At 40.4% G+C, this 107,650-nt stretch overlaps 1 protein-coding gene and 1 long non-coding RNA gene across 6 annotated transcripts; both read right to left on the minus strand.

Moving 5' to 3' along the window:
- Positions 1–8,821: 8,821 nt before the first annotated feature.
- FBXL5 (F-box and leucine rich repeat protein 5) lies at positions 8,822–67,569 on the minus strand. 4 transcript variants are annotated; one of them, XM_061420863.1, is made up of 12 exons: positions 50,460–51,627; positions 46,965–50,421; positions 45,855–46,070; positions 43,021–43,116; positions 41,508–41,694; positions 38,768–38,950; positions 35,955–36,080; positions 32,668–32,816; positions 31,810–31,892; positions 30,178–30,903; positions 18,584–18,732; positions 8,822–9,615 (listed from the first exon to the last, which is right to left on the minus strand). In XM_061420863.1, the coding sequence occupies exons 3-12, from the start codon at positions 45,987–45,989 to the stop codon at positions 9,539–9,541; spliced, it is 1,911 nt and encodes a 636-aa protein (XP_061276847.1). In that variant the 5' UTR covers positions 45,990–46,070; positions 46,965–50,421; positions 50,460–51,627; the 3' UTR covers positions 8,822–9,538. The 4 variants fall into 4 exon arrangements, with proteins under 4 accessions (XP_061276847.1, XP_061276846.1, XP_061276845.1 ...); XM_061420862.1 differs by lacking the exons at positions 46,965–50,421; positions 50,460–51,627 and adding an exon at positions 67,408–67,569; XM_061420861.1 differs by lacking the exons at positions 46,965–50,421; positions 50,460–51,627 and adding an exon at positions 64,733–64,876.
- Positions 67,570–80,283: 12,714 nt separating this feature from the next.
- On the minus strand, positions 80,284–93,141 carry LOC133249880 (uncharacterized). 2 transcript variants are annotated; one of them, XR_009737154.1, is made up of 4 exons: positions 92,527–93,141; positions 91,673–91,714; positions 81,831–81,921; positions 80,284–81,310 (listed from the first exon to the last, which is right to left on the minus strand). It is a non-coding gene; the product is annotated as an uncharacterized LOC133249880 (long non-coding RNA). The 2 variants fall into 2 exon arrangements; XR_009737153.1 differs by lacking the exon at positions 92,527–93,141 and having other exon boundaries at positions 91,673–92,509.
- Positions 93,142–107,650: the final 14,509 nt, after the last annotated feature.

Consider the following 107,650-nt stretch of genomic DNA (forward strand, 5'->3'; position numbering starts at 1 on the left):
ATCCTAAAATTTCTACGCAACCTCAAAAGACCCAGGATTGCCAAAGTAATCCTGAGGACAAAATCAAAGCAGGAGTAGCAGTCCTCCCAGACTTCAGACAACACTGTAAAAGCACAGTAATCAAAACAGCATGGTACTGGCACAAAAACACACATATAGATCAACAGAACAGAACAGAGCCCAGAAATAAACCCACACACCTTTGGACAACTGATCCTCAGCAAAGAAGGCAAGGATATACAATGGAGAAAGACAGTCACTTCAGCAAGTGGTGCTGGGAAAGCTGGTTAGCATCACGGAAGTCAATGAATTTTGCACACATACTCACACTGTGAACAAAAATAAACTCAAAATGGTTTAAAGACTCAATCTAAGACATGACACCATAAAACTCCTAGAAGAAAACAAGGTTTTCTGATTTAAATCATAGCAATTTTTTCTTAGATCAGTCACCCAACACAAAAGAAATAAAAAATAAACAAATGGGACCTAATCAAACTTACAAGATTTTGCACAACAAAGGAAACCATTAAAAAAACCAAAAAGACAACCTATGGACTGCAAGAAAACATCTGCAAACGGCATAAACAACAAGGGCTTAATTTCTAAAATCTACAAAACAGCTCATACAGCTCAGTATCAAAAAACCAATCTAATCAAAAAGTGGGCAGAAGACCTAAATAAGATTTCTTCAAAGAAGACATACAGATGACAAACAGGCACATGATGAGATGCTCAATATCTCTAGTTGTAAGAGAAATGTGAATCGAAAATACAGTGAGGGACCACCTCACACAGGTCAGAATCGCCATCATCCAAAAGCCTGTAAGTTAATGCTGGAGAGGGTGTGGAGAATATGGAACCCTCCTACACTGTGAGATACAAATTGGTGAAGCTACTATAGAGGTTCTCTAAAAAAAAAAATAAAAGTAAAGTTATCATATGATCCAGCAATCCCCAAAAGAGATGAAAACTCTAATTTGAAAAGATACATGCCCACTTATGTTCACAGAAGCACTATTCACAATAGCCCTGACATGGCAACAACCTAAATGTCCATCAACATATGAATGGATAAAAAAGATGTGGTACACACAGACAGTGGAATATTACTCAGTCATTAAAAAAGGATGAAATGTTGCCCTTTGTGGCAACATGGATGAACCTTGAGATTATCATATTAAGTAAGTCAAACAAAGACAAATATACCACTTATATGTAGAATCTAAAAAATAAAACAAATGAACTTATTTACAAAGCAGAAACAGACTCACAGACACAGAAACCAAACTTATGGTTACGAAATGGGAAGGGAGAGAGGGATAAATTAGGAATACAAGATTAGCAGATACACCCTACTACATATAAAACAGATGAAGAACAAAGACCCACTGTACAGCACAAAGAACTATATTATCTTGTAAAAACCTAAAATACACTATTCATCTGAAATTAACAATACTATAAATCAACTTTACTTCAATTTCAGAAAAAGAGGTATCCAGGGAGGGTAATTAGGTTATAGAGCACTCAGGATAGACCCCTCAAGTTTGAATTTAGTGCTCTAACAACAGACAGGAGAATTTACTTCACTTCTACACCATGCATGGATACAATGAGATGTCTATCAACAAACCAGAAAGAGACCCCATGAGACACCAGATCTGCCAAAATCTTGACTCTGGACTTCACAGCCTCTAGAAATGTCAGGAATACATGTTATTTAAGCCACCCAGATTATGGCATTCTCTTTTAACAGCCCAAATCAACTAATCAAAAGTCAGGTAATATTAAAAAAAAAACTAAATATATGTACTGACATGGAAAGTGGTACACAAAATAGAAACATGTAAAACAGGATTTCTCAACAGCAGCACTACTGACTTTGCTTTCTTCTATGAAATCTTTCTTCTATGCTTTCTTCTCTGCAATCACCCTGTTTTTTCCATCTTTTAAAGGTTAAAACCTTGAAGCTTTCAACAGCTAAGCCAAATATCTCTCTTGCAAATGTCACATTGCACTTGAAAATATGTGGGTTATTTTCAAATATCTTTTGATACTGATTTCTAAAGTGAGAAGACTCCTTATGATTTCAATATCTTTAGACCACGAAATTTTTGCTCCTTGTTTTCATCCCTAGATATGTTCCAGGGTCTCCTGCTTTATAGTCTATGGGAACTTGAATAGAATTTGTATCCTGCTGTTGTGTGAAAACTGTTTAAATCTTAATTATATTGTATTGGTTCATAGTGCTTTTCAGGTCTACCATATCCTTCTACTTTTGTATCTAATCATTCTGTTCATTTTAGGGAGTTTGATACTGAAAATCCAACTAAAAATCTTAATTTATCTACTTTAAAAATAATTGTTACAGCAGACCTATATGCAATTTTGTCCAATATTTTCCAGCTCAGTTCAGTTCGGTCACTCAGTCACGTCTGACTCTTTGCGACCTCATGAACTGCAGCACGCCAGCCCTCCCTGTCCATCACCAATTCCCCGAGTCCACCCAAACTCATGTCCATTGAGTCGGTGATGCCATCCAACCATCTCATCCTCTGTCGTCCCCTTCTCCTCCTGTCCTCAATCTTTCCCAGCATCAGGGTCTTTTCCAGTAAGTCAGCTCTTCACATCAGGTGGCCAAAGTACTGGAGTTTCAGCTTCAACATCAGTCCTTCCAATGAATCCCCAGGACTGATCTCCTTTAGGATGGACTGGGTGGACCTCCTTGCAATCCAAGGGACTCTCAAGGGTCTTCTCCAACACCCCAGTTCAAAAGCATCAATTCTTGCGCGCTCAGCTTTCTTTAGAGTCCAACTCTCACATCCATACATGACTACTGGAAAAACCATAGCCTTAACTAGATGGACCTTTGTTGGCAAAATAATGTTATCATACTTCCATAATTTAAAAATGAAAAAAAAAAAAAGACAAGGATGCCCACTCTTGCCACTTTTATTCAACATACTATTGGAACTCCTGGTCACAGCATTAAGACCAAAAAAAAAAAAAAAAGCATCCAAATTGGAAAGGAAAGGTTGAAAGTGTCACTGCCTGTAGATGACATGATACTATATATAGAAAGCCCTTATGGCATCACTAAAATACTATTCAAACTAATTAATACCACACAGTTGCAGGATTCAAAATTAGTATTTGTTGCTCCTTAGTATCCACAGGAGATTGGTTCCAAGACCCTCTTTTGGACACCAAAATTTTCAGATGTTCAAGTTCTTTACAGTTGGTCACATGCATTTGCAGGTTCTACACCCACGGATCCAATCAAACACAGATTGTGAAATATTCTACAACCGTGTTTGGTTGTATCCGCAGGTGCAGAAACCACAGAGGGAGGGCCAACTGGACAGAAATCTGTTGCATTTCTATATGGTAATAACAAACTATCAGAGAAATTAATAAAACAATCCCATTTACAACTGCATCAAGAAGAATACAAAACCTACACATAAACCTAGCCAAAGAGGTAAAGTACAAGCTATGAGACACTGATGAAAGAAACTAAAGACAATACAAATGAAAAGATACGCTGCACTTGTGAACTGGAGGAATTAATATTGTTAAACTGGCCATACTACTCAAGGCAATCTACAGATTCAACACTAGCTCTATCAAAATACCAAAAGAACTGTCACAAAACTAGAACAAATAATTCTAAAATTGAATGTAAACACAAAAGACCTTGAACAACCAAAACAATTTTGAGAAAGAACAAAAAAGTTGGACGAATCATGCTTCCTAATAAAAAACAGACACACAGATCAATGGAACAGAGTAGAGTCTAGAAGTAAACTCACACTAAAATGGTTAATTAATCTATGACAAAGGTGGCAAGAATACAAATGGAGAAAGGACGGCCTCTTTAATAAACAGTATTTCAAAAACTGGACAGCTATATTATAAAAATAATAAAATTGGACTAGTTTCTCACAACAAATACAAAATAAACTCAAAATGGATTAAAGACTTAAACCTGAGACCCAAAACCATAAAACTCTCACCAGAAAAGATAGGCAGTATGCTCTTTGATATTGGTCTTACCAATAGCTGCGATATGTCTCCTTAGGCAATGACAATAAAAGCAAAAACAAGCAAATGGGGCTGCATCAAACTAATGAGCTTTTATATAGAGGAGGAAAAAAAACTCTCAACAAAACAAAAAGGCTGCCTACTGAATGGGAGAAGACATTTGCAAAATGATATACTTGACAAAGTGTTAATATCCAAAACATACAAAGAACTCATACAACTCCACATCAAAAAAACAAACCAGATTAAAAAATGGTCAGTAGATGACTTCCCTGGCAGTCCAGTGGTTAAGGTTTTGCTTTCCAATGCACAGAGTGCCGGTTTGATCCCTAGTCAGGGAGGTAAGATCTCACATACCTTGTGGCCAAAAAAAACCAAAACATAAAACCTAAGCAATATTATATTGCTTAAAACTGTATTGTATAAAATTCAATAAAAACTTTAAAAATGGTCATCAAAAAAAAAAAAAAAATTTAAATAAAAATGGTCAATGGACCTGAATAAATATTTTTTCAAAGACATACAGCCAGCCAACAGATCCATGAAAATATGCTCAACATCGTGACTAGGAAAATGCTCAGATCGAAACCACAATCAGGTACCACTTCAAACCAGCCAGAACAGCTACTAACAAAAAGACAATATATAACAAGTGCTGTGAAAACGAGGAGGGAAGAGAACCCTCATGCACTGTTGGTGGCACTGTACATTAATGCAGCCCCTATGGAAAACAGTATGGAAGCTCAAAAAAAAAAAAAAAAAGTAGCCATTTCACTTCTGAGTATTTACCCAAAGAAAACAAAAACACTAATTTGAAAAGTTAAAATGCACTCAGTGTTCACTGCTACATTATTTATAATAGCCATGGTATCAAAACAACCTGAATCAATGGAAAGATCTATGGATAAAGAAGATTTAATGTGTACATGCACATGTGCGTGTGGGTGTGTGTATGGAATACTCCTTAGCCATAAAAAAATCTTGCTACTTGAAACAACATAGATGGATCTAGAGGATATTAAGTAAAATATGTCATAACAGAGGGAAAAAAATATGACATGATTTCACTTATATGTGCAATCTAAAAAACAAAACAAAAGCAGTCTCCCATAAATATAGAAAACAAACCAGTGGCTATGGGAAGGGAGTGGGGGGTATTAGGGAAAGGGGAATAAGAGGTAAAAACCCTGTTATATAATAAATAGGTGTCAAGTTATCATGCAGTACACTGAAACAACACTGTACATCAACTATATTTTAATAAAAAATAAACTTAGAAAAAATTTTAAACCATTCAGTTCAGTTCAGTCACTTAGTCGTGTCCAACTCTTTGCAACCCCATAAACTGCAGCACACCAGGCCTCCCTGTGTATCACTAACTCCCAGAGTTCACCCAAACTCATGTCCATCGAGTCGGTAATGCCATCCAGCCATCTCATCCTCTGTCGTCTCCTTCTCCTCCTGCCCCCAATCCCTCCCAGCATCAGGGTCTTTTCCAATGAGTCAACTCTTCACATTAGGTGGCCAAAGTACTGCAGTTTCAGCTATAGCATCAATCCTTCCAAAGAACACCCAGGACTGATCTCCTTTAGGATGGACTGGTTGGATCTCCTTGCAGTCCAAGGAACTCTCAAGAGTCTTCTCCAGTAGCACAGTTCAAAAGCAGCAATTTGTTGGCGCTCAGCTTTCTTCACAGTCCAACTCTCACATCCATACATGACCACAGGAAAAACCATAGCCTTGACTAGATGGACCTTTGTTGACAAAGTAATGTCTCTGCTTTTGAATATGCTGTCTAGGTTGGTCATAACTTTCCTTCCAAGGAGTAAGCGTCTTTTAATTTCATGGCTGCAGTCACCATATGCAGTGATTTTGGAGCCCCCAAAATAAAGTCTGACACTGTTTCCCCATCTATTTCCCATTAAGTGATGGGACCAGATGCCATGATCTTCGTTTTCTGAATGGTGACCTTTTAGCCAACTTTTTCACTCTCCTCTTTCATTAAGAGGCTTTTTAGTTCCTCTTCACTTTCTGCCATAAGGGTGGTGTCATCTGCATATCTGAGGTTATTGATATTTCTCCCTGCAATCTTGATTCCAGCTTGTGCTCCTTCCAGCCCAGCGTTTCTCATGATGTACTCTGCATATAAGCTGAATAAGCAGGGTGACCATATACAGCCTTGATATACTCCTTTTCCTATTTGGAACCAGCCTGTTGTTCCATGTGCAGTTCTAACTGTTGCTTCCTGATCTGCATACAGGTTTCTCAAGAGGCAGATCAGGTGGTCTGGTATTCCCATCTCTCAGAATTTTCCACAGTTTATTGTGATCCACACAGTCAAAGGCTTTGGCAGTCAATAAAGCAGAAATAGATGTTTTTCTGGAACTCTCTTGCTTTTTCCATGACCCAACAGATGTTGGCAATGTGATCTCTGGTTCCTCTGCCTTTTCTAAAACTAGCTTGAACATCTGGAAGTTCACGGTTCACGTATTGCTGAAGCCTGGCTTGGAGAATTTTAAGCATTACTTTACTAGCGTGTGAGATGAGTGCAATTGTGTGGTAGTTTGAGCATTCTTTGGCATTGCCTTTCTTTGGGATTGGAATGAAAACTGACCTTTTCCAGTCCTGTGGCCACTGCTGAGTTCTCCAAATTTGCTGGCATATTGAGTGCAGCACTTCCACAGCATCATCTTTCAGGACTTGAAATAGCTCAACTGGAATTCCATCACTTCCACTAGCTTTGTTCGTAGTGATGCTTTCTAAGGCCCACTTCACATTCCAGGATGTCTGGCTCTAGGTCAGTGATCACAACATCATGATCATCTGGGTCGTGAAGAGCTTTTTTGTACAGTTCTTCTGTGTATTCTTGCCACCTCTTCTTAATATCTTCTGCTTCTGTTAGGTCCATATCATTTCTGTCCTTTATTGAGGCCATCTTTGCATGAAATGTTCCCTTGGTATCTCTAATTTTCTTGAAAAGATCTCTATAGTCTTTCCCATTCTGTTGTTTTCCTCTATTTCTTTGCATTGATCACTGAAGAAGGCTCTCTTATCTCTCCTTGCTATTCTTTGGAACTCTTGAATTCAGATACTTATATCTTTCCTTTTCTCCTTTGCTTTTCGCTTCTCTTCTTTTCACAGCTATTTGTAAGGCCTCCCCAGACAGCCATTTTGCCTTTTTGCATTTCTTTTCCATGGGGATGGTCTTGATCCCTGTCTCCTGTACAATGTCATGAACCTCCATCCATAGTTCATCAGGCACTCTATCTATCAGATCTAGTCCCTTAAATCAAACAGCAGTGCTATTTAAAATTTAAATGCAGGTTATGCTACGTTCCCATGGAACAGGTCAGGAGGTGATAGAAAAACAGTGAGTTTCCATATGACAATATGTTCATATACTGAAGTCAGTTTGGCTCAAGACTGCCAAGTCCTGTTTAATAGTTTTCTAAACATCAAGTAGCACAGAACAAAGAGAAAGAGGAGCCCCTCAATTACCTGAAACTCCTAGAAAATCAGTTGCTCAAATTAATTACTTTATAAAGAATAACATTTAAGCCAAGTCTCCAAATACCATTTAATCATGAATTTTTCCTTAAGTATTATCAAAACTTTTACTCCCTGCATATGACAGTCTTATGATTACATGGGTATAACCTTAAGTCCTCCTGTGGTGACTCACAACCATAGTTACAAATGACTAACTTCATGCAGTTTGATGGAAGTCCCCCAGAAGACTTATTTCAGTTTGTTTTCTTGAAATTGTCCCTAATGTCAACTTATTCAATTTATTCAAACAAATTTTATTAAATGCTTAAGGAAATAAAAATACAGTAACCACAGAACACTCAACCTACAAAATAAAACTTGTGACCCTGTAACCATTCCCTAAAACTCAAATGTCCTCTCAAGTTCTCTAAGGGAACCCGACTTTTAAAGGAGGCAGCGAGGTGCAGTGTTGCCACAAGAGGCATGAGGACTTTATAAGCTAAGAGACACACACTCAAAGGATAAGATGGTCTGATCATTCAGCTGCCCCACCCTACATACAAGAAACTACAGGGGTTCCATCCTAACAATTCACTAATGTTAACAGCAATGGAATCAAAATCACAGAATCCTTAGAGGAAAGTGAAACTTCAGAGTTATTAGACGTCCTTTCTTACAGGTGATCTTCTCTCGGAGTATTTAGTTCAAACTTTAGATAAACTGAAAAGCAGAGTGACTCCTCCTGATTTATAGTCTTATCAACTGATTCTTCCTTCATTTTAGCCAACTCTGTGTAAAGTAGTTTCCAATTAGCCTGAACTGGAATCTGCCCACCTCTAGTTGGTATCTTTCCTACTCCTTCTCTTCCTCAATGAAACAAACAAAAAAATACTTGGGACCACAAGAAACATGACTGCAAGATTACCTCCTCTTCTACAGCCTTATAGATATTTATAAAAATAATATGGTATGCTGCTGATATACTACTACACACAGCATGACATGAACTTTAGTCAATATGTGCCTTTCTGAGTAACGGGTCTCCATCCCAACTGTCATTTCACGCAGCAAAGATGAGCCTACAAATCTGAATTTCGAATACTGCACAATTAATTTCAAAGAGACAATTCAGCTCAACAAAATCAGGTATCCATCTAAAACTACAGACAGTTCTAGGGTCACTGATTTCATGGGAGTTCAAAACACCCATGTTGTCCTATTTCACAGTAAAGTAACTCTGGACTGAGATTTATAACACAATCAAAACACAAAAGAGATTACTTGGTAAAGTCCTCAAAGAAGATTTTATTTATGTATTTCTTCAAATGACTGTGGGACTTTTAAAAACCCCTCCCAAACATGACACGTTTTCAGACAGTGGTGGGGACTGGGGTCTCTGAAGAAAGTACAAAGACACTGGTGCTGTGCCGGCTCAAGGAGCCGACACCAGGAAGCCGATTTATTTCACAATCTTAAGAAGATCTTACATGTGGGTATGTTTGAATTGGCCCTCTGGGAACTGTTCAAATTAAAGGAAACATTATGGAAAAGAGACCGGTTTCCAAAACGTGCAGTCTCTGAAAATAAAACTTAAGAAATGTATGTCTGAAAAGATCTGCAAAGCTTGGTACAGTGTTTATCTATATAAAGATAACCAATTACCCACTGACTTCAAAACTCAAAATAATGTAAAAAATACTTTAAATGGCATGGCATTAGTGACAATTTTTTTTTCAAATTATTCAATTTTAAAGAAATTTGATAAAACTGTTCTCACCCTATGAAAAGATCTAATCCCTTTCTAAAACAAAAGTACGATTTGCAAAGAGAAACAACACTGTACAATTCACTGGTAAATTAAGATTTCTGAGGCTGTAAGAAATGGGGCCAAAACAAGTCACTCAAAAAAGGGATGGTTAACACAAGAAATGTGCTATAAGTAAAGTGCATGAAAGGAAGCCTGCTCAGCTAAATGAAGTAGACAGGGGTCAGAAGTCAAGGGTCATTCGCCAGAGCGGCAGCAGGCTCGAAAACCACACTGCAGGTTCTGGCATCCGCTGGCGGTGTCAGCATGTGGACCTGCGTGAAAACAGAGAAGTGTGAAAGGAGGAAATTCTCATCACATAAAAGTAAGCTTGCTAGTGAAAGAACTGTAAAACACTTATTATTTTTACTGGTAATACATTATACCATAGAAATGAAAGCCCCATGAGTGTATAAAAAATTATTCAGCACAAAAGTCACCAAAAGCAGTTTAACTTTAACTAACACAGGTAAATGAAAAAGAGGAAGGAAAAGAAATAATTTTGTTGGCAATAATCCTACAAAATAAAAAATCCAGGGTGAGATAACTCACAGAATCAAGACTGCCAGGCTAAGTGAACAATGGATCTCTTACACCATGAACATCCTTCCCAGAAATAGTATTAAGGCAAAAACCACCTCATCTGTAATAGATAAGCTAAAGAATCCACTATTCAAAAATTATAATAAATACTATATTTACAATATCTGTTAAAAATAAACTATGTAGATCTAGCCTTAACATGTTTGCCATATTGTTATTTAACATCTGTTCCCCCAAATAAATCCTGTGCTATGGTTTAATTATTTTCCAGAATTAAGTATGCAATGAATAAATAATTAAAAACACATCTAAAACATAATAAAAACTGTGATTCAATTACAAAGAAAGCATTAAACATCTGTGGGATAACTGACATTTTATTCCAATCACATTATGCAATTCAAGACACTAGACTAAAAGATGCATTAGGGAACGCAGCTGAGAATTAGAAAGTGTCAAAGAGACAGCATGGCACATATTCAAATGTTAAGTACTCTGAATGAATCATAGTTTTCAAAAAGGCAAGCAAATGTGGAAAAAGACATTTTAACTATATTGAAGCCTTTTTTACTGGTAATACATTTATACCACATGTATGTCTGCACCATGAACAAAGTTAGTTCTTTACTCATCAATTAGAACCAAAAGATTTGCATTTGTAATACTAAGGACGATAAAAATACATGAAATATAATTTTATTGTAGAAAATAACATTTTATAAAAAGGATTAAAACTGAAAAATCATAGTACTCTGGGATGACACCAAGACGTTAACTCAGAAAAATATGCTAAGTTAGTTTCATTTTGTTTTTTGAAGTGTCAAACCATTGTTACCAACGTAAGAAAATAACAACTTGCAAATCAACACCCAGAACACACCTACTTCCCAGAATTTAACTATTCTTTGTATTCTTGAAATGGCAATATACAAAATACTAAAGATTAATTTCTTAGGATATACAAAGAAGTACAGCATTCATATAGCTAACTATGAAAATAATAATGTATCTTTAGGAAAAGAAAGAAACGGGCTTTACAACCATAGTGGAACTGCAATAGCTTATGATTTCATTTGTCTCCAAATACTTATGTTTAACTTTTAAAGTAATATTATGTCTGGGATATAGGGGACAAATAAGGGAACACATAATGGTATATCAAAGAGGACTGGCCTCGGGTGTGTAACTGCTGAAGCCAATGATACATAGGCTTCACTGTATTATTATGTTTATATGTTTAAAATTTTCCATAATTTTAAGTCTAAAATCATTTCAAATATAAAACTGAATTACCACAAAGCCTATTTTTTGCTTAATCAAAATGAAAATGTGTTCTTTTAAAATAAAAACTTGAATGTGTCAAAACTTAAAATTCACAAAGCAGCACTTTTGTTAAGATTATTTTCTCTTAAAATAAGACACAACACTAGCAATCTTAATCACAGAGTCAAAATGAAATCTCTTAGTATTGTGTTATCATATATTAGAAACACCCTAGGAAGGAATCCTATGGCTTGAAAATCTTCTCGCACTGACGACCTTTGTCCAGGTATTCCCTTTGAACACATTTTCAGCTTTAACTGATACTCCCCAACTTCCTTTCTGAGTCCGCTTTCCTCCCTGCTTACTCTGGTCACTGCTCGGCCCGCCAGTCACTGAGAGGCACCTTTCTCCGAGACCCAAGGCCCTGCCTCACTGCCACTGCCCTGCCCTGCCCTGACACAGCCCCTGGGGATGGAATGTTTACACTGGCGGCTTTTACGAAAACATAACTATAATTTTCTCAGTGTATAATTCTAACTTTTCTGAAAGGGAGAAATAAGAGGAAAGAGACATGGAGACTTCAGTACAGTATTCCAAAATGAAACTAAATCAGATTGATTATACCTTTGCAGCCAAACATGGAGAAGCTTTATACAGTCAGCAAAAACAAGACCAGGAGCTGACTGTGGCTAAGACCATGAACTCCTTACTGGCAAATTCAGACTGAAATTGAAGAAAGTAGGGAAAACCACTAGACCATTCAGGTATGACCTAAATCAAATCCCTTATGATTATACAGTGGAAGTGAGAAATAGATTTAAGGGCCTAGATCTGATAGAGTGCCTGATGAACTATGGAATGAGGTTTGTGACATTGAACAGGAGACAGGGATCAAGACCATCCCCATGGAAAAGACATGCAAAAAAGCAAAATGGCTGTCTGGGGAGGCCTTACAAATAGCTGTGAAAAGAAGAGAAGCGAAAAGCAAAGGAGAAAAGGAAAGATATAAACATCTGAATGCAGAGTTCCAAAGAATAGCAAGAAGAGATAAGAAAGCCTTCTTCAGCGATCAATGCAAAGAAATAGAGGAAAACAACAAAATGGGAAAGACTAGAGAGCTCTTCAAGAAAATCAGAGATACCAAAGGAACATTTCATGCAAAGATGGGCTCGATAAAGGACAGAAATGGTATGGACCTAACAGAAGCAGAAGATATTAAGAAGAGATGGCAAGAATACACAGAAGAACTGTACAAAAAAGCTCTTCACGACCAGATAATCAGGTTGGTGTGATCACTGACCTAGAGCCAGATATCCTGGAATGTGAAGTCAAGTGGGCCTTAGAAAGCATCACTACGAACAAAGCTAGTGGAAGTGATGGAATTCCAGTTGAGCTATTCCAAATCCTGAAAGATGATGCTGTGGAAGTGCTGCACTCAATATGCCAGCAAATTTGGAGAACTCAGCAGTGGCCACAGGACTGGAAAAGGTCAGTTTTCATTCCAATCCCAAAGAAAGGCAATGCCAAAGAATGCTCAAACTACCACACAATTGCACTCATCTCACACGCTAGTAAAGTAATGCTTAAAATTCTCCAAGCCAGGCTTCAGCAATATGTGAACCGTGAACTTCCTGATGTTCAAGCTGGTTTTAGAAGAGGCAGAGGAACCAGAGATCAAATTGCCAACATCCGCTGGATCATGGAAAAAGCAAGAGAGTTCCAGAAAAACATCTATTTCTGCTTTACTGACTATGCCAAAGCCTTTGACTGTGTGGATCACAATAAACTGTGGAAAATTCTGAAAGAGATGGGAATACCAGACCACCTGATCTGCCTCTTGAGAAACCTGTATGCAGATCAGGAAGCAACAGTTAGAACTGGACATGGAACAACAGACTGGTTCCAAATAGGAAAAGGAGTACGTCAAGGCTGTATATTGTCACCCTGCTTATTTAACTTCTATGCAGAGTACATCACGAGAAACGCTGGACTGAAAAAAACACAAGCTGGAATCAAGATTGCCGGGAGAAATATCAATAACCTCAGATATGCAGATGACACCACCCTTATGGCAGAAAGTGAAGAGGAACTAAGAAAACGAAGATCATGGCATCCGGTCCCACCACTTCATGGGAAATAGATGGGGAAACAGTGGAAACAGTGTCAGACTTTATTTTTCTGGGCTCCAAAATCACTGCAGATGGTGACTGCAGCCATGAAACTAAAAGACGCTTACTCCTTGGAAGGAAGGTTATGACCAACCTAGATAGCATATTCAAAAGCAGAGACATTACTTCGCCAACAAAGGTCCATCTAGTCAAGGCTATGGTGTTTCCTGTGGTCATGTATGGATGTGAGAGTTGGACTGTGAAGAAGGCTGAGCGCCAAAGAATTGATGCTTTTGAACTGTGGTGTTGGAGAAGACTCTTGAGAGTCCCTTGGACTGCAAGGAGATCCAACCAGTCCATTCTAAAGGAGATCAGCCCTGGGATTTCTTTGGAAGGAATGATGCTGAAGCTGAAACTCCAGTACTTTGGCCACCTCATGCGAAGAGTTGACTCACTGGAAAAGACTGATGCTGGGAGGGATTGGGGGCAAGAGGAGAAAAGGACGACAGAGGATGAGATGGCTGGATGGCATCACTGACTCGATGGACATGAGTCTGAGTGAACTCCAGGAGTTGGTGATGGACAGGGAGGCCTGGCATGCTGCGATTCGTGGGGTCGCAAAGAGTTGGACACGACCGAGTGACTGATCTGATCTGATAATACTTCAAAATGTCTATATTCGTATTTTCTTTAAAAGGACAGAAAGGTAAGGAAGAAATTTTATACTGAAATCAAAAGTGGCCTAGGAAAAAGTCCTAAGCGATGGCTGAAAGCAATGAAGTAAAGTATCTACTGCTTCGCAAAAAGGGAGAAAGTGAAAGGGCTTCCCTGGTGGCTCAGATGGTAAAGCATCTTCCCGCAATATGGGAGACCCAGGGTTCGATCCCTGGGTTGGGAAGATCCCCTGGAGAAGGAAATGTCAACCCACTCCAGTATTCTTGCCTGGAAAATCCCATGGACAGAGGAACTTGGTGGGCTACAGTCCATGAGGTCGCGAAGAGTCAGACACGACTGAGCAACTCCACTTTCACTTTCATGGGAGCCAAGTGGATCAATCACGCCACTTAAAAGAGTCGTACTTTTCCAAAGGTATATTCCATTTAACCGTGATCTGCTTTACTGCACTTTGCCGATACTGCATTTTTACAAACTAAAAGTCTGTGGCCACCCTGCACTGAGCTAGTCCACTGGCACTATTTCCAACAGCATTTGCTCCCTTCTTGTCTCCGTGTCACATTTTGGTAATTCTCACAATATTTCAAGCTTTTTCATTATTATTATATTTGTTACAGTCTGTGATCTATGGTCAGTGATCTTTGATGTACTACCATGACTATTCTGAAGGCTCAGATGATGGCTAGCATTTTTTAGCACTGAAGTATTTTAAATTACGTACATTGCTTTTTTAGACATAAAGCTATCGCACTTAATAGACTGCAGGATAGTGCTGACGTAACTTTTACATACACTGGGAAACCAAAATATTCATGTGGCTCACTTTATTGCAACGTTCCTTTATTATGGTGCTCTGGAACCAAACTTGTAATATCTTCGAGGAATGCCTATACCACACAGTTTTTTCATCATTCTCCCCCAAATACAGAGGCCCAGGATCCTCAGTGTTCACTCTGGACAGCTGAGTCACTCTTTGTTCTCAAAGTCTCAGGGATGGCAGTAGCGCTAATAGAGGAAGGAAAATGCAGGAATGAAAGTATGTGCCCTACGTTAGGTAGAAACAACCCTATCCTGACACCTGTCAGTCTCTCCTTATTCGTCACAAAGTTATTGCTCCTACTGATATAAAATGGGCTCCCTTTCTCAAACACACACTAGGATATCTGTCTGAGTTTCAACCAAAGTCTAAGGGCATAACTGTACTTAGCCAGTAACTATAACACCACCTCAAAACTACAATCCCATTGAAAGGTCAATGACATTCCAGGTGACTGATCCTAATAATCCATAAAAGTGGATTCATCCATGAATGGATTTTATTTTGTTGAAAGCCTACAGCAGAGCAAAGGTAAAGACAACCACTGTTTTTAAGTTAGTTTCATACTGTTGGAAACAGGGGTGAACAGCAATTTCCAAAGCACAGAAGTCATAAGCAATGCTAACAGTTAAGATGCTCCAGTGTCACAGGAGGACTGTTCAGAAAAGGGAATAAATGGACAATAGAATAAACAGGCCACAGAAAAAGCGAGGTAGAATTAGAAAGAGATATGACTAAGATATGCTGGGTTGCCAAGGATCTCTAGATGCACTTACGTAGACATGGAGTTCAAAAGGTAAACACTGGACTTATCACCAGTAAATAGCAATCTTGATATGAGATTAAAAAAACAACCCGATGGTTATAATATATGAGGGTTAAGTTACAGTAGAGGATAATAAATAGAAAACTGACATCTGCATAATCATCAAATAAAATCTTTAAATGCATGGTAAAAATAAATTTCGTAAGAAAACGTTCTTTAAAAATATTAGAAAAGAAGAGCTATAATGTTAGCTATCATTATCTTCCCAAAGTTTTATTACTGAATTATTTTTCTCAGATTTTAAGCACATTAGTTATGCTGTGTATCTGCACTTACCTTCACTTACCTTTAAAATTCCTTTTAACTTAAATTAGAAATATAAGAGAGCAAGTCATCTGAGACTGTGTCACCTACCATGAGCTAATCTCTCTTAATTCACAAACATACACTGAAATGCAAATCAGTACGAAAAGTCTATGTGCTACCACTGCTCAAACGTTCTTCAGAGCGCTAAAATCATGCAATTCCATCTACTGCTTCTTAAATGACAAAGAATTTTTTAAATGTCACAGCTAAGAAGTCTTCTTTATACTTAAATCTTAACTTTTTTGTCAAAAAACAAGTTTAAATGTCACGAAGAATCATTCAGAAGAACAAAAATGTCATTTTATGTCAGTGCTTAGTACAGTGTCTTGCTCACAGGAGACAATGCTTGATAATTAATGTATCTTCTCCAAAATCTCTGCTAGTGCTTAGGAAACAGAAAATTTTGCTTCATCACTTGTTTAATGAACATTATTTATCAGTATTTACTTCTTTTAGTAGTAACCTAGTAGTTAACTATGTAAATAAACTCTTTTGACAAAATGAATTTTCACTGTGTTATTCTCAAATATTAAAATAAAATGTATCACCTGAATATGCCCCCTATTAGCCTAAGAACATGTATAAAAATACTGGCTACTTTCCAAACTAATAAAACTAATAATAAAAAGACAGCCATTACACAATCACTAAATATTTACTATACAAGCCGAACTGTAATAAAAGATACTGGATCAATCCCATATCATCTTGCAAAACTGGAAACAAGGCAACTTTATTTAACACTTTCTAGGTTGTCAAAATGTCCTTTAAGGAAAAGACTGTTACTGGAGTACTGCTTTAAGAGCAACCGGCTGGAACTCTGAAACATATTATAAGTTCATATGACAAGTCACCCTGTAAATTTTAAAGGATTTCCATTTCCCGCAAATCATTCTTTAAGAAGCTGTAAAAGGAGACTTGGTATTCGATTATACAAGCACTGTCTATTTTGTTTCAAACCCTTTAAAGACAGATATGGTCATTAAAATTGGCTTATTGAAAATTAGCACTCATTTCATAAAAAAAAAAAATCTTAAAAGGAATTCAACAAACATTCAACAAATATAGCAGCTCCTCTGGAACACTTTAAGATTTATATATTCAAAATAGGTCAAAATTAAAGAATTTCTAACATACTAACAAGTTTTAAAAAAGATACATGCAAAAGCAGCAGACAGGTCATAAAAATGAAGTGAAACCAAATCCCCCCACCAACCCAATAATATCTATATACCCTAAAATAAGTATAACAAATTAGGTTTGAAGATTTATTCCCATAAGTATAACCTATACTGAAATCAATGTAGACAAATCAAATGTAACCTACCAATAAGCTATTTTTCCTACAAAAAATAATTGCTTATTGATTACTTCTCATAATATATAAGCCTTAGTAACTACAATGGTGAAACTACAATGACATAACTATACAAAAAAATAAACAAAAAAGTAAAACTCTTCCCAAACTCCGGAAGAAGCACATGCGCCACCACAGCACTCACACTTTCTTTCGTACACGTAGCAGGTTGCAACCAATATGACACTCACTTTCACAAACATTTCTTATCATACACCACAGGCAATGGAGAGCAAAGAAATGCTCCAACTTAGAGCTGCGATTTCCAGAACACAGGAGGTCATCTCCTGCATCAGCAGTGTGATTCCAGAAACAAAAGAGGTGCTATCTTCTGTCTCTTCATATGTATTTTAATAAAAACCTGATCTCCGAGAAACAGCAAATGTGCTAACTTCTCTGCCTACTGGGCTGCCGTTCAAGAAGATACCATTCCTCTAGTCTTCCTGGCCTCAGTCCAGTTTCCTGCCTGAGAGAAACTCAGTTGATCTTCCCATGATCTTAAGATGAAATTGGACTCTCAAAAATAACAATGTATGATGTAAAAAGACACAGGAGAATCTGAACCATGTAAACTTTTCCCAGTTAGAAATACAGGAGGTTGATTTGCTTATGCTTCAGGACTTCTGAACTGCAGTGTCCACCAGCGATTACCAGATGACCAACAGGGCAGTGAACGCACTTTGAAAAAGCACATTAAACAGTCCCTCTGCAGGGTAGGAATAGGCTTTAAAAAACAAAACAAAACAAAACATCAAGAAATATTTACCTGATGATGTTAGAAGAAAGTGCAGGACTCAATCTCCAAAATACTATAGGGATTTTAGTCACATTTAAAGCACCTCAGTCTCTTCCCATTACCACACTCACCATCCTCCTCCATCTTCCAAGAGGTTTATCTGGAACCAGACTCAGGGTCCCTGAGGAGCTCACATCACCCAAGTCCCCCTTTTTCTACTGTATTATGACGCTTTCTTGCCCTACAAGAAAACTGACTATCCTCCCTAAGAACTGGGTGTTATCTAGAACGTCAGTACCTCTCTACCGTTAATGAGTGCTCTTTCACTAGAAGAAATTCCCCAAATTTTATAAGAACTTTAGTAATTCTACAAAAACTTGCCCCTCTGGACTGATTAAACTATTACATATTTCTAAAATCTGGTAGAATGCATAGCTGAAATCTCTCTCCATAAGAAGAGCTCAAGTTTAGAAAAGGACTAAATCTGAAATTGCAAAAATGTGTGGTAATTAGAAATCTAGAAAACAATAGAAATCCTAAGAATTATCAGAACTGTTAAAAAGTGTTAAATCAACCCCTCCAAAATTATCTCAATGTTAAAAAAGGCATTACCGTTAATGTTGTCACAGTAGTAAAAGTATTCATCATTTAAAGAAGGACATGCTGAAACCAAGTCCTGCAGGCCTGCACCAGTTACAGTAAGACAACCAGAGAGATTAAGGTGCTCCAAGTAAGGCAGCCCTCCTCCCAGAGTCAAAACCCTGCAAGAGAAGCAATCCAACAATGAGAACAGATTAACAATTAAAAGACGACTCTATGAAAACTTACACATCTGCATGGTCCAATGGAATATGAACAGACCCTTCAGTCTGAAAATGAGGAAAACTAAAGAATTTCTATAAAACATGACAACTAACTTCATCCTTAGGTAGGACACTGTACATTTAATGGGAACATTTACAAAGACATTCATTCAGTAAACAAGTCTTCTGAAATTTTCTTTGTAAGAACATGATAGTAAGTCAATTCTTACAGGAAGGAAATACTGAATATTAGAATTGTAATCTTCATTCTCCTACCAAATTGTCTAAGTAAAAATTATCGAGAAAATTACTAAACAGTTTTGTAGTTCCTCGAAGAGTTAGCGTCAGCCTATAACCCAAAATTACTCTCCTAGGTGCACACCCAAGGGAAGTGAAAACACATGCTCACAGAAAAACTTGCAAACAAATGTTCACAGCAGCATTACTCATAATACCCACGAAGTGGAAAGAATCCAAATGTTCACCAATGAATGAGTGGATAAACAAAATTTAGTATAAACAGGATGCAGCTACGCAGCTACAAAGTACTGATACATGCTACAGCACAGATGAACCTTGAAAACTCAGTGCTAAATGAAAAAAGTCAGACACAAAAGACCATATATTAGCTAATTTCATTTATACGAAATGTCCAAAATAGGCAGGACAGACAGACAAAGTGGATTACTGGTTGCCAGGGGCTGGGGACAAAGAGGAATGAGGAACGACTCCTAATGAGTACATGGCTTCTTTTTGGTTTAATGAAAATGTTTCTAATTGGATAGTGGCAGTGGTTGCCAACCTTGTAAATATATTAAAACCGCTGACTTGTACCCTTAAAAAAAAAACAGATTTAATGTGAATTCCATTTCACTAAAAATGAAAACATTAGGTTTCATGGCATACTTTAAAAGAAGTTTTTAAAATACTATTTATACAAAAATGGTAAAATGAGAAATTGACTAAAATGACAACGGCAGAGCTGAAAAATAGCAAGAGCAAAATTGAGAACATCAAATTTCAGTATGCAACAGCAGAAACTGGGAAAACTAGCAACAGTCCATCTGGACAGGGATATCAAAAAGCCTATAATACAATAAATTCAGTAAAAAAAAAAAAAAAAGGATAATTAGCATCATTACACAGGCACATGGAAATTAGGAAGTAAAGGTAAGGAAATGCATGTAAACTATTGAAATCAGAATAAACTAGGGAAATATTTATATACTCAGAAACACGGACGGACAAACGTCGGGAAATACATTTTAATGTTTTGTCACTGCATGTTTAAAAGAAAAAACTGGTCAACCAAAAAGGATTTATCAAGACCCCAATATACATGACAGATTTAAATGCACACTTCCCCTGATATTTTAACTGAAAAAGACTGATTCTTTTTCTTAAATCACAGATTCCCTGATCCATCCCAGAGTTTAGTAACAGCAGCAGTTCAGAACCTCTGTGTCTTCACTGGGCCAAGTAATTACAGACAGACATCTTTAAAGGAAGACAATATAAGGTTTACAGTTTATTGAATCTTTTTTTTCCTGTAAAGTTGAATAACTCATAATAAAAAATAAAACAACTTCTAAAAAGGGACCTAAAAGATCTCAGAAGGTACCTCAATGCACAGACTACCTCATGTTCTAAAACTTAAAAACTTTCAGGACATTGAGGACAGACTGCATGGAATATAAAACTCCGTATCAGAAACACACTTGAGTGAGCTACATATGCATTCACTCGCCTCACCGCATCTAGTGGGATATCAAACAAGACAAAAGTAAACAAGCAATTATATGATGAATCCTCTTCCGGGAATACAGTTAAGGATGGTGGTGGCCTGGGGGAGAGGGGATCTCAAAAGGTTTCCCATAAGAAGCAACATTTTAACTGGAATGGAGATAGAAACAAGCAGAAGTCAGCCAATACATGCATGTTAGAGAGACAGCCAATGGATGAAGACAAGAGAAATACAGTACAGGCAGACCTCAGAGATGCCTGCGGGTCAGGTTCCAGACCACTGCAACAAGGCAGCTATCATAATAAAGCAAGTCACACAAATTTTTTGTTTTTCTAGTGCATGTAAAAAAGTTGTGTTCACATCATACTGTAGAGTCTATTAAGTTTACAACAGCAATGTCTAAATAACTATATGCATCACTTCAGTTCAGTTCAGTCACTCAGTCGTGTCCACCTTAATAAGAAACATTTTACTGCTATTAGGGTGGTGCAAAAGTAATTGCAGATTCCAGTGGCCACAGGACTGGAAAAGGTCAATCTTCATCCCAATCCCCAAGAAGGGTAGTACTAAAGAATGTGCTAACCATCAGACAATTGCATTCATCTCCCAGGTTAGTAAGGTCATGCTTAAAATCTTGCATGCTAAGCTTCAGCATGATGCAAACCAAGAACTTCCAGATGTCCAAGCTGGGTTTCAAGAAGGAAGAGGAACCAGAGATCAAACTGCTAACATCCGCTGGGTCACAGAGAAAGCAAGGGAATTCCAGAAAAACATCTACCTCTGTTTCATCGAGTACACCACAGCCTTTGACTGTGTGGACCATAATCAACTGTGGAAAGCTCTTCAAGAGATGGGAATACCAGACCATCTTACCTGTCTCCTGAGAAACCTGTATGAGGGTCAAGAAGCAATTGGTAGAACCCTGTATGGAACAACTGACTGGTTCAAGATTGAGAAAGGAGTATGACAGGGCTGTCTGCTATCACCTTGTTCTTTAACCTATATGCTGAGCACATCATGAAAAATGCGGGGCTGGATGAGTTACTAACTGGAGTCCAGATAGGCAGGAGAAACACAACAACCTCAGATATGCAGATGATACCATTCTAACGGCAGAAAGCAAAGAGGAACTAAAGAGCCTCTTGATGAGGGTGAAGGAGGAGAGTTAAAGAGCCAGCTTAAATATTAAAAAAACTAAGATCATGACATCTGGCCCCATTATTTCATGGACATTAGAAGGGGAAAAGATGGAAGCAGTGACAGATTTCCTCTTCTTGGGCTCTAAAATCACTGCAGATGGTGACTGCAGCCATGAAATCAGAAGACGATTGCTTCTTAGAAGGAAAGTTATGACAAATTTAGACAGTGTGTTGAAAACCATAGACTACTCTGTCAACAAAGGTCTGTAGAGTCAAGGCTATGGTCTTCCCAGTGGTCACATACAGCTGTGAGAGCTGGACCATAAAGAAGGCAGAATGCCAAAGAACTGATGCCTTCCAATGTGGTGGTGGAGAAGACTCCTGAAAGTCCCTCAGACGTTGCTGAAGAGGGTCAACTGTTTCAAGGTCACTCAGCATTTGAAGATCAAATCATTCATATCTTAAGAGAAATCAACCCTGAATACTTGTTGGAAGGACTGATGCTAAAAATGAAGCTCCAGTGTTCTGGTCATCTGATGTGAACAGCCAACTCACTGGAAAAGTCCCTGATGCTGGGAAAGACTGAGGGCAGAAGAAGAGGGCATCAGAGGATGAGATGGCTGGATGGCATCACTGATGCAATGGACATCAACTTGGGCAAACATCGGGAGATGGTGAGAGACAGGGAGACCTGGCATGCTGGCAATCCACGGGGTCGCAAAAGTCGGACATGACTGGGTAACTGAACAACAAAAGGCTGGTGCAAAAGTAACTGCAGATTTTGCATTGCTGAAATTTGCCATTTGATATTAGAATACTTTCTTAAATAAAGATGGTTAAGCTATACATCATTCCAATGCACATTTCTTGTTTTGTTTTTTTGCTAACGACTTATTGTGTGCATGTTAAGTCGCTTCAGTCCAATCCGATTCTTTGCAATCCTATGCACCATAGCCCGCCAGGCTCCTCTGTCCGTGGGATTCTGCAGGCAAGAATACTGGACCGAATTACCATTTCTTTCTCCAGTGGATCTTCCCAACCCAGGGATTGAACCCACATCTCTTGAATCTCCAGCATTGGCAGGTGGGTTCTTTACCGTATTGTATTTTAGACTATGGAAATGATGTTAGACAAGAAGTAAATTCGAGTGATTTTCTTATTCAAGTTCAAAATAGGTCATAAAGCAGTGGAGACAACTCGCAACATCAGCAACACATCTGGCCCAGGAAATGCTAACATGCAATAGTGGTGGTTCCAGAAGTTCCGCAAAGGAGACAAGAGCCCTGACGGGGAGGAGCGCAGTGGCCGGCACCGGAAGCTGACAGCCAACTGATGGAAATCACCAAAGCTGATCCTCTTAAAACTACACAAGGTCACTCGGCATTTGAAGCAAATTGGAAAGGTGAAAAAGCTTGATAAATGGGTCCCTCATGAGCTGACCACAAATTTAAAGAACTGTCCTTCTGAGGTGTCTTCTTCTCTTATTCTATACAATAACAAACCATTTCTTCGTTGGACTGTGATGTGCAACAAAAAGTGGATTTTATATGACACCCAGTGATAACCAACTCAGTGGACTGAGAAACCCCGAAGCACTTCCCAAAGCCAAACTTGCACAGAAAAAAGATCATGGTCACTGTCTGGTGGTCTGCTGCCTGTCTGATCCACTACAGCTTCCTGAATCCCAGCAAAACCATTACATCTTTGAAGTGTGCTCAGCAAATCGATGAGACGCAACGAAAACTGCAATGCCTGCAGCTGGCACTGGTCAACAGAAAGGGCCCAGTTCTCTTCCATGACAATGACCGACTGCACATTGCACATCCAATGCTTCAAAAGTTGAATAGGGCTAGGAAGGTTTGCCTTGATCCACAGGCTGCAGAATGGATGCTGTGTTAGCAGGCATGAAAACAACCTTAATCTCACTGTAAACTTCCATCAGAGCTTTTGGGTGACCAGGTACATTATCTCTGAGCAATATTTTGAAACAAACCTTTTTTTTACTGAACAGTAGATCTCAACAGTGGACTTAAATAATTCATGTTGTAAACAGATGTGCCGTCATCCAGGCTTTGTCATTCCATTTACAGAGCACAAGCAGAGTAGATTTAACATCATTCTTAAGAGCCCTAGGATTTTCAGAATGGTAAATAAGCATTGGCTTCAACTTGAAATCATCAGCTGCATTAATTCCTAACAAGAGAGTCAGCCTGTCCTTTGAAGCCAGGCACTGATTTCTCCCCTACAGCTAGGCAAGTTCTAGACGGCATCTTCTTTCAATATAAGGCGTTTCACTGATACTGCAAATCTGTTGTTTAGTTCAACTACTTTCATTAGTTACCTTAGCTAGATCTTCTGAATAATTGACTGCAATTTCTATCATCTTGCACTTTAATACATTATGGCTTCTTTCCTTAAACCTCATGATCCAACCTCTGCTGGCTTCCAACTTTCCATCTGCAGTTTCCTCACCTCTCTCAGCCGTCACAGAATTGAAGAGAGTTAGGGTTTTACTCTGAGTTAGGCTCTGGCTTTGAAAAATACGGTGGCTAGTTTGATCTTCTATCCAGACCTCTGTAATTTTCTCCTTACCAGCAACTCGGTTGTTTCACTTTATTATCAATCATTTGTTCAATGAAGTAGCACTTTTAATTCCTTCGAGAAATTTTTCTTTGCTTTTACAACTTGGCTAACTGGTGCAAAGGACCTAGTTTTCAGCCTGCCTTGGCTTCGGGCATGCCTTCTTAACTAGGCTTAATCATTTCTAGCTTTTGATTTAAAGTGAGATGCGTGACTCTTCATTCTGCATGAAGAGGTCACGTATAGGGCTATTTACTGGCCTAATTTCAATACTTCTGCGTCTCAGGATGGAGAGAGACAGAGAAACAGCCAGTTGGTGAAACAGTGAGAACACACAGACAGCATTTATCAATTAAGTTTGCAGTCTTGTATGGTTTGTGGCACTCCAAAACAATAGTACCATGAGAGATCACTGGTCACAGACCATCGTAACAAATATAATAATAATGAAAGTTTGAAAAATTAAAGTGTAACACAGAGATGTGAAGTGAGCAAATACTGTTAGAAAAATGGCATTGACAGACCTGCTCAATGCAGGGTTGTCACACACCTCCAATCTGTACGTAATGCAATTATCTACAAAGTATGATGAAATAAAATACAATAAAACAAGATATGCCTATATGTTGGAGGAAAAGGAAATAGATGAGTATAGTTAAAGAAAGGATGGTTCTCTTGTGTGTGTGTGTCACATTGATATTCACCTATTTGATGTCTTTTATTTGTAAAAGGTGAAGATGGGAGGAAGTAAAAAGATATTTACAGAAGGTAACAAGAGGTAAACTACAGGGGCAAGCAAGGGCCAAGGATGTGAACTCTCATCAAAGGGCAGTTAGACTCACTGCAAGACTGAGATAAAGGAGTAATAACAAGTAACAAGAAATGCATTCTACAAAGACGACTCCAGTCTACTTTTTATCACCAACGTCCAAGTATGCCAGGCACAGGCCTACACAGTAAAATGCAAAACACAATCTCTGCCCTCAACCAAAGACGGAAACATTTAAACAAAGTATTAATAATACATGTGATAAGAAAAAAAAGTTTTAGAAATACATCAAGTTATGGAAATAATACAGATCAGGGAGTGATTCAAAGCAGTAATCTTTAAAAGGACAGAACAAAATGCAGAATTCAATGATTCTGTACAATTCACATTATCTGGTGTCCAATCAAAAACTATTAAACACAGAAAGAATAAAAAAACAAACAGTAAACAGACCAATAAATGATAAAGATGATGAAATTAACACATAATGACTTTAAAATGGATTTTATGTTAAATATGCTCAAGGATTTAAAAGAAAATACATAATGAAACAAAAAGATCTATGTACTTTTACTATTTGGGTATGTTTTAATACATTTACATACATTGTGTATTTGTGTGTGTGTGTGTAGGTATATGGGTGCGAACATGAGTACACCAAATGAAACTTCAAGTCATGAAAAATACAGGACCTGAAACAAAAAGTACACTGAAGGAGATCAGCAGTGACTAGACACTGCAAAACCAATTTGTGGACTTGGAAGAACGACCAGATTAACCAAAACGAAGCGCCAACAGAAAAACAGAAACAGTGAGGGAAAAAAGCCCTGGTATTATGGGTTGAATTGTGTCTTAGCCCTCAGTATCATAAATGTGACTCCAGTTGGAAATATCATCTTTGCAGAATTAATCAAGTTAAGATCAGGTCATTAGGGTGGGCCTTAATCCAGCATGACTGATGCCCCCCACACACACATACACACACAGATAATGCCATGTGAAGATGTATAAATACACAGACACAAAAATGGGACGGCCATGAGAAGACGACCAAGGCACAGACCGGGCCTACTGTGTCACAGCCCAAGCAACACCTCGTTCCATAAGAGGTGGGAACCTTAGGAAAAGACGCTCCCTTAAAAGTTCCCAGAGGGAGCATGGATTGGCCAACACCTTGATTACAGAACTCTAGTCTCCAGAACTGCGAGAGAATAAATTCCTATCATTTTAACCACCCTGTTTGTGGTACTGTGTTATGACAGTCAGGGAACTATTACAATCAAGTGACCTATAGGACAGCATCAAGAAGTCTGACACACATGAATTCCCAGCAGGAAGCAAGGGCTATACAGAACAGCGAAGAGAGGACAGTACTAGAGGAAATCATGGCTGAATCTTGTTTTTCAATTTTATGAAAGCTAGAAACAACAGATCCAAGAATCTCAATAAGATATCCCAAGCAAGGTGATGAAGCTATCCATATCTATAGACACCAAGGCATACATACCATGTGCTAACCGCTTTCAAAGTAGAAATGAAGTTTTTAAGGCAGCTAAAGAAAAAAACATGCATTACATACAGAAGAATTAAGATAAAAGTTGAATACAATTTTCATAAATTATTCAAACTGAAAGACAATGGAACATCTTAAAAGTACTAAAACAAAACTACCAACCTAGAATTCTATACACAGTGAAAATCTTTATAAAATGAAAGTGAAATAGTTTTCCAGACAAGAGTTGAGAGAATTTTTACTGTCAAAAGACTTACAGTGCGAAAAACTACAGAGGACTTGGCAGGCAAAAGAAAAATATTACCAAATGGAAACATGAAACTTTATAATAGAAGAATGCCAAAAAAGGTGAAACAAAATGTGTCTGTTAATGTTTTTTTCTAAAAGACAACTGTTCAAAGAAAAAATATTAACAACGTTATTCTGGAGTTTAAAACTTATATAGAAATAAAATATATAACAAAAACAGCACAAAGAATGGGGAGGGGAACAAGAGCTTACTCTTTTAAGATTCTTACATTCTTTGTGAAGTCGTATAATACCATTTGAAAGCAGAAAGTGATTAGTTAAAAATGCCCACACAAAAGCATAAAACGTAATTATAAATCTATGTTAAAGGGTACACAAAGTATAAAGAGCTTCCCTGATAGCTCAGTTGGCAAAGAATCCGCCTGCAATGCAGGAAACCCTGGTACGATTCCTGGGTCGGGAAGATCCACTGGAGAAGGGATAGGCTACCCACTCCAGTATTCTTGGGCTTCCCTTGTAGCTCAGCTAGTAAAAGAATCTGCCTGCAATGCAAGAGACCTAGGTTTGACCCCTGGGTTGGGAAGATCCCCTGGAGAAGGAAAAGTCTACCCACTCCAGTATTCCAGCCTGGACAATTCCATGGACTGTATATAGTCCATGGGGTCACAGAGTCGGACATGACTGAGCAACTTTCACTTTGTATTTTGTACTATGTATAAACGGAGCAACAATGGAGAAACAGACATAGAGAACAGACTTATGGACATGGGGAGAGGGGAGGAGAGGGTGAGATGCATGGAAAGAGGAACACGGAAACGTGCATTACCATGTGTAAAACAGACAGGCAACAGGAATTTGCTGTTTGGCTCAGGAAACCCAAACAGGGGCTCTGTATCAACCTAGAGGGGTGGGATGGGGAGGGAGATGGGAGGGAGGTTCAAAAGGGAGGGGATATATGTATACCTACGGCTGGTTCATGTTGAGGTTTTAAAAAAAACAAAGATGTAAACTGTACCTGTAACAATATAAAGGGAGATGAGACAGATGTCAAGAGCAGGGTGTCTGTAGATGACTGAAACTAAGCTGATTATCAAACTACATTGTTTTAAGTTTCAAGGTGTTAATTTTATCCCTTAACCCCAAACAAAAAAAAATTTTTTTAAATAAAGAAAATAGGGGGAAAGGGAATCACATGGTATACAACAAAACATAAAAAGAGGACATCACTGAGAAAATGATAAGGGAAAATGAAAGTCATAAGGGAAAGAAATAGCTAAATAGCATAAAGTCCCCCTCATCAGTAATTACTTGAAATATGAATCCATCAGATTCTCCTACCAAAAGGTAGCAATTAGCAGACAACAGATTTTTTTTTAATTTTAAAAACATGGATCCATCTATACACTCTCTATGACAGACCTCACTTTTGATGCAAAAACACAAAGAGGTTAAAAATGAAAGCATGAGAAAACATTTCCATGCAGAAAGCAACCAAAGGAGAGGACTTCCTGGCAGTCCTGAGGTTAAGACGCCACAGCTCCACTGCAGGGAACACTGGCTGAGTCTCTGGTTGGGGAACTAGGGCCAACCTGCCACAAAACGTGGCCAAAACAAAGTAACCAAAGGACAGCCAGGGTGGCTGTAACACTGTGAAATGAAAGAGATTTTAAATTTTAAAAAGGTAACCTTTAGAAAGCAAAGGATATGATATCCTGTCAAAAGGCTCACCACTCCACTCAGAAGATTAAAAAAATTATGAACAAACACACATTTAACACAGCTCCAAAATATACAAAACTGAAAGAACTAAGGGGAAAAATAAACAGTCCTCCAAAATCAGTTGGCGATTTCAATACTCCATTTTCAATACTGGATAGAACAATGGAAGAAGACCAAAAGGGAAAGAGAGAACTTGAACTACACTCTAAACTGATTAGCCCTAACAAACACATAGAGAACATTCCAGTCAACAGCAGAACACACATTCTTCTCAAGTGCACAAGGAATACTTAAGACCATGTTTGGCCACAAAAAAAATTTTTAAAGGTTTACTAAATTTTAAAAGATTGACTGTTCTGTCTGATAGTCTACCTTTCTTGTCTTACTTCTACCATTAGATTGAAAACTCTATGAAAGCAAGGACTTTGTCTCATTTACTCTGGATCCCTATCAGCTGGAAGAGGGCAAGTCACCCAGTAGATAATCATTACCAAGATAATCTAATTAAAAGAGCTGCACTTTGTAAAATCTGAGCTGCACTCAAACTGCAGTTCCTAAGGTAGTTCCTGCATTCCCCATTCCCCCAATGAATTCTTCCCTGAATTTAAACTCTGTCATAGCCTTATTGCCCACTATTTCCCAATACACATCCTTTACTACAACCAAACCAGAAAACTAAGTCTCCTTTGAATATTCCCCACAGTCCAACTTAATCTGCTAAAGACCATACTTAAAAGACAAGTGGGATTCTTAGGCTTTATGCTGGATGAATTTTCGCTGTTTAACATGCCTGACACCCATTATTAAAGAGCCTGAGTAAAATTCAAGTCTATGACAGGGTAAAAGAGAAAACATGAAATCAATTTCTGAAGGCTCATGTCACAGATAATGAACACAACTACTGCACAATATTAATGCGAGAACACCGTCACAGCAAAATAACCTGGCAACAGCTACACAGCGCTTTTGCTGCTGTTTAGTCGATAAGACATGTCTGACTCTTTGGACCCCAGGGACTGTAGCCCACCAGGCTCCTATGTCCATGGGATTTTCCAGGCACGAATCCTGGAGTGGGTTGCCATGCCTTTCTCCAGGAGATCTTCCCAACCTAAGGATCGAACCCATCTCCTGCTTGGCAGGCACTTTACTCTGGGCTCAAATGCCTGCTATCGCTTGGAATGGTCTCTTCTCCCTCTGTCATCCATCGATATCCCTCGTCTTTCTTCAAAGTTCAATTCAGGGTCATCTTTTCATTCCATTTTCTGATCATTTGCTGCAACTGGATGAGAGGCCTCTCTCTCTCTCTGAGCCTCAGAGAATCTTTAACCCAACATCCCTTAGAGACTGTACACACACAATACACAGAAGATGTGTATTCCTTCTCTGTTACAAGTCTTAGAAGGTAAAAACTATCCTATTCAACTTTACATAAACTAAAGCACCTTAGCAAATGTGTTGGAGGTATTTGCTAAGTATTTGTTAAACTTTTTAAGTTCTTCCTCGCCACAAACAAACTGAACTCACTGAAATGTCATGTTGAAGTTATATCACTCCAACAGTGCGATATAGCAGAAGTGGTTAACTCTTTCAGGTAAACAAACCAGCTGAAAAGAATGACTTAGATTCAGAATTTTACACTCCACTGAGGAGAACATGTCCGTTTCCTAATATTCTGCTACTGATTACTCACCTGAGACCATGGTCTGTGATCTGATAACATCCAGACAGACTGAGAAACAGAAGCACACGCCCAGTCTCTTGATCAGATTTTTCACTCCCAGAGTAAATTAAGTCTTTTTCCCTAAGCAGTCTAGTCCTTGGTGCTTTTCTGCACAGCGCGGAAGACTCTGGGAGTGCTGACATAGTTCTTAAAGCTGTTCCTGTACAACAATATGAATGACCACAATACGCAAAGGCCGGAGAAGCACAATGCTGTTGCCAGCAGACACTAGTCCTTAGTCCAACAATGTCCTTACTGTAACAAGCAGAGGAGGGACAACTGAAGTTGGATGCTGTTTCCATTACACAAAGACTTTCAACATTTCTATGTCTCCATTCTACAGCATCTTCAATATCAGCCAAATCTTCAGCATCTAACATCCACACATAAGGTGAAGTGAAATCGTCAGAAGAAATAGGCTTAGTCCAGGGGTGTTCATTATCTACTTCTTCTCCAATATCCTTGTTAGTTACATCATGCAAACAAGCAGATTGCTTGAAAGACTGCATGGTAATGTCTTTATTTTTCCACGTAGTCGAAGTAACTTTGCTTGTAGAAGTTTTTAAAAGGCCACTCTCATGAGTTGTCAAAATTCCAAGAGCTCTAGAAATCTTCTCTAGAGCCACATCTGTGATTTTTTCACATCCAGATAGATCAAGATGCCGAAGACTCTGGCAGCAACCAAGCCAAGACCAACTGTTAATTAAGAGATAACAAGACTATTAGTGAATATCGTTAAATTCTTCAAAAGCATTTATTTATATGTAAATAAATGGAAACTACAGGAAAGAGTTTAAATCTAATATAATCAATAAAACATTTACTGAATATCTACTGTCAAGCATTTTTTTAGATGCTGGGACTATGCAAAGATAACAGGAGTAACTGGGAACTAAGAGTACTGTTAACCCAACAGAAGGGGAGGGAAGGAGAAGGGTATGGAAAGGAAAGACTGTCTTTCATCCTGAAAAATAACCAGTCGAGGAGAAAAGCTGCACACACATGAGAGAAGGAAAATAATAATTAAGAGGAGCATTCTCTTAATTGTTTCAGAAGAACAAGCTCCAGGAACTGGTAGAGAATCAGCCTTAGCCAGGGAAGCATACACGGCCCTCTGTGAAACAGGAAGACAGGTACTGATAAAAGCCTAGGTGGGCAAGTGCAGGGTGAGGCAGAGGAGGAGGAAAGTAGTGGCATCCAAGGAAATAAAGTCTGAATGCAGCTTGAAAAAAAGTCAGAACTTCAGAATAAGTACAAAGAGTAAGAGCGAGCTTGGCCAAATGGTACTGCGAGACCAACCGAAAACAAAAACGTCCTTAAAATACAGCCCCAATCTATACCATTGCACAGCACAGCGCAAGAGCCTAGACACAGGTGGAGATTATAAAGATGACAGGATGACACAAATGTAAGTCTGGGGACCTAAAGACAAGAATAAAGAATTGGAGGGCGCCATCAAGTTATTGCTATAACAGGACCAAAATCCAACAGCAAAAAATAATGGCATGATTAAACTGTGATGATGCAAATGACAAACTATAGAACAATTCTATCAATTCATAGTTGGAAATCATCAAATTTAAATACTCAAAAATAACTAACCTGTCAAACGCAGAATCTGAAATGTCAGTTTGGGTGAGATCCAAATGCTCCAAATTAGGACAAAGCTCTAAAATCTGCCTAACCTAAAAGGGAGAAAATAATCACTGTGAAGATCTGCAGATGCTTAGTTAGGGTTGGAGACATAACTTTCAGTAAACAATATATCCAGGAGTTCTCAAACTTTTCTACATGTAAAAATCACTTCAATTTTGCATTACAAATATATATTGTGATGAAACCCTTATTAATTTACATTTTTAAGGAATACCCAAGGAGATTCTGATGTAGGATGTCACAAGATCATCTTTTATAAAACCGTGATTTAATCTCATCTGCCCATCTTACCATGCCTTACATAATATAGAGTCATGTATGACTTCCCCTGATAGTCCAGTGGTCAAGAATCCATGCCTTGTAACTAGCCTCCAATTAAAATTTAAAAAATAAAATAAAAAAAAAAAAAAAAAAAGAATCCATGCCTCCAAAGCAAGAGGCGTGGGTTCAATCTCTGGTCAGGGAACTAAGATGCCACATGCCTCATGGTGCAGCAGAAAAACATTTAAAAACAAAAAAACCTGAGCTTCGTCACTTAACATCTGTGAAACTAAGTAAACTGTTTAACCTCTCTTAGTCTCTGTTTCCTTTTCTATAATGTGTAGCGATGATATCTACGTACAAAGATTACTATGAGAACTGAAATGAAAAAAGGACAAAATCAGCAGTGTGTGCCTACCTATGGGAAGGCACACTCGTGGGTAAAGTTATTTTTCTTCTTAATTAAGCTTAGCAATAAGCAAACCAAATGGAGATCATTGCTACTTTTTCTTAATACCCAAGCTAGCGCAAATTTATACCTACCATTTTGCTGGAAACTGCAGAGCTGTAGGCTAACACTAAAGTTTTCACAGAAGTGCCAACATACGGTAGAACATTATGAATTAAGCCGTGGAGTAAACGTTTTTCCATTTGTGCAATGCTGATAGCAATCGACTCCTCTCCAGACTCTTCTGAAAAATGAATTCAAAAGTCTAAGAACATGATAAACCAGTTATAATCAGGCTACTCAAGGAATCACTATGTCACTAAATATGAAATACTTTCTGCTCTCCTTAAACTCCCTTACATATGCAAAGCAAATTTAATGGACAAGTTCTCATCAGCCAGCACTTAACATTTAACAGTCTTGATATCAACTGAAAAGAGACAAAGAGGGAAAAGAAGTTTAAATGGGAAGGAAGGGATAAAGTTTTCACATGATTCAAGGTTGAAGGTAATTTTCTAATTTTCTTCTCAAGCTAATTAACAGAGGGAAGATTAAAAATAACTCCAATTTCAGGTACCGAAAAAATTTTGGAAAAAATACTTTGACTACTTAAAGAACAGTGCAAGTTCTTCAAAAGAATATAGGAATTGAAGAGGAAAATGAACCACAGTAAAAATAATAAAAAGTATTTTCATTATCTCACATAAATAAAAGGGACATGGACCTAGAAGAGATTTGAAACAAGTTAGGTTGGCCATAATGAGTCAAGGAAGGAAAAATACCTTAGAATTTTTAAAAAATTAAAAATGAGCAAAGCTTTTGCTTTTTGCTTAATAACGTCTATAAAGCTTAGATGTTTAAAAAAGGATGCAATACTGTAACAAGTACCAAAACCAAAAAATAAAAAACCCAATTTGATACAAGGAAAAAACACACTACACTAAGAACAATGAATTAATAATCTTATCCTATTACTTTCTTGCTTACCTGAAGATCTAACTTGAATGTCTCTAAACATAAAACAGTTCAACAGGAGAAGCTAAGGAAGTCTCATTTAACACAAAACTGAGTGTAGCAGACAAAAGGAATTTAAGTACAAAGAGTAATTCTGAATTTTGACTAATGTTTCCATGTTACAGATATTATTCTAAATTCTTCCTTTACCCAAACATAAATGTAAAATATAGGGATAAAAATAACTTTTAGTGAACCCTATTTATTCTACTATAATTTTATTTCCAAATAAAAATGACTTTTAGTGAACCCTATTTATTCTACTATAATTTTATTTCCAAATGATTCTTTTGTTTCTGTGGCTGTCTCTAAATATGTACTGTTTACTGTGAAATCCTAAGAAAAAGAAAACAAAACATCCTATGAAGAGTAATAACTTCTCTGCAAGACTAGTAAAAACAGCTAAGCTGAAAAAGCACTAACATAGATGGCAGTTTAGTCTTGGATATACTACACAGCTAAAAAGATATATTACCTTAGAAAGGCTCCATCATTATAACCTTAACCCTTCCCTTTCAAAGTCAAAGAAAACAACAGTCTCTTTGTCTATCTCTAAGAGCTGAGTAAACACATTAAGTTTGATAAGATCTTTAAAACTCAACACAGATATTATGAATTGATTTTTTTAGAATGGGTAAATCAAGTTTTCCTAATAGTTCAGTTGGTAAAGAATCTGCCTGTAATGCAAGAGACCCCGGTTCAACTCCTGAGTCGGGAAGATTCCTTGGAGAAGGGAATGAATACCCACTCCAGTATTCTTGGGCTTCCCTTGTGGCTCACCTGATAAAGAACCCGCCTACAATGCGGGAGACCTGGGCAAGATCCCTGGATTAGGAAGATCCCCTGGAGAAGGGAACGGATACCCACTCCAGTATTCTGGCCTGGAGAATTCCAAAGACTGTATAGTCCATGCGGTCACAAAGAGTCAGACACAACTGAATGAGTTTCACTTCCTTAAGGTGACATAAGACTAAAGACCGTAACTCCTTGAGGCTTTGCTCAAATTTCTCAAGAGACCTTACTACCCACTCTATGGGAAATGGTAACTTCTTCCTCTCTTCCTGACACACTTTTCCATTATTTTTCTCCACAGCACTTGATACTACCTAATAAAGTACGTATTTTGCCTGTGTTTACTCAGTCACCTCCTCTAAATTTTAAGCTAAACAAAGCCAAGGATTCTTTTCCATTTTGTTCACTATTAACCTCATGCCAAAAAAGTGCCTGCCACAGGGTAAGCATATCACCAAATACCACTGGAACAGACCTCTTCCTTATATGACACCTTCAAAACATTTAAAACTATGCCACATTGTTTATTTCATAAAAATAAACCTGATACTGAAAGAGTCATCTCTGTATTTATAGTCCTTACTTTCCACAAGTTTATTTTGCCAGCCCAGCTAACTATAAGTGGGCAGCTTACAAATAAATTCCTACAAGTTCAATTTTATGATGTATAAGAATATCTTATTCATCAATTCTTTTTACTACTTCATCATCTTTTAATAATCATTATCTAGGATAATATCAAGACAGAATTGTGTCCTTCTCCTCCATATTCCCAAAAAGCATCTTTCTGCACCTCTCCTACAGCATTTTCCAATATGCACCATGATGAAGAATCTTGTATTCTCAATTGTCCCGTCTGTGAGTTCTTTGAGGGCAACACGAAGTCTTAGTCACCTCTGAATTCTCCCACAGTGCTAAATGAATGCCTACACTAGTCTATAAAATCCTCTACCATTTACAAGGAGTTCCCATATATATTACTTCTTAATTCTACAGCCACCACATGAGGCAAGTGGCATGACTGTTTACAAATGAATAAACAGCTTCATGCTGCTTCCTCTGGGCCACGGACAACTCAAAAATACTACTGAACTGATCAAATGAAGTGGCCCTAAAAACACATGGTAAACTGCAGAGCACTAAAATAAATGTATATTACTTCAATAAGGAAAAAAGCCATCATCTTCCGATTTTTTAGGTGTTTGCATAAATACAAAAGCATATGGGAATCAAGCCTATACACAATTAAAAATTTAACAGAATTCTAAGTACACTTACTATTCTGTCAAAGTTTTAAAAGCAGTAGGCTTAAAACACCAGTTACTTTAGAAAACACAAACTACATAAATCCTAGCACCTACGTACTTGTTAAAGTCAGTCAAGTCAAGTCAAGTCACTCAGTCGTGTCCAACTCTTTGCAACCCCATGGACTACAGCCCACCAGGCTTCTCCGTCCACGGGATTTTCCAGGCAAGAATACTGAAGTGGGTAGACATTTCCTTCGCCACGTCCTTGTTAAATGTAACATTAATTATTAAAACACTATGTAACAGTTTTAATTCTAAGCATAGCTCACCAGACTCATCTATATCGGCATCTTCATCCCACTCCTGAAAAGCACGGCTCTCATCTCGTCTGCTCTTCACCCACTCCTCATCAGGTTCAGTATCAAGTTCAGCTGCAGGACCACTATACCAGTCACCTACGCAACAAGTAAACAAAAGGAGCATTAGATTGTGTGCTTAGTCTTTCAACTGTGTCCGACTCTTTGCAACCCCATGGACTGTAGCCCACCAGGTTCCTTAGTCCATGGGGATTCTCCAGGCAAGAATACTGGAGTGGGTTACCATGCCCTCCTCCAGGGGATCTTCCCAACCCAGGGATCAAACCCAGGTCTCCGGCATTGCAGGTGGATTCTTTACTGTCTGAGACAGCAGGGAAGCCCAAGATTAGATTGGCTATCATTAAAAAAAAAAAAAAAAAAAAAAAATTTTTTTTTTCTTCTTCTCCTAAAGTAACTTATTTATAACAAAAATCTCGGCACAAAAAAAATACATGAGTTCTAGGCAATGAGCTAACTATTGTTAGAAATACTCAACTGCGATTTTAAACAGTACACTTAAATAAGCACAAAATTTGATTTCAGACACACCAAAAGAACTACGACAAATAATTATCAATAGTCTTAACATGCAATTTCGGAAATGACTGAAAACAACCAAACCTCTTTCCCCTGCTGTGGCTTCAACACTGGCTCCAGCAATACCTCCATTACAACAGCTAATAAACAAAACGAAGCAAGACTTTCTATTCAGCAATGAATTAGTCAGCAATTCAGAAGTAGGTGGGAACAGAAGTCAAAGGAAAAAATAAGGTAAACTATACATTTAAAGATCCAGCAGAATGCACTGAAATTAAATTACTTGATTGTGAAGAGACTATGCACAATTAAATTTCTGAACTCCTAACATTAGTAAATCTATCAATAACTTAGTGCTCCTCAATCTTCAGTTCAGTCACTCAGTCGTGTCCAACTCTTTGTGACCCCATAGACTGCAGCACACCAGGCTTTCCCTGTCCATCACCAACTCCTGGAGTATACCCAAACTCATGTCCATTGAGTCGGTGATGCCATCGAACCATCTCATCCTCTGTGGTCCCCTTCTCCCGCCCTCAATCTTTCCCAGCATCAGGGTCTTCTCCAGTAAGTCCATTCTTTGCATCAGGTGGCCAAAGTATTGGAGTTTCCAGTTTTAGCATCAGTCCTTCCAATGAATATTCAGGACTGATTTCCTTTAGGATTGACTGGATTCTAAGGTTAAGGATCTTCAACCTCAGCACCAATGATATCCTGAAGCGGACGACAGAGGATGAGCCATGGGGTCACAAAGAGTCAAACACGACTGAGCGACTGAAGTGAACTGAACTGATATTCTGGGCTGGCTAATTCTTCCTTGCAGAGGGCCCTCCTATGCACTGGGCGAGTGTTGAGCAGTAACTCTGGCCTCCACTCAATGGATGTCAGTGTAATACTCCAAGTTGAGACAAATAAGAATGCCTCCATTTCAAAACAGGGGACATTTCAAAACATCCCTTGGAAGGGGTAAAATCAATTGTGATCGAGAACAACAGGAAACAAATACTGTAAATAAATTAAAATCATTTTTATTGGAACTTTTAAAGTATATTAAAAACAGAAAGAAAAAACCAAAATACAGCATATACAAGATCTAGTTAATGTCACAGAAATCTAGCCTATCATTGTTATATTTGATATTTATATCAAACAGTACCTAATTATGTATTAATAGTAATTTTTCATAATCAAAGATACAGTTAAAAAAGAATATTTGATATATCCATACTTGCTTTATTTGACTTTTCACTTAATATATTATTATCCTCAATAGGAAAAATTATTTCACGTTAATAATTCTAATCACTTGGTTTATATAAGTCTACCTAATACTCCAAACAACTTAATGAAAAAACATTAAATACCCAGCAAAAGCCTATTTTAAAAGTGCTACATATTAATATAAAAAAATAAAACTTTTAAAATTAGGTTTATAGCTTATGTAAAATAATATATATTTCCATGTCAAAGTGACAAATTACAGAAAATTAAAAAAAAAAAACAATGTAAATGTGAAGTAAATACTCACCTAGAAAACTTGTTTTAATTCAGTGACAGAAGAATAAATGCCGTATTAGTTGCATTTATACCATGACTGCATCACATGCTCATGAAAATAAAATTTTCTTTCTTTACTTAGCCCAATGAAATTAACTAATTCAAAATGGTTAAGTTATAGAATGAGGCATTACTAATCACAAAAAAATATGCTATAGACAAAAACAAATTATCTTGAGCCACTATCAAAATGGAAACAATATTGCCTCATTTTTAAATTTTATCAGATTATTCTGTATTTTTAAAATACTCATCTAATTATTTAAAGCTGCTCTGACAACCTATTAATTTTAGTTTTAACTTTCTGTTATGGAAAACTCCAATCATAGTCAAAAGTAGGAGTAAGTAGCATTAAACAAGCTGGATAACCAACACCTATGTACCTATCACCTATCTTCAACAATTATCAACATTTTGCCAATTATTTTTCATTCCATCCCCAATTATTTTTTCATAATTATTTTAAAGGAAATTCACATATCACACAATTGACCCATGAATACTTAAGCATTACTAGCTTTTACAAACTGTATACAAAGACAGACCTATAATCTAACTATAAAACCTAGCTTTTAGTCAACCTTTCAAGAGTTTCCCTCTCTGGCCTTGCTTATTAATGTCTATATGTGTTCACCTAAAAAAAAAAAAAAAAGACTAAAATATTTTTAAAACAAATTAAGTACCTCTTTACCTACCTCTGGCCCAATGAACAGGGTAAAGATGCTTCCAGAGTGATCCAGTCTTTGCCAGCTGAGACCATTTAGTGCTCACTTGACTGCAGCGACATAATTCTTGAGGATTAAGATAACTGAAAATTGACACCATTACCTCAGGAGGAAGATGAGTTATACCTGTGGATTGTTCTGACACCTCTGCTTCTGAAATAAAGAAGGAAAAGTTTAACATTAAACGCTACAAGAGCAAATGCAGTAAGAAATTACAATCACATTTCTATAAGTAAAATCCAGTGCCTGAAGTCCACTCCTTCCTCCTTGCAAGATGTGAAAAGGAAATAACATGGATTAGAGGTAACATGGAGATGTTAAACTGTTAAGGATCTGCAGGGTTAAACGATCATGGCCCAAATCATACTGCATCAGTGGGAGCTACAGTAATGAACACAGAACTGACTTCCTTTCACAAAGGCGTCACCAAAAAAAAAAAAAAACAATGCTCACTTTATAGTATAAGAAGCATCATTTCAAAGAGCAATCCAACAGGTTACACAGCTTTAAGTCAGCAAATATAGAGTCAGCCAGATTATGAGATCTCCAAGGCATTTATAATGACATACCAATCTCACCGTGTTTTCCATTCATGCATGACAAGTATTTCCCTTGTGTTTCCTCTTTGATTTTCACGTTTCATGTAAGAGCTCGTGAAATCTGACCTCTTTAACCTTTCGGTGCCCTAATCTACTTATCCTACTTAAGAGCCAGTTGAGACAATACAACGTAATTATTTCTAATGCTGGTATACATTTACCAAGGATCTTTTGTCAGCAACTGTTACAGAAAACAGTCGCTGGACATCCAATTGCCTATAATGTATTATTTCAGTAGCAATATTCCAAAGGAAAACTGAAAATGAGATATACAATAAACAATGTAAAATAAAAAAGTTTCATCATTAAAGTAGTGAGAAGAATTTGAATATCTTATACATTTATCTTTCACAAAGCAACTTAAATAAAGAAATGCTATCATGAAATTACTTTAACCTAACCCTTTTCAAATGGCAAATATTTTAAACACAACACAGCTATAATTTACTTTGAAGGAATGGGAAAACTCAATGTAACAAGTGTGGTGTTTTTAAATCTTATGTTATAATTACAACCAAACCAGACACAACAGGTCTTGGCTTGGTGTGTAAGGCAGAAGCTGTACTTCAGAGTGAAGCACATAAGCTTTATGGGTTTAATTACAGCCTAACCTACAAAAACAATTTTGTTTCAACACGTTCAACATGCATCTCACCTACTTTGTTAAACAAAAATAAGAGAAAAGGACCAATTTCAAAGACTTTGAAGCAATTTAAGGAATATCATTGCTATGCTCATCTAGCAAAAGCAAAGGAATCTTTACTAGCCTAAGGATATCAATAATTTTATTTAATGATGTTTTAAAACACAAAGTTATTGAAGAAAAGAAAGAATAAAAATGAGGAAACAGTCTGTTAAGAAAAAAAGCAGGCATATTTTATTTCCATTTGTCATTTATTTTCTCAAACTGAATATACACAGGAAAACTACACCTCTCATATTCACTCCCCTGTGTATTTCTGCATATAAGCTATGAGAAAGGGTAAAGATGAAACTATAAGCATTAAATGATTTTGAAAACTGATTTAACAAAACCAGAGACAGATATAAACAGCCACTGTGGTCAGTGGAGCTCAGAAAATTGGATGATACTGCAAAAGTGCTCTACATATGGTAGTTTCCAATAATTCTGATTGGAAATAATAATAATACCTAGTATTATTGAAATATTATTAAAATATTATTATATATAAGAAGTAGTATTGACAGTTATTACTGCTAATCAATATTATTATATATAAACTACTTTAAGAAATACTATATTGCATGTGGCCCAAATAAATGAGCTGTATAAATTATCACTGGTGTTTAGTTGCTAAGTTTAGTTTGACTCTTCTGCAACTCCATGGACTGCAGCTCACCAGGCTCCTCTGTCCATGGGATTTCCGAGGCAAAAATACAGGAATGGGTTGCCGTTTCCTTCTCCAAGGGATCTTCCCCACCCAGTGATCGAACTCATGTCTCCTGTATTGGCAGGCAGATTCTTTACCAGTGAGCCACCAAGTTCAGTTCAGTTCAGTCACTCAGTCGTGTCCGACTCTTTGCGACCCCATGAATCGCAGCATGCCAGGCCTCCCTGTCCAACACAAACTTCCAGAGTTCAATCAAACTCATGTCCATCAAGTCAGTGATGCCATCCAGCCATCTCATCCTCTGTCGTCCCCTTCTCCTCCTGCCCTCAACCCCTCCCAGCATCAGAGTCTTTTCCAATGAGTCAACTCTTCACATGAGGTGGCCAAAGTACTGGAGTTTCAGCTTTAGCATCATTCCTTCCAAAGAACACCCAGGACGGATCTCCTTCAGAATGGACTGATTAGATCTCCTTGCAGTCCAAGGGACTCTCAAGAGTCTTCTCCAACACCACAGTTCAAAAGCGTCAATTCTTCGGCACTCAGCTTTCTTCACAGTCCAACTCTCACATCCATAGGAAGCCCATAAATTATCACAGACAACAATAAATTCTAAGAAACTATTGTCCTCAATTAAATTTACTATACTTGAAAACAAATGGCTTCAATTATTTTTCAAGCAAAATATTAACTTCATAACAACAAGAAGTAAATGGCCCTGGGATGAATAAATCACTAGCTATCTAAACATATAACTCTCACCTTTATCTGACTTTTCATCCACAGAATATTTAAAAAACTTCTGCCGCTCCTCAGCTTGATTCCAGAGGCTAAGACCTCTAAGGAGTTCTGCAGTATCCTTCTGAGAGCAGTGCTGTGCAATCACTTTCTTTTTAATATCCTTAAGCTCTTCATAGGTAAAATATTCCATTAACATGGGCTGAAAAACCTAAAGGAAACACAATACTCATAAGGAAATATGCTTAATTAGTTTTGTTTTAATCTCTAACTTTTAAAGTATTAATAGTTCAAGTGTACTATTATGACCACATATTTGGAAGGCATAAAAGCTGCTGTTAACACTAAGCTAATTTACCCAAAACTTGCAAAGAATACCACCATCAAGATCCTTCTATGGTTGTTTCAGTCGATTTGAAAGTGTTCGACCGAGAAGGTCTTCCTGCATACACTGCATCATACACTCTTAATTATCCTCTTCTGGTGAGACATTTAAGTCAGTTAACTGTCTTCTGCCACTACAGTAACTGACCTCTACCCAAGCAGGGCCTCTGAATCACATGAGAATGGTACCCAATGCACTGGAACCAGAAAAATCAGAGCTCAATGACTCCTTCAACTATTCAATATCATCTAGGAGATTTCATCTTCAAAATAGATGCTTGGTCCCAACCTCCAACTGATAGAATCAGAATCTTCAGAGGTGGAGCCAAGGGCACTTTTTTCCTTTGCTCCACAGATAATGTCAGTGGTGCGTCACACGTTAAGAAACACTGCTTTAATAACTCAGTGGTTTTAGAACTGGTTGCATATTTGCATTTTACAGTGATTTGGGGAGCCTTTAAAATATACCCATGTTAATACCTACTTTCCATATGATTTAACTGATCTAGGAAGGGCTTAAAAGTAGATTTGTTTTTAATAGCCGTCTGATTATCAAGTGAAGCCTTATTACAGTGAGAACCACTATAATACCTGATTTACAGCTGAACAAAAATCCAGTACCTCACAAAATATTCCCTCTATTCCTTTCCTGATACTCACCCCAATTTAGAGAAAACAGAAAATGAGGAAGTGTTTTGCTCATCCATTTAGTGACATCCTAACAGGCATGCACTGGGCATAAGGCTGCTAAGTTCAATACCACCATTTAATTACTAAAATCCACTACTAAAAAAAAAGAACACTAAAAATGTTTAAACTTAGGATGAACACAGAAAACATTAAAATATATATATATTAAAAAATCTGCTAACAGTTCAGAAAAGACATTAGAGGCATAAACAGTTAACATTCAACATGGTACATCCACACAGTAAAACAACAAATGTGTTTTGAGTACATGAATCCATCCTTCATTCAATGGAAAGCAATAAGCTCTCTAAGGAGACAAAATAAATGCTTTTTTCCCTTGGGTTTTTTCTTTGTTTTCTAAAATGTTCTAGAGGTTCATCTTCCTATGTATTATTTTGAAGAATCAACATAACACTTTTTAATTTTATAGATCAAAATCACAAGGAGGAAAAATTATACTTACCTCCTCTTCCTCTTTCATGTGAGGAAGAAAGTCTTTTGTAAAAGCCTCCAGTCTCTCTTTCAGTTGTTTTGCATAATTTAACTGCTCATACTCATTCTAGAAATAAAAAATTGTATTCTATAAAAATTTTGCATCTTAATTTATATTATATCTGATCCTATAAAGTCCGTTTGAAATGTTACTTGAAACTTCAGGAAAAAAATTAGACTAACAAATACCAAAGTGGGCTCTGTACTTTTCTAAGTACAAAAGATGGCCTCGAAACATCTCTTTCAAGAATCCTGACATCCTTTACTAATGTGATCTCCTACTTCTTTTTAAGAAGTCTAGAATAGCAAGCACATGCTCAAAACTTTTACTGATTTCTAATGCATGTATTTAATACCATTTTAATATGTTCATTTTCCTAATACACCTCTAAGCAGTCCACAAGAGTCTACTGGACTATATTCACTACAAAATCCCTTTAAGGTCGCCTAGTGTATCCTCCACTAAACAATTCAGAATAGCTGTTACATGACCCTGCAGAACACCACATACACTTCTAAAGGCAAGGCTCTTGCTACTGCTTGAAGTAAAGCACTGTAATCCTGGACAACAGCTACACTGTTCCTCCCCATTCAAACTAAGATCATATCTCTCTGTAACTTATCCATCACTACATGTGGAGAATTTACAAAACAGTGAAACTGATAAAATGTGGGAACATTTTATTCCCTGCTGAGTCCTCTCTCTCTAGTCTCCTCCTTTCTGAACTAATTTATAGTCAACTGCTTCCTAACAGTCTATCCAACGTCCTATTCTCTCAGGATTTTACACATTTTCCCTAAGCATACTCAAATTTGCTTTTCCAAACCAAATTACTCTTCCAAGCTTGAAGCCCAACCACTGCTTCCTCCTGCTAATCAACGTGCACCTGGACTGCACAAACAGGTCACACTCAACTTGTCCATAAGGGATCCCTTCATTCCCCAAGTCTCATCTGTACTCCCTAGAAAGTCAAGCTCGAGTCTCAGTTTCATTTTCTTTCTTTCTCCTTCCCCCGTTACATGCAAGCGCTGGTGGTGTTTAGTCGCCAAGTCAGGAACGTCTCTTGGGACCCCATAGACATCGTCCACCAGGCTCCTCTGTCCACGGGATTTCCCAGGCAAGCATACTGGAGTGGGCTGCCATTTCCTCCTCCAGGCGATCTTCCTGACCCAGGGATCGAACCTGCTTCTCCTGTACAGGCAGGCAGATTCCTTACCACTGAGCCACTAGGGAAGCTGTTCGCAAGCACTACCTTTATCAGTCTCATGTCCTACGTTGTTCTGAAGTCTGTTCCCTCTATCTTTGCTAGCCACTACTTTTGTTCTGATCTTAATCATTTCATTGCATAGGTAACGCATGAACAAAATATGAACGAGTATAATGAAGCATGTAATAAATACCACCTTCCTTCCCAGTACCTCTCCCTAGGCAATCTCCCACCTCCCTACAAGCGCCCACCATATACTCTTGACTATTACAATCATCTTTTTATAACAACCATCCTGCTTGAGCCTTTTCTTTCCCTTCAATCCATCCTCTTCCCTGCTGCACAACACTCTTTCTAGAATATAAACTTATCAATGAAATGTCCATGGTGGTCTGACAGAGCTACAACTGAAGTCCATGTTTCACCAAGCCAAAAGGGGGACAGAGGAAGATCAAATTTCAAATACCCTATAATAAATAAATAAAATTAATAGAGAAATTTCTCTACACAATTATCCTAAATGATACCCAATAATATCTTTAATCTTCTGTTAAACAATTAAAAATTATTCTTTGTAATCAGCCCTATGGCCCTGTTCATTCTAAGTAACAATCTTAGTTTTGGTGGTGGTTTAGTCACTAAGTCCTGTCCGACTCTTGCGACCCCATGGACTGTAGCTTGTCAGATTCCTCTGTCCATGGGATTTCCCAGGCAAGAATACTGGAGTGGGTTGCCATTTCCTTCTCCAGGGGATCTTTGGGACCCAGGAATCGAACCCAGATCTCCTACATTACAGGTGAATTCTTTAGCAACTGAGCTACAAGAGAAGCCCATCTTACCTTTAGTCACCAATAACTGCATCTATTGGGGCTAACCTGGTGGCTCAGTGGTAAGAATCTGCCCATAAAGCAGGAGACCCAGGTATGATCTCTGGGTTGGAAAGAGCCCCTGGAGGAGGGTATGGTAACCCACTCCAGTACTCTTGCCCAGAGAATTCCATGGACTGAGGAGCCTGGTGGGCTACTGGCCATAGGGTAGCAAAACAGCGACTAACCAACCACAAAGAGGTACGACAAAGATGCTCACAAACCTGAGTCTTCTCGGGCTCCGCTGAGTCTTCTCGATTAGGCTCTGACCCTGAGGTCTGTCCTTGGCCCAGTTATTCCAGTTTCAGCAAAAATCATCCAGAATCAGTTTATTCACCCTACCCTGACCACTCTCAGCATTTGATAACCCTGTTATCTATGCATCCTCAATCTCTTGCCACCTTGGTCTGTCTTCAGCAAAAGGCAACAAGGGTCAGTCTAGCCGGAATCTCCCAGCCTTGATGCTTCCTCTTACTAATTTTCCTGAACCTTAGCCTGCTCTCTGGCTTTCCCCACTAGCCCTTGTCATACTCGGGAGTTTAGCCCAATCTCTCTCCCTGACTGCAAAACTCCACTGCAGTAATCCCCTGAAAAAAGTCTTCCTTACTGTCTTTAACAAGTGTCATTTTTTTAAAACACGGTATCATTTGCTATGAAACACTAACAAGTTTTGGCAATGACATATCAGAAGATGGCACGAGCTGTGATAAATATCCGTTTGTACAACTCACCTTAACATTCTTCAGACCCTTTTCAAAGAGGCTAAGCATCTCAGAGAGTTTATTGTCAGAATGAACATTATAAATGGTCTGGCTGCGTTGTTGAAGCAATCCAATAATGTATTCGTTTTCAATCTGCTCATGCATTTTGAACTCCTTAAAAGTAGCATACAGAGACTGCAGAAGAGCACGGAAATCATTGTTGTTGGAAAAGTTGGTTTTAGAAAGCTGGAAAAAAATTAAAAAGAAGACATAATAAGTACATGCAAATATGCATCAAAAGGAAATATTCAAATGCATTCCTACTTAGTTTTGTACAGAGCAAAATACCTCCCTTACACTTTGTTAAAGCAGAAAAGGAAACTCCTAAATTGTAAGTTTTTATGGTATAATAAAAAGTGCCCCAGGTCAGGAAGATGTTGATTTCTGAAGGAAAGGATGTATACACCAACAAATCACAGTTTCTTTAAATATCAGATTAAACCAGACTCCCTCAAAACCTAAAATTCCATTACTCTATATCCATATACTAAATTCCATATACTAAACACAGATACTTCATAGAGTTATATGTAAACATTAAAGGAGCTGTGTTAGGATAAAGTGACACACTTTTTTCTTTGTTCAAATGCCCTGTATGCTATTATACTACTTTTATAATATAAAAAATTCAGAAACTTTCTATTATAAATTGTTTTAATTTTAATATCAAGATGAGTATGATTTGTTCAGAAAATAAAGTACTAAGCTATCAGAACATTATTAATTTTAGGAGAACTCTTTTTTTTTTTTTTTTTAAAGAAAACCACGGTAAACAATTAGCATTTTATATAAAGAACCATGTACTTTTCTAGAGCAGAGGCACTTCAGCAGTACAATGTGAAAACCTTGTACATCAGGGCATAAGAAAGTACATGCTCTTGAAGGAAAGGCTAAAAATCAATGAAAATATAAATAAATATATACACAGTCACTTTCTCTAATTCTGTTCAACAAGAGAAAATGACAATCCTGATATAATTTTATTTTTCTGCATTTAATGTCAAGTTAAATTCTCATGTTGAAAGCATACATATTATCAAGAAACTTGATTCAAGCTGAAGTTCAAAGTAATATTCAAACCTTCTGTTATCTCCACTGTCATATTCAATCCATCTTCTATGATGTCAATTCCAGTTTCAAAACCCATTTTAAAAGTGAAAATCTGATTAGGTTAAAAACAACACAGAGTAAATGAAGAAGAAGCTACAAACACCATACTTCCCAGATTTATTCTGCCAAGTCTGATCTAGTATCCCAAAAATGGAGAACAGTCTATGGTGTCTTAATTGCCTGTTTTGGGCAAGAAGACCAGGCTCATGATGCAGCATCAGAAAGATGACAGACTCCTAAAGTAAGACTATTCCACTATATAATTTAACCAAGGATCTTCTGTGACAGGCAGAGGAACGAGGAATAAGGGTCATTTACAAAAAAACAGACGTTAGAGTCAGATTCTCTAGGGGTGGTTCCCTCCTACTTGTCCACCAGGCTCAGTAACTCTGGGTGAGCTATTTTTCGCCAACGTCTTAGTTTCTTCTCGGTGTTAAATGGGAATGATAAAACTACCTGTACTTCACATAGCTGCTGTGAGATTAAACTGGTGCTTAGTAAACATTAGCTATCATTACTTTGAAAATTAAGCATTCATTTTTATAAAACTTCATGTAAAAATGAATTTTTTTATTTTTCATATTAAAAAACCTTATTCAAATATTTAATGAGCAGCTATTATAAGCCAGTCACTGTTTCTGGTAGTTGGGATAGCTCAGTGAACAAAACAGACGTCTCTGCCTTTATCAAGTTTACATTCTAGTGATGGGAAGTAAAATAACAAACCAACCACAATAAATAAATTACTTATAACAGGTGCTGGCAGCTTTTTCTGTAAAGGGCCAGATATTTTAAGTTTTGTGGGGCATACCGTCTGTAGCAACTATTTAATTAGTTGTTGTAGCACATAAGTAGTCACATGAATCCATGGCCATATTCCAATAAAATTTTATTAATATTTATGGGAACTAAAATTTTAATTTCATATAATTTTTGCATGTCATAAAATATTATTCTTATTTTTCCCAAAGACTTAAAAATGTAAAAACCATTCTTAGCTCCTTAGCCACACAAAAATAACTGACTGGATAGAGATGGTTAACCCAAGGTTGTAAATTTTATCCTAAGAAATGTTACACAAAATTACAACAAAATTCACTAGTGGCTAATCTCAGCAAATACTATCATGTGTCACTATTAAAAATTAGTCAGTAGAGATATTGATAAGAGGTATAACAAATGAAAACATTAGTGATAACTATAAAATTTTTTAAAAAACAAAAAGGATAGCAGAAAACTAAATAATGCCCTCACGTGAGTTATGGAAAATAACATCTTAATAGACTCGCAGGAAGTTTTACATATGTTCTCACTGGACTATTAGAAAATCTTTCATATTTAGTAACAAGCTCAGGTAAAGATCAGGTCATGCTACAGACTGAGAACCCAAATCAGAGGAAAGGACTCTCCGCAGTACAGAGTCAGTCCCGCAGAGCGGTTACAGATGCTGACTGCAGCTAGCCTGCTTAGGTGTGAACCCATCTCTGCCAGCTTGGTCCCTCACTCCCCTTCTTCCCCAGTAAAACAGGTCTAATGACATTAACTACCTAATAAGGCTCTTGTGACAATTTAATAAGCTAATATATTTAAAGAACAAGGAATATAACATACATAATCCTACTTAGGTTTTTCTCTTATTCCTATGAAAAAGTGAAAGTGAAAGTGTTAGTCACTCAGTTGTGTCCGACTCTTGTGACTCCATGGACTGTAGCCTGCCAGGATCCTCTGCCCATGAGTTCTCCAGGCAAAGAATACTGTAGTGGGTTGTCATTTCTTTCCCCAGGGGATCTTCCCAACCCAGAAACTGAACCCTGGTCTCCTGCATTGCAGAGAGATTCTTTACCAACTGAGCTATTTAGCCCAAATAAAGTTATCATTAGAAGTCCTTATTCTACCCGACAGTTTTTCTCCACTTGAAAAGAGCAACTGTCTTTAACCAGGTATCTAAAGTCAGTGCAGTGAAAAGAATAACCTGAGCATATACAAATTAACTTTTTAAAAAATTATGCATATGAATCGTTTAAAATTGCTTGCCTCTGCAAAGTTATTCAATCATAGAGACTTGATTGAAAAAAAAAATAAACCTAGACACTAATAACATCTGGGACATATTGAGGCCTACATGTGGTAGGTACTATACTAAATAATTTCACGTATTACTTAATTCTTAACAACAATCCTAGTAAATTGATGTTACATTTACCATTTTATAGGTGAAAAACCTGAAGCTCAGAGAAAATAACTTATCCCAAACCATACAACTCGCAGACACAAAAACAGAGATCAAGTCTCTGGGCCTGTGAAACCTACTTACTTCCCACAAGACATCATGTTAGTCTCCATCATGAAGCTATCTTTTCAGATCCAACAGAGTACACTGTCAGTGCTTGCTCTAAAGGACTCCTTCTCACTGAGGAACTCATGGACAAGGTCTAGAGAATGTTTAGCTGTCTCTACTGCATCTCAGTGGGTATGGCAGGAAAGGACTAAACATCCTAGTGCACAGGACAGCCTCCACACCAAAGCATCACCCGGCCCAAAATGTGAGCAGCGCTGCACTTGAGAACCACGGCTCCAAAGAGAGTTTTTTCAGCCATGCTTAACCACGACCTTTAGTGTGAAATACACTCCAGTCCAGACACATACACATCACAGACACTTCCACCAAATTCCAGGAAACAACACTTCCCTCCCTAACCTGTGATGTTCTCTTTATCATTTACTTTACTATTTCATGTTTTTAATGCTATTTCTGATCCACAAAACTGACTCTATGACCCACTAATGGGTCACAGAACTCACTCTGAAAAACACGGTACGATTATAAAAGTTCCAAAGTGACCTGTAAGCTTATATCCCTTGATGTATGGTAAACTTAACACAGGACCAGGATGCATATAATCAACAAATAACAACACTCAGTGCATTGTACCTCCTATATTTTCAAAGAATTTTTAACTGACTTTCTGTCTCAGACACTCTACAATGTAAAATCATACTTACAGCCTGGCTTTAAACTGAGTTGAAGTTGTGTGTCACTTAAAAAAGACTATGTATTAAGTTCAAAAACAGATATGAAAAACAGCATAACAAAAACTCAAATAATATTACCCCAGGTAAGTTTTTACTTTTTCGTTCCTCAGCCAGATAATCCTTTCATTTAATCAAGACAGATTTACACTGAATGAAGAAACCTTAGTAATTATCTGCTCAAACTGACAGAAAAACCTATGATCCACCAATGAAATGTTCTGCATAAAATCATGTAATTAGTAATAAGGAGCAGAACCAGTACGGTGACACAAAAACATGGGCTTCAGAAAGGAAAAAAAAGAGTCCTAAAGACGAAAATTCAGCCTCCCCTAATTACTAGTTGGGCTTCTCTGGTGGCTCAGACAGCAAAGCGTCTGCCTGCAATGCGGGAGACCTGGGTTCGGTAAAGCGTCTGCCTGCAATGCGGGAGACCCAGGTTCGAAGTTGAGTGAGTTAGTTCGGTAAGTTATTAATACTTAACCACTAAGTCTGCTTCCTCATCTTTAAATAAGGACAATACTTGTCTCACAGGGCTCTTGTGAGGATTAAAAATATGGAAGCACGTAATAAGAATGCGTTGAATTCCCTTTTCTTTCCCCTCCTTAGCTCTCAATTCAATATTCTCTCCAATAAATCAATCTTCCCAATGTCAGTCAGTAACAGTTTCAACAGGTATGCAGAGAGACAGAAAAACAAGGAAAACTAAATATATTCTTCATAAAGCTATACTCATTCAATTTTTTAAAAAAATAATCTGTTCAAATTATTCTGAGCTTGTTTTCTCCCTAAGGCTTTGGTCATAAAATGTCCTATCTTTATAAAATGATAAAATAGATTGCATAAGATTCTTCTCTGAAAAACTTGGGCACTCCATGAAGCCTCCACCAACTGAACTTTTTATAGCTGGTCAACGTTTAAGTCTGGAAATCTCTGTACCATGCACATCCTTACAACCATCACATACTTTGCTCTCAGAAATCAACTCAGAGAGACTGTAAGCCCACTTCTGACCCTTTAATGTAAAGCTGACCAAGTATCACCCCCTTTGCTCCCACCATACGTCATCTGGATTTCCACACAGCACAAACCTTAGACGATCATCTGAAGAACAGAAACGGTCTCAAACGGCCAATACAAGCTACTACAGGGCCAGCTGACAGTAAAAACTCCACGCTCATTGGCAGAATTAATGCTGTTAAGTTTTGAGGATTAGGGAAAAACTGAGGCATTAGAATAAACTGGAAAAAGGATATGATCCAATATAAATGTTGCGTAAAATCATCCCAATTTGGAAGGTGAGTGAATTAGCACCATTTCATAATAGATTGTCACCAAAAATTTTTTCAGAAACTATTTTGGCTTCATACAAAGAAAATTAAACTAGGAATCAGGATCCTGACTTGGCTTCCATTTGGATCCATCACTGACTACTTATGCAAACTTGGTCTAACTAATCTAAGCCTACACATCGCCTACACACACCTAACTAAAAAGACTGCTATCTGGATAACAAGAGTAAAAAACTTTTCCATAAAACCTATAAATGTAAAAGAAAACCCATGAGCAAAGTATTAAATTAGGTATTATAGAGCAATATTTAATATAGCTCACAACTTTAGAATAAATTATTCTAAATAAACTGGCCTAAGCACATAAATAATGGTTGTTACTAATAAACAAATGACTGCTTCTAAAATACACCATACTTGAAAAGTCAATATTCAAAATAAAACTGACTTCTTTATAATTACTGAGCATTCAGAGACAACATAAAGAATACCATGAATTAACATATCTTGTATCCTTTAAGTACAAAAACTAATTCTCATTTTGTGAGGTTTTACTATATGCTGTTTGGGTTGGATACCCCTGGTCTATCCAAACAAAACATGGTAAAGGCAAAAGTTGAGGTGATAAATGAATAAAAACATACAGTCCTTTGAGACAATTCAGCCATCATAAAATACTTTTTTCTCTTCTAGCCCCCAAGGGCATACTAGGAGAAATTTCAATTAACTATTAGCATCAAAAAGAAATCCAGATGTAGAATTCCTATGCATTTTCCCCCCTAAATCACCTTGGTCTCTGATCCATAGTTCATAAAAATTGGAATTAGTCTTCCTGATGAATATATACAACAATCTAATTCAAAATTAGTGATAATTTTAATTTCTGCTATATCAAATTGACAATGCTTTCAAGAAGGCGCACTGCAACTACCAAGAATCTTACTTGACTAAAATATTGCTTTTAAAAAGGGCACTGTATTTTCAAAATTTGTTCTAACCTTCTCAATCACCAGGTAATGATACACAACATTAGTGACTGACTGCTTCAAATTTTTAAATAGGGCTGGTTAGTCTAGTGTGTAACTAAATAAAGTTGTGATCCTTAACTATTTGGGGAGGGTCACTATCATTTGGATATCTGATGAAAGCCATTAAGTCCTTAGAAAAATGCACCAAAATGTTCAAAATTCCAGGTGGTCTTGGACTGCCTCTCCCCAACCCATAATAGAAGACTTCACATTCTATTACTTCCTCATTAACTTTACCTTTGCAATTTTGAGAAAGTTAAAAAACCTCCCCAATTTTTTTCTTTCCTGCAACTGAAGGATACTGTCAGAATAACTAAGTTCAAAGGTCAGAGCAGGTAAAAACACTACAGTAGGCTAACTCAAAAATCCAAAGTATACAGACTTAACTGACCACTTACCCACCTATAATGTTTCTCCTGGATAAGTGGCTCTTACCCTTGGCTGCACGCTGGACTCACGGAGAACTTTAAATTAAATACCTGATGCCGGGTCCCACCCTCCAAAATGCTGATTGTAGCGGTTAGGGCATCGGGACTTTTAACAGCTTTCGAGGTGATTCTAATGAGCAAAGAAGGTTGAGAACCACTATCCTAGACTACCCTAGTATTTAAACCGATATCTGAATAGTGTATTTTTAATTTTCAAAATGGAGGGAGGAAAAAGATGGTTGTGGATGCTTTTTTAAGTGTGGCCTGGCACTGAATACTAAGGGCATCCTCCAACCAACTCACTGGGCTGTAAGAACACCTCTTTTCTCTCAACAGTGCTGTCATTTCTGAAAGTTCATCAAAGTTGACTTCTATGCTGAAACATTACAGGTCTTTAAGTGCTTTTTTGTTTGATTCACTGCTACACAAAGCAGGATTGCCAGAAGGTGGACTCTCCCCAACACAAATGTTTGACAAAAATGACTCCTAACACTGTTTTAAAATCATAGGCAAAAAGCCCTGGGATAGCTCCACAAATGTGCTTTTTCCGCTTTAGGCTGCACCTATTGAGAGCACAAAACGGCTCTCGCAGTTCCACCAACTTGTTCCCAGGCCCTTTTATTCGAGCCCACGTAAAGAATTCCAGCAGAGAATAGCTGTCTCATAACAAAACCGACCTCCAGTAAACGCTCCGGGCAATCAAAGTTGCAAGGGGGAAAAGAAAAAAGAAAAAAAATGACCGCAAATAAAAGAGTGAATGTTCTCTGCTTCGTAAGCCTAGAAACCTTTCTCCCACATCAAGCCCCTGCAAAGCTGAGGGCGCTTAAAAATAATAATAATAGTAATGGGCAGACGGAGTTGGGAAGAAGATGCCTGCGGGGCCAGGATGCAAGTCAGGGGTTCAGAAGAAGGATGGATGGGTGAAGAGGCACGGGGAGACTCCCCCAAAGCCGGCCGGGGCAGGGCGGAGGGGAACAAGGCTGAAAGGGGAGGGGGTGCAGCTGCGAGGACGGCCTGCGCCGGGCGGAGGAAGCCCGCAGGTGGCCGGCCCGGGTCCCCAGGGGTCGGCGGGAGGCCAGGGGGCGAAGGGGCCCCGCTCCCCCGGGGGACCCGGCGGGAGGCCCGCGCGGCCGCGGGGAGCGCGCCCCCGAGGGCAGCGGGTGGCCAGGCCCTCGGCCGGGAGGGGGCCGCGCCGCGAGCTCGCGGGGACACGTCCGAGGCGGCCGGCCTGGCAGGACGCGGGCTCCCGGGGACAGCGCCGCGCTGACAGCTGCGCAGGCGGCGGTTCGCGCGGCGCACGGCCCCTGGACGCTGAGGGCGCCGCGCAGGCCCGGCCCGCCCGGAGACCGGCCCGCGCCTCCCCTCCGCCCGCGCGCCGCCCGGAGCCCGGGGCCCCGCACAGCAGTACCTTGTCGCAGTAGAGCCCCACCAGCTGCTTCATCCGCCAGTGCGGGGCGGTGAAGACGTCCACTTCTTCGGGGAAGGGCGCCATCGCCACCGCCTCAGCCGCCGCCGCCTCAGCAGCCGCGGCCGCCGCCTCTCCATAGACACCCTCGCCGCGGGGCAGAGGCGGCGCGCCCCCCTGCGCATGCGCCCGCCCCGTCGGCGCGCGCGCCCGGGCTGCCCTGCCGGAGGAGGCGCGGGGGCGCGCGCGGGCCGCCGCCGCCATGCGGTCCCTGCCGAGCCACGTGACCCGACGCGCGGTGGAGGCTCGCGCTTCCACCTCCCAGTTCCACTCTCGTTCCTCGTCTGCCCGAGAAAGAAACCGAGTCTTTTCCCCTGTTTGTTTCTCTGTTAACGTTTCGCAACAGAAAAGACACGCTCTGAGGAGAGAGGGTGTCGTCTCAGAGGCGTTGTCGGCGCTCCTCTTGGCCGCTGCGCCCACCAGGCCTTGAGGCCGAGGCGCCGAGTACAAAGGGCCGCGGTCGGTCGGCCCGGCCGCCCAGTTCGCCTGAGCGCCTGCGCTGGGCGCGCCCCGGCCCCCACGAACCCCCCTTCGCCTCCAGGCCTTTCCAGGTGCCTGCTCGGCCCCCCGGCCGGAGCGCTGACCTCCCTGCCCGCCGGGCAGGGGTCCCCAGCGATGAGGGGAACCGGGCCTGGGGAGCTCCAGAACTCAGGAAACCGCGAGAGCAGGCCGAGGACGGACAATGGCGGCCCTTGGGCTTGAGGGCGGGCGGGGAAGCCCGGGGCTGGGGGCTGGGCGCTGGGCGGGAAGGCCGAGTGGAATCGTGAAGGAAGACTCCTGGGAGGGAAAGTGTCTCCTGGGAATCAAAGGCGGGAAGACGCTTGAAGCTCAGAAATACCCGGTCAGGGATGTCAGTAAGGGCCCTGGGTGCTGGAGAGTCTCGAGGGTAAATAATCCCAGAAAGTCGGTTGCGGGGAAAGAACCGCAGGACACATTCCTCCATTTTAAGCTGAGACTCAGAGAGAAAGACTACTTCAACCAGGTCACTGGCAAGAAAAAGGTCAGTCTCTTCCGGACGGTCGACTGATCCTGGCCTCAGTCCTCCAGGAGACCTAGGAAGACCCTGTTATGGGCTTTGCTCGTCCAGATCAGACCTGGACTGTGTGAAATGAAAATATTGCCTGCCATGTCAATAAATAAGAAATGTTTTACGGCCATCAGCGATTTCTGGCATCCCAATGTGAATGAGGTGCCCAAAATGGAACACAGTGTCTGTGATCCAACAGATGCTGCCACCCACCCCCTGGGGGCGGAGTGGGGGCGGGGGGAGGGGGGGGGCGTGTTGCTCGTGGGGCGGAGGGTGGCGGATGCAAGAAGCAGCTATCTGCCATTCCTTAAGGTGATCGAGGAAACAGGATTGGCTGAGTTCAGTGAGCCCAGAGGCTGGCATTTTCCCATACATAGCACGCTGTGTATTTGATTTTTCTTACATCACAATAATCTTTGATGTTCAGACTGCCTGGCTCCTTTTGTTGCACGCTTGTATATAGCCTGGACTTCCCCCGCCCCTGCCTCCTTGGAGCGGTTTTCTCTGAGCTACTGAGATGCTGTCTCCCCAGCTTGGGTCCTAACTGGTCCCATCAAATAAAATAACTCTCTACTTTCAGGTTTTGACTATTTTTTAGTCGACAGCTGGTTGGTTGGAGGTTTCATGAACACACAGAGAAATGGAAGAGAAAACAGGAAAGGTTGAAAACCTGGGGTTATGGAATGTCTGTGTGTGTGTGTGTGTGTGTGTGTTCAGTCACCTCCAATGCTTTGTGACTCCCATGCACTGTAGCCCATCACGCTTCTTTGTCCATGGGATTTCCGAGGCGAGATTATTTGAGTGGGTTGGCATTTCCTCCTCCAAGGGATTTTTCTGACCCAGGGATTGAACCCATGTCTCCTGCATCTCCTGAATTGGCAGGTGGATTCTTTACCATTGAGCCCTCTGGGAAGCCCTGTTAGGTAATTTGCTTAATGACTGTAAACTCCAGGAGAGCAAGAAGCAGGTGTATTCTGTTCAACCCTTACATCCGTACTATGAGAGTTCCAAGACAACATAGGGGTTTGATGAATGTTCAATAAATGATGGAGTAGAAGAGTATAAGAACTTTGCATAAGAATGCTTTCGTTTATTTCTAATCTATGTGCCACTTATTGAAAGGCAGTATGAGCAGTTTTTAAGAGCACAGATTGGCGCTGAAGTTGGATTCCTGGTTTGAAGGATACTGCGTGTGTGACCTTGAGCAAGCTTGCCTAATTTCTCTGTGCCTCAGGTTCTTTATATATGCAATGGGGTTAATACAGCCATGGACTCAATGCTTGTGCCCCCCTCAAATTCAAATGTTGAAACCCTACTCCTCATGTGATGTTATGAGGTGGGCATTTTGGAGATAATAGGATTAGATGAAGTCATGAAAGTAAAACCCTAATAATGAATCCCTAAGGAGCTCACTACCCTTCTCTGCTCATTTGCATGTGAAGACGTGAGAAATCAACAATCAGGCCCTCGGCATGCTGACAGCTGATCTTGGACTTCCAACCTCCAGAACTAGGGAAATAAATTTCAACTGCTTATAAGCTACCCTGCCTATGCATGGGCTTCCCTAGTAGCTCAGCTGGTAAAAGAATCTGCCTGCAAAGCAGGAGACCTGGGTTCGATTCCTGGGTTGGGAAGATCCCTTGGAGAAGGGGTAGGCTACCCACTCTAGTATTCTTGCCTGGAGAATTCCATGGACAGAGTACCAGGCAGGGTACAGTCTGCGGGGTCTCAAAAACTCAGACACGACTGAGCGACTTTCACTGTCTGTGGTATTTTAACAGTCTGAGCAACTGAGACAAATACCTACCTCATAGGATTGTTATGAGAATTAAGAGAGTTCATATAGTTGAATTGTTTATAAGAGTACCTAGCACATGGTAGGGTTTCCCCAGTGGCTCAATGGTAAAGAATCCACCTGCAATGTGGAAGCCACAGGAGACGTGAATTTCATGCTTGAATCGGGAAGATCCCCTGGAGGAGAGCATGGCAACCCACTCCAATATTCTTGCTGGGAAAATCCCACGGACAGAGGAGCCTGGCAGGCTACAGTCCATAGGGTCACAAAGAGTCAGACACAACTGAAGTGACTGAACTGTGTGAGGTATACTGCAGGAAACTTAAGTCTTGGTATTAATTGCCTAGCATCCCATAAATTAGTGAGGAATCTGGCCATATGATCTAGGCCCAATGATACCGTGCCAGGCATTCTGTTAGTTGTGTAGGATACAGAGATGATGACTTGTACATAGTCTGTCTTAGAAATGGGAACAGTTCTTGTATAATAGAATATAGAGAAGGTCCTTGATCAGATCAGATCAGATCAGTCGCTCAGTCCTGTCGGACTCTTTGCGACCCCATGAATCGCAGCACGCCAGGCCTCCCTATCCATCACCAACTCCGAGAGTTCACTCAGACTCACGTCCATCAAGTCAGTGATACCATCCAGCCATCTCATCCTCTGTCGTCCCCTTCTCCTCTTGCCCCCAATCCCTCCCAGCATCAGAGTCTTTTCCAATGAGTCAACTCTTCCCATGAGGTGGCCAAAGTACTGGAGTTTCAGCTTTAGCATCATTCCTTCCAAAGAAATCCCAGGGCTGATCTCCTTCAGAATGGACAGGTTGGATCTCCTTGCAGTCCAAGGGACTCTCAAGAGTCTTCTCCAACACCACAGTTCAAAAGCATCAATTCTTTGGTGCTCAGCCTTCTTCACAGTCCAACTCACATCCATACATGACCACAGGAAAAACCATAGCCTTGACTAGACGAACCTTTGTTGGCAAAGTAATATCTCTGCTTTTGAATATGCTATCTAGATTGGTCATAACTTTCCTTCCAAGGAGTAAGTGTCTTTTAATTTCATGGCTGCAATCACCATCTGCAGTGATTTTGGAGCCCAGAAAAATAAAGTCTGACACTGTTTCTACTGTTTCCCCATCTATTACCCATGAAGTGATGGGACCGGATGCCATGATCTTAGTTTTTTTAGTTCCTCTTCACTTTCTGCCATAAGGGTGGTGTCATCTGCATATCTGAGGTTATTGATATTTCTCCCTGCAATCTTGATTCCAGCTTGTGTTTTTTTTCAGTCCAGCGTTTCTCATGATGTACTCTGCGTAGAAGTTAAATAAGCAGGGTGACAATATACAGCCTTGACTTATTCCTTTTCCTATTTGGAACCAGTCTGTTGTTCCATGTCCAGTTCTAACTGTTGCTTCCTGACCTGCATACAAATTTCTCAAGAGGCAGATCAGGTGGTCTGGTATTCCCATCTCTTTCAGAATTTTCCACAGTTTATTGTGATCCACACAGTCAAAGGCTTTGGCATAGTCAAGAAAGCAGAAATAGATGTTTTTCTGGAACTCTCTTGCTTTTTCCATGATCCAGCGGATGTTGGCAATTTGATCTCTGGTTCCTCTGCCTTTTCTAAAACCAGCTTGTACATCAGGAAGTTCACGGTTCACATATTGCTGAAGCCTGGCTTGGAGAATTTTGAGCATTACTTTACTATCGTGTGAGATGAGTACAATTGTGCGGTAGTTTGAGCATTCTTTGGCATTGCCTTTCTTTGGGATTGGAATGAAAACTGACCTTTTCCAGTCCTGTGGCCACTGCTGAGTTTTCCAAATTTGCTGGCATACTGAGTGCAGCACTTTTGCAGCATCATCTTTCAGGATTTGGAACAGCTCAACTGGAATTCTATCACCTCCACTAGTTTTGTTCATAGTGATGCTTTCTAAGGCCCACTTGACTTCACATTCCAGGATGTCTGGCTCTAGGTCAGTGATGACACCAATCTGATTATCTGGGTCGTGAAGAGCTTTTTTGTACAGTTCTTCTGTGTATTCTTGCCATCTCTTCTTAATATCTTCCGCTTCTGTTAGGTCCATACCATTTCTGTCCTTTATCGAGCCCATCTTTGCATGAAATATTCCTTTGGTATCTCTGATTTTCTTGAAGATCTCTCTAGTCTTTCCCATTCTGTTGTTTTCCTCCATTTCTTTGCATTGATCGCTGAAGAAGGCTTTCTTATCTCTTCTTGCTATTCTTTGGAACTCTGCATTCAGATGCTTATATCTTTCCTTTTCTCCTTTGCTTTTCGCTTTTCTTCTTTTCACAGCTATTTGTAAGGCCTCCTCAGACAGCCATTTTGCTTTTTTGCATTTCTTTTCCATGGGGATGATCTTGATCCCTGTCTCCTGTACAATGTCACGAACCTCATTCCATAGTTCATCAGGCACTCTATCTATCAGATCTAGATCTTCTCCCCCTGTCTTCATTCTTTTTAAACTCTACTATTTCACTACGGCTTTGGGTCTATATTTTCTGATATCCCCCAGAAGACATTTTCTTATTTTCCTTCTGTTACTTTACCCTATTCTGATCTGTCACTCGCGTTGTCTCGAAATGTGGACCCAGACCTCAGGTCAACCAGTTACACAGAGCAATGAGCTCCATGAGACTAGGCACATGGTTTGATCCTCAGCACTTAGGACAATGCCTGTCATAATACACTGAGTACTCAATCTTTGTTGAATAAAGAAAGAAGGAATGAGGGAAGTTCATAGCATTCTGTAATTTCACCATTTCTTGTGTTAGTCGCTCAGCTGTGTCCAGCTCTTTGCAACCCCATGGACTGTAGCCCGCCAGGCTCCTCTGTCCAGGGGATGCTCCAGGAAAGAATATTGGAGTGGATTGCCATTTGCTTCTCCAGGGGCTCTTCCCAACCCAGGGATCGAACCCTGGTCTCGTGCATTGCAGGCAGACTCTCACCACATTTTGTTTCACAATACCAGTTTGTGTCTGTCGTTCACCAGTATACCCCTAGAACCAGGCACATTGAATCAGTGCTTAACAAACAAACGAACAAAAAGGCATTCCACACAGTTTCACTGTAACCTAGAGCTTGAAGCAGTGTAGTTAGCCGAACAGTAGTAACACCCAGGTTGGACTGGTCATTTCAGGGAATTTAAGATAATAAAATGAAAGAAAGTAATTAAAAAAAAAAGTAATAAGTCCTGTGGGTCATTCTTCCCTTCAGAAAAAGCTATTAACTTTTGCACCATGTGCTGAGTAAGGTAATAATTAATCACCAGATATATCCAGAATACATGATTGATTTACATTAAACTTTAGCCCTAAAAAGAAGACATTGATCAGCCTAGTATCATTTTTATGGGTTCCTGCAACTACAGCAGATCAGGAACTGCTATTAAGGTCAAGGTTATTGGCTTAATCATGCCTTTATGATTTCTTCTGACAAATGAAAGTGAAGGAATTCTAACAACCATCTCCTCATAACATCAGGTGAGCAGTAGGGTTTCAACATCTGAATTTGATGAGGGCACAAGCACTGATTTAATGGCTGTATTAACTCCATTTTACATATGAGGAAACAGAGGCACAGAGAAGTCACAGGTAACAAGGAACTAGATAAGGCAAGAAAACAGAGCAGCAACAATGCACAGTGAGTAGTGCCTGGTGGACTGGTAACGCCTTTCCTTTACTCATTCTCTCTGAAAACAGCATGCTATGGGGGAAAAAATGCCGAATCATTCCCTGGTGACCTAAGTGTCTGATGACATGAGGCCTCTTTACTGGTATTGTTGCAGTGAAAAGGGAAAAACAGGAATGAGTTGGTTTCTTTTTTTTTTTTCTTTCCTAAGAACAAAGGTAGTGAGCAGGCCTGATCACTCCTAGTTTTTATTCTGTTACTTTGACCATCTGATTCGAAGAGCCAACTCATTGGAAAAGACCGTGATGCTAGAAAAAGATTGAAGGCCAAAGGAGAAGAGGGTGGTAGATGATGAGTTGGTTAGATGGCAGTTGGTGATGGACAGGGAAGCCTGGCGTGCTGTAAAGAATCGGACATGACTTAGTGACTGAACAACGATCTGTAATCTGTAACTAAATTTGCTTTTCTGCCCCCTAAATCCGCAGGAGCTACATTTCACACCTGTTACCATTTGATTCTATGCTAATTACATCCTGTTTCTGGGGCTCACCTTTACAAACCACCCCTCTTAGCTTTTCTCTTTTTGCATCAGAGAAAGAAGGCCACAGTGCTCCCAGACTGCCAGACTCAATTACTGGGTTACCTGACACCAGCCTGTGACTGTTAATTGAAACAAAGCACGAGGAAGAAGAATACAAGATCCTGACCCCCTTGTTCCTCCCCCCTCATCTTATATAAGCCTCTTGACTCCTTGTGGAAGGGCCAGGGGCAGTTCTTCAGGCAGAAGCCAACATCCCCCCCACCCCGCCCTCACCACTCCACCAGCTGAAGATTAGAAATAGAAAGCCACCTTCCTATTTCCTCCAAACTCTGTCTCCATTTTTTTTTAAAATTCATATTTGGTGGGCAGAGAAAGCCAAGTTTGGCAGCAACACTATTTTCCAGCCCTGGTTTTGAGGACCCTGGAGAGGGTTATGAGTCAGGGAAAGTCCATTCTAAGGCATTTATATTTAACTGTGTTTAACTGAGTTTATGACACAGCAGTTTTCCAGGCAAGCAGTGCATTAGTTGTGAAAGTAAGCGATGAAAGGTCGTTGCTACCCCCAATGGAGAAGGAAACGGCAACCCACTCCAGAGTTCTTGCCTGGAGAATCCCAGGGACAGAAGAGCCTGGTGGGCTGCTGTCTATGGGGTCGCACAGAGCCAGACACGACTGAAGCGACTTAGCAGCAGCAGCAGCAACCCCCAACAGTTGGAATCCCAAACCTAACTCAGTACCAGAGCTGATCCTTACTGTCACACACACACACACACACACATACACACACACACACACACACACAGGGCAGGCTAGGTTGATTGATTTAGGAGTAAAGCTCTTAGCAGGGATGATGGCATTTTTAAAAGAAAAGATAGCCAATGCGTTGAAATGTGAGGCCCAATGCTATGTTTTGTTTTTCATTTTTTTTCTTTCATTTTCCTTTCAAATGCTGTATTTGCACACAAAGCTCAGAATATGAAATATACATAGGCCTGCATTTTGCCGCAAGCTTTTACTTTCTCTCTTTTAACTTAAATAGCAAGTGCTATTATTATTTTCCCATTGGTTTTTACTAAATAGAGATGAGTGGTTGGGTGTATTCTTTTGCTGGGGTGGTCAAAAGTAAATATGACAGACTTAACAACAGAAACTTTGCTTCTCACAGGTCTGGAAGTCCAGCATCTAGGTGCCCGCAGGTTTAGTGCCTTCTGGGGCCTCTCTCCTGGGCTTGGAAATCGCCACTTTCCCCCGGTGTCCTCACACGGCTTTTGCTCTGTGCCTGTGCCCGTCTGGCGTCTACGTCCTAATCTCCTTCTCAAATAAGGACACCAGTATGATTGCACTAGGGTCCACCCCAACCACCTCATTTTCACTTAATCACCTCTTTAAAGGCCCTATCTCAGAATACAGTCGCCGAGATCCTGAGGGTTAGGACTTCAATAAATGAATTTGAAGGGAGCACAATTTAGCCTTTAACTCTACAGAAAGAAAAGCTTGTCATAAAGTATAATAAAGGCTTTTGCACAATGAGAAAAATAATGGGAAACAACTGGATGTCTCTCAATAGAATACTGGATAGGTGATAAATTATAGTACATTCATTCAGTAGACAAATAAATATGCACCTGCTAGAAAGTATAAGATAGATCTATATTTGCTGCTATGAAATGAAACCAAGGTGTTCCAAGTTAAGAGGGAAAAAACAACAGAGAGAACATTTTGTTAAATATGTTCTCCTTTTTTTTTTTTTTAATATAGTATGTGTTTCTAGAATAAGACAGCAAAAATTTGTAAGCAGGGCTCCTAGGATGAGAAACAGTTAAATGTTTTTAAATACATCCATACCCTTTGGTACAGTTTTAATATTTTTCTGTGTTCACCTGTTTTCCTTATAGGTATAAAAATCTATCAATAGTAATGCATTTTAAGAACATTTTAAGTCATTAAATATACTAACATGTTTGGTTGTATATAATCAGTAGCTACAGTTCTAGTTTCAGGTAGAGCTATTTTATGTTGTTGTTGCTAAGTTGTGTCCAGCTCTTTGCACCCCCAAGGGCTGTGTCAGGCCAGACTCCTCTGTCCTCTGTCTCCCAGAGTTTGCTCAGATTCTTGTCCATCGAGTCGGTGATGCTATCTAACCGTCTCATCCTTTACCTCCCTCTTCTCCTGCCCTCAGTCTTTCCCAGCATCAAGGTCTTTTCCAATGAATCAATTCTTCATGTCAGGTTGCCAAAGTATTAGAGTTTCAACCTCAGCATCAGTCCTTCTAGTGAATATTCAGGGTTGATTTCCTTTAGGGTTGACTGGTTTGATCTCTTTACTGTCCAAGGGACTCTCAAGAGCCTTCTTCAGCACCACTGTTTGAAGGCATTAATTCTTTGGCACTCAGCCTTCTGTACGGTCCAACTCTCACATTCGTACACGACTATTGGAAAAATCATACATCTGACTATATGGACCTTTGTCGGCAAAGTGATGTTTCTGTTTTTAATACGTGGTCTGGGTTTGTCATAGCTTTCCTTCTAAGGAGCAAGTGACTTTCAATTTCATGGCTGCAGTCTCCATCAGCAGTGATTTTGGAGCCCAAGAAAATAAAACCCATCAGTGCTTCCACTTTTTCACCTTCTATTTATGATTACCCCAAAACTATATTCTAATCTGCCCTGCCTCTGACTACTCTGATTACACTGCCCTTGGGTCCACATCTGTTTTTCTAGTAGGAATGGAAGCCTCCTTGAGGGAAGGGACAGGGTTTTTAATGACCTTGTAGAAGTAGGTATGATAAAAGGTTAACTGAAAACAACATGATCAAAATTTCACATGATCCACACCAAGCTTATAAAAATGCATAAAAAGGATTGCAAATAAATGGCACAGAGTCTTATTAAGTCTCCTCTGAGAGACACAGTTACAGATGATTCCCTCCCTCCTTTAGATGTTTCTGTTCTTTCCAGTGTTTTGAATGAGTATGTTTACTTTTGATGTCAGAATACAGAAATGACTATATTACAAACAATCTTACAGCAACTATATTTTAAAATACCTTAGAAAGGGGATTGGAGAAGGAAATGGCAACCCACTCCAGTATTCTTGCCTGAAAAATCCCACAGACGGAGAAACCTGGTAGGCTACAGTCCATGGGGTCGCAAAGGGTCGGACACAACTGAGCAACTTCACTACACTTGGAAAGCGGGTAAAAGGAAACGCTGTGTATCAGAACATTGGCACTGGCTTTTGGTGGTGGGGCTATGACTGGTTGGAGGCGAGGAGAGCTACTTTTGTTCCTCAAAATTTTAGCAACGAATTTGTTTTCAAATTTTGTATTTGAAAAACAAAATTAAGGTTTTGGGTTGTTTTTTTTTAAGATTTCAGTTTAATTAATATCGATCATCTTTAGATGACCATTGCAGAGCTATATCCAGTTTCTCAGAAGCCCTGCGCTACCACCCAGACATATAGATGCCTCCTGTACCTGTGCCGGAGACCTGTGCGTGCATCTCCTGCCGCACAGTCCCATCTTCTGGCGTGGGCCTCTCCCAGTCTGTCACTAGGAAGCCGTTCCAGTGAGTTCTAGCTGAGTTCTCTTCCTTAGACCACGAAGCCATTGTGGCACTTCCTACAGGACATAGACACAGGACCCTCTTCACCAAGGTTAGGCTGCCCTGGCCTTCCCTGGTGGTCCACTGGTTAAGAATCTACCTGCCAATACAGGGGACAAGGCTGTGATCCCTGGTAGGGGAAGATCCCACATACCATGGCCCCACTAAGCCCTGGAGCCCCAGCTACTGAACCCTGAGTGCCCTAGAGCCCATGCTCTGCAAGAAGAGAAGCCGCCACAATGAGAAGCCCCTGCACCGCAACTGGAGGGTAGCCCCCACTCGCTGCGACTAGAGAAAGCCCCTGCTCCTCAACCAAGACCCAGCACAGCCACAGATAAATAAAAAAGTAAATAATAAAGTGCAGCTAGCCGCTAGGAAGTCGGGGTTATCTACCACATTGGGCGTTTTCCTGTCTGGAGGCCCTCTGTGCTCACAGTGAGTCTGCATCCGTTTCTAGAACTTCACGTTTGCATTTCTGGAGCACATGCTTGACTCAAAGAAGAAGGCAACAGATCCGAATGCTGGTGCTACTTTCTCCAGCCTTTTTTTCAAGGTGTGGAGCTCTCTCCCCAAGAGGAGGTTTACTCATGCCTCACAAGTGAGAAAAAGAAATGCTGGGACATACACAAAGGCACAGGAGAACAGAAGAGCTGCGGAGAAGAAGAGGCATAAAATATAAGACAGAAATTAAAAGATGAGGAAACGCGGAGTGGGGGAAGGATTAAAGAAAGATAAAAGATATAGGTGGAAATAAACAGAAGAAAACAATAAACAGGATATACTGACAGGAATTTGCTGTATGGCTCAGGAAACTCAAACGGGGGCTCTGTATCAGTCTAGAGGGTGGGATGGGAAGGGAGACAGGAGGGAGGTTCAAAAGGGAGGGGATATGTGTATACCTATGGCTGATTCGTGTTGAGGTTTGACAGAAAACAACAAAATTCTGTGAAGCAATTATTCTTCAATTAAAAAAAAAAAAAGACGCACCGTGGCCAGGACTTCCCTGCTGGTCCACTGGCTGAGACTCTGTGCTCCCAATGCGGGGGACACAGGTTCGATCCCTAGTCGGGGAACTAGATCCCCCACGCCATAACACTGAGACCTGCACTGCAACTAAATCCCGAGTGGCGAAACTAAGAACTGTAGAGACAAATAAATAAATAAAAAATTTTAAATACATTGAGGTCTTAACATGTACCAGGTACTTAAGTGCTTCACATGAGAATTGTCATGTGTAATCCCCACAACGACTACACGTGGAAGGTTCTACCATTTTTTCCACTTGATGGGAAAAGGAAAATACTGTTTAGAGTTATTATTTGTCCAGGGTCGTGGAGGTAGTGAGTGGGAAATCCGGAATTTAATCTATGTCTTTCGCACCCTAGAACCTGTGCTAAACCTTACACTGAAAAACAGTTCTCTGTCATCACTTTACGTCAACACACTAAACGCCTAACCTGTGCTGTTACCCTTTAACAGGAGCCAAAGGTGACAAGGAAGGATATAGGCCACACCACAAACGACGTAAGTGTCTAAACGTAGCATAGTTCAGTTCCTTAGATTATCTTTGGAAAAGACATAGTTTAGATAATGCTAAGACTACAGTTTGCTCCAGTAGTGATACTGGGCAGGGCCCCACGGGGCTTCTAGGCATGAGGCCTTTCATGTCTTCTGTTTCTTTGTTGATCGGAAATAGCCTTCATTTATCCTCCATGACCTTCCCTGAGTTCCAAAGAGCAGATTCAAACAGTTGATAACTGGGGAAGGGAGAGGATGTGAGACTCAGGAGAAACTAACAATCAGGAGCAGCCTCGGGGCAAGGTCCTATTTCCCCACCAAGGGATAAAATGTTGTTTTTGTTTAGGTGCTAAGTCACATCCGACTCTTTTGGGACCCCATGGCCTGTAGTCTGACAAGCTCCTCTGTCCATGGGATTTCCCAGGCAAGATTATTGGAGTGGGTTGTCATTTCCTTCTCCGGGGAATCTTCCCAACCCAGGGATCAGACGTATGTCTCCAGCACTAGCAGTATTCTTTACCACTGAGCCACTAGGGAAGCCTCATGCACAACAATACCTTTGAGCTATTTTGCAAATACTGTAACCCCTTCCAGGTGGAAGAAGTTAACAATTGTCGATGGAATGCTGCCAAAAGCATGTAGACCCCAGTTGGAACTGAAGGTTGATGGTATTGACTCCTGCTAACCTCACTACCAGCTCATTAGAAAGATGTGCACAAGCTGATCACGCCCACTTTGAACAATTACTATAAAACTTCTCACTATGTTCCCCAAGTTGGGACACACAGTTTTGAGGGCATTAGCCTACTGTGTCCCCTTTTACCTGGCAAAGCAATAAAGCTACTTTTCTACTTCACCCAAAACTCTGTCTCCAAGATTCAATTCAGCACCAGTGCACAGAAAAGTCAAGCTTTCAGCATCAGTAGAAATATGGAGATAAGATGAGCATAGTGGTCCCTAATGTTTCTTTGCAAAATTTCCAGAGAAATAAGAGCCTTCCATTTCCTAGACATACCTGTGTGTCACTTACCTATTCTTAACATGCCAAGTCAACACCAACGCCAATCAAAGACTCTATTAGGAGCTGACTTGCAGGATGGTGCAGTGTATATGGCCCAAGGGAAAGGCGGTGACTAGTATCATGGACAACTTGCTTTAGCTGTTTTCAACATGTAGTGAGGGAAAGTATAACCAGTTTCTGGAATGGAAAGGAATGATAAACTTCCTGTAAATTGTCAGGCTTGCATTCATTGTAATGATGACATCTGGCAGATGATTGCTTAATTTCTTGCCTACGCAGGCGGAGGTGAGTGTTTAGAGAAGTACCAGTTCGGTTTCCTTCCTCATAAACCCAAAATACAGTACAAAAAATATTCCCAGCTGTATAAGACAACTCTCGGAAATTTTTTAAACGCTAAGAGGTATATGAAAGTCCTGTAAGTGTTAGCCACTCAGTCGTGTCCGACTCTTTGTGACCCCATGAATGGTAGCCTACCAGGCTCCTCTGTCCATGGAATTCTCCAGGCAAGAAAACTGGAATGGGTAACCATTCCCTTCTCCTGCGAACTTCCCAACCCAGGGATTGAACCTGGGTCTCCTGCACTGCAGATTCTTTACCATCTGATCCACCAGGGAAGCCCATATGGATGGCAAGAGTTATATCAGCAGAAGGAAACAGGGCTGTCATATACACCTCCTTTCCAGTAGTCATGGACAGATGTGAGAGTTGGACCATAAAGAAGGCTGAACACCGAAGAATTGATGTTTTCAAACTGTGGGGCTGGAGAAGACTCTTGAGAGTCCCTTGGGCAGCAAGGAGATCAAACCAGTCAATCCTAAAGGAAATCAACCCTGAATAGCCACTGGAAGGATTGATGCTGAAGCTCTAGTATGCTGGCCACTCGATGTGAAGAGCCGACTCATTGGAAGACTCTGATGCTGGGAAAGATTGAAGGCAGGAGGAGGGGTGACAGAGATAGAGGATGAGATGGTTGGATGGCATCATCAACTCAATGGACATGAATTTGAGCAAACTCTGGAGTTAAAGGACAGGGAAGCCTGGCATGCTGCAGCCCATGGGGTCGCAAAGAGTTGAGTGTAACTGAGTCACGTAACAAAAGATACACACCTGATTCTCATTAATTGATTGGGTTTGGGGGAACAACTTGGTTAATTCATTAAACATTGTCCTGAGATCTAATTCCATCTCTTGTGCCACACTGCTGCTGCTAAGTCACTTCAGTCGTGTCCGACTCTGTGCGACCCCATAGACAGCAGCCCACCAGGCTCCCCCGTCCCTGGGATTCTCCAGGCAACACTACTGAACTCTGGAGCCTGTGTGCCACAACATAATAGAGAGTCCTATACGTTGAAACAAAAGATCTCACAGGATGCAACAAAGATTCCATGTGCTGCCACTAAGCGCAGATGCAGCCAAATAGATAAATACTTTAAAAAATAGTTAACTGACCGTTCAGTTCAGTGCAGTTGCTCAGTCGTGTCCGACTCTTTGCCACCCCATGAATTGCAGCACGCCAGGCCTCCCTGTCCATCACAAACTCCCGGAGTTCACTCAGACTCACGTCCATGGAGTCAGTGATACCATCCAGCCATCTCATCCTCTGTCGTCCCCTTCTCCTCCTGCCCCCAATCCCTCCCAGCATCAGAGTCTTTTCCAATGAGTCAATTCTTCGCATGAGGTGGCAAAAGTACTGGAGTTTCAGCTTTAGCATCATTCCCTCCAAAAAAATCCCAGGGCTGATCTCCTTCAGAACGGACTGGTTGGATCTCCTTGCAGTCCAAGGGACTCTCAAGAGTCTTCTCCAACACCACAGTTCAAAAGCATCTATTCTTCGGCACTCAGCCTTCTTCACAGTCCAACTCTCACATCCATACATGACCACAGGAAAAACCATAGTCTTGGCTAGATGGACCTTTGCTGGCAAAGTAATGTCTCTGTTTTTGAATATGCTATCTAGGTTGGTCATAACTTTCCTTCCAAGAAGTAAGCGTCTTTTAATTTCATGACTGCAGTCACCATCTGCAGTGATTTTGGAGCCCCCCAAAATAAAGTCTGACACTGTTTCCACTGTTTCCCCATCTATTTCCCATGAAGTGATGGGACCGGATGCCATGATCTTCGTTTTCTGAATGTTGAGGCTCAAGCCAACTTTTTCACTCTCCACTTTCACTTTCATTAAGAGGCTTTTGAGTTCCTCTTCACTTTCTGCCATAAGGGTGGTGTCATCTGCATATCTGAGGTTATTGATATTTCTCCCAGCAATCTTGATTACAGCTTGTGTTTCTTCCAGTCCAGCGTTTCTCGTGACATACTCTGCATATACATTAAATAAGCAGGGTGACAATATACAGCCTTGACTTACTCCTTTTCCTATTCGGAACCAGTCTGTTGTTCCATGTCCAGTTCTAACTGTTGCTTCCTGACCTGTATACAGATTTCTCAAGAGGTAGGTCAGGTGGTCTGGTATTCCCATCTCTTTCAGAATTTTCCACAGTTTATTGTGATCCACACAGTCAAAGGCTTTGGCATAGTCAATACAGCAGAAATGGATGTTTTTCTGAAACTCTCTTGCTTTTTCCATGATCCAGCGGATGTTGGCAATTTGATCTCTGGTTCCTCTGCCTTTTCTAAAACCAGCTTGAATATCAGGAAGTTCACGGTTCACATATTGCTGAAGCCTGGCTTGGAGAATTTTGAGCATTACTTTACTAGCATGTGAAATGAGTGCATTTGTGCGGTAGTTTGAGCCTTTCAACTAGTTTACCTGTGATTTGTTCCATCCACTTTTCCTAAAACATCTCTGCCATGATGATTCTTCAGATGACTACAGACTTTTCACCTTATGTGCAAGACTGTAATGAAACATTGACATATGCTTGTAACTGAACTGAAAGTATTCTGTAACAGTATAGAGGATGTAAAGGCAAAGTGGGTGGTAATGTGGACCCAGTTTCTTCACCTGTAAAATGCGGTGAGAGTCTATACCTCCCAGGATATCCTGAGAGTTACATGCTGTGTGGAACAGAGAGCCCAGCATAGGAAACATTAAATATTCACTGTTACTTTTACCTATAAAATGAAGGGACAAGATGCTCTCTTTGGTCTCCTGCAGTTCTCAGCCTCTGGGACCCAAAAATAGTACCTTGAAAGATATTTCTTCAGGTTAATTCTACAGATTAATTTAGCAGGAGAAGAGAGGGACTCAGAGTTAGATTTGGCTGTTAAGTGACGTAAAGCACAAAATGTCAGTCAGTGGCTGAAACAAGATAGAGGTATTCCCTTTGTCTCGTGTTATTAGCTATCTATTGCTGTATACCACATTACCCAAAACTTAGTGGTTTACAACCTTTGTGTCACAGTTTCAGGGGATTAGTCTATGGGGTCGCATGGAGTGGGATACGACTGAAGTGACTTGGCAGCAGCAGCAGTGGCTTAGTTGGGTCAATCTAGCTCAGGTTCTCTCATGAGAATACAGTTGAACCGACAATCTAGCCACAAAAAATACAACAGTAAGGCATACTGACCGAGTCTACCAGGAAATAATGAATAAGGAAGAGATAGTTGTGAAATACTTACCAAATATAAATGCCCAAGGTGAGTCAGCTTTAGGATGGGTCGAAATAAAAGGAATGCTATCATTCATGAAGAATCAAAGATTTAAACATGTTTAATCTTGCCTGTCTCTAACTGAACATTCCCGGAAAATGAGATCTCCCCCCCCCCTTTTTACATAGTTTTAATATTTCTATGATCTTCCTCTACAATTGTAGGGGTAAATCATGCATTGATGACAGCCATCAGTCAGGGAAAGACTGACTATATACCAGCCACCACCTTATCTGACAATATTGTGAAGTAGGCTCTGCCAACCCAATTTTACACAGGAGGGAACCAAAGCTCAGAGGTGCAAGTAGGATTTGAAGTCGTATCTCTCATTTTCAGTGCACCATGAGACTCTTTCCCTCCTGTACTTCACTTCCTGTTAAACACAAATCCTACCATGTAGTCTGCTGAGAGCTTAATTAGAAGTGCAGACAGTGGGGAATAATATACGGCAGAACAGGAGATAGAGTGCATACTGCCTCAAGATTCTTAAGCTAAGTGTCAGCTTACTGTTAGCTAAATTAATGAAAGAAGATCTGAAATAATAATTAAGAGTTAATGGTATGGTGCAGACAATGCAAGTAGAGTAGCACTTCAACCAGAGAGCTGTGGTGCCAAGAGTCCCTAACTAGCCCTGTTCCTGATGATGTTCCTCAAAACATGGTCCTTTTGGAACTCAATTAATATCACACCCCATTCTTTTAAAGATTTGATTTCTGAGACTCACCTTTGGAAATTTGAGTTAGTATATTTGGGTCAATGTCTCAGACCATATGATTTAGTTACATATGATTCCTATGTAACTAAAGTTTCAAAAATACTATTCCAGTTATTAGGAGACCCCAGTTCGATTCATGGGTTGGGAAGATCCGCTGGAGAAGGGATAGGTTACTCACTCCAGTGTTCTTGGGCTTCCCTTGTGACTTGGCTGGTAAAGAATCCACCTGCAATGCGGGAGACCTGGGTTCAATCCCTGGATTGGGAAGATCCCCTGGGGAAGGGAATGGCAACCCACTCCAGTATTCTTGCCTGGAGAATCCCATGGACAGAGGAGAGCTTGGTAGGCTACAGTCCCTGGGGTCACAAACAGTCAGACACAACTGAGCAACTTTCACTCACACTCACTATCATATGTCAAGCATTATATGTTCACTATCTTCAATCTCCACAATAACCCATTGAGGCATTATAATCAATATTTTACAGAAGTGGCAACCTAGACTCAGAAGTGTTCAGGAACTTTCCATGGTTACATAATTATGAAGAGATTTGAGCTCAGCTCTTATTCTGTTTACTCATGAATAAACAGTCTATCATTTTTCTAGTAATCTGTCATGCAAATTTAGCTATATTACATTTAGGGTATCATGTCCTTGTGTTTCGCAAATGATACCATGAGTTTCATGAATTCTACTATCACCTTATCAAGTCTGAGAAACAGTGACATACAGTAGCCATTCACTTAATAACAGGTATTGTTATTACTAAACATTTAAAACTATATAAAATATACTGTATATTAATAGAATCTAGTATTAAGAGATATTAAAGGCCACAGGTTTCAAAATGGTTTGAGCCATTATAATGGTTCAGCAGACCCAGATGGGAATCAGACTGTCTGGATTCCAATTCCAGCTGGTCTACTTTCTCACTTACTACCAGCAGAGAAAAACAGAACTTTATTTGCCTTCTGGGAATGAAGTCTGTTAATCTTGTTAAGCTATGAGCCTGTTTACTCTTCTGCTAAATTAACTGTGAAATGGAAATAATACAACTTATCTGACAGCAATGTCTGAGAATTCTGTTCAGTTCAGTTCAGTTGCTCAGTCATGTCCAGCACTTTGTGACCCCCATGGACTGTAGCACGCCAGGCCTCCCTGTCCATCACCAACTCCCTGACTCCACCCAAACTCATGTCCATTGAGTCAGTGATGCCATCCAACCATCTCATCTTCTGTTGTCCCCTTCTCCTCCTGCCTTCAATCTTTTCCAGCATCAGGGTCTTTTGAAATGAGTCATCTCTTCGCTTCAGGTGGCCAAAGTATTGGAGTTTCAGCTTCAACATCAGCCCTTCCAATGAACTCTCAGGATTGATCTCCTTTAGGATGGACTGGTTGGATCTCCTGGCACTCCAAGGGATCCTAAGAGTCTTCTCCAACACCACAGTTCAAAAGCATCAATTCTTCAGCATTCAGCTTTCTTTATAGTCCAACTCTCACATCCATACATGACCACAGGAAAAACCATAGCTTTGACTAGATGGACCTTTGTTGGCAAAGTAATGTCTCTGCTTTTTAATATGCTATCTAGGTTGGTCACAACTTTTCTTCCAAGGAGCAAGCATCTTTTAATTTCATGGCTGCAGTCACCATCTGCAGTGATTTTGGAGCCCCCAAAATTAAGTCTGTCGCTGTTTCCACTGTTTCCCCATCTATTTCCCATGAAGTGATGGGACCAGATGCCATGATCTTAGTTTTCTGAATGTTGAGTTTTAAGCCAACATTTTCACTCTCCTCTTTCACTTTCATCCAGAGGCTCTTTAGTTCTTCTCCACTTTCTGCCATAAGGGTGGTGTCATCTGCATATCTGAGGTTATTGATATTTCTCCCAGCAATCTTGATTCCAGCTTGTGCTTCCTCCAGCCCAGCATCTCTTATGATGTACTCTGCATAGAAATTAAATAAGCAGAGTGACAATATACAGCCTTGATGTACTCCTTTCCTGATTTGAAACCAGAAAATTAAATTAAATGTGAGGATTAAATGGGATTATACAAGTAAGGACTTTATAAGAGTGCCTGACATATAACCAAAGAGTTTAAAAAAGAAGACTTTGTTCATTTCTGTTGTTATCCAACATACACAGTGCGTCAGAAACTCCAGATTCAACCCAGCCGAAAGTAAACTTGAAAGACAGGGGAAGGGGGTAGGGCATAAAATTTAAAAGAATGACATAGCCCGAGGACACAACACAAACTGGTTAGAATCAAATAGGCCCAAGATGGCAGACAATTCCACTTCCACTAGACCTTGAGCCTCAGTAGATGCTCATTGTCAGACCTCAACAAGCTAAGTGATACATTCACCAGTTCCATGACACTTCCAAGGCCGACCATCAAAGATCAAAAGTGGGTGGTGGCCCAATTCCAGAAATATCCACCCCTTCCTCATAAAGGGCTTTCCTGGTGGCTCAGATGGTAAAGAATTTGCCTGCAATGCTGGAGACCCAGGTTTAATCCCCAGGATGGAAAAATCCCCTGAAGAAGAAAAAGGGTACCCTCTCCAGTATTCTTGCTTGGAGAATTCCATGGACAGAGGAACTTGGCCAGCTACAGTCCATTGGGGTCACAAAGAGTTGGACATGACTGAGAATCTAACACTCCCCAGAATAGCTGAAGTACGTCTCATTCATTATCCTATGAAATTACCCACTCCTATAAAAACAGATAACTCCATACCTGGGAGTTACCCACACTCACCTTATGGGATGGCTCACATTCTGTCTGCAGAATGTGTTTCTTTCTGAATCAGTTCAATTCAGTTCAGTCGCTCAGTTGTATCTGACTCTTTGTGATTCCATGAATCGCAGCACGCCAGGCCTCCCTGTCCATCACCAACTCCCGGAGTTCACCCAAACTCATGTGCCTCGAGTCAGTGATGCCATCCAGCCATCTCATCCTCTGTCGTCCCCTTCTCCTCCTGCCCCCAATCCCTCCCAGCATCAGGGTCTTTTCCAGTGAGTCAACTCTTCGCATGAGGTGGCCAAAGTATTGGAGTTTCAGCCTCAGCATCAGTCCTTCCAATGAACACCCAGAACTGGTCTCCTTTAGGATGGACTGGTTGGATCTCCTTGCAGTCCAAGGGACTCTCAAGAGTCTTCTCCAACACCACAGTTCAAAAGCATCAATTCTTCGGCGCTCAGCTTTCTTCACAGTCCAACTCTCTGAATAAATCTACTTATTACCTATCACTTTGTCTCGCTCTGAATTTTTTCTGAGATGAGACATCAAAAACATGAACTTCATTGAGTCCTGAGACCAGGTGTGTGACCTCATTTAAAAGACCTCCTACTTTGGCCAAATTCAAAGCCCAGTCAGGGTTTGGGCTGGATTCAAGTCCCAAACTGAGGTGCATTGTTTCAGACTCACCATTTTCTGGGTCCTGGGAGTGTGCCAAGTCTCTGTATTCTTATCACCCTGGCTTCTGTCACTGTTCATCTAGTGACCCCATCTAGAACAACGACAGCAAACAAACTTGAGTACAAGACCCTATTCTAAGGACTTTCAGTATAAAATGTTATCTTTTCTCAGAACGACTGGAGTGTAGGTACTATTATCATCCCTATGTTACTGATGCAAAGAAATGACTCATTGGAAAAGACACTGATGCTGGGAAAGATTGCGAGCAGGAAGAGAAGGAGGCAACAGAGGATGAGATGGTTGGATAGCATCACTGACTCAATGGATAGGAGTTTGAGCAAACTCAGGGAGATAGTGAAGGACAGGGAAGCCTGGCACGCTGCAATCCATGAGGTCACAAGACTTAGTGACTAAACAAAAACAACAACTTTACAGATAAAAAAAACTGAGATGGAAGAGACGCAAAATTTGCCCAAGGTTATTCCACTAACACAGAATCAAGATTTTAACATAGGCAATCTAGCCCCCACACCTGTTATTTTATTTTTTATTTATTTTTATTTTTTGGCCACACCTCAAGGCTTGCAGGATCTAAGTTCCCCTACTGGGCCCTCTACAGTGAAAACACAGAGTCCTAATTATGCATATTTCAAGGAAATCTCCTAAACCTGTTATTTTAACTTACATGATATGGCCTCTAGAGATTTTTGAGTTATTTTTAAAGATTTAACTCTGCATCACTTGAATATCTAATAAAATACACAGCCTTCTTAAACACCCCCAATCCATCCCCTTCTCAAATCACTCTGACATAGACCTAGTTTAGGCTCTACTACCTTCTGCTTGAATGACCAGTCTCCTTGGTTTTAGCTTCCTCTCATTCAATCCTGCCAAACCAACCAGTCAAAAGGTTTCTAAGGTAAATCTGATAAATAACTCTCCCGTGATTAAAAACTTTGAATGCCACCCCAGTTTTTACTGAATAGGATGCAAATACATGTCATTCAGTGAGGTACCTGGTATAGTTCCTCAGTAACAATATTGAGTGTGTTACATTTTACTTTCGTCCATACGTCCATGTCTTTTTCCCCACTAAAGTGGGCCCTTTTTGAAGGTAAGGACACTGTTTTGTTGATCTTTATTTAACCCATAAATCCCCAGGTCCCAGCAGAACCATAGATACAGATCAAGCCATAATACTGTTAATATGTGAATCCAAATGATTCATTGCCCCACCAGCATGTGAGAGTTGGACCATCAAGAAGGCTGAGTGCAAAAGAATTGATGCTTTCCAATTGTGGTGCTGGAGAAGGCTCTTGAGAGTCCCTTTGACAGAAAGAAGATCAAAGTAGTCAATCCTAAAGGAAATCAATCCTGAATAATGATTGGAAGGACTAATGCTGAAGCTGAAGCCCCAATAGTTTGGCCACCTGATACTAAGGAACCAACTCACTGGAAAGACCCTGTTGCTGGAAAAGATTGAAGGCAAGAGGAAAAGTGGGCAGCAGAGGATGAGATGGTTATTGGCTTCACTGACTCATGGACATGAGTTTGAGAAAACTAAGTGAGGTAGATAGTCAAAGACAGGGAAGCCAGGAGTGCTACAGTCCACGGTGTCGCAAAGAGTCAGTGACCGAACGACTTAGTGACTGAACAACAGCCAGCAAGTGCAGAGTCTGTGGCTTCAGGAGAACCTGTCGACATTACTAAGAAGTGCTTTTGAGCCCCTAGGTGTGTTTCTCACAGTTAAGTTCAGTCGCTCAGTTGTGTCCTACTCTTTGCAACCCCATGGACTGCAGCATGCCAGGCTTCTCTGTTCATCACCAACTCCCAGAGCTTTCTCAAACTCATGGCCATCGAGTTGGTGATGCCATCCAACCATGTCATCTCTATTGTCCCCTTCTCCTCCTGCCATCACCATTTCCCAGGAACAGGGTCTTTTTCAACGAGTTAGTTCTTTGCATCAGGTGGCCAAAGTATTGGAGTTTCAGCTTCAACATCAGTCCTTCCAATGAATATTCAGGACTGATTTCCTTTAGGATGGACTGGTTGGATCTCCTTGCAGTCCAAGGAACTCTCAAGAATCTCCTACACCACAGTTCAAAAGCATCAATTCTTCGGCGCTCAGCTTTCTTTATGGTCCAACTCTCACATCCATTCGTGACTTCTCACAGGCTCTGTAACAAATTCACTCTCTTTACAGTATGCCACTACCTCAGATAACAAGAGAGCCATTGTGTCTCTTCCTTCTTCCCCGAGCCCTGTATTCTCATATCATCATGAGCTTAGGTGCCAAGTTGTAAAGAATGGCTTTCTTCTTTGTGACGTATTGTTAAAGTGGTCCCAAAGGAGGGTTATTTCAGCACTGTGTCTTTAGTGAAATAGCTTTCAACTGTATCCAGTTACAGCCCTGCAGCTCCCTGGACACCAGATTTGCTCTTAGGGGTCTGAGTCAGGGAAAATGTGAGGTTCAGCCACATTGTCATATTCAGAATCCCCACTTCACTCCAACAGTGGCTTTAGTGTTGATGCTGAGAGCTCAGCTGCTCTGTATACAAGTGCCAAATCTAATCTCAGAGACAGAGTCCTGGGTGAAGCAGAAAAGAGTGGCTGTATCGTTTTGCCTGGCAAAGGAGGGCAAAGCAAGCTAATGCCCTCAAAACCATGGGTCCCAAGTTGGGGAACATAGTGAGAAGTTTTATAGCAATCGTACAAAGAGGATATTCAGTTCAGTTCAGTCGCTCAGTCGCATCTGACTCTTTGCGACCCATGGACTGCAGCATGCCAGGCCTCCCTGTCCATCACCAACTCTCAGAGTTTACTCAAACTCATGTCCATTGAGTTGGTGATGCCACCCAACTATCTCATCCTCTGTCGTCCCCTTCTCCTCCTGTCCCCAATCCCTCCCAGCATCAGAGTCTTTTCCAGTGAGTCAACTCTTCGCATGAGGTGGCCAAAGTACTGGAGTTTCAGCTTCAACATCAGTCCTTCCAATGAACACCCAGGACTGATTTCCTTTAGAATGGACAGGTTGGATCTCCTTGCAGTCCAAGGGACTCTCAAGAGTCTTCTCCAACACCACAGTTCAAAAGCATCAATTCTTAGGCACTCAGCTTTCTTTATAGTCCAACTTTCACATCCATACATGACCACTGGAAAAACCATAGCCTTGACTAGATGGACCATTGTTGGCAAAGTAATGTCTCTGCTTTTTAATATACTATCTAGGTTCGACATTGAGAGAGTCAATTTCTAGGTAGGTTTGTTGCAGGAAGGGGGACGCATTCCAGGGCCCAAAACTGGGCTCTTGTCTAACACTCGGAAGTGAATTGTCCGAGGAGACACATCTGCTGACAAAGCAAGAGATTTTATTGGGATAGGGCACCTAGGTGGAGAGCGGTAGGGTAAGAGAACCCAGGAGAACAGCTCTGCCGTGTGGCTCACCGTCTCGGCTTTTATGGTGATGAGATTAGTTTCTGGGCAGTCTTTGGCCAATCACTGTAATTGAGAGTCTTTCCTGGTGGCACACGCATCGCTCAGCCAAGATGGATGCTAGCGAGAGGGATTCTGGGAAGTGGACGGACATATGGTGTCTCCTTTCGACCTTACCTGAACTCTTCAGGTTGGTGGTGGCTTATTAGTTCCATGCACTAGACCATTCAAGTATGACCTAAATCAAATCCCTTATGATTATACAGTGGAGGTGAGAAATAGATTTAAGGGCCTAGATCTGATAGATAGAGTGCCTGATGAACTATGGAATGAGGTTTGTGACATTGTACAGGAGACAGGGATCAAGATCATCCCCATGGAAAAGAAATGCAAAAAAGCAAAATGGCTGTCTGGGGAGGCCTTACAAATAGCTGTGAAAAGAAGAGAAGCGAAAAGCAAAGGAGAAAAGGAAAGATATAAACATCTGAATTCAAAGTTCCAAAGAATAGCAAGAAGAGATAAGAAAGCCTTCTTCAGTGATCAATGCAAAGAAATAGAGGAAAACAACAGAATGGGGAAGACTAGAGATCTCTTCAAGAAGATCAGAGATACCAAAGGAATATTTCATGCAAAGATGGGCTCGATAAAGGACAGAAATGGTATGGACCTAACAGAAGTGAAGATATTAAGAAGAGATGGCAAGAATACACAGAAGAAGTGTACAAAAAAGATCTTCACGACCCAGATAATCACAATGGTGTGATCACTGACCTAGAGCCAGACATCCTGGAATGTGAAGTCCAGTCGGCCTTAGAAAACATCACTATGAACAAAGCTAGTGGAGGTGATAGAATTCCAGTTGAGCTATTCCAAATCCTGAAAGATGATGCTGTGGAAGTGCTGCACTCAATATGCCAGCAAATTTGGAAAACTCAGCAGTGGCCACAGGACTGGAAAAGGTCAGTTTTCATTCCAATCCCAAAGAAAGGCAATGCCAAAGAATGCTCAAACTACTGCACAGTTGCACGCATCTCACACGCTAGTAAAGTAATGCTCAAAATTCTCCAAGCCAGGCTTCAGCAATACGTGAACCGTGAACGTCCTGATGTTCAAGCTGGACTTAGAAAAGGCAGAGGAACCAGAGATCAAATTGCCAACATCTGCTGGATCATGGAAAAAGCAAGAGAGTTCCAGAAAAACATCCATTTTTGCTGTATTGACTATGCCAAAGCCTTTGACTGTGTGGATCACAATAAACTGTGGAAAATTCTGAAAGAGATGGGAATACCAGACCACCTGATTTGCCTCTTGAGAAATTTGTGTGCAGGTCAGGAAGCAATTGTTAGAACTGGATATGGAACAACAGACTGGTTCCAAATAGGAAAAGGAGTATATCAAGGCTGTATATTGTCACCCTGTTTATTTAACTTATATGCAGAGTACACCAGGAGAAACACTGGACTGGAAGAAACACAAGCTGGAATCAAGATTGCCAGGAGAAATATCAATAACCTCAGATATGCAGATGATACCACCCTTATGGCAGAAAGTGAAGAGGAACTCAAAAGCCGATTGATGAAGGTGAAAGTGGAGAGTGAAAACGTGGGCTTAAAGCTCAACATTCAGAAAACGAAGATCATGGCATCCGGTCCCATCACTTCATGGGAAATAGATGGCGAAACAGTGGAAACAGTGTCAGACTTTATTTTGGGGGGCTCCAAAATCACTGCAGATGGTGACTGCAGCCATGAAATTAAAAGACGCTTACTCCTTGGAAGGAAGGTTGTGACCAATCTAGATAGCATATTCAAAAGCAGAGACATTACTTTGCCAGCAAAGGTCCGTCTAGTCAAGGCTATGGTTTTTCCTGTGGTCATGTATGGATGTGAGAGTTGGACTGTGAAGAGGGCTGAGTGCCGAAGAATCGATGCTTTTGAACTGTGGTGTTGAGAGGACTCTTGAGAGTCCCTTGGACTGCAAGGGGATCCAACTTGTCCATTCTGAAGGAGATCAGCCCTAGGATTTCTTTGGAGGGAATGATGCTAAAGCTGAAACTCCAGTACTTCGGCCACCTCATGCTAAAAGTTGACTCATTGGAAAAGACTCTGATGCTGGGAGGGATTGGGGGCAAGAGGAGAAGGGGACAACAGAGAATGAGATGGCTGGATGGCATCACTGACTCGATGGACGTGAGTCTGAGTGAACTCCGGGAGTTGGTGATGGACAGGGAGGCCTGGCGTGCTGCGATTCATGGGGTTGCAAACAGTCGGACACGACTGAGCGACTGATCTAATCTGATTCCTTATCAGGATCTCCTGTCATAAAATAACTCATGCAAATTCTTGCTATGGTGCCTGGGCAGGGTGGGAGGTTTCAATCAGTGTGCTTCCCCTCACAGGTTGATAAGGAGTCCAGGGTGGCTGAGAAGGAGGAGAAAGGGGTCTGGAGCCCTCAAGAAGGAGAAAGGGGTCTGGGCTCTCTAGGAGAAAAGGACAAAGGTTCTTTTCTACATGGCTTTGTCTTAGTCAATATAACAATATATCTTGAAGACTGTAGTCATCAGTATACATGCAGCTATGTTCTCCAGAGGAATCTTCTGAAGAAATCTGGGTCACAAGTGAATTAATTGTTCACAACCACACGCCACACCCTATGGTCTGAAGAAAGAGGAAGTGATCCATTTTCCTTATGGCCAATTGCAGTCAGAATTGCATCAAGTTCCTGTTGACACAATCTTTTCTTTAAAAAAACAAAAAAAGACCATTTAATTATGTTGTTTCTGTATTGCAAATCACTTTGGTTGATTTGACCTTTCAGATTTTAAATATATGGGATTTGTTGTTGCTCTGATGACACTGCAGCCTGTTAGGCAACGTGGTATTAATGGAGAAAATTCACCCAATTGCTAACTAGATTAGGGTTTTAAACATTGGTAGTGTTTTCAGCTTATCAAAGCTGAACATTTTAATGTGAACATTTCAACAATATTAGTACTGTTACAAATTGCAAGTATTAATCATGAAAATCTCATCTCAGCCTTACTGGTTAGAATCATGGTGTCATGCAAAGGGCACTTGACTACATTTCGTAGTTCTTTGTCTCTTTCACTAAACAACTACACGGTCATGGACAAGCTCGATAATTTTTATGACAATCTATGAGAAAACAATGCAAAAGTGCCTAGCATAACACTTGGCATATTGTATAGGTATTCAATATTTGTTAAAGTGAAAGGTTTAACAGATATTAAACAACTTACGGTCTTCATGAATCACACACTAAGTATGTATTTGACCCTCCTATTTGACACGTAGAGCTTTCCATGGTAGCTCAGCTGGTAAAGAATCCACCTGGAATGCAGGAAACCCTGGTTCAACTCCTGAGTTGGGAAGATCCCCTGGAGAAGGGATAATCTACCCACTCCAGTATTCTTGGGCTTCCCTGGTGGCTCAGATGATAAAGAATCCACCTGCAGTGTGGGAGACCTGGGTTTGATCCCTGGGTTGGGAAGATCTCCTGGAGAAGGAAATGGCAACCCACTCCAGTATTCTTGCCTGGAGAATCCACCTGGACAGAGGAGCCTGGTGGGCTACAGTCCATGGGGTTACAAAGAGTCAGACACGACTAAGCGACTAAGCACATTTGATATGTAGATGTGGAAAGACTCATCATTATATTCATATGAGACTAAGCAAAGTCTCATATTGCCTCTAAATACAAGTCAAAAGTCATAATATAGTGCTTTTAAAAACAACAGGTCACAAGCTAATTGTGGACTGAAACCAGCAAGTCTTTTTCATAGAAAATGCCAGAGAAACATACTCAAAGTCTGAGCAAGGAATATACCTATTGCCACAAGTAAATCCCATGGACGGAGGAGCCTGGTAGGCTGCAGTCCATGGGGTCGCACAGAGTCGGACACGACTGAGCGACTTTACTTTCACTTTTTCAGTTTCATGCATTGAAAGAAATGGCAACCCTCTCAAATGTTCTTGCCTGGAGAATCCCAGGGACGGGGGAGCCTGGTGGCCTGCCGTCTATGGGGTCGCACAGAGTCGGACACGACTGAAACGACTTAGCAGCAGCAGCAACTTGTAATATTTTAATCAAATGAATACAAATTGAACTTACATCATATTTTTTAAGCAATAAGAATAAAGAATGATTAAGTGAAAACTGTTCACCTACTGGATCTGGGGTGTAAAAACAATAAGGAAAAATAGTTATTTTAAACAGCATATTTTGACCTCATTCATGACACCTTCTAAAGCAGAAAAAAAGTGTAATACAAAAGATTATAATAAAGTTTTTTTCTCTTTTTGCCTACTCCGTGTGGCTTGTGGGGTCTTACTTCCTTAACCAGGAATTGAACCTGGGCCCTTGGCAATGAAACTATGAAGCCCTAACCACTGAACCAGCAGGGAACTCCCATAATGAAGTTAATTTAATATGTAGGTTTATCAAATTGTCAAAGATATTTTTAAAATAGAAGTGTAACATCTTCAAAATTAAAAATCTCCTTGGACAAAACCTGCTGAATTTATTGATAAGGAAAGGGGACAGATACATCAAGATCCCAGTCTAAGCATTGTTAGTGATTAAACCTTACTATTGTCATTAAAGCACACTGAGAGACAGAAAATAATTCACATGTTTTCTTACAGCATGTTTGGATATGGTGTGTATAAATTAAAAATCTAATAAAAAAATGCAGAGTGCTAACACAGTAGCTCATTTATGTTTTACTATTGTGAAACACTTAGAAGCAATACTTATCACAAGTCCACAGAGATTTCAAAACCCAATTTGATGAAAATAAACTGCATAACATTTTTAGTTTGTTGGATATATACAGCAAGATCAGTTCAAACAAGATATGTTATGTTGTTTAACTATAACATCACACAAAATTAAATTAGATATATTTATTTCAGATAATGTATTGCTGGTAATAAAAGTTAAAAAATATTTTTGATGGAAAATTTCAAATGAAAATAAGAATAGAGACAGTGGTATAATGAACACTGTCAGGCACCAATAATTATCAGCTTCAATAATTATCAACTAACATACAATATAACAAAATTCTGTTATCTGAATATGATTCTGGTAATTTCATTGAGGTGTTAAAAAACACAGGGATATAGTTATTTAAATTAAATATTTAGTACTATTTGGTCGACTATTTTTTCTAGTTGAAAAATAATTGTTATTTTGCAAACATTTCTGAAGACAATATCTAAGTCATAAAATGACATAGATAAATGATATTTTCAGCATTCTCGATGAACTTTCTTTACAACTACAGGGTTTTATTTCAACATACAAATGTATTTAAAGGTTCCAAAAGGCATTACTGTCATGACAGTAATCACACAAGGTATTCAGTTCAGTTCAGTCGCTCAGTCGTGTCCGACTCTTTGCGACCCCATGAATCGCAGCACGCCAGGCCTCCCTGTCCATCACCAACTCCCGGAGTTCACTCAGATTCAAGTCCATCGAGTCAGTGATGCCATCCAGCCATCTCATCCTCTGTCATCCCCTTCTCCTCCTGCCCCCAATCCCTCCCAGCATCAGAGTCTTTTCCAATGAGTCAGCTCTTCCCATTAGGTGGCCAAAGTACTGGAGTTTCAGCTTTAGCATCATTCCCTCCAAAGAAATCCCAGGGCTGATCTCCTTCAGAATGGACAGGTTGGATCTCCTTGCAGTCCAAGGGACTCTCAAGAGTCTTCTCCAAGAGCATCAAGGGATGCTCAAGAGTTCAAAAGCATCAATTCTTCAGCACTCAGCCTTCTTCACAGTCCAACTCTCACATCCATACATGACCACAGGAAAAACCATAGCCTTGACTAGACGAACCTTTGTTGGCAAAGTAATGTCTCTGCTTTTGAATATGCTATCTAGGTTGGTCATAACTTTCCTTCCAAGGAGTAAGCGTCTTTTAATTTCATGGCCGCAGTTACCATCTGCAGTGATTTTGGAGCCCCCCCAAAATAAAGTCTGACACTGTTTCCACTGTTTCCCCATCTATTTCCCATGAAGTGATGGGACCGGATGCCATGATCTTCGTTTTCTGAATGTTGAGCTTTAAGCCCACATTTTCACTCTCCACTTTCACTTTCATCAAGAGGCTTTTGAGTTCCTCTTCACTTTCTGCCATAAGGGTGGTGTCATCTGCATATCTGAGGTTATTGATATTTCTCCCAGAAATCTTGATTCCAGCTTGTGTTTCTTCCAGTCCAGAATTTCTCATGACATACTTTGCATACAGTTAAATAAGCAAGGTGACAATATACAGCCTTGACGGACTCCTTTTCCTATTTGGAACCAGTCTGTTGTTCCATATCCAGTTCTAACTTTTGTTTCCTGACCTGCATACAGATTTCTCAAGAGGCAAATCAGGTAGTCTGGTATTCCCATCTCTTTCAGAATTTTCCACAGTTTATTGTGATCCACACAGTCAAAGGCTTTGGCATAGTCAATACAGCAGAAATGGATGTTTTTCTGGAACTCTCTTGCTTTTTCCATGATCCAGCGGATGTTGGCAATTTGATCTCTGGTTCCTCTGCCTTTTCTAAAACCAGCTTGAATATCAGGAAGTTCATGGTTCACGTATTGCTGAAGCCTGGCTTGGAGAATTTTGAGCATTACATTACTAGCGTGTGAGATGAGTGCAATTGTGCAGTAGTTTGAGCATTCTTTGGCATTGCCTTTCTTTGGGATTGGGATGAAAACTGACCTTTTCCAGTCCTGTGGCCACTGCTGAGTTTTCCAAATTTGCTGGCATATTGAGTGCAGCACTTTCATAGCATCATCTTTCAGGATTTGAAATAGCTCAACTGGAATTCCATCACCTCCACACAAGATATTAGTACTCCCCAATTTTCACAACATATGGAAAACAATAAGATATTTTGAAAGAAAGATATATCTGCTGTGGGGATCAAACTGTTTTATTGTGCGACTTTAGGGGAAGGGTCGAAAGGCTGGGAAGATGAGACCCAATATCCTTCTCCAGCCCATCTGCCCAGCTTGTCAGCTTCTGAAACTGAAAAAAAGATATTAAAAAAAATATTCATGTATTTGACTGTGCTGGGTCTTAGTTGCAGCATGTGGAGTCTTTAGTTGGCATGTGGGAATCTATTTCCCAGTCTAGAGACTGAAACCTCACCTCGGAATTGGGAGTGTGGAGTCTTAGCCACTGGACCACCAGGCAAGTCCATGAAGGAAAGATATTGTACATCTAACGTTTCTGGCACAAACTTTTGTAACAGATTTATGGAGGCATCACTGACATACAGTGAACCACACATATTTAAAATGTACAGTTTGAGGTCTTGGCAGAAGTATAAACACAAGAAACTGTCACCTGAAAAAAGATAATGAAAATCTTCCCCATCCCCAAGTCTCATGGTATCTTGGGAAAGCCTCCTTCCTGCTCTTTCCCCTGCCCCTCCACCCTTGTCCCCACATCCCAGGCAATTAAAGTTCTTTTGGTCTCTATGTCTTTAGTTTGCATTTCCTAGAATGTTATATAAATGGAATCATTTGTCTGACTTCTTTCACTCAGCATAATTATTTTTTAAACCCACCTATGTCATGGTTTGCTTCAATAGGTGATTCCTTTTTATTGCAGTGTAGTATAGCTGTGAAAAGAGAAGAGAAAAGCAAAGGAGAAAAGGAAAGATTTAAGCATCTGAATGCAGAGTTCCAAAGAATAACAAGAAGAGATAAGAAAGCCTTCCTCAGCGATCAATGCAAAGAAATAGAGGAAAACAACAGAATGGGAAAGACTAGAGATATCTTCAAGAATATTAGAGATAGCAAGGGAACATTTCATGCTAAGATGGGCTCGATAAAGGACAGAAATGGTATGGACCTAACAGAAGCAGAAGATATTAAGAAGAGGTGGCAAGAATACACAGAAGAACTGTACATAAAAAGATCTTCACGACCCAAATAATCATGATGGTGTGATCACTCACCTAGAGCCAGACATCCTGGAATGTGAAGTCAAGTGGGCCTTAGAAAGCATCACCACGAACAAAGCTAGTGCAGGTGATGGAATTCCAGTTGAGCTATTTCAAATCCTGAAAGATGATGCTGTGGAAGTGCTGCACTCAATATGCCAGCAAATTTGGAAAACTCAGCAGTGGCCACAGGACTGGAAAAGGTCAGTTTTCATTCCAATCCCAAAGAAAGGCAACACCAAAGAATGCTCAAACTACCACACAATTGCACTCATCTCACACGCTAGTAAAGTAATGCTCAAAATTCTCCAAGCCAGGCTTCAGCAATATGTGAACCGTGAACTTCCTGATATTCAAGCTGGTTTTAGAAAAGGCAGAGGAACCAGAGATCAAATTGCCAATATCTGCTGGATCATGGAAAAAGCAAGAGAGTTCCAGAAAAACATCTATTTCTGCTGTATTGACTATGCCAAAGCCTTTGACTACACGGATCACAATAAACTGTGGAAAATTCTGAAAGAGATGGGAATACCAGACCACCTGACCTGCCTCCTGAGAAACCTGTATGCAGTTCTGGAAGCAACAGTTAGAACTGGATATGGAACAACAGACTGGTTCCAAATAGGAAAAGGAGTCCGTCAAGGCTGTATACTGTCACCTTGCTTATTGAACTTCTATGCAGAGTACATCATGAGAAACGCTGGGCTGGAAGAAGCACAAGCTGGAATCAAGATTTCTGGGAGAAATATCAATAACCTCAGATTCTCAGATGACACCACCATTATGGTAGAAAGTGAAGAGGAACTAGAGAGCCTCTTGATGAAAGTGAAAGAGGAGAGTGAAAAAGTTGGCTTAAAGCTCAACATTCAGAAAACTAAGACCATGGCATCCGGTCCCATCACTTCATGGGAAATAAATGGGGAAACAGTGGAAACAGTGGTTGACTTTATTTTTGGGGGCTCCAAAATCACTGCAGATGGTGATTGCAGCCATGAAATTAAAAGACGCTTACTCCTTGGAAGGAAAGTTATGACCAACCTAGATAGCATATTCAAAAGCAGAAACATTACTTTGTCAACAAAGGTCTGACTAGCCAAGGCTATGGTTTTTTCAGTAGTCATGTATGGATGTGAGAATTGGACCATAAGGCTGAGCACCAAAGAATTGATGCTTTTGAACTGTGGTGTTGGAGAAGACTCTTGAGAGTCCCTTGGACTGCAAGGAGATCCAACCAGTCCATTCTAAAGGAGATCAGTCCTGGGTGTTCATTGGAAGGACTGATGTTGAAGCTGAAACTCCAACTTTGGCCACCTGATGTGAAGAGTTGACTCATTTGAAGAGACCCTGATGCTGGGAAAGGTTGAGGGCAGGATCAGAAGGGGTCGACAGAGGATGAGATGGCTGGATGGCATCACTGACTCAATGGACATGAGTTTGGGTGGACTCTGGGAGTTGGTGATGGGCAGAGAGGCCTGGAGTGCTGCGGTTCATGGGGTTGCGAAGAGTGGGACACGACTGAGTGACTGAACCATACTGAACCAGGTTTGTCATAGCTTTTCTTCCAAGGAGCAGCATCTTGTAATTTCATAGCTGCTGTCACCATCTGCAGTGATTTTGTAGCCCCCAAAAAGAAAATCTGTCACAGCTTTTACATTCTTTACTCCTGGAAATATTTTTTCTTTGGTCTGAAATCTACTTTGTCTAGTAACAATGGATATTTTAAATTTCTTTTAATTAGTTTTACCCTCATATCTTCTGCAGAAGGGCATTGCAACCGAGTCCAGCATTCTTGCCTGGAAAATCCCATGGACAGAGCAACCTGGCAGGTTACAGTCCCAAAAAGGGTTGCAAAGTGTCAGACATGACTGAAGTGACTTAGCACGCATGCACTATCACATCTCTTTTTGCCTCCTTTTGTTTTTAACCTACATGAGTCGTATAAGCAGCATATAATTAGGTCTTGCTCTTTTATCCAATCCAACAATCTCTGCATTATAACAGGGGTAAAGAGCCAGTGGTTCTCAACCGGAGGCAGTTTTGCCCCCAGAAGAATTTGATGATCTCTGGAGATATTTTTTTAAATAACATTTTTAAAATGTAAAAGCTATTATTAGATAGTAGGCAGTAAACTAACACGGCTACAGATCAGTTTGCTAGTCTAGTGTGTTTTCTTTTGCCTGAAAGACTGGACTTGCTTTGACATTTCTTGCATTACGGATCTGCGAGGGATGAATTCTTTCAGCTTTTGCCGGAGAAAGCTATTTTGCTTGTTTTTGGAGTGTTTTCTCTGGGCATAGAATTTTAGATTGACAGGGTTCTTTCTAGTTCATTAAATAAGTTTGTCTACTGACTTCTCAACTGAATTATTTTCTAAAAGAAATATGATGTCACTCTCATGTTGGAAACAGTGCCTTTTTTCCTTGTTTTTTTTTTTTTTTTTAAGATTTTATCTTAATCACTGGTTTTAAGCAATTTGATAATGATGTGCTTGGGGTAGTTGTTTTCCTGCTTCACGTACTTGGGATTCATCAATCGCCTTAGGTCTGTGGATTTATAATTTCTGTCATTAAAAAAAAACTTTTTAGCTACTTCTTTAAATAAATCCTTCAGGTTTCTTCCATATCTCTTAGTCTCCTATTATAGGCATATTAGGCAGTGGTTCACAGCTTACTTGTTGGTCTTCTGTTTCTGTGCTTCATTTTGGATAGTTCTTATTGTAACATCTTCAGACTCATAAATCTTTTCTTCTACAGTGTCAAATCTGCCATTAATCCACCCAGTGTTTTATATCCCACACTCTGTAGTTTTCATTTCTAGAAGTTTGGTCTATCTCACATGTCTCTACTTAACTTTTTAAACATAGGGAATAGTTACAGTATGCTGTGCTTAGTCATTTGTCGTGTCTGACTCTTTGTGACCCCATGGATTGAAGCCCACCAGGCTCTCTGTCCATGGGGATTCTCCAGGCAAGAATGCTGGAGTGGGTTGCCATTTCCTTCTCCAGGGGATCTTGCCAACCCAGGGATCGAAGCAAGGTCTCCTGCATTGCAGGCAGATTGTTTACCACCTGAGCCATCAGGGAAGCCCCCCCAAAATAGAGGCAAAGTGTGTGCTCAGTTGCTCAGTCATGTCTGACTCTTTGTGACCCCATGGACTGTAGCCTGCTAGGCTCCTCTGTCCTGTCCATGGGATTTTCCAGGCACGAATCCTGGAGTGTGTTGCCATTTCCTTCTCCAGGGGATCTTCCCGACCCAGAGGTGGAACATGTCTCTGAGTCTCCTATGTTGGCAGGCGGATTCTTTTCCTCTGCACCACTTGAGAGGTTACAGTATAATGTGTGCAAATTTTAACATCTGTATCAGTTTCAATCGATTTGTCTCCTTACTGTGGGTCCTATTTTTCCACTTATTTGCATCTTTGGTAATTTTTGAGTGGATGCCAAGCAATGAAAGATTTACCTTTCTAGATACTAGATAGTTTTGTGTTCCTATAAGACTTTTGCTCTGGTGTGTTAACTTGGAAACCATTTGGTATTTTTAGGTCTTGTTTTAAATACAAGGCAGAACAGTGCTCAGCCTAGGGCTAATTATTCCCCGTAACTGGGCAAGACCCTTCTATGTACTGCATGCATTGCTCTGTGAGTGAGGTTTTTCCATATGTCTTGTGGGCACAGCCATTATCCCCAGCTCTCTTTGAGCTGGGGTCTATTGCTTGTAATACCTTCAGGAGGTCCTTTTCTTGGCCTCAGGCAAGTTCCTCACCATTGTGCACTGATCAGTACTCACCTGAAAACTCAAGCAAGCAAGCATCTTTCCAGATTTCTAGAGTTCTCTTTCTGTGCTGCTCTCTCCTGTTAGGCTGTGCTGCAAACTGTAGCCACTGTGGTTTCACCAGACGCTCAGCTCTTTCTCATGCAACCTAGGGTCCCACCAAGCTCTTCCTGTGTTCCCCACAGCCATGCTGAGCCTGGAGATTCTCTCAAGGTGGTAAGAGGGAGCAACCATAGAACTCACCTTGTTCATTTCCTCTCACTCAGGGTTCACATCCTTTATTGCCTGTTCTTCACTGCCTGATGTCCAGTGTGTTTAACAACATTTTTTGATATATGTTGGCTTTTTTTTTTTTTACTATTTCTGGCATGGTTCAAACTTTTAACCATTGTATCCCAGAAAAAAAAAAAATTGATGCATTCAAGAAAACTATCTGGTTGGATTCATTTGCCTTCAAAAACTCTGAATCAGAAATTGAGTTGCATATACTTGGTAATTAAAGAATATGAAATATTACAGCTTGCTTTTCACAGATGCAAAAGATTAGGAGACATTAAATTTATGATTCTTTTTGATGAAATAAGACTGTTCACAGACTTCCCTGGTGGTACAGTGGCGAAGAATCCACCTGCCAATGCAGGGGATGCAGGTTCAATCCCTAGTCTGGGAAGATTCAGATGCCTTGGAGCAAGTAAACCCTCTGCCCAGTAACTACTGAGCCTGTGCTCCGGAGCCCTGGAGCCATAACTACTGAGCCCGTGCTCCAGAGCCCTGGAGCCCTAACTACTGAGCCCGTGCTCCGGAGCCCTGGAGCCCTAACTACTGAGGCCTTGTGCTGCAGTCACTGCGGTCCGTGTGCCCTAGAGCCGGTGCCCCACGAGAGAAACCCCTGCTCACTGTAACTGGAGAAAGTCCGTGAGCAGCAACAAAGACCCACCACAACCAAAACATAAATCAATTTAAAAAATGACTGTTCATTGAAAAGCAGAATTACTGTAATACGATTCACTTTCAATATTTAATTCAATCAAAACAAAGGAGACAGAATTAACCAGATATATGGAATTGTTCTTGTGCATCTCAGATTGGAATGAATTTACGAACAGACGGTGTACTAATCACATTAAATAAAATATTCCTGATTTTTATCTGTATTGTGTTTATTTGGGATTATTTTTCTATGCTGCATTTAAATATTAGTGAAATTTATTTAATCATATCATTTCTCCCCTACAAAGTAAAGGCATCATTTCATGAAACTTTTAGTCATAAATCTTCCTTCCTCCCTATCAGCTCATTTCTACTATATTAGAAAATGATCAAAGTAATGGCTTTACATGAAAAATTTGTCATGTACCTACCATCATTGTTTTTGCAAATTCCTGTCAGTTCACTGAAAGTTACTGAAAAAGAAAGCAGTGATCTTGCCACTATCGTCCACTTTGACTCATCATAAAGATAAAGCAACTCAAGATATTTCAGTGAAGTGTAACCAGGCTTGTAGAAGATTTTTTGCATCACTAACTTCACAGCATCTGTTCAGTTATGAAAGCTTTAGAGGAATGTAACTTCCCTCTAGTTTTCACTTCCTTTATTTTGTTACATAACTCATTTTCTTCAAATTGGTATGAACTTGAAGGTATTTATTAGACAAGTAAAAACAAAAATGGAAAACAAAGCATATCCGTACAAAAAGAAATAAAGTGAACACACACACTCACACACAAATTATTTAGGACTAAATAACCAATGACTATTTTAGGCTATGGGGTTCCCAGGTGGTGCAATGGTAAAGACTCTACCTGCCAAGGCAGGAAAGGTAAGAGACAGGAGTTTGATTTCTGGGTTGGGAAGATCCCCTGGTAGGAAATGGCAACCTGTTCCAGTATTTTTGCCTGGAGAATCCCATGGACAGAGGAGCCTGGCAGGCTACAGTCCATGGGGTCGCAAAGAGTTGGATGTGACTGAGTGACTGTGTACGCACACACAAACACACACGCACACATTGTAGGCTATAAAGATTTTCTTGCGCTCTTCCTATCCTGGATTTACCAGGTTTTCAGGCTTAGGTTCCTGTCTAGGGCCCCTCTGACTATTGCTTTCACTCTCAAGTCTTAGCTATCACACTGGCAGTGAAAAAAACAGAACCACTCAAGAGAGTTGAAAGTTTACTACTGTGTACACTTTACACAGTTAGACATGTGCTGTGACTTACCTTCTTAGTCACAAAAACTCTACTTGGAACAGGCAGAAATGCCATCCTGAACCACTTCTGATTTTTTTCTGATGCATGAAAATCTTCAGATGAAGGTCTGCACACCTGAGGCGAATATTTGAAAGGGAGTATCAGGTGGAATAAAGGTCTACTTCTATTAAGTTAGTTGTTTGGCCTTTGGCAAATATTTAACTCTCTAGGCTTTCGTTTCAGTTCAGTTCAGTTCAGTCACTCAGTCGTGTCCGACTCTTTGTGACCCCATGGACTGCAGCACGCCAGGCTTCCCTGTCCATCACCAACTCCTGGAGCTTACTCAAACTCATGTCCATTGAGTCGATGATGCCATCCAACCACCTCATCCTCCATCGTCCCCTTCTCCTCCCTCTTTCAATCTTTCCCAGCATCAGGGTCTTTTGAAATGAGTCATCTCTTCGCATCAGGTGGCCAAAGTATTGGAGCTTCAGCTTCAGCATCAGTCCTTCCAATGACTATTCAGGACTGATCTCCTTTAGGATGGACTGACTGGATCTCCTTGCTGTCCAAGGGACTCTCAAGAGTCTTCTCCAACACCACAGTTCAGAAGCATCAATTCTTTGGCACTAAGCTTTCTTTATAGTCCAATTTGCACATCCATACATGATTACTGGAAAAACCATAGCTTTGACTAGATGAACCTTTGTTGGCAAAGTAATGTCTCTGCTTTTTAATACCCGTCTAGGTTGGCCTTAGTTTCCCCACCTGTAAAAACAGGAATATTAGAAGTGAAAAGACTACAGAGGAACACATTTATAATCCTTAATCATACACATTAGGACACTGTTTTCACCTCCTGATATGAACGCAATAGAATGTTTATGTGCTGTGCTCAGTCGTGTCTGACCCTTTGCAGCCCCATGAACTGTAGCCCGCCAGGCTCCTCTGACCATAGAATTTCCCAGGCAAAAATATTGGAGTGGGGGTGCCATTCCCTTCTCCAGGGGATCTTCCCAATTCAGGGATCAAACTTGCATCTCTTATGACTCTTGCATTGGCAGACAGATTCTTTACACTAGCACCACCTGATAAACACCAATAAAATGTTTATAAAACACCACATAAGTATTTTACCCCAATTCCTGAAAAAAAAAAAAGGACAAACTATTCTAGTCAATCATCTACCCTTAAATAGCAGTTCATGGGAAATATACATGAAATAAACAGGCTGTGTGATACTATGAGGATGAAATCAGCCAAATCCAGAATATGGGAAATTCACCTAGACAAATGACCCAATCTCTACCACAAATAATTGTCAAAGAAATACAGGGGAAGAGAGCCTGTTATATATTAAAACAGACATAAGAAGTAGCATATAAAATATACAGATAGTTTAGATCCTAATTCAAAGAAATGGTGTGAAAAACAATTTTTTTGAGAAAATTAGAAAAATCTGAACACTGGAGAGTAGATGAAATGATAGCTAAGATTTGCTTTAAACTAATTCTAACTGAGTAGGGTGGGATGTGTGAAATGTGTTCATGTGGTCTGGGCTGTGGGAAGAGAGAAGGAAGAGAAACAAAACTGGCCTAATACTAATAGTGGTTAAAGCCAGGTGTTGGTTTGCTAGGTTCATTTTACTATTCTCTCTGAAAGTTTTCATAACAGTAAAAACAAATATGACTTTCAAATCCATTAACTTTGTGTTTGTTTACCTCATATATCACTAGGCCTTGTTGAAGATATGGAATGCTCTGAACTAAGTACAAAATCCTAAGAAAACAAACAGATGAAAAAAAAAAAAAGGAGTCATTAAAAACCCAATTGAGGGACTTCCCTGGTTCAGTGACAGAGACGCCTCAGTTCCAGTGCAGGGGGCCTGGGTTCGATCACTGGTCAGGGAATTAGATTCCACATGCTGCCACCAAGAGTTCACATGTCTCGAATAAAGATCCTGCATGCCACAGCTAAGACCTGGCACAACCAAATAAATAAATACCTTTTTAAAAACCCAATTGAACTAGCTAACAAGTGATAATTCTATATATATTAAGAAAATAAGGCACTGATACCTACAAAATTAATACACCTAATTAGCCTCAAGACAGATCAACCCATGGATCATCTTTTTTCACCTCAACTCCATCTATAATACCCCCAAATCCCTGGTCTCATATTAGAAATGGCTTTTTAAAAGGTTCATTAGGTTGCCTTGAAAAGAATTTTTTTAAGTCTTTGGGACAAAAACCATGTTCTATGCTTAAACACACCTAGCTTGATTCTCCACATTTGACAACTTCAAGATCATACACATATCAGTTGTTAAATAATTTAATTATGGGTGAGTGAGAGAGCGAAAGTCACTCAGTCGTGTCTGACTCCTTGTGGCCCCACGGACTATACCTTACCAGTCTCCCCTGTCCATGGAATTCTCCAGGCAAGAACACTGGAATGTGTAACCGCTCACTTATTCCAGGGGATCTTCCCAACACAGGGATCAAATCCAGGTCTCCTGCATTACAGGCAGATTCTCTACCATCTGAGCCATCAGGAAAGCCAATTTTATTACATATTTATTTATTTACTATATTATATATATAAATAATTTGAAACAAATAATCCACTTACTGTGTGTGTGTTAGTTGCTCAGTTGTGTTCTACTCTGCAACCCCATAGCTTCCCTGGTGGCTCAGACAGTAAAGCGTCTGCCTGCAATGCGGGAGACCGGGGTTCAATCCCTGGGTCTGGAAGATCCCCTGGAGAAGGAAATGGCAACCCACTCCAGTATTCTTGCCTGGGAAATCCCATGGATGGAGCCTGGTAGGCTATAGTCCATGGGGTCGCAAAGAGGTGGACACGACTGATCCACTTCACTTCACTGCAACCCCATGGGCTGTGGCCTACCATGGCCTACCTCTGTCCATGGGATTCTCAGGCAAGAATACTGCAGTGGATTGCCATTTCCTTCTCCAGGGGATCTTTCCAACCTAGGGGTTGAACCTGGGTCTCCCACACTGCAGGCAGATTCTTTACCAATGGAACTACCAGAGAATCCCAAATATATACACACACACACACATAAATATAAACAATAAATCCAATTACTATAAGATATTAAGATTTATTATAAAACCATAATAATTAAGGGGCTTCCCAGGTAGTTCAGTGGTAAAGAATCTGCAAGAAGATCCAACCAGTCCATTCTAAAGGAGATCAGCCCTGGGATTTCTTTGGAAGGAATGATGCTAAAGCTGAAACTCCAGTACTTGGGCCACCTCATGCGAAGAGTTAACTCATTGGAAAAGACTCTGATGCTGAGAGGGATTGGGGGCAAGAGGAGAAGGGGACGACAGAGGATGAGATGGCTGGATGACATCACTGACTCGATTGACGTGAGTCTGAGTGAACTCTGGGAGTTTGTGATGGATAGGGAGGCCTGGCGTGCTGCAATTCATGGGGTCACAAAGAGTCAGACAGGACTGAGCGACTGATCTGATCTGATCTGATCAATGCAGGAGCAGCAGGAGATGCAGGTTAGACCCTTGAGTCAGGAAGATCCCCTGGAAGAGGAAATGGCAACCCACTCCAGTATTCTTGCCTGGAAGATTCCATGGACAGAGGAGCCTGGTGAGATACAGTCCATGGGGTTGCAAGAGTCAGACATGACTGAGCACCAATGCACGTAGTATTAATAATTAAGACAACATAATAATGGTCTCAGTTCAGTTCAGTCGCTCAATCGTGTCCGACTCTTTGCTACCCCATGAATTGCAGCACACCAGGCCTCCCTGTCCATCACAAACTCCCAGAGTTCACTCAGACTCACATCCATCGAGTCAGTGATGTCATCCAGCCATCTCATCCTCTGTTGCCCCCTTCTCCTCCTGCCCCCAATCCCTCCCAGCATCAGAGTCTTTTCCAATGAGTCAACTCTTCCCATGAGGTGGCCAAAGTACTGGAGTTTCAGCTTTAGCATCATTCCTTCCAAAGAAATCCCAGGACTGATCTCCTTTAGAATGGACTGGTTGGATCTCCTTGCAGTCCAAGGGACTCTCAAGAGTCTTCTCCAACACCACAGTTCAAAAGCATCAATTCTTCGGCACTCAGCTTTCTTCACAGTCCAACTCTCACATCCATACATGACCACAGGAAAAACCATAGCCTTGACTAGACGGACCTTTGTTGGCAAAGTAATGTCTCTGTTTTTCAATATGCTATCTAGGTTGGTCATAACTTTCCTACCAAGGAGTAAGCGTCTTTTAATTTCATGGCTGCAGTCATCATCTGCAGTGATTTTGGAGCCCCAAAAATAAAGTCTGACACTATTTCCACTGTTTCCCCATCTATTTCCCATGAAGTGATGGGACCAGATGCCATGATCTTCGTTTTCTGAATAATGGTCTAAAGATAGACAAAAATCATAATTAGAATAGAGGCCAGAAAGAAAACTGCATTGTAGGCAGACTTGATGTATGTCAGAGCTGCCAAAGACTATTCAATAAATAGGGCTAGGACAACTGTTATTAGTGCAGGGAAAAATGAAACTATACATCTACCTCAAATCAAACATTAAAAAGAAAAATCAATTCCAGGTACATTAAGGATTGAAATGAAAAACATTCAGAAAAAAAGAATATATTCTTTTACTCTGGAGGTTAGGAAGAATTTCTTAAATAAGACATAAGACAGGGCATTAAAGAATAAATCTTACTTTCATTAAAATTAACTCCTACCCATCAGTAAGGAAAAAACAAATAGCATAACAGAAAGGTGGTCAAAGATATAACAAAAATTTTATTGATATAGAAATTTAAAAAATACATGAAGATATTCAACTCTCCTTAGTTTTCAGGATAGTGCAATCAACACAACAGTAACATTCCACTCTTATCCCAACAGACTGGAGAAACTCAAGTCTGACAAAACCAGGTTTGGGCAAGGATGTAGAATAAGAATTCTCACACATGCCAGTAGGATTGTAAGTTGGTCCAAGCACTTTAAAATAATATTGGCATTACTAATTAAACTGAACTTATGCATAATCCCATCTAGCAATTCTAGTTGTATTCATCTGCTAGGGTAGCAGTAACAAAAATGCTAGAGACTGGGTGGTTTAAAAACCGATTTATTAAAAAAAAAAAAAAGATTTATTTCCTCATTTTGGAGGCCAGAAGTCCAAAATCACAGTTTGGTTTCTTCCCCCCTCCTCTTCTTGCATTGCAGATGTCTTCTTCCGTGTATTCACTGGCCTTTCTTCTTTGAATGCACATGTCCAGTGTCTCTCTATATGGCCAATCTCATCTTCTTTTTTAAAATTAATTTATTTTAATTGGAGGCTAATTACAATATTGTAGTGGTTTTTGCCATACATTGACATGAATCAGCCATGGGTGTACATGTGTCCCTCATCCTGACGCCCCCTCTCCAATCTCGTCTTCTTAAAAGAACATCAGACTAGACTAGAGCACTCCCCACCAAAGGTCTCATTTTAATTAACTATCTCTTTAAAGACTCTATCTCCAAATGCAGGCAATTCCTGAGATACTTGGAGATGTTGATAATCAGGGCCACAATTAAGAATTTTGGAGAATCCCAATTCAGCTCATAACACCACCTCTAGGAATATCAGCCAGGGAAACTTTTGTATGTGTTTGAGAATGCTGATAGCATTTAGTTCATAACAGTAAACAACATAGCAGATAATTCGAGTGTATTGTCTTTCTAAAGCAAAATACTATATAGTAGTGAAAAGGAAAAGACTATAATTACACACAAGGGCTTCCCAGGTAGCACAATGGTAAAGGATCTGCCTGCCAAATGCAGGAGCTGTGGGTTCGATCCCTGGGTTGGCAAGATCCCCTGGAGGAGGGCATGGCAACCCACTCCAGTATTCTTGCCAGGATAATCCCATGGACAGAGGAGCCTGGTGGGCTACAGTCCATGGGGGCATGAAGAGTCAGACACAACTGAGTGATTGAGTATGCATAGCAACATGCATAAATCTGGATCATTCTTAGAAAGGGTTAAATGGAAAAAAATTCATTACAAAATAATACATGCAAAATAGCTACATTTATAATAAGGTTAAAAAAAGCAAAGATACATTGCATATCTGTGGGATACAGTGGGTAGCCTTATAATAAACTCTAAAGAAAAGCAAAGTAATGAATAACAGACAATTCAGGATAGTGGTTTCCTCTGGGAAGGAAGGAGGGGGAATACATTAAGAAAGAGACATGTGTGTGTTAGTTGTTCAGTCATGCCTGACTCTTTGCAACTCCATGGACTGTAGTCCACCAGGCTCTGCTGTCCATGGAATTCTCCAGGCAATACTGAAGCAGGTAGCCATTCCCTTGTCCAGGGGATCTTCCCGACTCAGGGATCGAACCCATGTTGCCTGCAATGCAGGTGGATTTTTTACCGCTGAGCCACCAGGGAAGCACATCTATTTGTTAATTAGATGTTCACTGATCATTGGAGGCCAACTTTGGAGACCACTTTGTTACCAACAGAAGCAATACTAACTTTGGCAGCTTTCAAGATCTTTTCTCTCTGCATGGAAATAGTGGACCCAAGCGAATTCAACTCACACACTGGGCGTTTCATTCACCCTGATCAAAACACTTAAAATTACAGCCGGTTTCACACTAAGCTTTTGGGATACTTTAGAACACACTTGCTGATGCATGAAATAAACGGAGATGCAGCCTAGATGCTCGAAGAGATAGTCCCAAGCTATGGGGCCCCGAACCTGAGGTGCCCAGTGTAGTTGCAGGGAGGTGAGCTTGGCAGGTCATCTGCCCCTGTAAAGGCTCCACGTGAAAGACTCTGAAGGCTAAGCATACCAACTCTTGTTGCTCTTTGCTTATTTTTTTTGGTAAAGGTGAAAACCCTTCCAGATTTCCTTCAACTATCAACCCTGGTGCTCTGTGACAACCTAGAGGGGCAAGAGGGTGTGGGATACCGGAAGGAGGTTCAAGAGGGAGGGAGCACCGACCACCGATTCATGTTGATGTATGGCAAAAACCAACACTATATTATAAAGCAATTATCCTCCAATTAAAAAAAAAAACAAAAAAACAGGCACTAATACAATACAGGTCTTTCCTAAAAGTGAACTGGCCTAAAGCAAACTTTTAAAAGTGGGGGAGACCTGTATTATCAACCTGAAAAATAGTTGTCTGGTAACAAAATGAATTTTTCTTTGCACTGACTTATTTTGTGCCTAAAAACGTGTTCTGTTAAACCATTCACAGGGCAGAAATAAAATATATATATATTTACTTGCATACATTTTATATCTATTTGATGAAATGCAGATCTATGTTAAAAATCGGTGGACTGCTAACCTAGAGACACAAACCTAAAATGATTATTAAAATAAGTCTTCCTAAATAAGTAAACAAGGTAAATGATAGTTGTTGCTGTTATTCAGCCGCTCAGTCCTGTCCGACTCTGTGCGAGCCCATGGACTGCAGCACGCCAGACCTTCCTATCCATCACCATCTCCCAGAGTTTGCTCAAACTCATGTCCACTGAGTCGGTGATGCCATCTAACCATCTCATCCTCTGTCGTCCCCTTCTCCTCCTGCCTTCAATCTTTCCCAGCGTCAGGGTCTTTTCCGATGACTCGGCAATTTAAAAAATCTCTGTAATTCTCTTACAGAGACTGACAAAATTAGCGTGTTCGCGTGTGGCCGAGCGGGGCGGCCCGGCCAGAGGCGGCGGTTCAGCATCACCAGTCACCAACATCATCAATCATCATCAATCTCGGTTCCGGAGCGGCTGCTGGGCCAGCTGGAAGGTCTGCTTGATTGGTACCAGCCTCTTCTCCGCTCCCATGGCGCCGGACCGGATCGAGGCGAAGCCGTCCGCGCTTGACGACAGCCAGAGAGTGACCACCATCCGCGTCTCAGCAGACGCCCCCAACTCCGGTCAGTCAGCCGCAAACAGCCGACAGCTCGGTTACCGCCAGAGCCTTCAAATACCTCGCGCGAGAAAAGGAAACACCGCGAGACAACCGCGAGAGCAGGGCCGCCTCCTGGCTTCGCGCGTGCGCAGAGGACCGAGCCGGCCTTCTTCCGGTTGCAGGTGGGATGGGTTTCTATGGGTGCGGAGGCGAGGCCGGAAGTGGTGTTGAGTAGGGAATGGGGGGCGAGGTACACTGGCGCTCGGCAGGTTAGGCGGGAGGCTTGCGGCTCTGGGCTGGAGGTAAGAAGGAAGAAAAGCGAGCTCTGGTGGGAGTGGTCCGGATTCGTCTGAAGGGAGACATTGCAGGGTTCGTTGGTGGGAGGCATGTTTCGGTTTTGCCCGGAGGACGGATGGACGTCCACCGGAGATAGGGAGCTGCGATCCTGGATCCGGGGGCGGATGCTCTCTGGTCGGCTGAAGGGGTCAGGCTGGGGTTCGTAGACCTCGTTAGCTCCCTTGAGATCTGGAGGAAACGGGAGTCTCCTGGGAAGAGGATTACATTCTAATCTAGTTAAAGCTCATACCTGCAAAGTCCTCCTCTTAAGGCATAATTAACTAATGAGTGCACGATAACAATACAGGAAACAAAGGAGAATATCAGAGGTAGAAGGTAATTTTAAATTATTGGTTATGAGACAAGCAGGCAGTGCCTTCAGGAAAGAATCACGCCTTAGCCATCCCTTTTAAAAATAGAATATTTTTTGACTGACACAAAGTAGAAATAAAACTAGAACCAATACATATATTTGAAGCCCTTGTCTGCTCCATCCAATTCCATTCTGTTCTTTCTTGACCAAGTTCCTTCCCTTTTAAAGTATCTTTATGTTTTATTTTTTAATTACATGCGTAGTGCTGTTTTGCATAGTTTTCACAGTCAGAAATGTGTATATCCTTTGGCAGCTTTCTTAATGTAAGATTTGACAGTGTTGTGTAACTCTAGCTCATTCATTGTTAACATCTGAACAGGTGTGTTCCTTTGTATGAATATACCCACTATCCATTTTCTTGCTTTGTATTCCCAGCGCCTGGCACATTGTAAATCCTTACATGTTAGTTGAATGGATAAATGCTGTGGCATTTGAGCTTAATCATAAAGAATAAATAGGATTTTAAATGACTTAAAGCAAGAGAAGTAGTCCAGGCACAGGGAATACCAGCCAGAATGAAAACACAAGTGTGAAAATGCGGGAGGTATTTCAAGAACTCATGGCAGTCTTAGAGCTTGAAGTGTAGGATTGTGTGGAGATACCAGTTCAAATTACATTATCCTGAAGAGATTGCACTGGTTCATAGCCAGTAGAGGTTTTTGAATTATGAGGAAACTGATCAGAGCTCTATTTTTAGAAGATAGTACTAGAGCACTATGGAAGTACGTCTAAGAGGTAAAAATTCATGGTAGGTAATTAAAGACCACACCTGTCAGGCATCATCATCATGATCATTGTGTTAAGCACGTAAGGCAATCACGCAGACCTGCTTCAAACCTTAGAACATTCTCCCAGTCCACTCACAGCACTTTTGTAGACAGTTATTTCATACCTTCTGTCAAGCTTGCAACATTTTCCACTTCAGACTCCCATTTAGTTATTCCCTTGTATCCTCTTTCAGTTAAAAAAGGACTTCCACATGCTTTCTTCCTCACATTTTTCAGGTCTGTACACTAATACACCATGTCTACTATTACTGTAGGTGAATTGTCTGAAGAAAGCGGGTAAGCCCTTTAAGAATACTTTTTGAATACAACAACATACATTGTTGCTCTGAAGCACAGCCTAATGGACTCCTAAAGAGGCTTCCCAGGTGGCACTAGTAGTAAAGAACCCTCCTGCAGATGCAAGAGGAAGTGGGTTTGATCACTGGGTAGGGAAGATCCTCTGGAGGAGGGCTTGGCACTTCACTCCAGTATTCATGCCTGGAGAATCCCATGGACAGAGGAGCCTAGCAGGCAGGCTGCAGTCCATGGAGTCGACTGAAGCGTATGTCATTCTATAATCTCTTTGGGGCTTCCCTGGTGGCTCAGACAGTAAAGAATCCGCCTGCAAAGCAGGAGACCCAGGTTCGATGCCTGGGTCGGGAAGATCCCCTGGAGGAGGGAATGACAGCTCACTCCAGAATTCTTGCCTGGAGAATTCCATGGACAGAGGAGCCTGTGGGCTATAGTCCATGAGAGTCGCAAAGAGTTGGACAGGACTGAGCTACTAACACTTTCAGTTTCAAAGAGGATTGGGTCCAAATGAAAATAGTAAAAATAAAAAAGAACAGAATGATTTAAAGACAGTTGTTTTTGTCCTAAAAGAATTACTCAAAAAAAAAAAAAAAGAATTACTCATACCCATAATAATATAAATGAGAGATTAGCTTTTTAAGTCTTTATTTTCAGGTAGATTTATGTGATTGGCTTTATAAGAAAAATCTAAATATAGTTTACATTTATATTTTTATAAGCAGTTTATTTTGAAATATAATATTGTGAATCCAATTTTAAATGTCTCACTAATCTATGTCTTACATATCACCAAATTGTTCAAATATAGTTTGGTAACTTATTTTTCACTGACTAATAAAAATAGAATGTCCATGGTACAGTTTACTATAGGTGTCATTCATTCTCTCATTTAATCTTTCAAATGCGTTTATTGAGAACCTACCATGTGACAAACACTGTTCTAGGAACAGGTAGATAAAAAGATTCATTAGTGGAAAGTCACTAACCTGAAACTATCCCATGCCTCTATTAATACACCTTGGTATATAAGATGCTTTCAGCTACAAGTATTTGGTTACCTTAACTCTTGAAAGTCTCTTCTAAAGAATGGCTAAACTAGATGCACAGCTGATTAAAGAGCATTATTGCTCTTATTTATCAAAGAGATCCAGATTAGTTCCGGTTTAATATGGTGATGCTCTCCACCATACTTTGCCTCCATCTGGGAGGCATCTGCCAGAAACTCATTACTCCTGCTAACTACCTTGGCAGACAGGACGGAAGACGTCCAAAGAAAAGCTTTGCCTCTTGCTCAGAGGAGGGTAAGATATTTTGAACATGTCATCTTTGGGGAAACATCTAAGGAAGATTAAGTCAGAAGCATCTACCAGACCCTGAATTCTCTCTCCCATTGGTTGCTAAGTCGTGTCTGACTCTTTGTGACCCCATGGACTGTAGCACACCAGGCTTCCCTGTCCTTCAGTATCTCTCTGAGTTTGCTCAAACTCATGTCCATTGAGTCAGTGATGCCATCCAACCATCTCATCCTCTCCTGCCCTCTTCTCCTCCTGCCCTCAATCTTTCCCAGCATCAGGGTCTTTTCCAGTGGCTGGCTTGTTAAAAATGAGCATCCTTGTTAAAAATGCATGTTTACAAACAGTGCAGCAGTCAGGTTCCTTAGTGTTTACCCAAAGGAGTGGAAAACTTTTGTACACACAAAAACTGGCAGCCCATGTTTATAACAGCTTTATTTACAATTGCCAAAAATTGGGAGCAACTAAGTTGTCTTTCAGTAGGTGAATGTATAAATAAACTTAGAACCAAGCAAATATTTTTCAGTGCTAAGAAGACATGAGCTATCAAGTCATGAAACTACATGGAGCACCTTTAAATGCATATGACCAAGTGAAAGAAGCCAACCTGAGAAGTCTATATACATGTAATTCCAACAGTATGGCATCCTGGAAAAAGCAAAATTGTGAAGCTGAGCTGGTTAAAAAAAATCAGTGACTACTAGAGATCAGTGGGGGTAGGAAGGAAGGGAAGGATAAATAGAGGCACAGGGTTTTAGGGCAGTGAAAATACTCTCTCTGATGCCATATGGTGGATACATGCCGTTATTCATTTGTATAGGATGTACGACCCCAAGAGTGAGCCTTAGTGTAAGTGATGGACTTTGGGTGATGGCGATGTGTTGGTGTGGCTTTGTCACCTGTAACACGTACCACTCTGGTGGGGGATGTTGATAATGGGGAAGACTGCATATGTGGGGGCAGGGCTATGTGGGAAAAAAATCTCTACCTTTTGCTCAGTTTTGCTGTGAACCTAAAGTTGCCAAGTTTATTACATTAAAAAAAAAAAACGTATTATACATGACATACTATAAGTCCCCTTCAAGTTTACTGTTAAATACAATTTAATGAAGTCTTATAGAATACCCTCACCAAGGCCTTCTCCCTCTGGCAGCATCTTTCTTGTTTCAAGGTCAAAACATTATGCCTCTTTAAATCTGGTGTTGTTATTAAAAGATTAGACCGGAATAAATATAGTGGTGACGGACTGATGAAAATTGATGGCATTCAGATCATCTGTCAGCTTCCCTGATGGCTCAGTAGTAAAGAATCCACCTGCCAATTCAGAAGACCTAGGTTCAAACCCTGGGTTCGGAAGATCCCCTGGAAGAGGAAATGGCAACCCACTCCAGTGTTCTTGCCTGGAAAATGCCATGGACAGAGGAACCTGGCAGGCTACAGTCCTGGGATTGCAAAGAGTCAGAGGTGACTGAGCACAGATGGAAGACTTTACCCTTCTTCCATTCCATTCTCACCCCGACCCCCACTCCCCCACACACAAAGTGGCATTACTTAATGGAGAGGTTTGTAAGGAAGTGTTGTATTATGTTTATAAGACCCAAATATCCCAAGTTCAAGAAAGCAGTGCAGTAAGTACTTTCAAAATGAGCACACTCAAAGTGAGCTAAGAGGAAAAACACTTGGTGGATGAGCTGTGCTCCTCCATGGTCTGCTGTGTTCAGCTTTGGCAGTGTACTCTGCATCTCCTGGTACTGACCCCCAGGTCTTAACATCATTTTTTCTCTCTCCCAGTCTTGGTTGAAGTAGTATGCCTTTTAGAAATGGGCCTAAACCTGTATAACATGGTGGTGAGGAGAACTACAGCTTTTTGCTTCAACGTCCATGACCTTGGATTTTGTAAAGGTCACTATAGCTGGGAACAGTACTGCTCTGTCTTGTAATGCTTAATATCATATTTCTGGTCTTATTCTCAGGTCAAGGATGCATTCCAAGAAAGCTCTAAAGATATATCACCAGCTCCAACCGTATAGTTGACCTAGCCAAGGAAGACCTCATTGGAACCTTACTAGATCAAAGCATAATTTGCCATCTTAAAAAATATGCTTCCCATCAGAAAGTATCAGGAATAAAAATCTGAGATATATACCCACCACTTCAAGGAAGTTCCAGTGTCAGCCAGCAGTTTAGCAGATCAACTAGTTTTTTTGATCATCAAGCAGACGTAGTCAAGCTACCAACACAACAGAAGAAAATGTCTCTGTATCAGTATTTTTCATGTTATGTGTGGGACCCATTTGGTAGGTCATGAAATCAATTTTGTGAGTCATGATGAACATTTTTAAAAACAAAATAAAATTTGAAATATCAGAGTGCTTTGCATAAATCCTTTGCCAGAATCGTGCACCTTGCAGGGAATACTAAGGTCAGTTTCAATATGTGAAAAGATATTTGATGGAGGGGATATGATAAATATAGTGTCCATTGATTGCTTAAGAAACGGTTTTTCAGTCATTTGTTCATTGATAAACAAAACGGCTGATATGCAGTCTAGTTGTATATTATAACTTGCAACTGGATATAAAGTCTAAGATGTTCAACTGAGATTCAGTTGCAAATTGAATGTTTTGGAAAGATGTTATCTAGGCTATAAATATGTATACGCACATATACATATATATTTGAGTTAGTGGCAATTGTAACATTCAAAATTGCTTTTAAAATGGATCATTTCTTTTTTAAAAGAAAGAGGAATAATGAAGCAAAATATGCAAAAGCATGCTCAAGTTCTACCTCTGGATCTGGAAGTGTGACCAGTGACAATTATGAGAAAAATACTGACTCTAATCTGCAAACATCAACTGCATTTGAACCACATTTCAAAAAGAAAAAAGTTAGTGTAAGACGTTATAATGAAGATTATTTAAAATATGGTTTTATCAAATGTGAAAAACCCTTTGAAAGTGACAGACCTCAGTGTGTTATTTGTAATAATATTCTTGCAAATGAAAGCTTAAAACCTTCCAAATTAAAAAGGCACTTAGAAACACAGCATGCTGAACTTACTGATAAGCCTCTTGAATATTTTCAAAGGAAGAAAAAAGACGTAAAGTCACCAACACCATTTCTTAGCTATTCTGCTGTCAGTGAGAAAGCCTTATTGTCATCGTACTTAGTTGCATATCGGGTGGCAAAAGAGAAAATGGCTTACACAGCTGCAGAAAAAATTATTCTTCCAGCATGCTTGGATATAGTTCGTACAATTTTTGATGATAAATCTGCAGATAAATTAAAAACTATTCCTAACGATAACACGATAGCTCTTCGAATTTGTACAATTGCTGAGCATTTAGAGGCCACGCTTACTGCTCGATTACAGTCAGGAATAGACTTTGCAGTTCAGTTTGATGAAAGCACTGATAACTGGAAGCTGCACAGCACTTTTAGTCTATGTGAGATACACGTGGCAAGGTGACTTCATGGAGGATTTTTTGTGTTGTTTAAACTTAACCTCATGCCTAAGTGAATTAGATATTTTCACAGAATTGGAAAAGTGCATTGTTGGTCACTATAACTTAGACTGGAAAAACTGCAAAGGAATCACAAGTGACGGAACAGCAAATGTAACTGGGAAACAGAGCAGAGTAATTAAAAAGTTGCTCGAGGTGACTAGTGCCACGTGGAATCACTGTTTTATACATCGTGACGCGTTAGTGTCCAGAGAGATCCCACAGAATCTCATGGAAGTATTGAAAAATGCAGTGAAAGTTGTTAATTTTATTAAAGGAAGCTCACTCAACAGCCGACTGCTTGAAACCTTCTGTTCAGAGATTGGAGCTAACTGTACCCACTTACTGTATCATACCAAAGTCCACTGGTTATCTCAAGGGAAAATATTAAGCAGGGTTTATGAACTCAGGAATGAGATCCATGTTTTTCTCACTGAAAAGAGATCTCATTTGGCAACTATTTTTGAGGATAATATTTGGGTAATGAAACTGGCATATTTAACAGATATTTTTGGCATCCTTAATGAACTCAGTTTAAAACTACAGGGGAAAAACAATGATGTATTCCAACAGATGGAACGGATCCAAGGATTCCGAAAGACATTGTTGTGGCAAGCGAGACTGAAAAGCAAGCGTCCTAGCTACTACATGTT

Source organism: Bos javanicus, chromosome 6 (genome assembly GCF_032452875.1).
Source record: "Bos javanicus breed banteng chromosome 6, ARS-OSU_banteng_1.0, whole genome shotgun sequence".
In the NCBI taxonomy this organism is placed as follows: Eukaryota; Metazoa; Chordata; class Mammalia; order Artiodactyla; family Bovidae; genus Bos; species Bos javanicus.

Excerpts from the sequence above, each read along its gene's own strand:
- FBXL5 (XM_061420860.1), bottom strand. The coding sequence starts at position 54,264 with ATGGCGCCCTTCCCCGAAGAAGTGGACGTCTTCACCGCCCCGCACTGG. Across the intron at positions 46,071-54,180 it reads TGGGGCTCTACTGCGACAAG|CTTTCTAAAACCAACTTTTC; the intron begins GTACTGCTGTGC and ends ATTTTTTTCCAG. Across the intron at positions 30,904-31,809 it reads TCAGATTCTGCGTTTGACAG|TTGGTCTTGGCTTGGTTGCT; the intron begins GTTAGTTATTTT and ends CTTAATTAACAG.